Raw genomic sequence first — 141,496 nt, 5'->3', positions numbered from 1 at the left:
AGTTAGAAATGACCAGCAAAAACAAGACTGAACCGGTTCAGCTAACCCAGTCCGTACAGTGAGCTAGGGTTGGCTGATAACGGTGCTAGAAGTGGTCAATTTGATGGGAAAAAATACCAGGGTTCAAATTAGAGATTGAGGATTCAAAAGGGCAGAAAAGATTTGCAATAACAAGACTGAACCGGTTCAGCTAACCCAGTCCATACAGTGAGCTAGGGTTGGCTGATACAGGCGCTAGAAGATGTCAATTTGATGGGAAAAAATAGCAGGATACAAATTAGAGATTGAGGATTCAAAAAGATAGAAGAGATCTGCAAAAAAAAAACTGAACCGGTTCAGCCAATACAGTACTTACAGTGCGCTAGGGTTGGCCAGTTCAAAGTCTACGAGTTGTCAATTTGAATGGAAAAAAGATGGGAATTCGAATTAAAGATTGAGGATTCAAAAGGGTGGAAAAGATCCGCAAAAACAACACTGAACCGGTTCAGCTAACCTAGTCCGTACCGTGGGCTAGGGTTGGCTGATACAGGTGCTAGAAGTGGTCAATTTGATGGGAAAAAACATCAGGATGCAAATTAGAGATTGAGGATTCAAAAGGGCAGAAAAGTTCTGCAAAAACAAGACCAAATCGGTTCAGCTAACCCAGTTCGTAGAGTGAGTTAGGGTTGGCTGATACAGGTGCTAGAAGTGGTCAATTTGATGGGAAAAAATATCATGGTTCAAATTAGAGATTGAGGATTCAAATGGGCAGAAAAGATCTGCGAAAACAAGAATGAACCGTTTCAGCTAACCCAGTCCGTACTGTGAGCTAGGGTTGGCTGATAATGGTGCTAGAAGTGGTCAATTTTATGGGAAAAAACACCATGGTTCAAATTGGAGATTGAGGATTCAAAAAGACATAAAAGATCTGCAAAAATAAAAATGAACCGGTTCAGCCAATACAGTACTTACAGTGCGCTAGGGTTGGCCAATTCCAAGTCTACGAGTTGTCAATTTGATAGGAAAAAAGATGGGAATTCAAATTAAAGATTGAGGATTCAAAAGGGTGGAAAAGATCCGCAAAAACCAGACTGAACCGGTTCAGCTAACCTAGTCCGTACCGTGAGCTAGGGTTGGCTAATACAGGTGCTATAAGTGGTCAATTTGATGGGAAAAAACATCAGGATTCAAATTAGAGATTGAGGATTCAAAAGGGCTGAAAAGTTCTGCAAAAACAAGACAAAATCGGTTCAGCGAACCCAGTTCGTAGAGTGAGCTAGGGTTGGCTGATACAGGTGCTAGAAGTGGTCAATTTGATGTAAAAAAACATCATGGTTCAAATTAGAGATTGAGGATTCTAAAGGGCAGAAAAGATCTGCAAAAACAAGACTGAACCGGTTCAACTAACCCAGTCCGTACTGTGAGCTAGGGTTGGCTGATAACGGTGCTAGAAGTGGTCAAATTTATGGGAAAAAACACCAAGGTTCAAATTAGAGATTGAGGATTCAAAAAGATAGAAAAGATCTGCAAAAACAAAACTGAACCGGTTCAGCCAATACAGTACTTACAGTGCGCTAGGGTTGGCCGGTTCAAAGTCTATGAGTTGTCAATTTGATTGGAAAAAAGATGGGAATTCAAATTAAAGATTGAGGATTCAAAAGGGTGGTAAAGATCCGCAAAACCAACACTGAACCGGTTCAGCTAACCCAGTCCGTACCGTGAGCTGGGGTTGCCTGATACAGGTGCTAGAAGTGGTCAATTCGATGGGAGAAAACATCAGGATTCAAATTAGAGATTGAGGATTCGAAAGGGCTGAAAAGTTCAGCAAAAATAGGACTGAACCGGTTCAGCTAACCCAATCTGTACAGTGAGCTAGGGTTGGCTAATAAAGGTGCTAGAAGTGGTCAATTTGATGAGAACAAATACCAGGGTTCAAATTAGAGATTGAGCATTCAAAAGGGAAGACAAGATCCGCAAAAACAAGACTACACTGGTTCAGCTAACCCAGTCCGTACTGTGATCTAGGGTTGGCTGATACAGGTGCTAGAAGTGGTCAATTTGATGGGAAAAAACATCAGGGTTCAAATTAGAGATTGAGGATTCAAAAAGGTAGAAAAGATCTGGAAAAACAAGACTGAACCGGTTCAGATAACCCAGTCCGCACAGTGAGCTAGGGTTGGCTGATACAGGTGCTAGAAGTGATCAATTTGATGGGAAAAAATAGCATGATACAAATTAGAGATTGAGGATTCAAAAGGATAGAAAAGATCTGCAAAAACAAAACTGAACCGATTCAGCCAATACAGTCCTTACAGTGCGCTGGGGTTGGCCGGTTCAAAGTCTACGAGTTGTCAATTTGATTGGAAAAAAGATGGGCATTCAAATTGATGATTGAGGAGTCAAAAGGGTGGAAAAGATCTGCAAAAACAAGACTGAACCGGTTCAACTAACCCAGTCCGTACAGTGAGCTAGGGTTGGATGATACAGGTGCTAAAAGTGGTCAATTTGATGGGAAAAAACATCAGGATTCAAATTAAAAATTGAGGATTCCAAAGGGCAGAGAAGTTCTGCAAAAACAAGACTAAACCGGATCAGCTAACCCCGTCCGTGTTGTGAGCTGGGGTTGGCTGATATAAGTGTTAGAAGTGGTCAATTTGATTGGAAAAAATATGGGAATTGAAATTAGGGATTGAGGATTCAAAAAGTTAGGAAGGATCAGCAAAAACAGGACTGAACCGGTTCAGCTAACCCAATCCGTACAGTATGCTAGCGCTGGCAGATAAAGGTGCTAGCAGTGGTCAATTTGATGGAAAAAAACACCACGGTTCAAATTAGAGATTGAGGATTCAAAAGGGCAGAAAAGATCTGCAAAAACAAGACTGAACCGGTTCAGCTAACCAAGTCCGTGCCGTGAGCTGGGGTTGGCTGATACAGGTGCTAAAAGTGGTCAATTTGATGGGAGAAAACATCAGGACTCAAAATAGAGATTGAGGATTCAAAAGGGCAGAAAAGATGTGCAAAAACAAGACTAAACCGGTTCAGCTAACCCAGTCCGTACAGTGAGCTAAGGTTCGCTGATACAGGTGCTAGAAGTGGTCAATTTGATGGGAAAAAACATCAGGGTTCAAATTAGAGATTAAGGATTCAAAAAGGCAGAAAAGATCTGGAAAAACAAGACTGAACCGGTTCATCTAACCCAGTCCGTACGGTGAGCTAGGGTTGGCTGATACAGGTGCTAGAAGTGATCAATTTGATGGGAAAAAATAGCATGATACAAATTAGAGATTGAGGATTCAAAAGGGCAGAGAAGTTCTGCAAAAACAAGACTAAACCGGATCAGCTAACCCAGTCCGTAAAGTGAGCTGGGGTTGGCTGATATAAGTGTTAAAAGTGGTCAATTTGATTTGAAAAAATATGGGAATTCAAATTAGGGATTGAGGATTCAAAAAGTTAGAAAGGATCAGCAAAAACAAGACTGAACCGGTTCAGCTAACCCCGTCCGTACAGTGAGCTAGCGCTGGCTGATAAAGGTGCTCGAAGTGGTCAATTTTATGGGAAAAAACACCAGGGTTCAAATTAGAGATTGAGGATTCAAAAGGGCAGAAAAGATCTGCAAAAACAAGACTGAACCGGTTCAGCTAACCCAGTCCGTACAGTGAGCTAGGGTTGGCTGATACAGGCGCTAGAAGTGGTCAATTTGATGGGAAAAAATAGCAGGATACAAATTAGAGATTGAGGATTCAAAAAGATAGAAGAGATCTGCAAAAAAAAAACTGAACCGGTTCAGCCAATACAGTACTTACAGTGCGCTAGGGTTGGCCAGTTCAAAGTCTACGAGTTGTCAATTTGAATGGAAAAAAGATGGGAATTCAAATTAAAGATTGAGGATTCAAAAGGGTGGAAAAGATCCGCAAAAAAAAGACTGAACCGGTTCAGCTAACCCAGTCCGTACCGTGAGCTAGGGTTGGCTGATACAGGTGCTAGAAGTGGTCAATTTGATGGGAAAAAACATCAGGATTCAAATTAGAGATTGAGGATTCAAAAGGGCAGAAAAGTTCTGCAAAAACAAGACCAAATCGGTTCAGCTAACCCAGTTCGTAGAGTGAGCTAGGGTTGGCTTATACAGGTGCTAGAAGTGGTCAATTTGATGGGAAAAAACATCATGGTTCAAATTAGAGATTGAGGATTCAAAAGGGCAGAAAAGATCTGCAAAAACAAGACTGAACCGGTTCAGCTAACCCAGTCCGTACTATGAGCTAGGGTTGGCGGATAACGGTGCTAGAAGTGGTCAATTTTATGGGGAAAATCACCAGGGTTCAAATTAGAGATTGAGGATTCAAAAAGATTGAAAAGATCTGCAAAAACAAAACTGAACCGGTTCAGCCAATACAGTACTTACAATGCGTTAGGGTTGGCCGGTTCAAAGTCTACGAGTTGTCAATTTGATTGGAAAAAAGATGGGAATTCAAATTAAAGATTGAGGATTCAAAAGAGTGGAAAATATCCGCAAAACCAAGACTAAACCGGTTCAGCTGACCCAGTCCGTACCGTGAGCTGGGGTTGGCTGATACAGGTGCTAGAAGTGGTCAATTTCATGGGAGAACACATCAGGATTCAAATTAGAGATTGACGATTCGAAAGGGCCGAAAAGATCAGCAAAAACAGGACTGAACCGGTTCAGCTAACCCAATCCGTACAATGAGCTAGGGTTGGCTGATACAGGTGCTAGAAGTGGTCAATTTGATGGGAGAAAACATCAGGACTCAACATAGAGATTGAGGATTCAAAAGGGCAGACAAGATCAGCAAAAACAATACTGAAACGGTTCAACTAACCCAGTCCGAACAGTGAGCTAATGTTGGCTGATACAGGTGCTAGAAGTGATCAATTGGATGGGAAACAATTGCAGGACACAAATTAGAGATTGAGGATTCAAAAGGATAGAAAAGATCTGCAAAAACAAAACTGAACCGGTTCAGCTAATACAGTACTTACAGTGCGCTAGGGTTGGCTGGTTCAATGTCTACGAGTTCTCAATTTGATTGGAAAAAAGATGGGAATTCAAATTGGAGATTAAGGATTCAAAAGGGTGGAAAAGATCTGCAAAAACAAGACTGAACCGATTCAGCTAACCCAGTCCGTACAGTGAGCTAGGGTTGGCTGATACAGGTGCTAGAAGTGGTCAATTTGATGGGAAAAACATCAGGATTCAAATTAGAGATCGAGGATTCAAAAGGGCAGAAATGTTCTGCAAAAACAAGACTAAACCGGTTCAGCTAACCCAGTCCGTACAGTGATCTGGGGTTGGCTGATACAAGTGTTAGAAGTGGTCAATTTGTTGGGAGAAAACATCAGGATTCAAATTAAAGATTGAGGATTCAAAAGGGTAGAAAAGATCAGTAAAAACAAGACTGAAACGGGTCAACTAACCCAGTCCGAACAGTGAGCTAATGTTGGCTGATACAAGTGCTAGAAGTAGTCAATTTGATTGGAAAAAATATGGGAATTCAAATTAGAGATTGAGGATTCAAAAAGTTAGAAAAGATCAGCAACAACAGGACTGAACCGGTTCAGCTAACCCAGTCCGTACAGTGAGCTAGGGTTGGCTGATACATGTGCTAGAAGTGATCAATTGGATGGGAAAAAATAGCATGGTACAAATTAGAGATTGAGGATTCAAAAGGACAGAAAAGATCTGCAAAAACAAAACTGAACCGATTCAGCCAATACAGTCCTTACAGTGCGCTGGGGTTGGCCGGTTCAAAGTCTACGAGTTGTCAATTTGATTGGAAAAAAGATGGGCATTCAAATTGTTTATTGAGGAGTCAAAAGGGTCGAAAAGATCTGGAAAAACAAGACTGAACTGGTTCAGCTAACCCAGTCCGTACAGTGAGCTAGGGTTGGATGATACAAGTGCTAGAAGTGGTCAATTTGATGGGAAAAAACATCCGGATTCAAATTAGAGATTGAGGATTCCACAGGGCAGAGAAGTTCTGCAAAAACAAGACTAAACCGGATCAGCTAACCCAGTCCGTATAGTGAGCTGGGGTTGGCTTATATAAATGTTAGAAGTGGTCAATTTGATTGGAAAAAGTATGGGAATTCAAATTAGGGATTGAGGATTCAAAAAGTTAGAAAGGATCAGCAAAAACAAAACTGAACCGGTTCAGCTAACCCAGTCCGTACAGTGAGCTAGCGCTGGCTGATAAAGGTGCTAGCAGTGGTCAATTTGATGGGAAAAAACACCAAGGTTCAAATTAGAGATTGAGGATTCTAAAAGGGCAGAAAAGATCTGCAAAAACAAGACTGAACCGGTTCAGCTAACCCAGTCCGTACCGTGAGCTGGGGTTGGCTGATACAGGTGCTAGAAGTCGTCAATTTGATGGGAGAAAACATCAGGATTCAAATTAGAGATTGAGGATTCGAAAGGGCTGAAAAGATCAGCAAAAACAGGACTGAACCGGTTCAGCTAACCCAATCCGTACAGTGAGCTAGGGTTGGCTGATACAGGTGCTAAAAGTGGTCAATTTGATGGGAGAAAACAACAGGACTCAAAATAGAGATTGAGGATTCAAAAGGGCAGAAAAGATCTACAAAAACAGGACTGAATCGGTTCAGCTAACCCAGTCCGTACAGTGAGCTAGGGTTGGCTGATAACGGGGCTAGAAGTGGTCAATTTGGTGGGAAAAAACACCAGGGTTCAAATTAGATATTGAGGATTCAAAAGGGCAGAAAAGATCTGCAAAAACAAGACTGAACCGGTTCAGCTAACCCAGTCCGAACAGTGAGCTAGGGTTGGCTGATACAGGCGATAGAAGTGGTCAATTTGATGGGAAAAAATAGCAGGACACAAATTAGAGATTGAGGATTCAAAAAGATAGAAGAGATCTGCAAAAACAAAACTGAACCGGTTCAGCCAATACAGTACTTACAGTGCGCTAGGGTTGGCCGGTTCAATGTCTACGAGTTGTCAATTTGAATGGAAAAAAGATGGGAATTCAAATTAAAGATTGAGGATTCAAAAGGGTGGAAAAGATCCACAAAAACAAGACTGAACAGGTTCAGCTAACCCAGTCCGTACCGTGAGCTAGGGTTGGTTGATACAGGTGCTAGAAGTGGTCAATTTGATGGGAAAAAACATCAGGATGCAAATTAGAGATTGAGGATTCAAAAGGGCAGAAAAGTTCTGCAAAAACAAGACCAAATCGGTTCAGCTAACCCAGTTCGTAGAGTGAGTTAGGGTTGGCTGATACAGGTGCTAGAAGTGGTCAATTTGATGGGAAAAAATATCATGGTTCAAATTATAGATTGAGGATTCAAAAAGGCAGAAAAGATCTGCAAAAACAAGAATGAACCGGTTCAACTAACCCAGTCCGTACTGTGAGCTAGGGTTGGCTGATAACGGTGCTAGAAGTGGTCAATTTTGTGGGAAAAAACACCAGGGTTCAAATTAGATATTGAGGATTCAAAAGGGCAGAAAAGATCTGCAAAAACAAGACTGAACCGGTTCAGCTAACCCAGTCCGAACAGTGAGCTAGGGTTGGCTGATACAGGCGATAGAAGTGGTCAATTTGTTGGGAAAAAATAGCAGGACACAAATTAGAGATTGAGGATTCAAAAAGATAGAAGAGATCTGCAAAAACAAAACTGAACCGGTTCAGCCAATACAGTACTTACAGTGCGCTAGGGTTGGCCGGTTCAAAGTCTACGAGTTGTCAATTTGAGTGGAAAAAAGATGGGAATTCAAATTAAAGATTGAGGATTCAAAAGGGTGGAAAAGATCCGCAAAAACAAGACTGAACAGGTTCAGCTAACCCAGTCCGTACCGTGAGCTAGGGTTGGATGATACAGGTGCTAGAAGTGGTCAATTTGATGGGAAAAAACATCAGGATGCAAATTAGAGATTGAGAATTCAAAAGGGCAGAAAAGTTCTGCAAAAACAAGACCAAATCGGTTCAGCTAACCCAGTTCGTAGAGTGAGTTAGGGTTGGCTGATACAGGTGCTAGAAGTGGTCAATTTGATGGGAAAAAATATCATGGTTCAAATTATAGATTGAGGATTCAAAAAGGCAGAAAAGATCTGCAAAAACAAGAATGAACCGGTTCAACTAACCCAGTCCGTACTGTGAGCTAGGGTTGGCTGATAACGGTGCTAGAAGTGGTCAATTTTGTGGGAAAAAACACCAGGGTTCAAATTAGATATTGAGGATTCAAAAAGATAGAAAAGATCTGCAAAAGCAAAACTGAACCGGTTCAGCCAATACAGTACTTACAGTGCGCTAGGGTTGGCCGGTTCAAAGTCTACGAGTTGTCAATTTGATTGGAAAAAAGATGGGAACTCAAATTGAAGATTGAGGATTCAAAAGGGTGGAAAAGATCCGCAAAACCAAGACTGAACCGGTTCAGCTAACCCAGTCCGTACCGTGAGCTGGGGTTGGCTGATACAGGTGCTAGAAGTCGTCAATTTGATGGGAGAAAACATCAGGATTCAAATTAGAGATTGAGGATTCGAAAGGGCTGAAAAGATCAGCAAAAACAGGACTGAACCGGTTCAGCTAACCCAATCCGTACAGTGAGCTAGGGTTGGCTGATACAGGTGCTAGAAGTGGTCAATTTGATGGGAGAAAACATCAGGACTCAAAATAGAGATTGAGGATTCAAAAGGGCAGACAAGATCAGCAAAAACAAGACTAAACCGGTCCAGCTAACCTGTCTGCCGCGCAAATCTCACGGCCTGGAGTTCCGGGCCGAGGGGACGTGCGTTAACAACCGGGTTTCCTGCTTTTGGGTGCGGTGCAGTTGTGCGCGGGCGTGCCAGCACGGTTTACCGTGCGTTGATATTTTGATGAGCGTTGGATGGGTGAATGGTGCGCCTGTTTGATCTGTCTTCCTGGTCAAATGATTGTAGCCGAGAGAGGAACTGGTCTCGGCTGTTAGGTTCACGGCCTGAACTACAAGGCCGTTGAGTGATGGTGTTGGTGGTGGTTTTTGGGCGGTGCTCCGGCGCGCTGCTCAGGGATCGACGGTCGTGTGATATATGGGGTGAGTGAGCAAATAAATAGAGATGGTGCTCCGGCGCCTTGAAAATCAAGGGTCGTATGATATATTGATGAATGGATTCTGCTTACAACCTAACACTACTCCTAGGAAAGCAAGTAAAGATATTGAAAGTGCATTACAGAAGAAAATAAGTTGCTCCGTGGGAGGCTTGTTTTGGTGTTTGAACCCTTTGAATGTAGCTTGAGTCTTGTATTTATAGGAAGAGTCCCTGGATGAGTAATCGAGGCTGAATTTACGCATAGTGGAGTCTGATTAGCGCAAGTGGGCAATCCAATCGACATTTGGGATTGTGAAGTATGGTGATGAGACCCCAGAAATCCTGGTGAATCTCGGCCGCCGCGTTTAATCGTGGGTTCTGAACCTCTGGCCGTGGAGACGCATTTATTGCCTGAATAGCTGGTGATCCAACATCTCAAGCTGTCAGAATCTTCGTGAGAATGTCCACGTCTAATCACTCTGATCTTCATCACCAAATCCTGACTTCAGTCACTTCCCACCTTCCCTCATGCATTAAATGCTACTTTGTGGCCAATGGGTTTGCTGCATTAAACAGGCACTACTTCATTAAATGAAGCCTGGGACCCTGCTGTCACGTGATGATTTGCCTTTAATGCCTCGGCCTCGGCCTATGCTTGAGGCCGAGATGATCATGCCTTAGCATTTCCTTCTTTTATTTTTAAGAGGGCGAAATACCCTGGCGAAACGCTGCGTTTCAGACTCTGCAAACAAGTGCCAGGGCCGAGATAAAGGGTTCCCTCGGCCTGCTTATGGCCGTGATTTATCAGGCACAAACATTGCCCCCACATCCCTGGATTCTTCGGCCTTGGCGTGGGTAGGGGCCGAATGGATTCCAAGGGATGGACCCTTTGCATTCCTTTCTGAAGTGATTGACAACTGGGGCATTAAATGCGCAGGCCAGACGGCGCATTCCGCGCATTTAATGCCTCAAGCACGTCGCGCAGACCATCATTGCCCAGGGCGTCGCTTCGCTTTGTCAGAGGAAGCGACGGCCTCTGAGCTTTCGACACGTCGTTGCGCCTGTTGAGCGTGCTGACAGAACGTTACGTCTCTCGAGAAAGAGACGCCCTTTCGTTTCGAATTCCAGCGCCAATATAAAAACCCAGACTTCCCTGCTTTCTCTTTACGCTTTCAAAATCTTCAGACGCCCAAGCTTTGTCAAAGACCCATCCTTCCAAACTCCAAAAAACCCATCAAAACCTCGCACCTTCAAGTTTGACAGAAAACTTCCTGTGAGCTCGCGATTCTCTCAGAAACTACAGACCTTATTCCCCCTTTCAAAATACTTACTTTAAAACTTTTTCCAATGGCCTCCAATACAGTACTTACAGTGCGCTAGGGTTGGCCGGTTCAAAGTCTACGAGTTGTCAATTTGATTGGAAAAAAGATGGGAATTCAAATTAAAGATTGAGGATTCAAAAGGGTGGAAAAGATCCCCAAAAACAAGACTGAACCGGTTCAGCTAACCCTGTCCGTACCGTGAGCTAGGGTTGGCTGATACAGGTGCTAGAAGTGATCAATTTGATGTGAAAAAATAGCATGATACAAATTAGAGATTGAGGATTCAAAAGGATAGAAAAGATCTGCAAAAACAAAACTGAACCGGTTCAGCCAATACAGTCCATACAGTGCGCTGGGGTTGGCCGGTTCAAAGTCTACGAGTTGTCAATTTGATTGGAAAAAAGATGGGAATTCAAATTGGGGATTGAGAAGTCAAAAGGGTGGAAAAGATCTGCAAAAACAAGACTGAACCGGTTCAGCTAACCCAGTCCGTACAGTGAGCTAGGGTTGGATGATACAGGTGCTAGAAGTGGTCAATTTGATGGGAAAAAACATCAGGATTCAAATTAGAGATTGAGGATCCCAAAGGGCAGAGAAGTTCTGCAAAAACAAGACTAAACCGGATCAGCTAACCCAGTCCGTACAGTGAGCTGGGGTTGGCTGATATAAGTGTTAGAAGTGGTCAATTTGATTGGAAAAAATATGGGAATTAAAATTAGGGTTTGAGGATTCAAAAAGTTAGAAAGGATCAGCAAAAACAAGACTGAACCGGTTCAGCTAACCCAGTCCGTACAGTGAGCTAGGGCTGGCTGATAAAGGTGCTAGCAGTGGTCAATTTGATGGGAAAAAACACCAAGGTTCAAATTAGAGATTGAGGATTCAAAAGGGCAGAAAAGATCTGCAAAAACAAAACTGAACCGGTTCAGCTAACCCTGTCCGTACTGTGAGCTAGGTTTGGCTGATACAGGTGCTAGAAGTGGTGAATTTCATGGGAAAAAATAGCAGGATACAAATTAGAGATTGGGGATTCAAAAGCATAGAAAAGATCTGCAAAAACAAAACTGAACCGGTTCGGCCAATACAGTACTTACAGTGCGCTAGGGTTGGCCGGTTCAAAGTCTACGAGTTGTCAATTTGATTGGAAAAAAGATGGGAATTCAAATTAAAGATTGAGGATTCAAAAGGGTGGAAAAGATCCCCAAAAACAAGACTGAACCGGTTCAGCAAACCTAGTCCGTACCGTGAGCTAGGGTTGGCTGATACAGGTGCTAGAAGTGCTCAATTTGATGGGAAAAAATATCAGGATTCAAATTAGAGATTGAGGATTCAAAAGGGCAGAAACGTTCTGCAAAAACAAGACAAAATCGGTTCAGCTAACCCAGTCCGTACAGCGAGCTAGGGTTGGCTGATACAGGTGCTAGAAGTGGTCAATTTGATAGGAGAAAACATCAGGATTCAAAATAGAGATTGAGGATTCAAAAGGGCAGACAAGATCAGCAAAAACAAGACTAAACCGGTTCAGCTAACCCAGTCCGTACAGTGAGCTAGGGTTGGCTGATACAGGTGCTAGAAGTGGTCAATTTGATGGGAAAAAACACCAGGGTTCAAATTAGAGATTGAGGATTCAAAAGGTCAGACAAGATCAGAAAAAACGAGACTAAATCGGTTCAGCTAACCCAGTCCGTACTGTGAGCTAGGGTTGGCTGATACAAGTGCTAGAAGTGATCACTTTGACGGGAAAAAATAGCAGGATACAAATTAGAGATTGAGGATTCAAAAGGGCAGACAAGATCAGCAAAAACAAGACTAAACCGGTTCAGCTAACCCAAGCTGTACAGTGAGCTAGGGTTGGCTAAGACAAGTGCTAGAAGTAGTCAATTTGATTGGAAAAAATATGGGAATTCAAATTAGAGATTGAGGATTCAAAAAGTTAGAAAAGATCAGCAAAACCAAGACTGAACCGGTTCAGCTAACCCAGTCCGTACAGTGAGCTAGGGTTGGCTGATAAAGGTGCTAGAAGTGGTCAATTTGATGGGAAAAAACACCAGGGTTCAAATTAGAGATTGAGGATTCAAAAGGGCAGACAAGATCAACAAAAACAAGACTAAACCGGTTCAGCTAACCCAGTCCATACTGTGAGCTAGGGTTGGCTGAGACAGGTGCTAGAAGTGGTCAATTTGATGGGAAAAAATATCCCGATTCAAATGAGAGATTGGGGATTCAAAAGGGTAGAAAATATATGCAAAAACAAAGCTGAACCGGTTCAGCTAACCTAGTCCGTACAGTGTGCTAGGGTTGGGTGATACAGGTGCTAGAAGTGGTCAATTTGATGTGAAAAACATCAGGATTCAAAATAGAGATTGAAGATTCAAAAGGGCGGACAAGATCAGCTAACCTAGTCCGTACAATGATCTAGGGTTGGCTGATACAGGTCCTAGAAGTGGTCAATTTGATGGGAAAAAGTAGCAGGACTCAAATTAGAGATTGAGGATTCAAAAGGATAGAGAAGATCCTCAAAAACAAAACTGAACCGGTTCAGGTAGCCCAGTCCGTACAATGATCTAGGGTTGGCTGATACAGGTCCTAGAATTGGTCAATTTGATGGGAAAAAGGATCAGGATTGAAATTAGAGATTAAGAATTCAAAAGGTAGAAAAGATCTGCAAAAACAAAACTGAACCGGTTCAGCTAACCTAGTCCGTACATTGAGCTAGGGTTCGGTGATACAGGTGCTAGAAGTGTTCAATTTAATGGGAAAAAATAACAAGATTCAAATTAGAGATGGAGGATTCAAAAGGATAGAAAAGATCGGCAAAAACAAAACTGAACCGGTTCAGCTAACCTAGTCCGTACAGTGAGCTAGGGTTAGCTGATACAGGTGCTAGAAGTGGTCTATTTGATAGGAAAAAATATCAGGATTGAAATTATAGATTGAGGTTTCAAAAGGGTAGAAAGGATCTGCAAAAGCAAATCTGAACCGGTTCAGGTAAATTGGTCTGTACAGTGAGCTAGGGTTGGCTGATACAGGTGCTAGAAGTGGTCAATTTCATGGGAAAAAATATCAGGATTCAAATTAGAGATTGAGGATTCAAAGGGATGGACAAGATCTACAAAAATAAAACTGATCCGGTTCAGCTAACCTTGTTCGTACAAAGAGCTAGGGTTGGCTGATACAGGTGCTAGAAGTGGTCAATTTGAAGGGAAAAAATATCCCGATTCAAATTAGAGATTGAGGATTCAGAAGGGCAGAAAAGATCTGCAAAAACAAAACAGAACCGGTTTAGCTAACCTAGTCCGTACAGTGAGCTAGGGTTGGCTGATACAGGTGCAAGAAGTGGTCAATTTGATGGGAAAATATATCAGGTTTGAAATTGTAGATTGAGGATTCAAAAGGGTAGAAAGGATCTGCAAAAATAAATCTGAACCGATTCAGCTAACCTAGTCCGTACATTGAGCTGGGCTTGGATGATACAGGTACTAGAAGTGGTCAACTAGATGGGAAAAAATAGCAGGATTCAAATTAGAGATTGAGGATTCAAAAGGATAAAAAAGATCTGCAAAAACATAACTGAACCGGTTCAGCAAACCTAGTCCGTACAGTGAGCTAGGGTTGGCTGATACAAGTGCTGGAAGTGGTCAATTTGTTGGCAAAAAATATCCCGATTCAAATTACAGATTGAGGATTCAAAAGGGTAGAAAGTATCTGCAAAAATAAATCTGAACCGGTTCAGCTAACCTAGTATGTACAGTGAGCTAGGCTTGGGTGATACAGGTGCTAGAAGTGCTTAATTTGATGGGAAAAAATAGCAGGATTCAAATTAGAGATTGAGGATTCAAAATGATAGAAAAGATCTGCAAAAACAAAACTGAACCGGTTCAGCTATCCTAGTCCGTATAGTGAGCTAGGGTTGGCTGATACAGGTGCTAGAAGTTGTCAATTTGATGGGAAAAAATATCAGGATTGAAATTATAGATTGAGGATTCAAAATGGTAGAAAGGATCTGCAAAAATAAATCTGAACCGGTTCAGCTAACCTAGTATGTACAGTGAGCTAGGCTTGGGTGATACAGGTGCTAGAAGTGCTTAATTTGATGGGAAAAAATAGCAGGATTCAAATTAGAGATTGAGGATTCAAAATGATAGAAAAGATCTGCAAAAACAAAACTGAACCGGTTCAGCTAACCTCGTCCGTACAGTGAGCTAGGGTTGGCTGATACAGGTGCTAGAAGTGGTCTATTTGATAGGAAAAAATATCAGGATTGAAATTATAGATTGAGGATTCAAAAGGGTAGAAAGGATCTGCAAAAACAAATTTGAACCGGTTCAGCTAACCTAGTCCGTACAGTGAGCTAGGGTTGGCTGATACAGGTGCTAGAAGTGGTCAATTTGATGGGAAAAAATATCAGGATTCAAATTAGAGATTGAGGATTCAAAGGGATAGAAAAGATCTGCAAAAATAAATCTGAACCGGTTCAGCTAACCTAGTATGTACACTGAGCTAGGCTTGGGTGATACAGGTGCTAGAAGTGGTTAATTTGATGGGAAAAAATAGCAGGATTCAAATTAGAGATTGAGGATTCAAAATGATAGAAAAGATCTGCAAAAACAAAACTGAACCGGTTCTGCTAACCTGGTCCGTACAGTGAGCTAGGGTTGGCTGATACAGGTGCTAGAAGTGGTCAATTTGATGGGAAAAAATATCAGAATTCAAATTATAGATTGAGGATTCAAAAGGGTAGAAAGGATCTGCAAAAATAAATCTGAACCGGTTCAGCTAACCTAGTACGTACAGTGAGCTAGGCTTGGGTGATACAGGTGCTAGAAGTGGTTAATTTGATGGGAAAAAATAGCAGGATTCAAATTAGAGATTGACGATTCAAAATGATAGAAAAGATCTGCAAAAACAAAACTGAACCGGTTTAGCTAACCTCGTCCGTACAGTGAGCTAGGGTTGGCTGATACAGGTGCTAGAAGTGGTCTATTTGATAGGAAAAAATATCAGGATTTAAATTATAGACTGAGGATTCAAAAGGGTAGAAAGGATCTGCAAAAACAAATCTGAACCGGTTCAGCTAACCTAGTCCGTACAGTGAGCTAGGGTTGGCTGATACAGGTGCTAGAAGTGATCAATTTGATGGGAAAAAACATCAGGATTCAAATTAGAGACTGAGGATTCAAATGGATAGAAAAGATCTGCAAAAATAAAACTGAACCGGTTCAGGTAAACCAGTCCGTACAGTGACCCAGGGTTGGATGATACAGGTGCTAGAAGTGGTCAATTTGGTGGTAAAAAAATATGAGAATTCAAATTAGAGATTGAGTATTCAAAAGGATCGAAAAGATCCTTAAAACCAGGACTTAACCGGTTTAGCTAACCTTGTCCGTTCAGTGAGCTAGTGTTGGCTGATACAGGTGCTAGTGGTGGTCAATTTGATGGGAAAAAGTAGCAGGACTCAAATTAGAGATTGAGGATTCAAAAGGATAGATAAGATCTTCAAAAACAAAACTGAACCGGTTCAGGTAGCCCATTCCGTACAGTGAGCTAGGGTTGGCTGATACAGGTCCTAGAATTGGTCAATTTGATGGGAAAAAGTATCAGGATTGAAATTAGAGATTAAGGATTCAAAAGGTAGAAAAGATCTGCAAAAACAAAACTGAACCGGTTCAGCTAACCTAGTCCGTACAGTGTGCTAGGTTTGGGTGATACAGGTGCTAGAAGTGGTCAATTTGATGGGCAAAAATAGCAGGATTCAAATTATAGATTGAGGATTCAAAGGGATAGAAAAGATCTGCAAAAACAAAACTGAACCGGTTAAGTTAACCCAATCCGTACAGGGAGCTAGGGTTGGCTGATACAGGTGCTAGAAGTGGTCAATTTGGTGGTAAAAAAATATGAGAATTCAAATTAGAGATTGAGTATTCAAAAGGATAGAAAAGATCCTTAAAAACTGGACTTAACCGGTTTAGCTAACCTTGTGCGTTCAGTGAGCTAGTGTTGGCTGATACAAGTGCAAGTGGTGTAGGAAATTCAAAACATTTTTCCAAAGTTCATTTGAATATTAAACATGCATTTAATCAAATTAATCGCAGCGGAAGTCTAAGGTGGTTGTTTAAATTCAAAAACAAAACTTTCTTCCAAGTATCTTAAGCCATGAACATTGATATGTTTTTCATAAATGAAAATTCAAGAGAAAGGATAAGATCTAATTACCCTTGAAGCAATTATATGAACCAATTTGTGTTTGGTCTTCTCTTGATGATTTCCTCTTTGTTGATCTCCTCTTTGATCTTTAATCTTTGCTCCATGATCTTTCTCCTCCATGTGAGCCACAAAAATATGTGGCCTCTAAGTCTCCACACCAATGGAACCTTGAGATGAGAATAAGTATCTTGAGAATACTTGGATGCTAGTGCAAGATTCTCAAAATTGGTTTCAATCTAAACCACTTTGAAAGATGAAAGTGTTTCACTCTTGAAAACTCTCTTTTTTTTTTCTCTCTTTGATCTCCCAAACCCATTTGGTTGATGTTGGATTGTGTTTGTGTGTTAATGAGCTTATGGAAACAATTCCCATACACATTCACTTAACCATTTTCGGCCAAACCCCATTGGGCTTCCAAAATTGGGCCTTATGACACTTTAACCATAATATTTAGGTGTCTTAAGCCCTTGGGCTTAATACCCAACCATTTGGGCTTCCCGTTAACTATTACTGAGGCCCAAATACGTTTTTACACGTAGTAAATCATCCACATCAAATCAATCAAATTGATTTCCTCATTCTCATTTGTATTACTCAAAGTTAACCATTTAAGGTGTGCGATCCATTAGGTTCTAATTAGCAAGGCAGTGGGAAAATATTAGAACTCTTTCTAACCAACTGGAATTAAAATCCCTTTTTAATTCTTCCTTTATTTGGATCGATCACAATCAATCCTAGGACTTCCACAAGCCAAGAGTGACATCTAGCAATATATCAAGGCTACCCAAGCTAACCAGAATAGATAAAGAACCTATTCAGTTGGAATTGCAATGCAATACGGTCCTTCTCTTATACAATGTTTCAAATCATATTATTAGGGTACGGATTGATTATGTCAAACCCCTAATATGATTTATAACCTCATGTGATTCAAAAGAACATGATTAAGAACAACTTTCTAAATCAAGCTCAAAATACTTTGGTCAAAGATTTACTGAATCACATCTTGAAACATTCTCCTTCTTTATCGAAAGTAGAGATTCCTTATTGTACATTCACATGCCCCTATGATGAATTAAGAGATCCCAACAACACTTAAGACAAATCTTTTACGGCTTGCCTTTAAGAGCTATCAAAGATCAATAACGCATCACAAGACAACCATGATGCCTCAGGTCTAAGGACTAATTTGCATTATTGCAACTATGAGTTCTCATTTGACATGTAGATAAATACTCCATATGAGAACTACGGTTGATCGCGTTCAGTGTACTCATTCACTAATGAGCACCCACATACTTGTATTAGTGTCAACTACACAAATGGTTTGAGACTAACCATCCTCCCAATTGAGCATACATAATATGCGCTAATCTTGACGGTTTATCAATGCCCATTTGATAACCTATGATTAGGAACATTTTGGGATACTACAATTAGAGATTAAAGGTCTCATGAATCTAATCTTCTTTAGATTACTTTATCTCTTATTTAGCATACCCTGGACATTTGTTTCTTTACACGATGTAAAAGATAACAAATTAAGTTTGCCCTTTATATATCATATACGAAATGTATTCTAAGGAGATTACATCAAATGTATTGGCTCTTAGGGCACATTTCTAACAATCTCCCACTTGCACTAGAGCCATATAGCCATGTATCTCATACCCATTATCTCTGTATGTCTATCCAGTTGTGACTGTGACATAGGCTTAGTGCGTGGATCTGTTACGTTGTTTGCAGATGCCCCATCTAATGGTAACATTTTTCTATGTGTTTGGATCTCTGATGAGACCTAGGTTCCTTGGCTTGAGCTATCGCCCCATTGTCATCATACAGTAAAGGTACTTGTGACATTATGGTTAGAACCACATTTAGTTCGGTAATGAACCTTTTATCCAAACAGATTTTATTGTAGCTTCTAAAGTGACAATGTAATCAACTTCAGTTATTCTCTAACTAACTACGTGTCCATTCAAAATGAAGACGTACCCTTAGGTGGATTTGCAATTGTTGATTTTAGATACATTATCCAAATCAGTAAATGCTTCCACTTGCTACTCTGATGTTCCTCCCAGATGAGGAACATGTCCTTAGTCCTTCTTAAGTATTTAAGAACATACTTGACTGCTCTCAATTGATCTAATCATGGGCTTGATTTATATCTTCTAGTTATACTCGTATAACCAATATCATGTCTTGTACATGCTATGACATATATGAGAATCCCTATTGCATATGCATAAGAGATTTTACTCATCTGCTGTATCTCATAATGAGTTTTTGGACACATGCTCTTAGAAAAGTGAAGTTTATGTCGTACTGGAAGTAAACTTTTCTTAGACTGTTCCATATGAAATCTCCTTAGCATCTTATCAGCATACAAGGATTGAGATAATCCAATTATTCTCTTAGATCTATCAGGATAAATCTTTATTCCGAGTATGTAAGATGCTTCTCTAAAATCTTTCATTGAGAATGATTTAATGAGTCACAGCTTCACTGAAGATATCATTCTTATATCATTTCCGACAAGTAGTATGTCATATACATACATTATTAGGAATACTACCAAACTCCCACTGACCTTTTGTACACTTATTGGTCATCCATGTTTTGTATGAAGTCAAACGATTTGACAACTTCATCAAATAGGATGTTTCAACTCCAAGAACCTTGCATCAACCCATAAATGGATCTATGTAGCTTGCATACCTTATGCTTATCAGCTTTAGAAATGAAGCCTTCAGGTCGATCTATATATAGTTCTTCCTGAAGGTGGCCATTCAGAAAAGCCGCCTTCACATCCATTTTGACAAATCCCATAATCATGGTATGCAGCTATTGCAAGCCAAATCCGAATAGACTTTGTCATAGTGACAGGAGAGAAGGTTTCTTCATAGTCAATCCCTTCTCTTTGCTTGTAGAACTTTGCTACTAGCCTTGCTTGTAGGTTTCTACTATCCCATCTGAGCCTATCTTTCTCTTAAAGATCCATTTATTCTCTATTGGTACAATACCAGGAGGAGGATCACTAGAGTCTAGACTTTGTTGGTATACGTAGAATCCATTTCGGATTTCATGGCTCCAAGCCATTTCTATGAGTCAATGTCTGACATTACCTCATTGTAGTTCAAAGGGTCTTCGATATCCTTACAATCACTTAGGAGATTTAACTCTCCTTTGTTGCCGTGAAGGAAACCACAATACCTTTTAGGCATTCTGCTAACCCTTCTTGAACTACGTGGAGTCTGTGTTACAACAGGTTTGTGGATCTGGGATTGCACTTAGTTCAGTGTTAATTTCTAGCTCATTGGACAATTCCTTGAGTTCTATCTCATGTCCCCTTTTTCCCATCAAGAGTGTATTCTCTTTTTAGGAAGGTAGCTGACCTTGCGACAAACAACTTTTGCTTGTTGATGTGATAGAAGTAATATCCCATAGTTTCCTTGGGATACCCTATAAATCTACATTTCACTAACCTTGCATTTTGTTTATCCACATCTTGCCTTTACATATGCTGGACAACCCCAAATCTTGATCTAATCAAGACTTGGTTTCTTCCCAAATCACATTTCAAATGGAGTTTGTGGAATGGATTTGGAAGGCACTCTATTTAGCAAATGAATTGCAATTTCAAGTGCATATCCCTAAAAGGATATAGGTAAATTAGTACAGCTCATGGAACTCATTTTAGAAACTCCATTATGTTGTGGAATTCCTGGTGGAGTCCATCGTGATAAGATGCCATGTTCCTTAAGGTAATCAAGAAACTATGTGCTTAAGTATTCATATCCTCGATCGAATCTAAGGATTTTAATACTCTTGCCTGTTTGGTTTTCAACTTCATTTCTGAATTCCTGAAACTTTTCAAAATTCAGATTTATGCTTCATTAAGTATAAATACCCTAACCGTGAATGATCATCGGTAAAGGTAATGAAGTATGAATAACCGCTCTCTGTGTTTGTATACAAAAATCCACAAACATCTTAGTGAATTAATCCCAACAGTTCTGTAACTCTTTCTCCTTTACGAGTGAAAGGAGACTTGGTCATTTTACCATGTAGACAAAATTCACAAGTAGGCATAGGAACATGATCAAGTGATCCAAAAGGTTCCATCGTTTGCCATCCGGTGAATTCTATCTTGGCTAATGCCTCCAAGTTTAAGGTGTCACAATTTAGTTGATGTATCCACATCTCTAGGCCTCTCAGGTCTAGTTGCATCTTTATCCATATACAGTTAATGCTACCATTCATTTCTAAAATGAAAAGAGACCATCAATCAAAATTGCATAAGCAACGATTTGATTGATATGTGAAATAGAACAAAGCATTTTGTCAAACAAAACATCAAATCCATCTCTTAAAATATAGAGACGGATATTAAGTTCTTTACACATCTAGAAATGAAATACCAATTATTTCAAATTCAGGTCCTCTTCGGATGGTAGTTTGAGATGTTAGGTGCCTATTGCATTGGCAACTACATTAGTGCTATTTCCCACGGTTAGCATCATTTCTCATTTTCCAAGTCTTCTACTCCCACTAGTCCATGCACACAATTGCATATATGTTAACTAGCTCCTGAATCAACTATTCAGTTTAGAAGCTTTAACTGTAATTACTAATTTTCGAATAAGAGAGTGACCTTCGGAAGGTTTTTCTCTTGAGGCTTGCAAGACATCTCTTGCAATTTCTCTTCCAATGTCCATCCTTGCCACAGTGAAAACAAGTACCTTTCAGTTACTTGTCTTTCTTTTGTATTCTTTCTTCCTTGGGTTTTTAGAAAATCTTTCTTCTTATTTCCTTTATCCTTACCTTTTGTTTGGATTTGAAAGAAGAAGAACCCTTCTAAAATTGCAACTATCCTTTTAACCCTTTATCTTTTGAGATATTCATTTAAGCTACTATAGCTATACTGAGTAGCTCATATAGGGTTTCATTCATCTTTCCCATTTTATAGTTCATAACATATTGGGATTAACTGATGAAGGGGATGAAAGAAAGAATCTTGTTGAACTTCAACATCAAAGAAAAATCCATATTTTCCAATATCTTAAGTAATTATATTACTTTAAGATCATGTTGATTAACCGGGAACCCACTTACCATTCTTGTCATAACAAGTTCACATATGGTAATGTAAGCTAGGAGTAGCTTCACCTTTTCATGGATGCCAACATGTAACTTTTACCTTAGTTGTCATCTAACACATGCTTCTTATAAGCCTTTGTCTCCTCCTCAATGGCATATGGACCAAGAGGGGTATGTGGTGGGGTTTATCTTATACACAACCAATCTCATCCAATTATAGGACAACTTGGTGTTTGTGCAATCAAACCGGATAGTTCATGTCATCTTGGACGTTTGAGTCAAGTATCTTTGAGATTGGGTTTGTGATGGTTAATTTGAAATTCTGCAAAACGTAAATAGATTTTAATTTAGATTAATCTTCTACCAAGGACTTAGGGTCTTTAAGTCATGATGGTAGCTCCCACTATTTTTGGCAAATTTCATATCCCTCCTGAAATCCGAGAGTTTCCGTTGAAACTCTTAGTGGGGATGGGAGTCTCACTTTCACATAGTTTTCCTCAACCTAACAGTTTGTTGGATTGCTATGATACTAATGAGAGGATACTCTTATCCAATCACATCATTAATGTGAATACCCATCACTATGGCCTCTAGAGAACTAGACCTCAACCTAACAGTTTGTTGGTTTCGTTCGTCTTAGTTAAGTTATTCCCACCATGCTTGTGGGTATAGGGTTTCAAGTATGACCTCAACCTAACAGTTTGTTGGCCACACTCGTTATCTATCCGCACTACATCAAGTATGTGTAATAGGCTTCCCTTGGATGGTTACAAGTACTGGATGTTGCCTCACTGAGGTCCAACAAGGTGTAAATGTGCCACCCAATAAGAGACTACCACGGTGGAAGGCCACAAAATAGCATTCAAAGTGCCATTTCGCTTATCAACTTAATATTGCTTTGAGGGTAGTTAAATTGGTCTCATTTTAATCCAATTTTAATCCTGTTAAAATTACCTATCTAATCTCATTAAATGGTTCCCAGTGCAATATTAGTAGCACATAATACTCCCACTAAATTTTTAGAAACCATTTGCTTGAGATAATGGGAATACATGATACTACTAATTGATTAATTATCATCATTACCGAACATTCCAATTGCATTGGGCTTGTAGGATGATTATGGGCTTTCTTGTTGATCCAACACGAGCCACCATGTTGGATCATGGTCTTGGATGGTGATTCATTTTAATTAGCCGCGCATAAAAATAAATTAGGTATGAAAGCCATTTCATTATTACATAGCCAATCAAAATCGAATACATATCCAATAAGCGGCCAATCACATAGCTCAATTGTTTGGTCTAAGTCCATAACCATCCTTTAATTATTTAAACGCTTTAAACAATTAAACTAGCAATGTAAAAACATGCTCTTGGGTTGCATACATATATATGGGTTTAATTCAAGTGGTAACCATATTCAAATAAAATAAATTTACCATGGAGTGAAAACATTTTACTACAATAGTAAATGTAATTGTAGAAACCTTTTAGGCATAGTTACACTTATCATATATTGCAACTAGGTCTAAAACTATTCAACAATTAATAATGGATCCAAAATTGATCCACTAGGATGTGGGGTTAAAGCATGCATTTGTATAACACAAAATGGTGATCATGATTTTTCCAACTAAGTGAATAATCATGAATGTGACTAGGTAGGCCAACCACACTCACCAAAGTAATCAAAATTAATTTTAATGTGGTAGGTAAATAATTAGTGATAGGAATAATTTGATCAACTTTTGCATTTTATATCAAATCACCATAATTTACATCAAGATAGCCCCACACACTCACCAAAGTAATCTTATTAATTTTAGTGTGGTGGGTAAATGTTTATTGAGTGGAAACATTTTTGAAAAACTTTTAATTTTATAATAAAACATCATCATCATCTTTTGACCTATCTTGGTGGAAAATTCCACTAAACACAATCATCAAAATTAGTCACCTAACTTATGGATCAAAAAGATCCCATAACAAGAACACCAAGAACATGCATATGAACTAATATGAATGTTCATGCAATTTCCGGAAAAATCCATATTCCATTTTAACCATCTCATGCTCTTAATATCATATATTTCATGAAGTTAAAATCATGGGGTTTTAATGCAACTATGCTCTAATATTCATACATACAATTATGAATACAAAGAGAGCATCAATCATCAAAACATAAATCCGGAAATTCGAAATCCCAAACAACCCCTTTCACTCCATTTGATTTTTATTCAATCATATCAAAATAAATCAAGTATAACTATTATACTTTTAAATGAATTCACAACCCATATATGCATCTCTAAACCCAAAAACATATCAAGTTCATGACCTATGGCTCTGATACCAATTGTAGGAAATTCAAAACATTTTTCCAAAGTTCATTTGAATATTAAACATGCATTTAATCAAATTAATCGCAGCGGAAGTCTAAGGTGGTTGTTTAAATTCAAAAACAAAACTTTCTTCCAAGTATCTTAAGCCATGAACATTGATATGTTTTTCATAAATGAAAATTCAAGAGAAAGGATAAGATCTAATTACCCTTGAAGCAATTATATGAACCAATTTGTGTTTGGTCTTCTCTTGATGATTTCCTCTTTGTTGATCTCCTCTTTGATCTTTAATCTTTGCTCCATGATCTTTCTCCTCCATGTGAGCCACAAAAATATGTGGCCTCTAAGTCTCCACACCAATGGAACCTTGAGATGAGAATAAGTATCTTGAGAATACTTGGATGCTAGTGCAAGATTCTCAAAATTGGTTTCAATCTAAACCACTTTGAAAGATGAAAGTGTTTCACTCTTGAAAACTCTTTTTTTTTTTTCTCTCTTTGATCTCCCAAACCCATTTGGTTGATGTTGGATTGTGTTTGTGTGTTAATGAGCTTATGGAAACAATTCCCATACACATTCACTTAACCATTTTCGGCCAAACCCCATTGGGCTTCCAAAATTGGGCCTTATGACACTTTAACCATAATATTTAGGTGTCTTAAGCCCTTGGGCTTAATACCCAACCATTTGGGCTTCCCGTTAACTATTACCGAGGCCCAAATACGTTTTTACACGTAGTAAATCATCCACATCAAATCAATCAAATTGATTTCCTCATTCTCATTTGTATTACTCAAAGTTAACCATTTAAGGTGTGCGATCCATTAGGTTCTAATTAGCAAGGCAGTGGGAAAATATTAGAACTCTTTCTAACCAACTGGAATTAAAATCCCTTTTTAATTCTTCCTTTATTTGGATCGATCACAATCAATCCTAGGACTTCCACAAGCCAAGAGTGACATCTAGCAATATATCAAGGCTACCCAAGCTAACCAGAATAGATAAAGAACCTATTCAGTTGGAATTGCAATGCAATACGGTCCTTCTCTTATACAATGTTTCAAATCATATTATTAGGGTACGGATTGATTATGTCAAACCCCTAATATGATTTATAACCTCATGTGATTCAAAAGAACATGATTAAGAACAACTTTCTAAATCAAGCTCAAAATACTTTGGTCAAAGATTTACTGAATCACATCTTGAAACATTCTCCTTCTTTATCGAAAGTAGAGATTCCTTATTGTACATTCACATGCCCCTATGATGAATTAAGAGATCCCAACAACACTTAAGACAAATCTTTTACGGCTTGCCTTTAAGAGCTATCAAAGATCAATAACGCATCACAAGACAACCATGATGCCTCAGGTCTAAGGACTAATTTGCATTATTGCAACTATGAGTTCTCATTTGACATGTAGATAAATACTCCATATGAGAACTACGGTTGATCGCGTTCAGTGTACTCATTCACTAATGAGCACCCACATACTTGTATTAGTGTCAACTACACAAATGGTTTGAGACTAACCATCCTCCCAATTGAGCATACATAATATGCGCTAATCTTGACGGTTTATCAATGCCCATTTGATAACCTATGATTAGGAACATTTTGGGATACTACAATTAGAGATTAAAGGTCTCATGAATCTAATCTTCTTTAGATTACTTTATCTCTTATTTAGCATACCCTGGACATTTGTTTCTTTACACGATGTAAAAGATAACAAATTAAGTTTGCCCTTTATATATCATATACGAAATGTATTCTGAGGAGATTACATCAAATGTATTGGCTCTTAGGGCACATTTCTAACAAGTGGAGGTCAATTTGATGGGAAAAAGTAGCAGGACTCAAATTAGAGATTGAGGATTCAAAAGGATAGATAAGATCTTCAAAAACAAAACTGAACCGGTTCAGTTAGCCCATTCCGTACAGTGAGCTAGGGTTGGCTGATACAGGTCCTAGAATTGGTCAATTTGATGGGAAAAAGTATCAGGATTGAAATTAGAGATTAAGGATTCAGAAGGATAGAAAAGATCTGCAAAAACAAAACTGAACCGTTTCAGCTAACCTAGTCCGTACAGGGAGCTAGGGTTGGCTGATACAGGTGCTAGAAGTGGTCAATTTGAAGGGAAAAAATAACCCGATTCAAATTAGAGATTGAGGATTCAGAAGGGTAGAAAAGATCTGCAAAAACAAAACTGAACCGGTTCAGCTAACCTAGTCCGTACAGTGAGCTAGGGTTGGCTGATACAGGTGCTAGAAGTGGTCAATTTGACGGGAAAAAATATCAGGATTGAAATTTTAGATTGAGGATTCAAAAGGGTAGAAAGGATCTGCAAAAATAAATCTGAACCGGTTCAGCTAACCTAGTCCGTACAGTGAGCTAGGCTTGGGTGATACAGGTGCTAGAAGTGGTCAATTTGATGGGAAAAAATAGCAGGATTCAAATTAGAGATTGAGGATTCAAAAGGATAGAAAAGATCTGCAAAAAGAAAACTGAACCGGTTCTGCTAACCTAGTCCGTATAGTGAGCTAGGGTTGACTGATACAAGTTCTAGGAGCGGTCAATTTGATGGTAAAAAACATGAGGATTCAAATTAGAGTTTAAGGATTCCAAAGGGCCGAAAAGATCGGCAAAAACAAAACTGAACCGATTCAGCTAACCCAGTCCGTACAGTGAGTTACGGCTGGCTGATACAAACCCTAGGTTTGGTCAATTTGATGAGAAAATATAAGAGTATTCAAATTAGAGGTTGAGGATTCAAATTAGAGATTGAGAATTCCAAAGTGCGGAAAAGATTTGCAAAAACAAAACTGAACCGGTTCAGCTTGCTCAGTCTGTACAGTGAGCTACGGTTGGCTGATACAAACCCTAGGTTTGGTCAATTTGATGGGAAAACATTTGAGGATTCAAATTTGAGATTGAGGATTCCAAAAGGGCAGAAAAAAACCTGCAAAAAATAAACTGAACCGTTCAGCTAACCCGGTCCGTACTGTGAGCTAGGGTTCGCTGATACAAGTGCTAGGAGTGGTCAATTTAATGGGAAAAAACATGAGAATTCAAATTACGGATTGCGGATTCCAAAGGGCAGTAAATATCTGCAAAAACAAAACTGAACCAGTTCAGCTAACTCAATCTGTACAGTGAGCTACGGTTGGCTGATACAAACCCTAGGTTCGGTCAATTTGATGGGAAAAGATATGAGGATTCAAATTAGAGATTAAGGATTCCAAAGGGCAGAAAACATCTGCAAAAACAAAACTGAACCGGTTCAGCTAACCCCGTCCGTAGAGTGAGCTTTGGTTGGCTGATACAAGTGCTAGGAGTGGTCAATTTGATGGGAAAAAACATGAGAATTCAAATTACGAGTTGAGGATTCCAAAGGGCAGAAAAGATCCTCAAAAACAAAACTAAAGCGGCTCAGCTAACCCAGTCCGTACAGTGAGCTAGGGTTGGCTGATATAAGTGCTAGTAGTGGTCAATTTCATGGGAAAAAACATGAGAATTCAAATTACGGATTGAGGATTCCAAAGGGCAGAAAAGATCTACAAAAACAAAACTGAACCGGTTCAGCTAACCAAGTCTGTACAGTGAGCTAGGGTTGGCTGATACACACCCTAGGTGTGGTCAATTTAGTGGGAAAAGATATGAGGATTCAAATTAGAGGTTGAGGATTCAAATTAGTGACTGAGGATTCCAAAGGGCGGAAGAGATTTGCAAATACAAGACCGAACCGGTTCGGCTAGCTCAGTCTGTACAGTGAGCTACGGTTGGCTGATACAAACCCTAGGTTTGGTCAATTTGATGGGAAAACATTTGAGGATTCAGATTAGAGATTGAGGATTCCAAAGGGCGGAAAAGGTTTGCAAAAATAAAACTGAACCGGTTCAGCTAACTCAGTTCGTACAGTGAGCTCGGGTTGGCTGATACAAATGCTAGGAGTGGTTAATTTGATGGGAGAAAACCTTAGAATTCAAATTACGGATTGAGGATTCCAAATGGTAGAAAAGATCTGCAAAAACAAAACAGAACTGGTTCGGCTAACCCAGTCCGTACAGTGAGCTAGGGTTGGCTAATACAAGTGCTAGGAGTGGTCAATTTGATGGGAAAAAACATGAGAATGCAAATTACGGATTGAGGATTCCCAAGGGCAGAAAAGTTCTGCAAAAACAAAACAGAACCGGTTCAGCTAACCCAGTCCATACAGTGAGCTAAGGCTGACTGATACAAGTGCTAAGAGTGGTCAATTTGATGGGAGAAAACCTGAGAATTCAAATTACGGATTGAGGATTCCAAACAGCAGAAAAGATCTGCAAAAACAAAACTGAACCGGTTCAGCTAACCCAGTCCGTATTGTGAGCTAGAGTTGGCTGATACAAACCTTAGGAGTGGTCAATTTGATGGGAAAAGATATGAGGATTCAAATTAGAGGTTGACGATTCAATTTAGAGAGAGAGGATTCGAAAGGGCAAAAAAGATCTGGAAAAACAAAACTGAACAGATTCAGCTAACCCAGTCCGTACAGTGAGCTAGGGTTGACTGATGCAAGTGCCAGGAGTGGTCAATTTGATGGGAAAAACATGAGGATTCAAATTAGAGATTGAGGATTCCAAAGGGCAGAAAAGTTCTGCAAAAACAAAACTGAACCGGTTCAGCTAACCCAATCCGTACAGTGAGCTAGGGTTGACTAATACAAGTGCTAGGAGTGTTCCATTTGTTGGGAAAAAATATGAGAATTTAAATTAGACACCGAGGATTCAAAACGATACAAAAGATCCTCAAAACAAAACTGAACCGGTTCAGCTATACCAGTTCGTACAGTGAGCTAGGGTTGGCTAACTGAACCTGTTCAGCTAACCCAGTCCGTACAGTGAGCTAGGGTTGGCTGATACAAGTGCTTGGAGTCGTCAATTTGATGGGAAAAATTATGAGAATTCAAATTAGAGATTGAGGATTCAAAACGATACAAAAGATTTGAAAATACAAAACTGAACCGGTTCAGCTATACTCGTTCATACGGTGAGCTAGGGTTGGCTGATACAAGTGCTAGGGGTGGTCAATTTGATGGGAAAAAACGTGAGGAATCAAATTAGAGATTGAGGATTCTAAAAAGTAGAACAGATCTGCAAAAATAAAACTGAACCGGCTCAGCTAATCCAGTCCGTACAGTGAGCTACGGTTGGCTGATACAAACCGTAGTTTTGGTCAATTTGATGGGAAAAGATATGAGGATTCAAATTAGAGGTTGAGGATTCAAATTAGAGATTGAGGATTCCAAAGGGCGTAAAGTATTTGCAAAAACAAAACTGAACCGGTTCAGCTAACTCAGTTTGTAACGTGAGCTAGGGTTCGCTGATACAAATGCTAGGAGTGGTCAATTTCATTGGAAAAAATATGAGGATTCATATTAGAGATTGAGGATTCCAAAGGGCAGAAAAGATCCACAAAAACGAAACTGAACCGGATCAACTAACCCAGTCCGTACAGTAATCTAGGGTTGGCTGATTCAAGTACTAGGAGTGGTCAATTTGATGGGAAAAAACATGAGAATTCAACTGAGGGATTGAGGATTCCAAAGGGCAGAAAAGATCTGCAAAAACAAAACTGAACCGTTCAGCTAACCCGGTCCGTACCGTGAGCTAGGGTTCGCTGATACAAGTGCTAGGAGTGGTCAATTTGATGGGAAAAAACATAAGAATTCAAATTACGGATTGAGGATTCCAAAGGGCAGAAAAAATCTGCAAAAACAAAATTGAACCGGTTCAGCTAACCTAGTCCACACCATGAGCTACGATTGGCTTATACAAGTGCTAGGAGTGGTCAATTTGATGGGAAAAAATATGAGAATTCAAATTACGGATTGAGGATTCCAAAGGGTAGAAAAGATCTGCAAAAACAAAACTGAACCGATTCAGCAAACCCAGTCCATACAATGAGCTAGGGTTGGCTGATACAAGTGCTAGGAGTGGTCAATTTGTTGGGGAAAAACACGAGAATTCAAATTGGGGATGTGAGGATTCCAAAGGGAAGAAAAGATCTGCAAAAACAAAACTGAACCGGTTCAGCTAACCCAGTTCGTACAGTGAGCTAGGGTTGGCTGATACAAGTGCTAGGAGTGGTCAATTTGATGGGAAAAAACATGAGAACTCAAATTAGAGATTAAGGATTCCAAAGGGCAGAAAAGATCTTTAAAAACAAAACTGAACCGGTTCAGCTAACCCAGTCCGTACAGTGAGCTAGGGTTGACGGATACAAGTGCTAGGAGTGGTCAATTTGATGGGAAAAAATTTGAGAATTCAAATGAGGGATTGACAATTTTAATGGGCAGAAGAGATCTGCAAAAACAAAACAGAATCGGTTCTACTAACCCGGTTCGTACAGTGAGCTTGGGTTCGGTGATACAATTGCTAGGAGTGGTCAATTTGATGGGAAAAAACATGAGATTTCAAAATACAGATTGAGGATTCCAAAGGGCAGAAAAGATCTGCAAAAACAAAACTGAACCAATTCAGCTAACCCAATCCGTACAATGAGCTAGGGTTGGCTGATACAAGTGCTAGGAGTGGTCAATTTGATGGGAAAAAACATGAGAATTCACATTAGGGATGTGAGGATTCCAAAGGGATGAAAAGATCTGCAAAAACAAAACTGAACCGGTTCAGCTAACCCAGTTCGTACAGTGAGCTAGGTTTGGCTGAAACAAGTGCTAGGAGTGGTCAATTTGATGGGAAAAAACGTGTGGATGAAAACTAGAGATTGAGGATTCAAAAATGCAGAATAGATCTGCAAAAACAAAACTGAGCCGGTTCAGCTAACCCAGTCCGTATTGTGTGCTAGGGTTGGCTGATACAAACCCTAGGAGTGGTCAATTTGAAGGGAAAAGATATGAGGATTCAAATTAGAGGTTGAGGATTCAATTTAGAGACAAAGGATTCGAAAGGGCAGAAAAGATGTGGAAAAACAAAACTGAACCGATTCAGCTAACCCAGTCCGTACAGTGAGCTGGGGTTGACTGATGCAAGTGCCAGGACTGGTCAATTTGATGGGAAAAACATGAGGATTCAAATTTGAGATTGAGGATTCCAAATGGCAGAAAAGATCTGCAAAAATAAAACTGAACCGGTTCAGCTAACCCAGTCCGTACAGTGAGCTAGGGTTGACTAATACAAGTGCCAGGAGTGTTCAATTTGATGGGAAAAAAATATGAGAATTCAAATTAGACATTGAGGATTCAAAACGACACAAAAGATCCTCAAAACAAAACTGAACTAGTTCAGCTATACCAGTTCGTACGGTGAGCTAGGGTTGAATAACTAAACCGGTTCAGCTAACCCAGTCCGTACAGTGAGCTAGGGTTGGCTGATACAAGTGCTTGGAGTGGTCAATTTGATGGGAAAAAATATGAGAATTAAAATTAGACTTTGAGGATTCAAAACGATACAAAAGATCTGAAAAAATAAAATTGAACCGGATCAGCTATACCAGTTCGTACGGTGAGCTAGGGTTGGCTGATACAAGTGCAAGGGGTGGTCAATGTGATGGGAAAACACATGAGGATTCAAATTAGAGATTGAGGATTTGAAAAAGCAGAATAGATCTGCAAAAACAAAACTGAACCGGTTCAGCTAACCCAGTTCGTACAGTGAGCTACGGTTGGCTGATACAAACCGTAGGTTTGATGAATTTGATGGGAAAAGATATGAGGATTCAAATTAGAGGTTGAGGATTCAAATTAGAGATTGAGGATTCCAAAGGGCGGAAAAGATTTGCATAAACAAAACTGAACCGGATCAACTAACCCAGTCCGTACAGTAATCTAGGGTTGGCTGATTCAAGTACTAGGAGCGGTCAATTTGATGGGAGAAAACATGAGAATTCAAATGAGGGATTGAGGATTCCAAAGCGCAGAAAAGATCTGCAAAGACAAAACTGAACCGGTTCAGCTAACCCGGTCCGTACAGTGAGCTAGGGTTGGGTGATACAAGTGCTAGGGGTGGTAAATTTGATGGGATAATACATGAGAATTCAAATTACGGATTGAGGATTCCAAAGGGCAGAAAAGATCTGCAAAAGCAAAACTGAACGGGTTCAGCTAACCCAGTCCGTACTGTGAGCTAGGGTTGGCTTATACAAGTGCTAGGTGTGGTCAATTTGATGGGAAAAAACATGAGAATTCAAATTACGGATTGAGGATTCCAATGGGCAGAAAAGATCTGCAAAAACAAAACTGAACCGATTCAGCTAACCCAGTCCGAACAATGAGCTAGGGTGGGCTGATACAAACGCTAGGAGTGGTCAATTTGATAGGGAAAGATATCAGGATTCAAATCAAAGGTTGAGAATTCAATTTAGGGATTGAGGATTCGAAAGGGCAGAAAAGATCTGCAAAAACAAAACTAAACCGGTTCAGCTAACCCAGTCTGTACAGTGAGCTAGGGTTGGCTGATACAAGTGCTAGGAGTGGTCAATTTAATGGGAAAAATATGAGGATTCAAATTAGAGATTGAGGAATCCGAAGGGTTGAAAAGATCTGAAAAAACGGAACTGAACCGGTTCAGCTATACCAGTTCGTACAGTGAGCTTGGGTTGGCTGATACAAGTGCTGGGAGTGGTCAATTTGATGGGAAAAAACATGAGGATTCAAATTAGATATTCAGGATTCCAAAGGGCAGAAAATATCTGCAAAAACAAATCTGAACCGGTTCAGCTAACCCAGTCCGTACAGTGAGCTAGGGTGTGCTGATACAAGTGCTAGGAGTGGTCAATTTGATAGGAAAAAATATGAGGATTCAAATTAGAGATTGAGGATTCCAAAGGGGAGAAAATATCTGCAAAAACAAAACTGAACCGGTTCAGCTAACCCAGTCCGTACAGTGGGCTAGGGCTGGCTGATACAAGTGCTAGGAGTGGTCAATTTGATGGGAAAAAATATGAGAATTCAAATTACGGATTGAGGATTCCAAAGGGCGAAAAAGATCTTCAAAAACAAAACTGAACCGGTTCAGCTAACGAAGTCCGTAAAATGAGCTAGGGTTGACTGATACAAGTACTAGGAGTGGTCAATTTGATGGGAAAAAACATGAGAATTCAAATTTTACATTGAGGATTCAAAATGATACAAGAGTCTGCAGAAACAAAACTGAACAGGTTCAACTATACCAGTTCGTACGGTGAGCTAGGGTCGACTGATACAAACCCTAGGAGTGGTCAATTTGATGGGGAAAAATTGAGAATTCAAATTAGAGACTGAGGATTTGAAATGGCAAAAAAGATCTGCAAAAACGAAACTGAACCGGTTCAGCTAACCTAGTGCTGGGAGTGGTCAATTTGATGGGAAAAAACATGAGAATTCAAATTAGATATTCAGGATTCCAAAGGGCAGAAAATATCTGCAAAAACAAATCTGAACCGGTTCAGCTAACCCAGGCCGTACAGTGAGCTAGGGTGTGCTGATACAAGTGCTAGGAGTGGTCAATTTGATAGGAAAAAATATGAGGATTCAAATTAGAGATTGAGGATTCCAAAGGGGAGAAAATATCTGCAAAAACAAAACTGAACCGGTTCAGCTAACCCAGTCCGTACAGTGGGCTAGGGCTGGCTTATACAAGTGCTAGGAGTGGTCAATTTGATGGGAAAAAACATGAGAATTCAAATTACGGATTGAGGATTCCAAAGGGCGAAAAAGATCTTCAAAAACAAAACTGAACCGGTTCAGCTAACGAAGTCCGTAAAATGAGCTAGGGTTGACTGATACAAGTACTAAGAGTGGTCAATTTGATGGGAAAAAACATGAGAATTCAAATTTTACATTGAGGATTCAAAACGATACAAGAGTCTGCAGAAACAAAACTGAACAGGTTCAACTATACCAGTTCGTACGGTGAGCTAGGGTTGACTGATACAAACCCTAGGAGTGGTCAATTTGATGGGGAAAAATTGAGAATTCAAATTAGAGACTGAGGATTTGAAAGGGCAAAAAAGATCTGCAAAAACGAAACTGAACCGTTTCAGCTAACCTAGTCCGTACAGTGAGCTAGGACTGACTGATACAAGTGTTAAGAATGGTCAATTTGATGGGAAAAAACATGAGAATTCAAATTAGAGATTGAGGATTCAAAAATGCAGAAAAGATCTGCAAAAACAAATCTGAACCGGTTCAGCTAACCCAGTCCGTACAGTGAGCTACGGTTGGCTGATACAAATCCTAGGGGTGGTCAATTTGATGGGAAAAGATATGAGTATTCAAATTAGAGGTTGAGGATTCAAATTAGTGATTGTGGATTCCAAAGAGCGGAAAAGATCTGCAAAAAAAAAAACTGAACCGGTTCAACTAGCTCAGTCCGTACCGTGAGCTAGGGTTGGCTGATACAAATGCTAGGAGTGGTCAATTTGATGGGAAAAAATATGAGGATTCAAATTAGAGATTGAGGATTCCAAAGGGCAGAAAAGATCGGCACAAACAAAACTGAACCGGTTCAACTAACCAAGTCCGTACAGTAATCTAGGATTGGCTGATACAAGTACTAGGAGTGGTCAATTTGATGGGAAAAAAACATGAGAATTCAAATTAGGGATTGAGGATTCCAAAGGGCAAAAAAGATCTGCAAAAACAAAACTGAACCGGTTTAGCTAACCCAGTCCGTGCAGTGAGCTAGGGTTGACTGATACAAGTGCTAGTTGTGGTCAATTTGATGGGAAAAGGTATGAGAATTCAAATCAGAGATTGAGGATTCAAAGGGCAGAAAAGATATTCAAAAACAAAACTGAACCGGTTCAGCTAACCTAGTTCGTACAGTGAGCTAGGGTTGGTTGATACAAGTACTAGGAGTGGTCAATTTGATGGGAAAAGATATGAGAATTCAAATTAGAGAGTGAGGTTTCAAAAGGATAGAGAAGATCTGCAAAAACAAAACTAAACCGGTTCAACTAATCCAGTCCATACAGTGAGCTAGGGTTGGTTGATACAAGTGCTAGGAGTGGTCAATTTGATGGGAAAAGATATCAGAATTCAAATTGGAGATTGAGGATTCAAAAGGCAGAAAAGATCTGCAAAAACAAAACTGAACCGGTTCAGCTAACCCAGTCCGTACAGTGAGCTAGGGTTCGCTGATACAAACCCTAGGAGTGGTCAATTTGTTGGGAAAATATATGAGGATTCAAATTAGAGGTTGAGGATTCCAAAGGGTTGACAAGATCTGAAAAAAAGAACTGAACCGGTTCAGCTATACCAGTTCGTACAGTGAGCTAGGGTTGGCTAATACAAGTGCTAGGAGTGGTCAATTTGATGAGAAAAAACATGAGGATTCAAATTAGAGATTGAGGATTCCAAAGGGCAGAAAAGATCTGCAAAAACCAAACTGAACCGGTTCAGCTAACCCAGTCCGTACAGTAATCTAGGATTGGATGATACAAGTGCTAGGAGTGGTCAATTTGATGGGAAAAAATATGAGAATTCAAATTAGACATTGAGGATTCCAAAGGATTGAAAAGATCTGAAAAAACAGAACTGAACCGGTTCAGCTATACCAGTTCGTACAGTGAGGTAGGGTTGGCTGATACAAGTGTTAAGAGTGGTCAATTTGATTGGGAAAAACATGAGGATTCAAATTAGAGATTGAGGATTCCAAAGGGCAGAAAAGATCTGCAAAAACAAAACTGAACCGATTTAGCTAACCCAGTCCGTACAGTGAGCTAGGGTTGGCTAATACAAGTGCTAGGAGTGGTCAATTTGATGGGAAAAAACATGAGGATTCAAATTAGAGATTGAGGATTCCAAAGGGCAGAAAAGATCTGCAAAAACAAAACTGAACCGGTTCAGCTAACCCAGTCCGTACAGTGAGCTAGGGTTGGCTGATACAAGTGCTAGGAGTGGTCAATTTGATGGGAAAAAATATGAGAATTTAAATTACGGATTGAGGATTTCAAAGGGCAGACAATATCGTGCCACGGCGAAGCCGATCCGGGGATGTGACAATTTGGTATCAGAGCCACTCTGCCATGTGGTGCGTGCGTGCCGACGAGGACGTCGGGTCCCTAAGAGCATCTCCGAGGGATATGTCAAATACCAAATATCAAATTTAAATTTGATGGCTGATGTAGCAATTTGACATTTACACAGTTTTACACTCCACTCGATATGTCAAATAAATAATTATTGTAACAGTCAAATCATTCAAGATAAAGAAGAAAATAATAAAAAAGGAAAATAATAAATGAAAGTAACAACCAGCTGTGTTAAAAAAATAATAAAATATTCATTTGACATCTTACTTTTGGGATGTCAAAAATAACAGCTGAACCTCCAGCCTTCATTCCACATCAGCTTTGACAATTCGGTTGGAGTGAGGTGAGATGTTATTTCTAGCCGTTAAATGTCTATATGGCACTTTTGACATATCGGTTGGAGATGCTCTAAGGGTGGTGGATTGTAAGATCCCACATCGACCAACGTAGAGGGGGTTGATGTGCCTTATATGTACATGCCCGCATCCATCTAGCACGAGCCCTTTTGAGTGCTCACTGGTTTCGGAGTCATGGGAACTCCGAAGTTGAGCGAGTTGGGGGCCAGAGCAATCCCAGGATGGGTGACCCACTGGGAAGTTATTCGTGAGCTCCCAGAAACAAAACTGTGAGGGCAGGGTGGTGGGCCCAAAGCAGACAATATCGTGCTAATGGCGGAGCCGATCCCGGGATGTGACACATGGGAACACAAAAGATCTGTAATAACGTAAATGAAAAAAACTGAACTTGTTCAACAATACCAGTCTATACCGTGAGCTAGGGTTTGCTGAAACGAAGGCTAGGAGTGGTCAAATTAATGTTAAAACATATAAGAATTCAAATTTCAGATTGAGGATTCATGGGGACACAAAAAATCTGTAATAACGTAAATGAAAAAAACTGAACTTGTGCAACAATACCAGAGTGTACCGTGAGCTAGGATTGGCTGAAACAAAGGCTAGGACTGGTCAAATTGACGTTAAAAAATTTGAGAATTCAAATTAGAGATTGAGGATTCATAGACACACAAAGGAACTACCAAAATGTAAATGAAAAAACTGAACCTGTTCAACAATACCTGTCTGTACCTTGTGCTAGGGTTGGCTGAGACAAAGGCAAGGAGTGGTCAAATACATGTCAAAAAATCTGAGAATTCAAATTAGAGATTGAGGATTCAAGTGGACACAAAAGATCTACGATAACGTAAATGGAAAAAACTGAACTTGTTCAACAATACCAGTCTATACCGTGAGCTAGGATTGGCTAAAACAAAGGCTAGGAGTGGTCAAATTGATGTTAGAAAATATGAGAATTCAAATTAGAGATTGGGAATTCAAAGGGATAAAAAGATCTGCAATAACAGAAATGAAAAAAACTGAACTTGTTCAACAATACCAATCTGTACCGTGAGCACGGGTGGCTGAAACAAAGGCTAGGAGTGGTCAAATTGATGTTAAAATTATAAGAATTCAAATTAGAGATTGAGGATTCAAGGGGACACAAAACATCTACAATAACGTAAATGAAAAAAAATGAACTTGTTCAACAATACTAGAGTGTACCGTGAGCTAGGTTTGGCTGAAATAAAGGCTAAGAGTGGTCAAATTGACGTTAAAAAATATTAGAATTCAAATTAGAGATTAAGGATCCATAGGCACACAAAGGAACTGCAAAAATGTAAATGAAAAAACTGAACCTGTTCAACAATACATGTATGTACCTTATGCTAGGGTTGGCTGAGACAAAGGCAAGGAGTGGTCAAATAGATGTCAAAAAATATGAGAATTCAAATTAGAGATTGAGGATTCAAGTGGACACAAAAGTGTTTGTGCCTGATAAATCACGGCCATGAGCTGGCCGAAGGAGCCCTTTCTCTCGGCCCTGGCACTTGTTCGCAGAGGCTGAAACGCAGCGTCTCGCCAGGGCATTTCGCCTTCCTTAAAAATAAAAGAAGAAATGCTAAGGCATGATCATCTCGGCCTCATGCGTAGGCCGAGGCCGAGGCCGAACAAAATTGCGGCCAAGGCATTAAAGGCAAATCATCACGTGACAATAGGGTCCCAGGCCTCATTTAATGAAGTAGTGCCTGTTTAATGCAGCGAACCCATTGGCCACAAAGTAGCATTTAATGCATGAGGAAAGGTGGGAAGTGACTGAAGTCAGGATTTGGTGATGAAGATCAGAGTGATTAGACGTGGACATTCTCACAAGCATTCTGACAGCTTGAGATGTTGGTTCACCAGCTATCCATGCCATAAATGCGTCTCCACGGCCAGAGGTTCAGAACCCACGATTGAGAGCGGCGGCCGAGATTCACCGGGATTTCTGGAGTCTCACCACCATATTTCACGATCCCAAATGTCGATTGGACTGCCCACTTGCGCTAATCAGACTCCACTATGCGTAAATTCAGCCTCGATTACTCATCCAGAGACTCTTCCTATAAATACAAGACTCGAGCTACTTTCAAAGGGTTCAACACCAAAACAAGCCTCCCACGGAGCAACTTATTTTTTCCTGTAATGCACTTTCAATATCTTTACTTGCTTTCCTAGGAGTAGCGTTAGATTGTAAGCAGAATCCATTCATCAATATATCACACGACCCTTGATTTTCAAGGCGCCGGAGCACCATCCTTGTTGTTCGATCACTCACCCCATATATCACACGACCGTCGCTCCCTGAGCAGCGCGCCGGAGCACCGCCCAAAATCCACCACCAGCACCATCACTCGACGGCCTTGTAGTTCAGGCCGTGAACCTAACAGCCGAGACCAGTTCCTCTCTCGGCTACAATCGTTTGACTAGGAAGACAGATCAAACAGGTGCACCATTCATCCATCCAACACTCATTGAAACATCAACACACGGTAAACCGTGCTGGCACGCCCGCGCACAACCGCACCACACCCAAAAACAGGAAACCCCGTGTTAACACACATCCCCTCGGCCCGGAACTCCAGGCCGTGAGATTTGCGCGGCAGACAAAAAGATCTGCGATAACGTTAATGAAAAAAACTGAACTTGTTCAACAATACCAGTCTATACCGTGAGCTAGGGTTGGCTAAAACAAAGGCTAGGAGTGGTCAAATTGATGTTAAAACATGTAAGAATTCAAATTTGAGATTGAGGATTCGTGGGGACACAAAAGATCTGTAATAACGTAAATGAAAAAAACTGAACTTGTTCAACAATACCAATCTATACCGTGAGCTAGGGTTGGCTGAAACAGAGGCTATGAGTGGTCAAATTGATGTTAGAAAATATGAGATTTCAAATTTGAGATTGGGGATTCAAGGGGACAAAAAGATCTACAATAACGTAAATGAAAAAAACTAAACTTGTTCAACAATACCAATTTATACTGTGAGCTAGGGTTGGCTGAAACAAGGGCTAGGAGTGGTCAAATTGATGTTAAAAAATATGAGAATTCAAATTAGAGATTAAGGATTCAAGGGGACACAAAACATCTACAATAACGTAAATGAAAAAAAATGAACTTGTTCACCAATACCAGAGTGTACCATGTGCTAGGGTTGGCTGAAACAAAGGCTAGGAGTGGTCAAATAGATGTTAAAAAATTTGAGAATTCAAATTAGAGATTGAGGATTCAAGGGGACACAAAAGATCTGCAATAACGTAAATGAAAAAAAATCAACTTATTTAACAATACCTGTGTGTACCGTGAGCTAGGGTTGGCTTAAACAAAGGCTAGGAGTGGTCAAATTGATGTTAAAAAAATATGATAATTCAAATTAGAGATTGAGGATTCAAGGGGAGACAAAAGATCTGTAATAACATAAATAAATAAAACTGAACTTGTTCAACAATACCTGTTTGTACCGCGAGCTAGGGTTGGTTGAGACAAAGGCTAGGAGTGGTCAAATTGATGTTAAAAAATGTGAGAATTCAAATTAGAAATTGAGGATTCAGGGGAACACAAAGTATCTGCAAAAACGTAAATGAAAAAACTGAACTTGTTCAACAATACCAGTTTGTTTCCTTTGCTAGGGTTGGCTGAGACAAAGGCTTGGAGTCGTCAAATTGATGTTAAAAGGTATGAGAATTCAAATTAGAGATTGAGGATTCATGGGGACACAAAGGATTTGCAAAAACGTAAATGAAAAAACTAAACTTGTTCAACAATACCAGTCTGTACCATGAGCTAAGGTTGGCTAAAACAAAGGCTATGAGTGGTCAAATTGATGTTAAAAAATATGACAATTCAAATTAGAGATTGAGGATTCAAAGGGACACAATGGATCTGCAAAAACGTAAATGAAAAAACTGAACTTGTTTAACAATATCAGCCTGTACCGTGAGCTAGGGTTGGCTGAGACAAATCGTTGTTGCCACCGTGAAGAGGAAACCCACAATCATATCAAGTCTTTCTTCTATAATTAATTTCATTTCTATGCTCCATGGAAGCTAAATTTGTAACTTTGACAGGGATGGAGATCTGTAACTTCAAAGGGGGATGATAGAGAGAGAGAACCAGAGAACCAGAGATGGAAAGCTGATGTCTACAATTTTTTTCTCTCTTTCATTATTATAAATATAAATAATATTAATATTACTTTTTTTGTGTATACGTGAGTTTCTAGGGTGCTTTGAAACTGAGTTACTTTTGCTATATATGTTTTTTCCACAGCACGTGGAATGATCTCTAATTGATAGTTCAGAAATGATTTTTTTTTTAAAGTTAAAATATCATCGTTATATATATCAAAGAAATAATGATTTTTTTTCTTAAACTCATACATTAATTACATAATGCATTTTATTAAAGTTATGCTTTTTTTAAAAAAATTTTAAAATTTTAATCTATATCTATATATATAAAGCAAAAAGCAGAGAATGGTGAAACATTCGAAAGATGCCTATACATATTGCTGTTTCTGCTGAATCTTTACATACTGAAAAAAATGTATACATTACCTTGAGCTTTTTCCACAGCAACACACTTAACAATTAAAGTCATCAACAGTTAAAGGCAACTTACCGCACAAAGAAACCAGCAATATGTACTAACAGCACAGAAAGAATAACCACCCCAACTTCTCCAGATAACATTGTCTTAGCATGAGCCATTAGAGACAGATCAGCCGGCAATGTTACAGCAACCATTGAAGCTTTGAGACGGACAACATTCTCAGAGAATACACTGGCCCACAAAATAAAATATAGTATGTTTAATACTCCCTATTTTTAACTAATATGCTTTATGCTTAACTTTTTCCCCATATTTTATATCAATTATGGTACTTTCTAATTTAGGCCTTTAATTTAGGTAAATGATTTTCCCACTCCCCTTTTATCCACATACACTCCTTTTTGTTTAAAAAAAATGGAGTGTAAGTGGATAAAAATGGAGTGGGAAAATCAGTCCCCTTAATTTATATATCATTTTATTTTGCATGATTTTGGTATAAATTTATAATAAAAATAATTATAAACAATAATAATAAAAAGAAACGCCTAGGCTCTTATTGCTCTTATAGATGAAATGCATTTTCATGTTCTTTTTTCCTAGATGAAATGCATGTTGCTTTATCATACAACGCACCATGTGTGTTTGGCCAAACAAACTTGATATGGAGGTCTGGGAGGTGCTATTGGTTTCCATTTCGACAACAATGAGAAAGACGATCCGTAAGATGAGCTGAACTTAGCAATCATTCATCAACTCAATTAGCTGGGCATTCACCCAAAATTCAATATACAAAAAAGGCAGAATGTGAGAAATTATGGTGACAAACATTTCTTGTATCAAAGAAAGTCAATGCCACTAGTGCACTGCATAACAAATGTTAAAAGAAATGGGTGATGAGTTCGACAGTTGGGGGATATAGGGAACACGACGTGGACATTGTTGAGATAGGTTAAGAAATTCTTGGCAACCAGGAAGATGATGAAAAAGGCGATTCAGAAGGCCTTAGGAAATTTGAAGGGTGTTTCTCCCTCCAATAAAGAGATTGAGGCTGTGGCAATGGTTAGCATGCTGAAAGAGGGGGAAGCAGTTACTCGGACTGTATTTAAATCGATGTTCTCTTTTATCTCGGGTCCGAAGACACAATCAAAGCAAAGTGGATGGTCACTGGTCTCCAATTTGATAAATTAATCGGTAGGTATTAATTGCATGGTTTTTCCACTAGGCCACACCCGGTCCTTCAAGAAGTTGATGAACTCTTGTGCAGATTGAGATCTTCTTAGGCCACCTCCACATCTTCATGTTCAATAACCCACAAACTAAGTGGTCTCCAAGACTTACATGATTGTGTTGATAGGTTGCTTCAGTTGCCCCTCACTCAGCAAGCCTTAGCAAAAGAGGAGAATGACAAATGGGCTAATGAGCTACCAGATGGCTCTCTCAACATCCTAAACCACTAGAAATTAGCTTTTTTTGATTTTGTAAATGAAAAACATATATGTGTATACAGACTCTGATACCGAATTCATATACATAATGATATACTTTTCTCTATGAATTGCCACTTCTCCTTTCGTACTTCAAAAGCATTCCTTTTCGAAGCTCAGATGGTTAATTAATACTGATGATGAATTCCAGCAAGTACTGAAGCTAGCCTTCTACCATTAGTCTTGGAAATTATTCAGAAAAAAACTTCTTTATTCTCTAATTACTGCTAAAATATGAATATGGTTTTGAATATGTTAGGTTGCATTTTATTCTTCTCCATAAGAAGGTATATATAAGAGTTTACATAAGTGCTTTACAAGGAATTAGATACAGTAAATGATTAGGAAAATATCTCCTAATTATACAATGATTTGACAACTATATAAAATAGGAAAGTAAATCGCTTAATTAATCAAGGAAATAAATCTCCTTAATTAATTAGGAGACTCACTTCAACAATTACAAGATGAAAAGAACTAGCTGTAATTTCCCAAGCCTACACAAGGCTAAGAGGTAAGTTCACACAGGAGTTATAAAAATGTATGATAGATGTCACAAAATTATATCAAATGTCAAGGCTGTCAAGATTCCGATTGTCACCAGGAAGATAATCAATAATCACCAGTTGATTACATTCAAAGGAGGACTGGATCCTCACATGCTTTAAACAGTTAACATATGCCTGCCGCTTTTCTGCTAGACTTTAAAAAACTGAACTCTATAATAAGTTCATACTTTATTTTGACAAGTTGATGCAAAACAAATAGCCTCTCCATCTATGAGTAAACATATACGTGAATTATGATTGAATGATTGTAACACTGTAATAAAATACTATATGAAAGTTTATAAGATAAATTAATTAGTTCACGAGTTGTTATGCTAATGTAGGAAGGGACATTGCACAAACATCGCCTAGGGAACATGCATATGGATTATGCAGATACATCATACATATGGAAAGCAAACACATAAAGGTCTTCTATCTTCTCACAAGACACAAGAGGGATGTCTCACACGCCTTGAGCAGTAAACATAAGACCAAGAGGGATGTCTATAGATGGCAATACGGTTGTGTTGCGTACTTGGAGAAATTTTGGACCTTGGGATAGACTCCTTCGCTTAAATTGCTACTGCGTACTCTCTTGTTCTTGTTCAAAATATCAGTCAATTTAACACTATCACCCTTGTGTTTCCAAAAAAAAAAAAAAAATCTCAGTCAATTTTGGTGCCTATATGGTTAACTATTACTAATCCTGAATTCCTGCAATTATCATGCTATTTTGCCTAAATAAGGGTTTGAGCTTAATTACGATATGATCTTGCTTGCTACAATATCATCAATTTTTTTTAATCAATGGGTATCCTTGTGTAGACAACGGGATTTGAATTTTACCTTTTTTTAATATTGAGAATAAAGATAGTAGAAACACTAAAAAAGATTTCTCTCCTGAAAAAAACAGTAAATCCCACATTGAAGAAGTATAATACTTGTGAAGTACTTAATATTGTTAACTCCTAAACTTTCGATTGCCGAGCAACATGGGCTTGTGACCCAATGTGGGGGCATTAAAGGTGGAATGTGAAATTGGTCTTACCACGTAGAAAACCTACGGCCCAGTGCCCATGAGAGCAGCTAAGCCCGCCCACTACGAACTTACTGGGCCAAGCCTAGGTGGTCCATTCTTGACCTGACCGCCACCTTTTTACAAGTTTTATTTTTAACTTGAATTTTAATCATTTTTATTTATTTAACTTACTTTTCTTTTTCATTTTTTTATGGCATTAAAATTCAATTTGTGTAACATCAAGCTAGTGCCATCCATTAATTCAAGATCGGGAGGAAGGAGTTGAATGCCTATTTATTTGGGCAAATTGATCAAAACAAAAGTCTCCCTCTTCAACATCCTACTTGTATACAAATACATCCTCTGATATCAAATTCAAATCATGTTACATCCTCTGCTTATATATTAAGCAGACACATATGGAAAAGAACATTAGCCACAACTTCTTCAAGGTCTTATATTCTATCTTCTCACAAGACACAACAAGAAGAAATGGCTTTCCACATCCGCTCCAACAGCTTCCCCTCAAGGCCACACCTGTTCAAGAAGTCGATGAACATTTGTGTAGATTGAAATCCTTCTGAGGCCACCTCCACATCCTCCTCATCAATCAGAGCCACAAATTAAGTGGCCTCCAAGACTTGCATGATTGTATTGATAGGTTGCTTCAGTTGCCCCTCACTTAACAAGACTTGGCCCATAATTAATTAGAAATTGAATAATGAGCTATTAGATAACTTACCTAGGCTCTTGGATGTTTGCAGCATTGTCAAGGAATGTGTAAAAGAACTTCAATCAATTCCACAAAGAAGGTGGGGAGGGAGGTGACACTGGACTCACAAGTGAGATTAACAAATACTTGACGTCGAGGAAGATGGTGAAAACAGATCAACGTTATTATCTTCCCTCAACTAGGATCATGAGACCATTGCCATTGTTAGCAAGTTGAGAGAAAGTAGAAGCAGTCACTCTTCCAGTGTTTGAATCACTTCCGTCCTTCATCTCCGGGCCAAAGTCACAGACAATCAGCTGGTCATTGGTGTCCAAAGTCACATACAACTACTCATAAATAATCAACAACTTTCAGTAGAAAACATAATACCAAAAGAAATTTTGGACCTTTGGATGAACCTTAAGGCTAGGGCTTCCTTCTGTTGGAAGGACAAACAGGATACAATTTGGCGTGTTCCCCTTGGTATAATCATCCTTTTAACCAATGCGGAAGGAAGATTGTTTTGTAATTAATATAGAGTCCTTTTCTCCTTCTATCTTTAAAAAACAGTAATCCCACATTGAAAAAGCATAACCCTTGTTAACTACTTAATATTGTTAACTCCTAAAATTTTGATTGTCGAGCCTAGTAACGCAGGCTTGTGACCCAATGTGGGGACATTATGTAAGACCCGTGTCTTGGGGAAACAAGAACGGTGAGCAATCCCACATCGCTCGAGGAGGGAAAGGTGAAGTGCTTAAATGTGTGGGCACTTCTCTTCTTAGCACGAGGCCTTTTGGGGAGTAATTTTTTAGTGTTCCCGGTACACCACGTGGTTGGTGTACCATCCAATAGACGGAAGACATATGGAATATGTCCAATGCAGTCCGCCACATGTCATAAGAAGAAATGCAGTAGGTTGGATAATAATACCTGGAACATTTAAAAATTTCTCCCTTTTGGGAGCTCACTGACTTCGGATTCATAGGAACTCCGAAGTTAAGTGAGTTGGGGGCCAGAGCAATCCCAGGATGGGTGACCCACTGGGAAGTTGCTCATGAGTTCCCAGAAACAAAACCGTGAGGGCCAGAGAGGGGGGCCCAAAGCGGACAATATCGTACTAGGGGAGTCGGGTCGTGACAAATGGTATCAGAGCCGGACCCCGACCGGAAGTGTGCCAGTGGGGACGCTGGGCCCCAAGGGGGGTGGATTGTAAGACCCGTGTCTTGGGGAAATAAGAACGGTGAGCAATCCCACATCACTCGGGGAGGGAAAGGTGAAGTGCTTAAATGTGTGGGCACTTCTCTTCCTAGCACGAGGCCTTTTGGGAGCTCACTGGCTTCGGATTCATAGAAACTCCGAAGTTAAGTGAATTGGGGGCCAGAGCAATCCCAGGATGGGTGACCCACTAGGAAGTTGCTCGTGAGTTCCCAGAAACAAAACTGTGAGGGCCAGAGAGGGGGGGCCCAAAGCGGACAATATCGTGCTAGGAGAGTCGGGTCCAGTGCCAGTGTTTCCCCTATGGTTATAGTAGGCTTCTACAAAGATGCTCCCAAGTTGACGGCTAATCTCAGTTGGCTGGTTGGCAGCATTGTGGAAAGGCAGTTGACTTATCAGAGCAACTGTGGCAGACATAACGGCATCTGATCTCACTCTGGGCCGACTGAGACCCGCTCGTGACTTGACCAATGACCACCACCTTTTTACCTCCCTCCTCCCACAACCCACGATGCCAACCCAATTCCTCTATTTTTTTTTTTCGTTTTTATATGTATTAGCTTTTCGATTTTGAACATAACAAAACATACCTTGCATGCAAATACATCATCTATCAGATATCAAATTCATGCCCAATCTGCTTTGTAAATATTCCAATTATTATCATGCTATCCATGGCGTCAATTAAAGTTAATTCAGAGAACATCTTCCTAACAGATAGATACCAAGATTAAGAAAAATTACACAAAAAAGGAAAAAATAATTTTTTTTAGAAAGTCAATGTTTGACCCGAAACAAATTTGTAGAGGCCAAGAATATTTAAACTATTAATGCAAAAGTTTCATCCTCACGTGGGATAATCTCAAAAAATTCAAAGGAGTTTCTGAAATTATGATTGAGATCACGTGGGATTTTTGCAAGCAAATCAAATATCTCTAGGTAGATGAATAATCAACAACTAATGTCTAAGAGCATCCACAATCATGCTCTCTATTTTTTAGTTAAATTTTAGCTAAAAACATAAATAAATAATAAAAAAAAGTTATTTTAAGAGCTCTCTATAAAATTTAAACTTAGGAAGTCATAAATGCTATAACTCTTTTTTAATTGGTCCATCTCTATTAAAAAATAATATTAACATTAATTAAAGGTTTGAAATACTCATTAAATAAAGCAGCATTAAATTATAGGGAGCCACTAGGAGTCTTTTCTATCTCCTCATATTTAGGAGCTCCTAGAGGTCTCCCTATGCTCATTCAAAGGAGTATTTGATGTCTAAACTCGGCCATACGGTTGTGATGTATATATACTTGTACGAAGCATACACAATAAATTCTCCGAAGGCCTTTAATTCTATGCAAGAAAATTATCGAACTGCTCGTAACATAGTTCTATTCTTTTTCCTCTCCTCTCTTGAAAAAACTACATATCCCACATGGGAAAAATATAATAAGTGTTATGCACTTAATATTGTTAACTCCTAAAACTTTGTTTGCCGAGCTTAATAATGTGAGCTTGTGACCAAACATGGGGGCTTTAAAGGTGGAATTTGGAACTTAGTGTAAGACATGGACAACCTATGGCACAGTGCTCTCGGCACGGTTGCTCGTGGGCTACTCTACAGTGGCAACCATGGTGGCTTATCAGAGCAGCTGTCGATCACGCTAGGCCTAGGTTCGCTCTTCACCTGACCGCCACCTTTTTTAGTTTTTTGCGATTTTCCATAACCTATACAGATTTAATTCAAAACCTATACATTTACTTCTGTCAATCTCTCCAGTAGGCAGCCAATCCACTTTTGCTTTGCTTATTAATTCGAAATAAAATGTTTGGGGAGCAGTCCAATTCATAAAGTCTGCTAGCTACGAACCATTTTTCAACATCATGGAAGCATAACGCAATTGCACATGATCATTGAAAAATACAGACTGCAAATCTTGCCTGCTACTTGCTTAATAATCATGCCAAGGACCTGAAAAATAATATGAACTTGATCAGCATATAATTGAGTTTATATGCATTACGGTTAAGCATTTTAGTTTATTGATCTCTTTCCAATATGTTAGTTATGAGCTAAAGTAATGAGTTCATGAGTTGGGATCCAATTCAAATCATGTCCATCTCACTAATATGATTGAAGAGGATGAGATTCCATGTCCCCCTCCTCAACCAACACTATATATTAAGCAAACACAATGGAAAAGATATTACATTAACCACTTCTTTCAAGGTCTTCTATTCTATCTTCTCAAAATACACAACAAGAAGAAATGGCTTGCCACACTCGCTCCAACAGCTTCAACTCAAGGCCACACCCGATCGTTCAAGAAGTTGATGAACATTTGTGTAGATTGAGATCTTCTGAGGCCACCTCCACATCCTCCTCATCAATCAGCCACGAACTAAGTGGCCTCCAAGACTTGCATGGCTCTGTTGATAGGTTGCTTCAGTTGCCCCTCACTCAACAAGCCTTGGCACAAGAGCAGAATGAAAAATAGAAAATAATGAGCTATTAGATGGCTCTCTCAGGCTATTGGATGTTTGTAACGTGCCAAGGATGCCCTGTTGCAAACCAAGGAATGCGTACAGGACCTTCAACCAATCATGCGAAGAACGCGAGGAGGTGAATCTAGAGCACTCACCAGGTCAGGAAATACTTGACCTCAAGGAAGATGGTGAAGAAGGCAATCCACAAGGCTATGGGAAATCTCATGGGATCAATGAGACTATTTCCATTGTTAGCAAGTTGAGAGATGTTGAAGCAGTCACTTTCGCGGTGTTTGTATCCCTTCTTTCCTTCATCTCAGGGCCAAAATCACAGCCAAGCAGCTGGTCATTGGTCTCCAAGATGATGCAGTCAAAAACAGTAGCTTGTGAGGAAGAAACAAAAGTATGAGTTTTCAAAGGTGGATGCTGCATTGAAATCACTTATTGGACACAAGAGAAGCAAATCTCATCCCCAAAGCCATCTTGACAATCTGGAGTCATGCGTTCAAGATCATGAAGAACAACTTGAGTGCTTATTTAGGCAACTCATCAAAACCAGAGTCTTTCTTCTCAACATCTTAAACCATTAGATATTAGCTTTTCAATTTTGTACATGAAAATCAATACATGACACTGTCTTACATTCTCCATTTTATTACAGAACAGTTTCTTCTCACAACACACAAAGAAGAAATGGCTTTCCACACTCGCTCTAACAGCTTCCCTTCAAGGCCACACCCGATCGTTCAAGAAGTTGATGAACATTTGTGTAGATGGAGGTCTTCTGAGGCCACCTCCACATCATCAACATCAATCAGCCACAAACTAACTGGCCTTCAAGACTTGCATAATTATGTTGATAGGTTGCTTCAGTTGCCCCTCACTCAAAAAGGCTTGGCCCAAGAATAGAATGAGAAATCGACTAATGAGCTATTAGATGGTTCTCTCAGGCTCTTGGATGTTTGTAGCAATACCAAGGATGCCCTGTTGCAAACCAAGGAATGGGTACAGGACCTTCAATCGATCATGCGAAGAAGGTGAGGAGGTGAATCTGAAGCACTCACAACTGAGGTCAGGAAATACTTAACCTCAAGGAAGATGGTGAAGAAGGCAATCCACAAGGATATGGTAAATCTAAAGGGATCTAGTTTCTCATCCCCTTGAGCAATTATGGTCACCTGAAAGGCTATTTCATAAAAAGCATTGAATGGAGTTGAATAAATGGCCTAGGCGGGCGCTAGGCGGGGGCTAGGCGGGGCTAGGCGGGCGCTAGGCAGGGCTCGGCGGTCTAGGTGGTCTAGGCAGGCGCTGGAGAGAGAGAGAAAGAGAGAGAAAGAAACGAGGATGACGATGGAGTTATGTTTAGGGTTTAGACAAGGGCCGTGCGGCTATACTATTTATAAAAAATAAAAAATAAAAAAGACCCCAGTAAAGCCGTTCGGCTATACTGTTTTTTAAAAAAAATCCCGCATATCGCCGCGCAGCTATACTATTCGTTGAAAAATAAAAAAGGAACACATAGCACCCAATCAAAAGGGTATAGCTGGGTTTATGGTAAAAACCATCGGCGAGGTGAAATGAGAAGTGGCCAAAACCACACCCAGAGAAAAATTTTGCATACCAACCTGCGAGTGTCAAGCAGCTGGTTATTGGTTTCCAAGATTATTCACACCAAAAGAGTAGCTTGTGAGGAAGAAACAGAAGCAAATGAATTTGCCCAAGTGGACTGCTCTGCAGACTGCAATCATTCTTTAAGACAAGCAAATCTGACCACAAGAATGCAGACAACCAGCTTGACAATCTGGAGTCATGCATTTAAGATCAGGAAGAACAACTTGACTGCCTATTTAGGCAGTTGATTAAAACAAGAGTCACCCTCCTCAACATCCTAAACCACTAGATATATATATATATTAGCTTTTTCGATTTTGTACATGAAAAACACACATGTATATAAATCATCCTCTGCATACAAAATGATTACTCATTTGCTTAATTGTCAATTATTATTATTCGCATTCGTTTTCGGAACCACCGACCCGTTATCCTTCCACTGCCAAGAGCGGGAGGTAGTCGTTGCTCTGTCAAGCCAGCCTTACGTGGTTCCCTCCGCTTTAGAAAACAAGTGACCCAGAGCCTTCGCTCGAGCCACAGGGTTCAACTCCTGGCTTGGAATGGGCGGGCCAGTAGATAGCCAACCTGAACCCGACCCGCTAATACTTAGCCAATGTTCCAGCACCTGAAAGCCCCCACTCGGGTTACAAGCTTGCGTTACAGAGCTCGGCGGTACAAACACCTCGTGCAGGGTTTATAAAGCGTAGTGTGTGATATGAACCAAGCAATGTGGGACAAGTTGCACTCGCTTTGCCTCTTAAGATCAGATCTTGAATAAGCTCAGAATTTCGTCTATACTTTTAAGTGGCGATTTAGGGAGTTGAGTGTTGAAGATTCTATTTCTCTCAAGGAAGATAACCAATAATAAACACTTCACATTCAAAGGAGACTAAAAGAAAGTTTGTAGTGTTGCTTATTTTGTTTACAACGATTCTTGTGGATGCTAGAGGATCCTCAAGACCTTGTTCTTGGTAACACTGGTTGGTGAAAAATAGTAACATCAGTTCAAACATTGACATAAACAATTTTCTCCCAGGAAACAGTAAACACAAATTAAAGTAAACATAAACATGGCATACTCAGATCTCACAACCTTCTGATTATAATGAAAATTGTGCTGCTTTTCTTTCTGTTTGCTAATTAACCAGCAACTCACCCTTTTTCAACATTATAGAAACACAATAGACGGTGACATTTTAATGCAGAATATTGCATATTTGCAGATCATGCCTCCTCCTTGGCAAACAATCATGTGAATGAAGGACCTGCAAACAAGATGAATTAAACTAATCATATGCGTTGATCAGCATAATTCAGTTAAATGGTTTTTGCCTCTCCACGTATTTGTGTAAACAGGGACGTCAACGCCACTCGTGGGATCGTATATTAATTATGATTAATTAAATGGTTGTAGCATTTTAATGTGCTAAATTAATCAATTCATGAGTTGGAATGATGGGGTGGGAAGGGACACTGCATAAACATTGCCTAGGGAACATATAGATCCAAATCAAAATCATGTTACCTCTCACTGATGATTGAAGTGGATGAGATTCCATGTCCCCCTCTTCAATCAACACTATATATTAAGCACTCTGAATTGTACATCAATCAAAAGTTTCTAAGTCTTCTGTTCTATCTTCTCACAACACACAAAGAAGAAATGGCTTTCCACACTCGCTCTAACAGCTTCCCTTCAAGGCCACACCCTATCGTTCAAGAAGTTGACGAACATTTGTGTAGACTGATGTCTTCTGAGGCCGCCTCCACATCTTCATCATCAATATGCCACAAACTAAGTGCCCTCCAAGACTTGCATGATTGTGTTGATAAGTTGCTTCTGTTGCCTCTCACGCAGCAAGCCTTGGCCAAAGAGCAGAACAAGAAATGGACTAATGAGCTATTAGATGGCTCTCTCAGACTCTTGGATGTTTGCAGCAGCGCCAAGGATGCTATCTTGCAAACCAAGGAATGCGTACAGGATAGCACAAAACTGAAATGGTATACAAGAAACCCCTCAAATATTACACTCTGTCGAGGACAAAGATTGGTTGTTTGAAGCAGAACAGGTTCAAGGTGACTTAACCTGCATGGTGCTCATTGACAATTTGGCAGCATCCACAGGGACGTAAGTCCCCGCCAATATCTTTGTTAGTACAGAAGTCAGGGGTACTGCCCCAAGAGTTGTGCATACCGTCATTACAATAGACAGAGGAACATCCCCTTGAGCAATTAAGGTCACCTGAAAGGCTATTTCATAAAAAGCATTGAATGGAGTTGAATAAATGGCCTAGGCGGGCGCTAGGAGGCCTAGGCGGGCGCTAGGCGGCCTAGGCGGGGGCTAGGCGGGAGCTAGGCGGCCTAGGCGGGGGGCTAGGCAGGGTAGGTGGTCTAGGCGGTCTAGGCGGTCTAGGCAGGCACTGGAGAGAGAGAGAGAGAGAGAGAGAGAGAGAAACGAGGATGACGATGGAGCTATGAGGCGAGAGAGATAGAAACGAGGATGACGATGGAGTTATGTTTTAGGGTTTAGACAAGGGCCGTGCGGCTATACTATTTATAAAAAAATAAAAAATAAAAAATAAAAAAGACCATAGTAAAGCCGTTCGGCTATACTATTTTTTTAAAAATCCCGTGTATAGCGGCGTGGCTATACTATTTGTTAAAAAAAAAAAAGAGGAACGCATAGCCGCCCGGCTATACTAGTTTTTAATAATTAAAAAACCATAGTATAGCCGGCTATACGATTTATTTTTAAAAAAAAACATTGTATTTGCATTAGTTTATACTTTATAGATACTAATTTGCTAGTTTCGATATATATACTTTATAGATTTAAATTTTTTAATATATATTATTTTTATTCAATAGTATATGAAAATGGGGTGTATAATAAGTGAATTTTATGTGTATTATTGAAAATTTTGTAAAAAATCAAGTCTATTAAACATGAAAAATACATACGTACGTGTAAAATACGAGTATTAAACATAGAAATGCTAAAAAATTTATACGGCTAATAACTTTGGAAAAGTAAAAACTCAAAAGGGTACAATAGAGACTCGTGTAAAGGCCTAACAGTAATGGAAAATGCTCTAAGCTATCGATAAACAAAAATTGGGGAAAAAAGATAATAGTATCCATGCAAAGAGTATAGCCGCGCAGCTATACTACTTATAAAATACTCTGTATTTTTATATATACTAGCCTCTCTGCACACGCTTCCACGTGTGTGAGAGGCTTTTTTTTAATCACGCGCGCTACGCGCGACTTACAAAGTTTCGTAAATATTTTTTCGCAATTGTATTTATATAGATGTCCGTTTCAACAGTTTCATATTTTAATCGCGCACATGTGATAAATCGTCTTCTTAAAAATTTTCCTTTATCGCCCGTATTTTTCTAGACATCCGTCTTAGCAGTTTCTTTTTTTCTTTCATAGCATGTGAACTATTAAGATGGATGTCTAGAAAAATATGGGCAATCGGGATGGAGAATAGTGGGCGATACTCGTCAGTTAGCATGTGGCCAAATAATAGCGCAGTGTGGCGCATACTGCGCTAGCAGTTTCTTTTCTTAGATATGAGCATATGACAGTTTACACTGCGCTATTATTTTACTCGGCTATAAGCATATGGCCGAGTATGTGGCTTAGTCACTCGGGCTATTATTAGCAAGTTTACTGGCTCGATAATAGCGCAGTGTGGCGCAAGTGACGAGTATTAGTTTGTGGTCGACGCAGTGTGGCCCATACTCGTCACACTGCGTCGCACACTCGTCAGTTAGCGCAGATTGGCCAAATAATAGCGCAGTGTGGCCCATATTCTAACAGTTCACATGCGTCGATTGGCCAAATAATAGCGCAGTGTAGCGCAATCGATTATTTGGCCACACTGCGCCACACTGCGCTATTATTTGGCCAATTTGCGCAGCCGTGGGTAATAGTGAATAATAGCGCAGTGTAAACATAGTTAGCATTAGTTAGCGAGTATGGGCTATTATTCGCTATTTTCTAGACGTCCATCTTAACAGTTCACATGCTATAAAAGAAAAAAAGAAACTGCTAAGATGGATGTCTATAAAAATACGGGCGATAAAGGAAAACTTTTGAAAATGAAAAAGTGAAAGATCATTTAGAGAGGAACGGGTGTCGCAAGTGGTCTTGAAGCCTATGTGTTGTATTGGTGGTTAAACCTCTGGATTGGAAATATACCAAATTTACAGTGTTAAAAAAATTTCTCCTTTTTTTTTTCTTTTACTATTTTTGTTTCATTTTCTTCCTTTTGTTTCTCAGCAAAGAACACATTATCATTTCAACTGTTGTAGTCAAACAAATTCTTTGATCCCACTGTTGTTAGGAAACAAACAACATTTAATACAATACATAATTTTTTATGAATATTACTAAATTTCAAGGCTGATAAACCTCAAGAAGTTGAAGACCCACACGTGCAGCCGATCTATCTACAACAACGATGAGAGAACAATAACTCCTGCACAACAATTATCGTGGGTTTGATGATTCATGAAGCCAGTAGCAAAAGAAAACTTGAAGTATAATGAAAAAATAAAACAGAAAAACCTTTCCTCCCTTTTCCTCCCTCCGACTCTATTTTAATTCCTGTAGCAAATGGATCTCCTGAGAAATAAAAGAAAACTAAAAAGAGGGATAAAAAGAAGGCATCAAACCAAAGCGTTATAAAAAAACCAAACCAAAAGAACTGAAGACTGGAGAGAAGGCAGAGAAATATATGTATAATTAAAAGATAATCAAAAGCTTTTTTTTATTGATTCTATTAAATGTCAAATGTCACAAAATGCACAAAATCATGAGAAAGAGAAGTACCAAAGAGGATTGGTGAATTAATTAGACATCACGATTTTGTACCCCAAACCCAAACATATGATTCTGTATTCAGAAGGAATAAAACCATGAACCAAAAAACAAAAAAACAAAATAAAGCCAGACTAAGCATCCAAACAGATATATCACTTAAGTGGTGTAATGAAAACATAGAATAAACAATTATTTTAATATAATCGGTTTTGTTGAAAGCAGCTCACCAATTCCTCTGCAAGCCTCCTGCACTTTGGGAAGTTGAACCCCCCTTGAAAACCTACAATGTTGACAATTCACATTAGGGAACGATAGTAAAAGAAAATAGCCATTTGAACGAAATTTGAAACAGATGCAATAACTAATTGCATACGTCTTTATTTAAAACCAATATCAAGACATCAAGGTCTAATTGCATACGTCTGCTTGCATAAAAAGAAACAAACCTCTAAAAAGAGAAGAAACAAAGCCACGGCCAATAAGTTAGAACAAAATAGGAGAAGAAACCGAAACAGCTATAAAGAAGAGAAAAAAAAAAGGAAGATAAAAAATATAATGAAGAACTCGTTTGTGAAGATTGGTGAAGAAGTTTTGATTATGCAGTTGAAATTTGGAACTGCAGCAGTTATGAGGAAATAGAAGCAGTTATGTGGAAATAGAACTCCAAGTCTAACGTGTGCTTTTCTTTTCTTTTCTTTTCTTATTCCTTAATTCCACCCCTCTCTCTGTTTTGAGTCTCTACTGCGCTGCTTTCTCCTCCAGCAAATGACCCACCCCATATCTTTTTCTAAGTCAGCTTTCATCCTTTCTAAAAATGCAATAGATATCTGTTTGCCAACAACACAGTACGCAGCAAATCCCATAAAACACACTTAGATGCATACAAAGGAGGAATTAAACTAATTAAATCAAAAAATTGAAAAAGAAAAAAAATATATCTTATAGATACTCTAAGATAGGGAAGTCTTCCCCTGCTTCTTCTTACAAAAGAAAAGAGATAAACTTCAACAAAGGTGGAGGAATTCATTGTGCGGAAGAAGACGGAGGGCATGAATGGATGAATGAATTAGTGTTAGCATAATCAAATTAAACAGCAAGGCCATGTTTCAAAGATAAAGAGAGACATCAATGCAATGCAATCAAACTTGAGGGGAAGGGAAAATAATTAAAAATCAAAATCAAATCGAGAGTAAATAGAATTAAAAATCCAAAACATACTGAAGAATTTAACTGTCAACCAACCTGTTGCCAAGTATCTTCACAGGTCTTCCTTGCACAGAAAAACTAAAGTCATTGACAGGAAAATAAAGAAAACCATTTGGCGAACCAAAAACATAACCAAAATGAGAGAGAGAGATTCATACCATTCACATCAAACCCATCAAATCTAAATGCTCTTCACTGGTGCTCTGGAGAAAGAGCATATATAATAAAAAATTAGAGATAGTAAACAAATCAAACCTAAATTCTTTCTTCATTGATGCTTCGCAGGAAAAAAAAAAAAAGTAAACAAAGAGCAGAAATTGAAGCAAAAATTCCATCAGGAACCAAAAATGAGAGAGAGAGAGAGAGAGATTCGTACCCCTGACATCTTGATGCTCTGCAGAAAGAAGATTCATTGAAGCAAAAAAACCAAAATGAGAGAGGGAGACTCATACCATTCACATCAAACCCATCAAATCTAAATGCTCTTCATTGGTGCTCTGGAGAAAGAGCATATATAATAAAAAATTAGAGATAGAAAACAGATCAAACCTAAATGCTTTCTTCATTAATGCTTCGCAGGAAAAAAAAATTTTTAACAAAGAGCAGAAATTGAAGCAAAAATTCCATCACGAACCAAAAATTAGAGAGAGAGAGATTCGTACCCCTGACATCTTGATGCTCTGCAGAAAGAAGATTCATTGAAGCAAAAAACCTGAAAGAAACTGCTGTGTAATGGCATGAGGATTTTTTTTTTTGGTGAAAACCAAGGTATCCCGCGCGATTGCAGGGACTAACCCTCGAGGCACTGTCGGGCGCAAAGCGGGGACCTCTCCCAACAAAGTCTGCTCTATTCGCAAACGCCTGGATCGAACCCAGGACATGAACTGCAGCGGATTTGAGTTGGTTTTTCAATTTGTTTTTTAATTTGTCTCCGCGTTCTTCAGTTCTTCTTCTTTTCTAGGCAACCGTTGTTCGTGGGTTAAATCGTTCTTCACCATTCCCTTGTGGTAGCACACCACGACTCTTTTTTTCTTTTCTTTTTTCTTTTTATTAAGTCAGTGGTGTTTTACTATTTCACCCGCTCTTAATTAAAATGGTGTGTTTATAATTTTTTCTTTGACAAAGGGTATTTTCGGGGTTTTTGAATGTTTCACTATTCTCTTCCTTTTGCTTTATATATATATATATATAGATACTAGAATCCCTGCACGCGCTTCCGCACGTGTGAGAGGCTTTTTTTAATCACGCACGCTACGCGCGACTTCCAATGTTCCGTAAATATTTTTTTTCGCAATTGTATTTATATAGATGCCTATTTTCACAGTTTCATATTTTAATCGCGCGCGTGTGATATATCGTCGTCTTAAAAGTTTTCCTTTATCGCTCAAATTTTTCTAGACGTACATCTTAACAATTCGCATGCTATAAAAGAAAAAAAGAAACTGCTAAGATGGATGTCTATAAAAATACGGGCGATAAAGGAAAACTTTTAAGACGACGATATATCACACGCGCGCGATTAAAATATGAAACTATGAAAACAGACATCTATATAAATACAATTGCGAAAAAAATATTTACGGAACATTGGAAGTCGCGCGTAGCGTGCGTGATTAAAAAAAGCCTCTCGCACGCGCGGAAGCGCGTGCAGGGAGGCTAGTATATATAAATCAAAAGGCAGAGAATGGTGAAACATTCAAAATACCAGAAAATGCCCTTGGTTAATGCAAACATTAAGAATTGAAATTATTAATTAAATGAGGATAATATGGTAAATTCACACTTTTTCATATTAAAATTTTTTTAAATTCAAAGAAAAATCAGATAATGGATCATTTTTCTATGGAACACAACTACCCATTATCTTTTTTAATTCTAAAATAAATTTAAATTTTAAAAATAAAAACCACTCGTAGCCGCGGAAGCGCGTGTGGAGAGGCTAGTTTAGATGAGACATTAACAAAAATGCCTTTAAAAATAGATCACATAAATGACATGATGCATTTTAATTAGAACTAGCCTCTCTGCATGCGCTTCCGCGCCTGCGAGAGGCTTTTTAAAAGAAAAAATTAAATTTATTTTAGAATTAAAAAAGATAATGGGTAGTTGTGTTCTATAAAAAAAGGATCCATTATTTGATTTTTCTTTTAATTTTAAATTTTTTTAATATGAAAAAGTGTAAATTTACCATATTATTCTCACTTAATTAATAATTTCAATTCTTAATGTTTGTATTAAATAAGAGTATTTTCTGGTATTTTGAATGTTTCACCATTCTCTACCTTTTGCTTTATATATACTAGCCTCTCTGCATGCACTTCCGTGCCTGCGAGAGGCTTTTTTTAAATAAATTTAAATTTATTTTAGAATTAAAAAAGATAATGGGTAGTTGTGTTCCATAAAAATAGGATCCGTTATTTGATTTTTCTTTTAATTTTTTTTAATATTAAAAAGTGTGAATTTACCATATTATCCTCATTTAATTAATAATTTCAATTCTTAATGTTTGCATTAACCAAGGGCATTTTCTGGTATTTTGAATGTTTCACCATTCTCTGCCTTTTGCTTTATATATATAGATTTATATATATAGATAAATATAGATATATATATATATTACACTTTTATTCTCAAATTGTATTACCAGATACGTTTTCACTATTTTAATTTTCTGAATATATTTTCCAATTAATCTACCAGACACATTCTCAAATCCTAAAAATACAAATCGTTTTCTCATTTTTATTCTCCGAAAATATTATCTGAAAACATGAACATACGGGCCTTATGCCTTTATAATTCACAAACCCGTTGACAGATATTTGATCTTTATTTTTCTTCAAATACCCGTTTCGTTAGCCACCCACCCACCATATCTTGTGGAGCCCACACATGCACTGATTAGGAGGGTTATCCAATTTTAATCACTCGCTCGCACCTCGCGCGCGGCACACAGACCCTTTGTGTGTAACGCCACTTGCCATAGGAGGCGGATTGGAATTTAGAAGTTAGAACTCTACCCTTCCCTTATCTCAAGTCTCAACTGAATCAAAAATCGAAGGCCATATCTCTCTCGCAGAGCCATGGCGGCCATAAGCTCTCTTGTAGGAAACGTGCCACAAATCCGTCCGTCGCGGAGAATAAGCAGAGACGACAGTTATTCGAATAGGCGGGTGAATTCGGTGGTTTGTATTCGGAGTGCTCGTGGCCCTTTGACCCCTGTACATATTAATCGTCTATCTTTATTTTCCCCAACCAGGTAATTTCTTGTTTCCTTCAAATCCTATCCTTAGGGTTTCTTTGCTCTTTCTCTCTTCCTCATAGGGTTTATTCCCAAGTCCTTGTTATCTTGCTAGCTCTTGAGTAAACGGACAAGGAATTACATGCACTTGCAATAAATGTAACGGCGAAGTTCACTGGAAACCTCCATTGTTTTTATCTGCTTTTCACCACGGTTTCTGTCAATTTTTGGTGTACATTGTGAAACATAGACAAAAAACTGCAGAATCTTTACTCTACTTGCTGCTAAAACATCATAATTTTATTTTTTTTTTCTTTTTTGCTTTGTTAGCTCTTTTCAGTTGACCCACCTTCCATTTTATAAGGTGCTATTTCTAACCCATCCCCATAGTTCAAACTCTTTTTTCCCTTCCTAAACCATCATCACCTCATCATCTTTGTTTTCTTTTCCTGGTCTGGTCGAACATAATCTTGTTTCATTTGGCCGATTCTTCAATCTCTTTAATTTATTGATTCTTCCCACTTGATTTCACTGAAGGGACTCCAAACCCGCCCTCACCGCCACCTTTACGAGTTATGTCATTTACATTATTTGTTTTTGAGGTAGATTGTGTTTGTTGTTTGCTAAGATTTATATAGATGCTGGGCACTTTCAGAGGGCATCCCTCTGTGTGTATACATATGCATGATAGAACAAGAATGATGATATGAAGTGCGATAAATTCCAGTATGCTAAAGCTAGTCTTTTGTTTTTATTTTCAAATTTCTTTTGGTTTGGTCGAGCAAGACAAGTTTGTTCAGTTCTAGACAACCAAATTATTACAGTTATGGTTGGCTAATTTTTTATTTCTTTATGAGAAACAATATTATATTAAAGAGATGAAAAAGACAATACAAAACTTAGTGAACCAGAGGTCCACCAACAAAAGATACAGCCCTCAAAAGCAAATCCAAAAACACCTCTTACATTGTAATACAATTCTACAAGCTATCCTACATGAGCTTCTCAATCTAATAAATTACAGAAAATGAAAGATCCCTAAAGGCTGGAGAAAGAGTAGCCCATAAGGATGCCCCAAACCTGAGTTTTTTCCAAAAACTCTCCTCTACACCCCCTCTTTAGTTTTCAAATATTCTTCTATTTATCGCAAACCCAATTCCTCTGAAAGACAGCTAACACATCACAATTCCCCAAAATTGTTGCCTTCCTTCCACCACCAAGACACATATACATTACAAAGAATATTTGATCATGACTGAGGAATAACCCAATTAATCCCTGCCGCCTTGACTAATCGCCAACCCATTCTCAATGCACTTGGACAATGTAAGAACAAGTGAATTTGATTAGCCACCATACCCTAATTGGCTAATCAAACCTACAAAAGAAAACCCAAAGCAATATTAGTTTGAAGCAATTAATACATATGTGCACTTTGTTAAAAAGGCTCCGAAACAACGATGCGAAGTGGGTTCTACTTTGCAATCAAATTGTGTGAACAGGAAAATCATTAGCCAAAGTTTAGGGTTTTGAGACATATATGGGTTGTGGAGAGGGAAGATGAAGAGTTGGGTTTTGTGTGTATAGGTATCAAATCAGATTGATAGTTTAAGCGTTTTCATTAAATATGGCTGAATAAAATATGGTTTCTGATAGAACCACCGTTAAAGGATTTAAAAAGAAAAAAACATTCCGAAACAAGAAAGAGGTTACTGCCTTGGTATTATTAGGCATAGATAACAAGATTACTAATTCCCTGTTTAACATGATGAAGAGTAGAAATTGGGGATGACTATTTTTGACAGACCACGATAACCCAGTTTGAAACCTACACAATATTATGGGGCTGATAACTTAGTATCAAGCATAGTCGTGTTCATGTTGAAATGGCGTTGACTGTTAACACAACTAATCAACTGGTTGTGTTTCAGTTCAACCCACCTATCCAGAAGATAACATGTACTGACTAGTATGCAACTCACTACCGGTTTATATGTTCATAACTGTGTGGTGTGGACCTGAATATATAGTTGTTGTGAATGTTCTTCTATATTATGTAACTACAATTTTCAGTGCTCTCTTTATTCTTCATTGGATATAAACGATAACTTTTATTCACTTTTTCTTTTGGGCATTTTCTTGTGGGTAAAAGGCGTCTGCTCGAAGTTGGTGCTGGTAGATCAGGCTTACATAGAAAGAAAACTAATACTTGGGAACAATGTATCTCCATGCTCAGAGAGCCAGTGACTGAAGCACTTTTTCCAGGAAAGTATAACTACATTTCTAGCTCTTTTTTCCAAAACAGAAGTCGTCATCGCCTTAGGACGTCTACACCGAGTGTCTTTAATGACAAAACTTCTTTTTGTTTGTCCAAGCCTAAACTTGACAATGCTGCTGTAAGTAGTGCACAACAAATTTCCTTCTGTTGATGCATCTTGCATTTTATGTCCTGTGTTTGACTATTATCTGGTGTTTTCAGATATGTTTGTACAGTATGTCTATAATATGTGTGCATTTATGATAACATATGATATTACTACCCAGGTTGAAAACTATTAATATTAAATAAATCATTATTTCAACAAATTCACATGAACTATCTCTAATGTGTCTCTGTGTGGACCTTAGAAGTGTAAATTACAGAATCTATGCAACTGATTGAGAATGTACAATAATGATTCAGCTCAGAGCCGCATTCTTTCTGTTCATCTTGATTGAATTGCACAGACACTTTCTTTGTGTGTTGAATTCATGAAATAATAATTTGGAAAAAAAATTACAAAGTGAAATAAGTTGTGAAACTTAAACTGTTTCACACCGTCTAGTATGTTGATTATCAGTGAACTTTTAAGAAACTCTCGTTGTCACTTTACAGTTCTTGATGCAGTTTTGGAGGTTCCAACAGGAAACATTCTGCTCATGCTCTCAAGACAACTTCTTTCTTACTTATTGTGGTCCATATAATTTTTAGGTGAAGCATGTTCATCTTCCATACGCAACCGTGGGTCCAGATGAGCCACACGCAGCAAGTACAGCCTGGCAAGATGGTATTCTGGAGAGACAGGATCTGGATTTATTATATCCTGGAGTAGGAAAACCAGAGTTAGAGGGGTTTTTAAGTTCTGAAATTCCATCTCATCCAAAGTTGTATCGAGGACAACTGAAAAATGGGCTGCGCTATCTGATCTTACCAAATAAAGTTCCGCCAAACAGGTTTGGCCCCTCTACAGGACCACTTCTAGTTGGCTTATGCTTTATGGTTTTGTAGAAAATAGAAAGGCCAGGTTTCATGTGCAGCTTATTTATAAGATAATTTTATATCTCAAATAGAGCACATTTGTTGGAGTTTTAGGTTTGAAGCACACATGGAAGTTCACGTGGGATCAATCGATGAGGAAGACGATGAGCAAGGAATTGCACATATGATTGAACATGTTGCTTTCCTTGGAAGTAAGAAACGTGAGAAACTTCTTGGGACAGGGGCTCGATCAAATGCTTACACTGACTTCCATCATACAGTGTTTCACATCCATTCACCCATTAGTTCAAAGGTCCCTTTTCTGTTACACCAATATTCAGGAATTGAGTTTTTGTCATTTTTAGTATTTGTGGTTTTATGTATGTCAATACCAAGCAATCTAACAGAGCTGGTAATCATAGTTGTTGTAGTTGTGATATATATATATCGAACAGAACGTAAGCTATTGGTGCGAAACTTTATGATGTTTTTGCAAAAGTAGAAAATAATAATCCACACTTTAATCTAATTTGTATATTGTTCTTCCAACCTAGGTATTATACATATATTGACGATTATATTTTGCTTTCCAGGATTCTGATGGAGATCTACTTCCATATGTACTGGATGCTTTAAATGAGGTATGAATGATTGATTTTTCTATATGACCTAGTCATATACATATATTGACGATTATATGATGCTTTAGACGAAAAAATGAAATTAAAGAAAAACAAAAGACTGAATTGGAAGTTGGTAACCTTTGAGTTCTTATCTACTTGTGCTTCATGCATGTGTACAGATTGCTTTTCACCCGAAATTCCTTTCTTCTCGTGTTGAAAAAGAACGGAGTGCTATACTTTCAGAATTACAGATGATGAATACCATAGATTATCGCGTTGACTGCCAGGTTTGCCTGGGGAGTTTTGTTATTTCTCTAAGCTGGTTAATATATTTGTCTTGCCTAGCTTTATCTTAACTTTTACACATTTGATCGAGTGCAGTTATTACAACATCTGCATTCTGAAAACAAGCTGAGCAAAAGGTTCCCAATTGGATTAGAAGAGCAAATTAAGAAATGGGATGTTGATAAAATAAGGAAATTCCATGAGCGTTGGTACTTCCCCGCAAATGCAACCTTATACATTGTTGGGGATATTGATAACATCTCAAAAACGATTTACCAAATTGAAGTATGCAAGAGTTCACTTATTGAATGACTTTAATTGTGTGTAGATGAGTAATTTGCATTCACTTTTAGAGTCATAAATTGAATAAAATTGGTTGCTTTATTGCAGTCTGTCTTTGGACAAACTGGCCTAGAAAATGAGGCAGTTTCTGCACCTGCTCCTAGTGCTTTTGGTGCAATGGCTAGTTTCCTTGTGCCCAAGTTTTCAGTTGGGCTGACTGGAAGTTTACCTAATGAAAGGTCATCTAATTCTGTTGATCAAGCTAAAATCTTTAAAAAGGAAAGGCACACAGTTCGTCCTCCTGTGAAGCACAATTGGTCACTCCCTGGAAGTAGTACGGATTTGAAGCCTCCACAGATTTTTCAGCATGAATTGGTTCAAAACTTTTCATTTAATATGTTCTGCAAGGTATAAGGAGTTTTGTAGAGTTTCTTCTAATTATGTGCTAAGTTGCATTTCTGTTGGGCTATTATGAATATTTCTTTTGTTTGATATATCCGTAGTAATTTAGTTGTTTTGTGCCTTACAGATTTAGTTACCATTCTCTTTCTTGCTCTCTAACCTTTTTACGGAACCGCTGCAGATTCCTGTGAGCAGGGTTCAAACATTTGGTGACTTGCGAAATGTTCTAATGAAGAGAATATTTCTATCTGCTTTGCATTTCCGAATTAATACAAGATACAAGGTGCAATTTTAGTGTTACATGTACAAGTTCCAGTTTCAACTATGAAAAATGTCACTGCTTTGCTTTAATTAGCTGTTTTATTAATTTGGTTTTGCTTGTTAATTTTTTTTTTTATATAAATACAAGCTTAATTAAATAAAAAAGAAGAAATATACAAATAAAATACAAGAAGTGCGTCAAAATCAAGGAGGGTAACCTTCAAAGCAAAATCAAATAATTCACGGTTTCTTTCCAACTAAACAGTACACAAAAGAGTCAAGATCCCACCCCACCAAAGTTGTCCATGAAGATTTTATAGGCTTTCTCTTTTTATATGTAGGGATGTTGAACTTTCTGTACCACAATGCCTGTGGTTATAAGTTATAACTGGTTTAGGGCTGCCCTTTGGTAGAGTAATGGGATAGAGTGAAGTTTTGGGCTGCCCTTTGGGCATCAACTTCCCTTGCTTTTAAGGATATATCCTATCCTATCCTATCCTACAATTATGCGCAATCTGCTGGCTGTAGTATCTTAAGGGGTTGTCTTTTGATTGGCTGTTTTGTTTTCTGTGTTGCGTGGCCTTGCGTTTGTTTCACTGGCTATTGCTTCTTTCTTTTTGTCTGTGTTCTAATTGTCCTCCTTTTTTATCCTTTCTAATTTTGAATACAAAATGTTTCTATTCAAAATAATAATAATAATAATAATAACTGATAAGCGGTTGTCATAATATCTTGCAATTTGTCTGAAAATCTCGTTGCTAACGTATTGTTTTTAGTAAATAATCAGTTATCATCTATTTCTGTTAAGTTCAAATTGAATATTTGCATCATCCAATCATGGTGGTAATAAAATTTGATTTGTAGAAGCAAGAATAAAATAGAAGAGAGAAAAATTGAGGGAGAGAAGTAGACCTAGAACAGAGGAACGGTAACGAGGCAACTTTATGTTTGCTTTCTCAATTTAATGTGAAAAGTCTCCAATTACAATTGTTATTCTATATTCACAATATGAAAACTCTCCATTCCAATAATAATAAGGCCTAATTATGCAGGGAATCCCTGCATAGTAAAATACTGCAATACCATAATAATTTTACACGTAAGTTACTGTAAATGAATACTTGAATCCCTTAATTCTAATTCTAGTAGATAAATAAAATTAGCCTAATTTTTACCCTTGCACCTACGCCTAGAATAGGTACAAATTTCTTTCTTCCTTGCATCATCAGCTGGTTGATCTGAAATGTTTTATTATTGTATACCCGAAATCATGTAATGTACTATATATTAGCTTGAAAAACCGTGCAGCTCTTTGTAAGTTTGCTACTCTTTACAAATGGCAGAGTTCAAATCCACCATTTACTTCAATTGAATTGGATCATAGTGACTCTGGAAGGGAAGGATGTACCGTCACTACTCTTACAGTAACTGCTGAACCCAAGAATTGGCAAAGTGCAATAAGAGTTGCTGTCCAAGAGGTTGGTATTTCTGTCTTGCTCTGCCATACACTCTGAAAGGGGAGCTTGTTTCTGGGTTTTTTAAGTGTAGTTTGCATGTTGTCAGTTTAGACAAATTTTGTACTGCTGTCTAATTGGTGGACCACTTGTCCACAATTGGACATTTTCTGTGACTTCAAGAAAGTCGTTTACTTTTTTTCTTTTAAAAGATGATGCCATGGATGCAAGTTTTGTTTAATTAACTCAGTTTTAGGGTAAATTCTGCTATCTAAACTAATGGTAGCTTGGGTTTCTTATCGTGGTGGTCTAAAAGTACTCTTGAGGGAGATAAGTCATTTTTTTCACCTCTTATTATATTTATTTTAGTTTTGTCATTATTTGGAACACATGAATCGAAAATCAATGTTTTTTAAGTTATGAGATAAACATAATGATTGGCCACCATGATATCTTGCTCTGTGGGACTGCACTTTTCTGTATCTTTCTTGCTCAAGCTTGGAAAGAACAAACTTCATAGTTGGCTCAGTCCCAATGAATTTCCAGTTGATCCAAAGTTTCGGCATATATCTTGTTACAGATACGTTATATAACCTTTATGTTATGCTTTATTTGGTGCAGGTTAGAAGGCTCAAAGAATTTGGTGTTACTAAGGGTGAATTAACTCGCTACATGGATGCTTTATTAAAAGATAGTGAACATCTGGCAGCTATGATAGATAATGTATCTTCTGTTGATAATTTGGATTTCATTATGGAGAGTGATGCGCTTGGCCATACAGTGATGGATCAGAGGCAAGGACATGAGAGTTTGGTTGCTGTTGCCGGAACAGTTACTCTTGAAGAGGTAATGTTCAAAATCATTATCATTTGTTAGTGTCACTTGATACTGTGATGATGCAAGAGAATAAACATAATATCTGAATCTCCTTTTGGGCCGCTGGACAGCAGCTTATTCTTACTGCCCTACTTTTTATGCCACGTACTAATATGCCTTGTCAATGTTGCCAAGATGGCAGTTCACTCTGGTATGTGTTACAAGTAGGCTAGTTCGCTACATTAGAATACTTTTTAGGGTCATGTTGGTACCTTAAGTATATTTTTAGCGACATATATAAAGGAATGAAAGATAGATCTAGTAAGACTGTACTTGATGTATAATTTGTATATTATAAGTATGTTGATACTATAGATACATAATGTAATATAAATGACTTTTTGTGTCTTTTCCTGGTTAAGAACTTGTAATGCGTTTCACTGAATCCTCTGTTGAAGTAAATTATGTATTTTCGTTAATCATGGATAGACAAGTAGAGGATAAAATTGGGTTGATATTATTGAGGCAATGGCGGTGCAGTGAGATTGATGAACTAAAGTTTAGTTTAATCCTTCGTTCTTATATCTCATATCATTTCAATTTTTTGTTGTGTAGACCAACTCCATTGGCGCCAAGGTGTTGGAATTCGTTTCTAATTTTGGAAATCCTACTGCACCTCTTCCTGCAGCGATTGTTGCTTGTGTTCCAAAGAAAGTGCATGTTGAGGGAAAAGGTGAAACTGAGTTCGCTATTTCCCCTAGTGAGATTGTAGCTGCTATAAAAGCTGGATTGGAGGAACCCATTGAACCTGAGCCAGAGGTGTCTTTCCATATAAACTTAGCTCGCTCTTCTGTCAAATTTTATTTATGGCTGATTCATTTTCTCTCCTATTTGCGCAGCTTGAGGTGCCAAAAGAATTGATATCATCATTGCAGTTACGGGAATTAAGGCTGGAGCGCATGCCATCCTTCATTCCCTTTAGTCCAGAAACAAATGTGACCAAAGTTTATGACAAAGAAACGGGGATCACTCAGTGTCGCCTTTCAAATGGAATTTCTGTAAATTACAAGGTATCTCGTCTTATGTTTATATGGTAATGGGGTCTTGATTTTTAAGATTTGGTTATTTTCTAGGGTTTAGGGAAGGTGGGTTAGTTTCTGTATTCGTATAGTTTTTCATTGGATGCTAGAACTGCCAAGATTAAATAGTTATTTAAGTAATAAAGACTAGGATGCTAGAACTGCTGTAACTCTAGTTTAAATACTCTATTAAGAGACTCTGTGTGCAGTTTTTTATTTTCCAAGAGAATCGGATTATTGAGTTCTCGTGGGTCTCTTTGACTAGATTTCATCTATGGACCTTCCAACTTTGATCCTATTGTTTTATCTCTCTCTTTCTTTGTTGTTCATTGTTGGAAATTCCTTTTCTAGTGTGGTTTTGCTCTACTACAGCGACCCAACAGCAGCCCAACACTTCCGTCCTACATCACTTGTATTGTTTTCAAGTTTATTAATGAAAGTTTGTTGCTAATACAAAATAAGATGAAATTTTTGTTGCCTGTCGTTGTAAATGCAAGAAGATTGAAATAGGGAGATCTGTGGTGCGATGTAATCATGAGATACATTATTGTAGATGATTATGGTGTTAGCTTGGTTAATTGCTTTAGGGTTTAACTACTTGCAATCTGGAAAGCTAAAGTTCCCCCCAAGGTAAGAGTGTTAGCTTGGTTAATTGCTCATGGTAAGTTAAATACTTGTGATTTGATTCAAAGAAGAGGCCTTGCTTTTATTTTTCTCCTAACTGGTGTGTTATGTGTAAAGGTGGTAATGAATCGGTGGACCATTTATTTCTGTTTGCCATCCTTATGGGCGAGAATCTCTCAGGTGGCTGGGATTGCGTGGGGGAATTACGTGTCTTGTGGTGACATGTTGGGGGATCAGTTTAACTTTTTTGGAGGAAAAAGGAGGGGTGTAGTTCTGGGGATTGCGCAATGATGGCAGTGTTTTGAGTAGTGTGGGGAGAGAGAAATAGAATAATTTTTTATAATTTTAAAGGTGACGAGATTGATCAGTTATGGGACCGAATTCATTTTTGGGCTTCGCTTTGGGCTTCATCTTCCTCAGAATTTAAGGATATCAGTTTCCAGCTTATTCATTTAGATTGGAATGCTGTTATATTGTAGCGTAGATGTCTTAGTTCGTTGTTCTTTTTTATGTTGGTTCTGGTGGCTCTCTAGGCCACGTTCGCTGTCTTGTATTTTTTCTGCTCTTTTGCAATAAAATTTTGTTTCTTTTTTTAAAAAAATTTATTGTAGATGATTATGGTGTTGAACTGTCATCTCAGTTAATATCAATGAGAATATGGATGAGTAAAGATTGTTACTAAAAATAACAATTTCAATCACAGATTTCAAAAAGTGAGGCTAGGGGAGGTGTAATGCGGCTTATAGTTGGTGGTGGACGAGCAGCTGAAAGTTATGAGTCAAGAGGTTCTGTTGTTGTGGGCGTACGTACTCTTAGTGAGGGAGGTCGTGTTGGAAACTTTTCGAGGGAGCAGGTATGTCCATTCCTCTCTTGCCCAAAAGGTTCATATATATTAGATGCATGTTTTTTAGGTTTTTTTTTTGGTATTGCTAAATTCGGGCCCATGAAGTGCTTATGTAGGAAGCAGTTCTGTTCATAAGCACTTTTTTTCATTAAAATCCAAGTGCTTCATGAAGAAAGGCACTTGGTAGGTGCTTCTCCAAAAAGCACTTCCAAGTGCTTTTATAATCCAGTGCACTTTTATGTTTTTCTGCCAAATGCTGTCAGAAGCGCTTGTAGGAGTGTTTGTAGTTACCTGAAAGCGCTTTTAGCTATTCTAGAAGCACTTCCAAATAGGTCTTTACTTCTGCACAGGAGATTATTTCCTCTTGAACTTTTCACTAAATTGTAAATTATATATCTGAGGTAGATGTTTGGTAAGTAAGTTAGGTACCACAAATAGTCATTATGTAAATTAGCTTTCACAACCTCACAAGTAGTTGTTGGAAGAGCAAATAGCTGGTGTATTTTCAATAATATGCAAGTTTTATTTTAAAAAAATATCTAGACAATATCTAGCAAAATTTATGTGGCATGCAGCTGATTACTAAGTACACTGATTATTCATATGCTATTTGTAATTATTATTTAAATTAGGATCACGCCACTTTTTGCATTTTAAAATCCACTTCCCTCATTTTCCTGAGATTTTGTCTCGTGTATGCATACTGTTATCCTCAGGTAGAACTGTTCTGTGTGAATCACCTGATTAACTGCTCGTTAGAGTCCACCGAGGAATTTATTTCTATGGAATTCCGTTTCACATTAAGAGATAATGGAATGCGTGCGGCCTTCCAGTTGCTTCATATGGTACTTGAGGTAACCCATCAAAACTTGTAGTCTCTGTGCTGATTTGTGGATTCTGTAGGGCATCTTGTCTTGGTAGTTGTCCACATGTTTTGTACACAACGTTGTTGTAACTTCGGCTTCATAGGAGGCATCCCATTAGAGATGCATGCAGGGTGAATTTATAATGCATGATTGACGGTAGTGCTTACTGACTTGCAGCACAGTGTCTGGCTGGATGATGCATTTGATAGAGCAAGGCAATTGTATTTGTCTTATTATCGGTCCATTCCCAAAAGCTTGGAGCGTTCAACTGCTCACAAACTCATGTTAGCAATGATGGATGGAGATGAGCGGTTTGTGGAGCCTACACCAAAGTCTTTGCAAGATTTATCATTGCAATCTGTAAAGGATGCAGTGATGAACCAATTTGTAGGCAATAACATGGAGGTGTGTACTTTGCTGATTTGGTTCTACAAATTATGCACACAACAATAAAATTATACTATACAACATTTCTCATTTATATATGGCTGCGTCTGCTTATTTTTTAGGTAAGTATTGTTGGGGACTTCTCGGAGGAGGATGTTGAGTCTTGTGTTCTTGATTACTTGGGAACTGTTAGATCGACAGGAAATTATGAGACGGAGAATAAGTATAATCCGGTTGTGTTTCGACCATCTCCTTCTGATTTGCAGTCTCAGCAAGTGAGTTTACTTAATCCTTGGCACTTTGGATGGTGGAATTTCTGAAATACTTTGAATTGTGCTCATGCTTCATTTCTTTTTAAGCAGGTATTCTTGAAAGATACAGACGAGAGAGCATGTGCCTATATTGCAGGCCCTGCACCAAACCGTTGGGGTTTTACAGTCGATGGCAAAGATCTCTTTCAGTCAATTATTCATATTCCAACTAATGATGGCAAGTTTATGAAATCTGGAATTAGGTTTTGAATTTGCGGCTTATTGATATAAGTACTTATGTGTTGTGACTGTAATTTCTTATATGGTTGCAGAACTGAAATCGGAGGAGCTGCTTATGGTGGATAAGGATATTCAGAAGGATCTGCGAAGAAAACTTCGTGGTCATCCCCTTTTCTTTGGCATCACAATGGGGCTCCTGGCTGAGATTATAAATTCTAGGTAATTTTCTCTGCACAGTACAAAGTATGCATATGAACTTCAAGTTTATCTGCAAATGTGTTCATCTTTCTCCATTATCTGCATGCTCTGAATTTATGAGTAAAATGTGTTATTTATCTATGCTGTGCAATTATGTTCATCAATAACTGCCAGTGGTTTTCGCTAACACATTAGTCATTTGTACCATACATTATCTGAACTTCACAAAATGCAGTATGTAATTGCACTAGGAGTTTGTACCATGCATTTTTGAGATACTATGTAAGATTAATGAATATTTCTTGTTATTTTCACTGATGTGAAATTTTCCATCCACTTTGCACAGGCTTTTTACAACTGTCAGAGATTCTCTTGGATTGACATATGATGTATCATTCGAGTTGAACCTCTTTGATAGGCTCAGTCTTGGATGGTATGTCATATCTGTAACATCAACCCCTGACAAGGTGTGTATGTTGTATTTGTATATATTCGTTCTATCATTTGCACTCTCTTCACCTGTTTAGGTCTAATAAATATTCAGGTTCACAAAGCTGTTGATGCATGCAAGAATGTCCTTAGAGGTTTGCATGGCAACAAGATTTCCCAAAGGGAGTTGGACAGGGTTAGTTCATTTTTAATTTTTTATCCCTTTTTGTTTTCTTCACTAAAATGGATTTCTCTTGACCACGTCTCTTGTTTATTGACCTATGTCGAAATTAAAGGCAAAACGGACCCTTCTGATGCGACATGACGCTGAGATCAAGTCAAATGCATATTGGCTTGGACTGTTAGCTCATTTGCAGGCTTCTTCTGTTCCAAGGAAGGTAAACTAAAAATTTGTTTAGCATTTATAGATGATACTCATAAAAAACGTAGAAGTGGGTTGCAATCCATCTTTTCCTGTGTTAGGGCTGAAATTATCACTGTGATTCATAATTCCTTGAGGTTGCCATTTAGTTTATCAAAAATCAACTTAAGTAATAGCCAAAACAATCAAAATAAACACTATTTTCATGAAGATATTATGTTTCATAGTGCTATTTTGGTCCAGGACATATCTTGCATCAAAGATCTCACAAATTTGTATGAGGTTGCTGCTATTGAAGACATATACCTTGCATATGATCAATTGAAAGTCGAGGATTATTCTATATACTCGTGCATCGGAGTGGCTGGAGCTCAGGCTGGTGACGAAATGACTGGTGAGAGGACATATTTTGTACTGTGTTGAACTCTTGCAAAGCCGTCATTGAATGTTTTAAAGATGTAGTGGATTATCTTTAACCAATCAACAATGTTTTTTTACTTGAAATAGAGTGGCAATGAGACCTCATAAAAATATCAACTTTTTTTTGTCTTTTTGGAATTTTAAATTGACTTAGTTGTCTTCCGGGTAAGTACCTCAGATGTGTCGACCGGGTCTGATGTTGCCTCATCATTTAGAGTTAGATCTATTTATCAGTTCTATATGCTTGCTTTATCTCATGAACCTGTAATGTGCCTCTTCTTTAGAAGTCGAAGAATCAGATGAAGGCTTTTCAGGAGTTTTCCCTGTCGGGCGTGGTTTATCTACTATGACACGGCCTACAACATGACATTCTTATACGATTACTTGAGCTCTCATGCAGCAAAGAGATTTAGCATTAAGGTATATCCACAAGCTTGATGTTCTCATTTTTCCTTTTAATACAGCTTTTTAATAGTCGCTGAAACTTGCAAGTACCTCTGGGTTGAAGTTATTATCTTTTTTTGGCATTCTGTTGATGACTTACACTATAGTTTCTGGAAAATGCATTTTAATTATTAAAAATAACTGTTTTTACAATTAGACAAAGTGGACAGGAAGAATTGTGCATAATTTTATCCTAAGAAAAATAGAAAGATGTTCTAGGGTTTAGTATTTGCAATCAATTAATTGAAATGCTAATTAACTTTTGAACACTGCAAATGAATACAATAACTTTTGAAAACCTTCCTTTGTAATGTGGGCTCTAAGTTTTAGAATATTTTATTCTATGAATGTAATATATTTTGGCTGCGAAGTATTAGAGTTTGTCAGGACTTTGTGATTGCAGTAAATGACACCCTGTCTGTCAGTGAAATTTCTTGGGAAAAGAGGGGGAGAATATTGATTTTTAGCTTCTGTTGCATGTATATGTGATTCACTAAAAATGTAGATGGTTTTTCCCCTTGTGTTGTGGTTGATTAGAGTATTGATTTTCAGAATTTGTTGAGAAGTGCAGACCGCTTGATGTTAGAAGGCCCTGTTGCCAAAGTTGTGGCAGAACATATTGTATGCAGCAGATCATTCCAGGTGAATTCATCGACTGGCTTGATTGACATAGTACTACATATTATTACCATTGGAAGCATTGGGCACTGATGCCGATTGCACTCCTTGTACAACTATGAGCATTAGGTACTAAAACGACAGCTATAGCTATCATTGTGTTGTACATAATTGCGGCTATATCAAGTGCATTGGTCACTTGGATCAATTCTTCCATATTGTAAATTCATGAGCCTTTACGTTTAAGTTGTTTTCTAAATTTTGTTTAACTTATAGTCAACACTCGCTAGACCGAATAGTAATACCCTTCTAAAAAGAAGAAAGGATCATCTTTTGTACCTTATAATTGTTTAATTTGTTTTATGAGTAGATTGACGCACATTGGATTGGTGTGGAAGAAGTTTTTCGTTTATTTCATAGATCCAATCCAAGGGTCCAACTCTATTTACTAATTGAAGGGTTTCCATTCTTAGTAAATAGAGACTTGTGGAAAGTTGTAACTTTCTAATGTAAATGGCTTTTCATTCTCAAACTCCAACAGTCTAGTCAATGAATCCAAGGATTATATGGGCCGGGACATGAAAAATACGAATAAAATGTGTGGATTATTTGGAAAAATTTAAATGCAAAAAGGATGATTTTAAATACATCCGTGTATAGTATGTTTGATTTTCAAAGAAACAAAAATGTATTTCCGTACAGTTCTTATATGGAAAACGAAAGTTTTATTGAAAAGTATGTACATATACGTGTATAATACACATTATATGTGATTTTACTAACTAGGTTACCAAGTACCTAGATTTCTTGTTTGGAGAGAGCAATGTGTATTTTATATAGGCTTATTTATGTACATGCCCTCTGTGCTTTCAAACTTGTCTCAGATTACCACCTGTACTTTGAAACGTCTCAAAATACCCCTTACACTTTTAAAAATAGTCTTACGTTACCCGTTCTGTCAGTATTATAGACGTTCCGTTATGTGCTTTGGGTCCCACTTCGTTTCAATCTCTTAACATTGGAGAATAAGGGTTTTCAAGTTTCAGAAGAGGGGAAATGGGGTATTTGGGTGAGAAGGGGAAATTTGGAGAAGAAGGCAAGGGCTTATCAAAATTTGAGGTGGGGTTCGATTGTGGGAGAATCTGGAGAAGTGTCTTCCCCTAGACGATTTCATGCGCAGTATTAGAAAAGCACAATGGCTTAAAACAAAATCTCGTGGTTACAGGTCTCCAGAAGGATCTGTCTTGTTTGACCAAGATTGGATAATTGCATCCAAAATTAGTGACATTCCCTTCATTGATTGGGAGGTATACGGTGAAGAAATCCTTGATTTCAAAACAGAAGTTGAGTTGCTTGGTGTGGTTGTCTTGTTCAACAAAAATTACCAGCTTGTTGTCGACCACCTAAAGTCATCGTCATGCTTAACTTCTTTGACACCTAAGGTTGTTCTACTAATGCTGCAAATTATGCACATTTCAAATTCATCCAATAAGATTGTTGAAGCACTGAGAGGAAAAAAAAATGTATGAAGACAAATAATGGTTATAAGTCTCCAAGTGAATATCTCTTGTTTCACCCTGAATGGGGTTACCTTCTTCAGGTCTTTAGTGGTGTCCCATTGATTGATCATAATTTGTATAGAGACATAATCTTTTCCTTCAGAGATGAGTTGAGAAAGATAGGGGTGGTCGTTGATTTTGAAGAGGCTGCAAAAGTATTTGCTCACCATTTCCGGCAAGCTTCCATCACTAAAGAAAATGTTTCATCATTTCTGTCCTGTTACAGAAAGCTGGAGGGAACTCCTTTTAAATTTCCTGCTGATCTTAAGAGCAGCATTTGCGAAGAAAAGTGGCTGCGTACTCGCCTTGGTGATTATAGATCTCCAAGAGAGTGCATTCTGTTTTGTTCTAATTGGGAATCTATCTCTCCCATATGCCTTCTCCCTTTTATTGACGATTCTAACACTTGTTATGGCAAGAACATTCATGAATATAAGCAAGAGCTGAAGAGCTTGGGGGTTGTTGTGGAATTCAAGGATGGGGTCAAGTTTGTGCCTTCTTGTCTTTATCTTCCCCGAGTAAATGCACTTGCTTTACTGGACTGCATACATGTTTTATTGCAAGAGAAAGATAACTCATTTCCTGATGTGTTCCCAAAGAAAGTTTCTCAGGCATGGCTAAAGACTCATAATGGTTACAGGCCTCCGAGAAAGTGCTTGTTGTTTGATTCCAAGATTGGCGAGTATCTAAAGCAGACTGATGGCCCTTTCATTGATGAAGAATTTTATGGTTCTGAAATTACAACAAACAGAGAAGAGCTCTCTGCAATAAAGGTGATTGTTGAAGTGGAAAAAGGATGTCCCTTGATTGCCAGCCAGCTTGCTCGTTATGACGAATTGTCCACTTTTGTTCGAGTATATAGTTACTTGAGTGAGTTTAAGTGGCAGCCGAATAGCAAGGCTGACAAAAGGATCTGGCTTCGAAAGGAAAATCAGAATGGAGAGTGGGTTAATCCAGAAGAGTGTGTTTTATATGACAAGGATGAGCTATTTGGCTTGCAGTTGACTGTTCTGGAGAAACACTTTGAGCATAACCTACTCGGGTTCTTCTCCAATTCTTACAAGGTAAAGTCTCGTCCGTCAATTGATGACTACTGCAAGCTCTGGAAGACACTTCTCCATATTCTCACCCAAATACCCCCTTTCCTCTCTTCTGAAACTCGAAAACCCTTATTCTCCAATGTTAAGAGATTGAAATGAAGTGGGGCCCAAAGCACGTAACGGAACGTCTATAATACTAACGGAATGGGTAATGTGAGACTGTTTTTAAAAGTGTATGGGGTATTTTGAGACGTTTCAAAGTACAGGTGGTAATCTGAGACAAGTTTGAAAGCACAGGAGGCATGTACATAAATAAGCCTTTTATATATAGGGTTTAGGGTGGATTTAACGTGACAGTGGACTTCCTACGCCCCGAGAAATTATAGACTACTACCGTGGTATAGCTGACGTGGTACTACGGACAAATAGTTTTCTGACCCCTCACTGAACATTGACACGTCGACATGAAAGTAAAAGGCATGATTAACAGCAAGGCTTTCCTCTACCGAAATCAAAGATCTCTTTTTCGGTCAAGAAGATCGAACTTCATCAAACCAAAAGGTATGGGCTCCAAGAACAGGGGATAACATAGAGCAAAACCAGAAGACAAGCCAAATGATCGTTAAAGCTCCTCAAAATTCTCCCTGGTTTTTAAGCCAATTATTTTCTGGATTAATCGTTGATTTATAATCAAGATTTGGAATTGTTGATGCAAAGGCTAAGGAGGGGCGGTGAATGAGTCCAATTTTTCTCCACATCAGAAAAGGCCTCCGCCAAGACTGCGAGGACGTCGGAATCTCGCCGACTAGAAGATGCAGACTTGCAATTCTTCGTAAAATTTTAAGCAATTTGATACTGTTCTTGATTATTAAGAACAATAGACCAACAATTTCACTTAAAAACCACACAAAAAGCTATGAAGAAAAATGGCTTTAAGGAATTTGCAGAGTTCAAAGAATAAAAATTCATAGAAATACGGAAGAAATTTAATGACATCTGATTTCTATCAAAACCTCGATGATGACGTGCCAATTCCGCGCTTGATGTTAAGATGTCAATATTTGTTTTTAATATATTAGTTTGTTGTCCTACTGGAATTGGCACTTTAGATGTAATATTGATGTCTTTAATTATATTGTTAAAGTTTATCTAATAAAAATTTATATTTGATAAATAATAAATAAAAAACATTCTCATGTTGCGTTATATATATAGATATAGATTATTCATTGTTAATACTTAGTAGCTCATGTGATCATTTATGTAGCTAGTATAAAAATAAAAAAATAAAGAAAGTCAACATTAGTAGAAGCTGAAGTTGTGTTATATTTCCGCCCTTCTGTTTGGATAAGGAAAAATAATTCGGAATTTAGCTAAAAGTCAGGAATCAGTGCGTTTGGATGAGGAAATTTAAAAGTACAAAGGATTTCATAAATGACGGAATTTAAAATGACGGAAATTAATGTTCTAGAATTTGTAAAGTTTCTTGTTTGGGTGACGGATTTAAAACACGGAATTTAACCTTTATTTGTAAAGTTGTCTTTTTTAAAAACTCAATCTCTTGGGATTTTAGCAATGACGACTTTTAGATAGAATTTAAAGTTGAGATTTATGGTCTCCAAATTCCATGTTTTTTCCCACGCGGAATTTCTAAATTTCTATGTTTTTTTATCCAAACACGGGAATTGGTTCATGTCAATTTAGAAATTCTGAGTTTTGTCAAAATTCCAAGTTTATTTCCCTCATCCAAATGCACCAAAGAGAAATTAACAATTCCTTTGTTTGGTAACTTAAGCGCGGAATTTATTAAATGATGCACGGAAAAAATCGTGGAAATTTGGGAATGAAATTTCCAAGTTTAATTTCCACCAAAATAAATGTCATTTTACAATTTACATAGTGTCATTTACAAAATTTGACATATATAAATTCAAACACTGAAATTTTCAATTGCCAGAAATTAAAATAATGGAAATCTAAATTCTGTTATTTTAGAATTCTAATCATTTTCAATTCATTCATCCAAGCTTTGATAGTTCCGATAAAATTACCATCAAATACAGTATAGACTAGCGATTCATTGATCACCTGAGTACCTCAAATGTCTCGGTCAGAGAGAAAAGCACTTATTACTGCTGCATATACAAAAATTTCAGGTTCCATTTCCTTATCTTCCATCTGACGAAGATAAACTAGAGCCTCATCAGGCCTGCCACACTTGCAAAGACCCGTAATGAGAGCCATATAAGCAATTCTGTTTGGAGCACATCCTTTCTTTCCCATATTGTTCCAAACCCCAAGAGCATCGTCGACCCTTCCAGCATTGCACAACCCATCTATTAATGTTGTGTAAGTAATCACATTTGGTTCTCTGTCTGGTTCTCCATCTTCACCAAACATCCTGGAGAAGCAAAGCATCGCTTTATCAACATCACTATTTTTACACCATCCATTTATCAGCAGATTGTAGGTTACAACTGAGGGAACAAGCCCCTTCATCACCATCTCATTCAAATGATATTCAGCTTCTGAAACTCTTTTAGCCTTACAAAGCCCATTTATCAATATGTTATGAGAAACTACATCAGGACAATAGCCACGAGCACAGATGTCACGGAACAGCTGCAAAGCTCGATCTACTTCTTGAATTTTGATTAATCCATTTATAGCCGTAGAATAGGCGACTATATCAGGGAGAAAACCTTCTTCAACCATGTTATCAAGAAACTTACAAGCTTCCACTGCATTTCCATGTACGCACAGCTGCTTTACAAGTAAGGTGGAATATCTTATCCATGGTTCATGTCCACAAACACGCATCTCCTTCATTAGGTTAAGGGCTTCTACAACATCCTGTCTTCTACATAGGCACCCAAATATAGAGTTATGGGTAAAATGTGTTGGTTCAAGTCCTGCTTGCTCCATCTCTCTCAAAAGCTTATAACTTTCCCCCAATCTATTTGAATTGCACAGTGCATCAATCAAATTGTTATACATTGACACATTTGGTTTACAGCCAATCTGAATCATTTCTTTGAAAAGGCTTAAGGCCTTCTCCAACTTACCAAACTTCAGCAGACCATCAATGACAATTTGAAAATTAGTTGTGACAGGATGAACCCTTTTCTTTACTACAAGGAGCTTATCTACCTCAATATCAGCATCAGATTCATTTTCCATCATTGCCTGAAGAAGTCGATGAGCTTTGTCAATGGAGCTGTTATCAACAAGACCATTCAACACAGAAGTGTAAAGCAAACGCATATCCTCTTCATCTAAATCTTCCTGGATTTCCTCAAGTACACGGATCGTTTCCCCTTCATCAGAAAAAAATGGTATGAGCTTTGTTAGTATCCCAACATCAGAATGGATTCCCAACTCCTTCATTTCCGAATACATAGACAAGGCTTTTTCAAGCTCCTTATTCTTAATGAGTCCTCCAATCAGTACATCGTAAAGAGAAATGTCAACTGTGAAACCTGACTTCCGCATTTTATCAAACAACTGGAGGGCCTTATCCACTCTGGACTGCTTCACAAACCCATGAATCAAAACATGAAATGTCTTCTCATTCAATCCAAGATTGCGATCTTCCATTCTTGCAATCAAATCAAAAGCTTTATCCACCTCACCCCACTTGCTAAAGGACAACACCAAGATAGACATGACATGGGCATCAACCCACCCCTTCTCATACATTTCATTGAAAACATTTAAAGCCTTTTCGAACTTCCCTGTATTGCAATAAACCTGCAACGCCGGAGTCAGAGTGTACTTACTGAATTCCCACCCAGAATCTCGCATTTCTTGCAATCTCATTTCAAGCAATTCAATTGAACTTGACTTAGATTTAGATATAGCCTCCAACAAACAATTATAGCTATAACTATTTGGAACACAAAGACCCTTCACTTTAACTTGATCAAACAAAAAGTTAGCTTCTTGAACCAACTCTACACTACCTAAACATCTTATAAAGAAACCCAAAGCTCCAGGAGTCAGAGAACAGTTCGAATTCACAATTTCCATAGCCATGGCTCTCAATGGAACATTTTGTCGAGCGCGTGATAGATGACAGGCCATGGCATTGTACGTATAGCAATTGTGCTTGTACCCAGATTGGGTTGGTGCCCAGGTAAAGAACACGTGAGCTGTTTTCCAACTCTTCAGGCCATTTAGCACACTTTCTACTACTTTGGTGGTGAGTCTTGAAGCAAGGTTCTTCAACTCTGGGTTATCTGGGGAAAAGGGTTGCTTGGTGAAGATGGAAATGAAACCATTGATGACGCCGGTGAGGTGTGAAGGAAGAGAAGGGTCAGTATGGGTTCTTGTGCAAATGGGTCTTGGTGTATTTGACGAGGCTGTAAGGTTCTTGGTGAGGACGAGTGAAAGAAGCGCATTTGGGTCGATCGGCTTCGTTGATTTCCAGAGATTAAGATGAGTTTTTGAGATTCTTGGCAATGCCATTTCTAAATCGACTATTATGCCAGTTGCCTTGTAATGTCGAGAAATTAGAGTGTGCTGTTGTGCCTTAGCGACGCTCAACTACCCGCAACGGCTCAACATACGCGACACAATATTCTGATGCTACAATGCCTAATATTTTTGTGTGGTTTTTTGCTAAATGCATGGGAGAAACGAGGAAGAAAGACCGGATAAGGCAAGAGGGAGATTTCGACAACAAAAAATTGGCAAAGAGGGAGGGGGCATATCTAACAGCAATGTCAAAATGATTTTTTATTTTACACATTCTTCACTTCTCTCTTATCTTATGGCATGTTTACTTATCAGAAATGAGGGAAGCCATGAATCCGGTAACTTAAATAAGCTAATCGAGGAACAAAGAATTGAACTCGACTGTGAGGAGATGGGCATAGTACCTTGTCTAACTGACCCTACCAACATTTAGGTAACGTATTAGAAAACTTGATAAAACAAAACATGTTTTACTATAAATTATATATAAAAATTTCTAACATGTGTTACAATGATTTAGACAATATCATTAATCGTAATGTCGAACTGTACAACTACTATCAACATTGCCTTTGCACATGGCCCGCCGCGCCCCCGGGAAAGTAGAGAGGAAGAAATTTACTCAAGTTGTTGCAAAGTTCTGTGAACAGAAAAAATACGGAGAAACTTAATTTACCAGCCTTTTGTATCATTAGGGTAATCCAGAAAACTTACAATTAAGCAAAACCTGCCACCATGTTTCTCAAATTTTTTTTTTGGTTACATTGGAGGAAAGAAACCCCACTGGGGTTCGATCCTGGGTGCCATGGGGGGAAGGGGGAATCCACCACCACTGTGGTGGGAACCCATTGGCATATTTCTCAATTGAATAACCAGAAAGGTCATATAATACAAGCATTGTAAATCTAATTTAAATGGTCGGATAGTACAGTTTTCGCAAGTGAAAGAGACGCAATATGAATGACCATACAAGTGCAACAACTTGTACAAATAAGTCTTTTGATTTGCAAGAAAAGATGGTCCACAGATTCTGCTAGCTGTTTCCAGAGGTGGAGACTTCAGCACTGCAAACAGGGCAGACCTGCAGTAACAGGCTAAATCAATAACATACAATACTTCTCCAAAAATGAAAAGTGCCTCTATTCCACAAGCACACATGAAAACACAATTTCAACAACACAATAATAAGAAATCACCACTGCCTCAACTAAAACAAAATCAATTTGGAATGGAAAAACTATTCATATTCCAATTCTCAACTATCGCAAATTTCAACTACAACTATGGCAATTTTAACTATAACCAAACATTGTAACTGGTTTAAGCTTTAATGCCAGAGTATGTGAAAAATAACCTGACAAACAGGATGGATTTCAAGCACCGTAAACCATATAAATTGTCCCAAATAAGTCTTACATATCAGAAAACAATAAATAAAATTGGCTGTTCATGCAAACTGCTACCATATTTTCTCCAGCCTTGGCTTACAGAAAATCAAACATTGTGAAGAACATGTTGAAGCATGTTTACTTTTTGACGGCCCCTTTGCCTAACTTTTTTCTTTAAGGGGGAGAGGAAGGAGAGCTGGAGATTCCTAAACTGTAGTCGAAAACTTTCTGACTGCAATACTAAGTAGTGTTTTTGGAGCAAGAGGGAGAACATATTAAAAGCATAACTTATAAACAAATTCCACAACCCTGTGAGGGCCTATTTCAAATTGGTTCATTTACATATGCATCCCAACGTATATTACAAGCTACATCTATTAAGCCCCCTGTCATTTTGGCCATTAAAGGGAGAGCAGTGCTGAGAGCCATCTCAGTGTATTTGAGCTGTCTCGGTTTGCTTGGGAGGCATTATCCTCGTCAATCCCATCACTGCTTCCATTTTCCTTTCTTCTTGTTTTCTTTTGCTGATTCATTATCAGGTCTATAACTCAGCTTTTATTTTCTCTTCTTTTGATCCTTTCCCTTTCATAAGTCTTCTTTAGGTTGTTTGCAAACTCATAGAAGAAAAACGAGGCCCCGTGTTCTGGGATGGTTTCAACCCGTTTGGCCTTTTTTCCTTAAGTTTTTCGTTTGGATTTGATTTTTTGGGATTTTCGAATCATCTTAATGGCATAGTTTTAATGGGTTTCTGATGCCAGACCAAGAAGGGGGGGTTCTGATGGATTTGATTTTTGGTTTTGTTGAATTGGTAATGGAGATGCAGATGGAGGTGTGGGTGGGGCTCGGTGCTTGGTTGTGGTTGGGCGTTTGGGTGATGGCAGTTGGGCAGTGGTTGTTTGGGGGGGAGAAAGAGAGAGAGAGAGATTTTTCTTTTAAGTTCTTTCTTTTAAGTTTTTTTTTTAATTCCTTTAAAAAGTTGTTGGATGTTTATTGTTTTCCTGCACAACGTAGCATTAATAGTTTTTTTGTGGTGGGGGGAGGGCAGTGGGGGTTGGTGTGTGAGGGGACAGGAGGATTTATATACTTTGACCCAAAAACAAATATAAAGGTGGAAGGAAACTCCATCAGCTTGGCTGGAAATAGATCAAGGGGGATGCTTCAATATCATGATTCAGAATATTTGACTCAAGGATCAGATTTCAAATCCAATCCAAACATAAACTGAATTTAAGGCCCCAAATTCTACACTTAGGAGACTTCTAACAACATTTATATGTTAAAACCAGCCACAAAGGATTCGAAACAAATAGCTACAACTGTTACCAACTGTTATAGCATAGAATTTCAGATCCAAAGATACGCATCCATGCATAGCTTTTATTTGACAGTGATTTTGTAGAATAATTTTCATTTTTATTAGGTGACCTTGACACACAGGAAAAACTATATATTTGGTCCATCTAAACTTGAGAGATGTAATTTCCAATTGATCTCACCCAGCTAGGAACATTACAAGGGGCCGAAACCATACATATGTGCCAACACAAATACACATGTGTAAAGTTTTGATTAAGACATACAGACATAGAAAGTTAATCAGTGGGAAAAAGAGAAGCACTTTTTTGTAAAACATGGACAGGTCACATAGACCCAAACAAAATGAATAAGAGTCATCAACCATACTACAGATTGAAGGGGTAGCAATTCACAAAAATATGGGCAAGGAAATCTACAAGTGTCAGAACTTGATAACAGAAGGAAGGTACCACGTTTGGTATTCTAAAAAATGGAAAGAAACAAAAAAGCCTCCAAGTATATTTGGGAGAGAATAGGATTAAGAAAATAATAACTTCTTTCGGAAAGTAAAAAGGAAAATTATAAACAACATGAACAGATTACACTAAGAATTATAGGAATGTTTGAAATTGGCAGTGAATAGAAAATATGTAATTTCAAAACCATACCTTGTTTATTGTCAACCAATTATTTATGCACTCAGAATGATAGGAATGTTTGCAAGATAGTATTGTCAAGTTCTCACCAGCCTCATAATCCAACCGACAAATGACACACCTGAAACAGAAGTACCAAAATTTGAAGAAAAGAAAACATGCACGCACAACTTCTAGAAAGCACATAAAACTAAGGAATATGTGCTTACGACTCATTGCTTCCATTCTGACCACTTCCTGTCTTGTAGCTTACTGAAGGCAATGAGGCGATGGTATCAGCCGAAAGCCCTCTGCTCTCAGTTCCAACAACTTCACCCAATGCAATTAACTCCTGATACAGTTATATAAAGGTCACAGAACAAGCCAAATAGAAAATGCACTACCTAAAGCATTAGAATTTAAAGCCGCCTCACCTCATATGAAAGTTCATCTGGGTCAACCTCCTCCCATGTATCCTACAAACCAACAGTAGATGAGAAACATCTTGATCATAGACAAAACAGAGAACTGCTACTATCTTCTAGAAGAGTCTCAATCGTCAAACTAATCTCAGCATACAAGCTACAAATTAATACCTGAGAGTTACCTCCATGTTCCTCTGTGTGCTCAACTTCGCCTGCAAACACAACAAGATATATACCCGAAACAAAAGTATTACATAATTTCAAGGACTTCAAAAGCGATAATATAAAAAGAGTATTACAATTCTAATACAGTCACAAGCACTCACGGTCATTAATCCCAGCAAGAGCCATCAGTCTAGCGGCCATCTCTCTATCTTCAGCATCCTGCAGGGCTCTTGCATAGGCCTCATCACTTGAAAAAACAGCCGGGTCATATTCGACTCTGGGGTTATCATCCACTCTAGCATCATCATGAGCATGCACATCAAACGCATCTTCATCATTGTCAACCTCAGTTCCATCATATTGCTCCTCATCATCATTATCATCAGTATCGTCATGAAAATCATTAAAATCATCCTCATCCTCATGCACATAACTTCCAGCTTCCCAACTTCCATAATCACTATCTTCATTGTTCATTCGTAGCATCATGTATGCCCTTTCCTACTCAATATCCAATTAAATCACATGCAAAACAAGATCAAACAAAACCTCTCCACAAACAACCTAGACCACTTATAAACAAAGATTGACAGTGAACAGCATTCACATTAAGATTGACTGAAGCAGAGGCTATAGCTTGGTAGAAAAGAAATATCCTTCTTTGGAAGCTCAAGACTGAGCCCACTGGCCCAAATCTAACAATGAGATCTTTTTGGTTTAAAATGAAATGTTGATAGTAGTTTAAGGGTCAGTCAATAGAAAAATAAACAAATAGGTCAAGCACCAATCTAAGAGTTAATATTAAGCTTTATTATGAGTATTTATTTGGCTCCTAGCAAAATACAATGTCTTTTTAGTTTTATGTACTATTTAATTAAGTCTTTTACGGAATTAATGAGTGTTTTGCTAAAAAAAATCTAAGTCATTAAAAGTTCTATTTGAAGCCTATAAACAAGGCTATTCCTTGTAAGCCAAAAGGAAATTTGAATAAATGACAATTAGGTTTTGTTGAAGGCTTGGTGCCAATGGTATTGCCTCTCTTTCTATTTGTACGTTGTTCACCATCTCTCTACTTGCTCTAAATCTACAGCAACCATCATATATCCTCTTTTTCTCTAAACTTCTTTTCATTACAAAAATTTCTACCATCTAAAGCCCACCACGTCCCAAAGCAACACCCACCTTGTGTGTCCTGCATCAATATTGGTATCTGAACAACATATCCTCCTCGCTTTCCTTCCAAATTCTTTTTATATATTCAATTATGTTGATGCCCAAAAATGTTGGACCCAACTTAGAACTGTGGGGTGTGATGGATGATGTGCGAAGGCGAAGCAGGGGTATGTGCCTTCGGAAGGCAAGTGTCATCGGCGAGTTCATGTATGCCTTCGGCAGGCAATTACAGATGACATATGGAAAGTAAGCAGGCATGCAAAAGACAGATGTATGTGGTTCACCCAAATGAATGGGCTACATCAACGGAGAATGATATTCTCATTACAATAATGGTTGTTTACATTGTACAAGGAGTATGACCCAAAGATAAAGGGAAAAGGAGAGAGGGAGCAACGACCCAGGGACCCCTTCTAAGTGGAGAGTGGTCTCCTTATATAGGTGAGGGGAAATCTTCACTTCTTGTAATATTCCGATGTAGGACTCTTGACATTGCCTCTAGTTGCTTGGTCAGTCATGGTATAAACAAATTATAGTGGTTACAAATGCAAAACTATCATTGAGAGTTGAAGCTTTGACTCAAGATTGCCAAAGCAATAGTAAGGCAATCAATGAGTAGTTAAAAAAGGTCAGTTCCTTAAAAATAAAATAAAAATTAATTGGCTTTTATGATTAGAAAAAACATGACAGGATGAGGCAAAAATGTAAACATGGATTATTCATCTTCAGTCCCTAGGCAAGAACCTAGAGTATCTAAGGCGGAAAAAAGGAATACAAAATAGTGATGAGCAACAACACGTAAGGCCTTCCATCCTCTTCTCGCTTATAAAAGGAATACAAAGATGAAAATTGGCAGAGGACCATCGTTTTTCAAAGATGCAGTTCAATGTAATGATCAAGGGAAGCGATTTTAGCACTCCCCTTTGTACTTCTGCACTCCATCCTTCAGTTTTATGTTTAAATTCCAAAACCACCCTTAGTAGCATTTTTAACTCCCTAAAACATTCAGAGCCCCCGTGTAGTGCCTTGTTCAATAGTTTGAAAGGAATGGTGGGCCTTAGACTCAAGCTCAAGCATTTACTTTTCTAGTTAGAGACAAATGTCTACATTCTTTCTTGGGGGACCACGCCCTCAAGAGAAGCATTTCAACCAACCGACTAACTTGCCTCTCCGGTAGTTGCCGTATCAGGAGTTCTTCAAATTCTTCTTTAGCTTTTCAACCTCCTGTCAACAACTCCGGGCCTCCACCACCGGAGCACACCACCTTATCTGTCCACAGACACAAGCTCACCACATCACCATGTCTATCTAAAATCCAACTACTAGTCCAACCCCAAGAAAATCAGGGTCCTCAAAATACAGTGTCATGAACACAAGATTTTGGGCACTAGTCTAAAACGAAAGTAAAATCTACTGATAGCACCACTGGATTATCAAGTATTGCTAAAGGCAGAGCCATTTGATTCTGTGCAAGAGGAAATGTGTGTGGCCTTTGATGAGATCGAGTAGAGAGGAAAGGGCATATATAATGACACTTTTCAATTGAACTCACACAGAGAAAATAGTAATAAAACTATTCAATGAAAAGGAAAGGAAATCAACAAGAGGGTTTCATTTGGAACCACTTGATTCCCTGCAATCCCAATTTCCCCAAGAGAAAAAGAACTTTAACTTTACCAGACTAAAAAAACAACAGGAGGGTTTCACATGGACTATGGTGAAACCAGACGTGAAAGAAGTGGATCTTTACTTCAAAGAGATCAAAAGTGCAGCTGCAATTCTGTAGCTGTGTCAATAACCACCACAAAACCATCTATATTTTCCTTTACCCAACCGTCTTCTCTAATCCCACCTATCTTTTCATCATCATACACCGTCATCCTCTCTCACTCCCCGATCAACCCCCTCGCTTCTCACTGCTCCCCCCATGACGTTATCAACATCAAAGCCTCCATGGTAGCCAATGGCAAGGCCCATTAAGACGATCTGCCATCTGTTTTCCTGGACATCGCTCTTTCAGTAGAGAGCTATCCATAGGTGGTACTTGGGGTTCATGGCGACGTGGGTCGAGAATTTGGGATAACAGGACCCGAAGTGGGTGATGGAGTAAAAAACTAGCCTGCGAGCTTTAGGAAATTGAGCATTGTTGGTGGCCTATTCTATTAAAGAATTAATTGACACTGTACAACATAATGAACTGCCTAGAAAAGTATGTAATATTCTATTGGGCCGACCTCAGTTATTTGATAAGAAGGTGCAGAACTGTGGCTATAACAGTACACATACCAAGCACAGTCCAAAATTTAAACAATGGCATCATCATAAGATGAAACCACAGCCCTCCAATGGTAGCTGCAAAACGTGAGAAAACAAGGATGATACAAAAAACTGGAAATTATATCTTAGGCTGTATTTAACTTCTGAATATCACATAACAAGATCAAAATTTATAATGAAATTTAACTGAAACATTCCATAGGTCGCTGAGGGAACGAAAAGAGGATTTAAAGAGAAATAAAAGAAAGCTATCAAACAACTAGCGCGAGATGAAATTCTTAAGTCCAACTTCGATTGCTAAGGAAACCATCACAAATAAGTGGAATATGAATCCTTTGCTCGCGACCATAACAGATGAAAAACAAAAAGGTAAAAAAATAGAACAAAGAATTCAGATTCTATCATGTTTCAATTTTCAGACTAGCTCATATATTCAATAAACAAAGCAATATCAAAAGAAAAATTAAGAGACATTACGGAAGAGATAAAGAAACGAAATTGAACGGCAAAGACGGAGTTTGAGGACCTGTTCTTGGAGGGTTCGAGCAAGGGCTAGGTCAGCATCGACCTGACTGAGATTAGTAAAGGGAGTTCTTGAAGACTGCGGAACAGGAGGTGAGGGAGGGTCCACCAATTGCGAGGACTCACTAGTTACTTCTTGTTCTTGTTCTTCGCATTGATTCAAATTGGGGTTTTGTTCTTGTTCGCTGATGCTGTTATTGTTGTTGGGTTTGAGTCCACCGCCAGAGCCCAATTTGGCGTTATGATTTTCCATGGATATAAAGAGAGGTTGGAAAGCCAATAAATCGGAAGAAACTGGAAAGAGATCGAAATTGAGGAAGGGTGGGAGAGACCAAATCACATATTATTTCAAGAATCTCAGATAGTCGGACACTAATAAGGGGCCGTTGGGTTCGGGGTGGAGAAATTATTTGGAGGACCGATGTCAGGTGTTGGAGTGAGATCGGAAGGAACGCGTTAAGCCCCGTCTAAAAACCATTTTGTTTTAAACAAATATATATATAACCTAAAATCATATTTAACAGTTTTTCCTTTGTCGTTTTACAACAAAAAATATTTTTTCTCAACTTTATTGTTTTTTGGTCTCTTGGCCTATTTTTGGGCGAATTGGATCGGAATTAGGGGTTCCAATTTCAATCCAAAAACAATTTTTAATAAATAAAAAATTTCAATTTCATTCCAAAAAATTTTGAAATTTCAACATCCATTTTAATTCATAAAACTTGAAAATGTTAGATTATTTCGGAATTTTGTTCGAAAATTTCATAAAGTTGTTCAAAACTTTATATTGGCCCAACCTTTTAAAGGTTGAAATCCGCTCAAAATTGAAAATTTGTGTCAGAAGTTCAAAAAACTATTATATATAATAGTACTTAGATGTTGGTGAAATAATGTATATTTGGCCATTACATCATATCTAGGGCTCGGCTGACTTTTTGGTAGCCCTAGCCCTAAACCCTATATTGTTGAATTTGTTCCATCCTTTTGGGTGAGTTTTTCATAATGAAATTTCATGCTTCAATTAAAAAATAAAATAAAATAAAAAGTTACTAAAAAAGGGAATTGTTAATTTTTTTATTTAAATTTATGATTTTTAATTAAATTCTGAGTTATTTCCTCTCATCCAGACAATAAGAGTGTCTAAGATTTTTTTTTATTTTTACGAGGGGCCTAAGATCTCATCCCACCTTCTTTATAGGAAGAAACTTTTTCCACAATTGACCTATCTCCTTTCCCACGCACCACTCTCTCTTCCCCAGACATTCTCAACGTCATTTGCCTGCAAAACAATCGCCAAATGTTTTGTTACCCAAATTACCCTGAATGATATTGATAATTCCATCCATATCCATGTAATGCCAACTTAACCCATTTCTGTTACCCAAATTGAGACGCGCATCAAACTGGGAACCACGACTCCAAGGATCGTAGAGGTTCTCTCGCAGCCAACAAAATCTCACCATTTCTCCTCATCTCCCAAACCCATCATCTCCAGTCCCTACTCTACATCAGTACTAAAAATATTATTTTCTTTTCTTACTCCACGACTTGGTTTTGGACTTGGACTTGGCCATCAGTCATCACCCCCGGTGTAGTGTATGCAGAAGATATACCTAGCTAGGTCCAAGCGTCCTGGTCGAGTGGAAGTTCTCTGGCCTTCTATAGTGAGTTGTTGAATTATTACACGGTGGCGGCTCTTGGTGCCATGCCTGCTATGAACAAGGTTGTTTTTTCTGCAATTGAATCCCCCAATATTTGATATATCCTTAGTAGTTGAATGAATAATATGTCAAATTTGTTTTCTTGGCTTTTCTTTTTTATTCTGAAATGTGTCTCTGATTTTGTTTCAAATGCTTATTTACGTAATTGGGTCACTATATCACTCATCTGTATACAATGTATATTTGATGCAGTTGCAGATTTCTATAAGTTAACTGTCGGTTCGTTGTAGGATGCCCATCGAGAAAAAATTATTGATGACATACTACCTTTTTATTTTAGCTTTAATATAATTTAAATGAAAGGACTTAAGAAACATGTTTGGAGAAACTGATAATGTGGCATTGTTTTGAGAGATTCGCTTTCTTCTCACAAGTTTGTTTAACGTTCTATGCGATGTTGCGTATAATAAGCTTCTATCCTTCCTCTTACAATGTTTTGGTCTATGGCTTCTGGCTGCGAATTACTTATCTTTCCCATTTTAAATTATTGGGTAACAACACATTTATTCTGGCTGCTTCTTGTTGATTTATTTATTTAGTGTTGGGGTAAGGCTTCCAGTGCTCACCAGATTTTCCGATTTTCTTCGTTTAATTTTATTCTTCTCTCTCTGTTTTTCATTTTCCCTGGATGCCTTTGCTTGCTCATGATGTTTTCATTGAGTTTTTTTTTTTCCTTCCAAGGAATGGTTGCTATATTGTTCTTATTTCCTTATGTTTGCTTTCTATGCTTATGAAATTTTATGACTTGTGTTCTTGCTTATCAGAATTCTGAGCGAAGTCACATTGGGAACGTATTCAACAAGTTGCTGAAGCAGATTGGAAATCCTGTAGATTTTGAACTTCCAGATTGGTTTAATAAATGGAAACCGATGCCCTACACTTTTATAAAGCGCAGTATCCTCTTAAGTCTTAAACTCACTAATTTTAAATTTTTATTGAACAAACCTTTTCATGTTGGAAATTATCATTTTAATTTTATATACTTTAGTGCATGTTACATACCTATCTGGTTTTCTCTTCTTTTCTTTCCCCATGAAACACTCCTCATAGGTTGGACTTGCCAGCTGAATATTTTCTCGGATATGTTCCATCTGTCTGTTTATTCAATGGTTTTATATGCGTTGGAAGTGTTTTTCAATTCTCTCTCCACTCTTAGTTTCGTTGACAAATTTAAGATATATATCTCACGAAGAAGATTAAAAGACGACTTGAGGATGATGGCATATTCTGTTCCTGCAGCCCATCACAAGGGTCTTCTAGTGTTTGTGGTAGAGATTGCCATTGTGGGTAAGGACGATCATTGTCAATGGTGTTTGTGTTACCTCATGTGTAATAAAGGAGCAATGTAAAGGTTGCATTTGATCATCTTGTACTGTACTTGTACATCATTTTGATCTTTTGGACATGGATATTTAACCATTGTCTGGTATTTCCTAAGATCCTAACTTTTTACTTTGAACTCTTATCTTGATAAAGTTTGGGTACAGGCGGTAAGTAAGTTATGCAAGGGATACCTCTTTGACAGGATTCCAGTCCAGTGAGTGATGCTGTTTTATGAACATTGTTCATTGAGGGAGCATAGCTATTCGGCAGTGTTCCACTCAATTGAGGGATGCCTTTTCATAGAGAAGTGCAGGCGTTTATACTACAGAAGAATATGCTTGCTGTGGGTTTTTGATTGTTTTTTATTTTTCTTTTGGAACTAATTAAGGGGATGAAACCTCTGGTTGTGATGTTCGTTGACTTGCAACCTTAGGCATTATGATGTTATTGATGCAGGCAGATGTAGATATAGGGAAAAGGGCCATTAATTTTCTATGTGATAGTGTATATTCAGGTTTTATTTTTTGTCTAAAAATAAATAAGTTGAATGTGTTATATCTGCAGGATGCTTCTGTCTAGCTGTTCCTCAGTCTGTAAATGTGGAAGTACCTGTCTGAACAAACCATTCCAGCACCGACCTGTGAAGAAGATGAAACTGGTGCAGGTAATGTGGCTTATGTTGGAATATAAATTGCAGTGGTTAAGATTTTGTATATATATATATATATATATATTTTTTTTTTTCTGAAAAGATAATAGAAATAGAGACAAATTTAATAGGTTTGGGGGAGACTTGTAACTTCTTAAGAAGGGCAGGAGGAACTGCAGATATGAAATGCTCAAGTTTAAACATACAAATTAGCATAAGTTGAAGTTCTGTCTGACGTATTAGCTTTTGTTAGTGTCTATTTGGACGCTATTCAGGTTTTTATGAACCGCATATCATATGAATTTATTTACTTTGCAGACTTTTTGATTCATGTTTTTACACGTATAAGGCCATCCCCAATGGGGGCTCTAAAATGGGCTGCACCACCTTTGGGCTCTAATATATAACAACTGATGTAGGATAAAGGGTGAATTGAGTATTTAGGTAGTTTAGCGGAAGCGAAAACAATGGAAAACAGAAAATAGAACAAAAGGGATAGGTCTGGAATCACTCCAGGGGTTTGGCTTCACACCAAGTAGTCTCCAATCTCTGGAAAATAAGCTTTTCTTTATATCTCAACAACTCCATTTTAAAGAACTACATGGGGGGTATTTATAGCAAACTAAAACCTAGAGACAATAGGATAAAAATCCCTTACTAAAACAGAAATCCTAATCCACCAAGGAACTAAGTAAAAATAAACTAGGAAACTTAAATCAAATCCAACTAAAAATCTGGAAACTAAAATCCTAGTGAAATCTGGAAAACTTGAGAATCTAGGAAACTAATAAATCAGGAAACTAACTAATGATGTCCGCATCAATTCCCCCTGGCTGAAAAGATCTCGACTCCGGCGAGATAAAGCTGTAATAACCTTCCAAAACGTCGGGATCAATGTGCGGCAGGTTCTCCTTTGTAATCCGAGTACTATGAGAATTTGATCTAACTTCCACTTGACTAGGAACTTCTGCATCTTCCTTACATTCTTTAAACGTAATGATATGTAGAGCTTTGGTTTTACCTACTTTTTCTTGCTCCTCTTTGTTTGGTATAGATTGATTCAGGAGCTTGGGTTGAAGTGGCTTCATCGTGATCTTCTTTCCTTTATGGATGAACGAACATATATTTTCTTGACCCAAGATGGTAACATTGTAATCGTAGATCCATGGTCTTCCCAAGAGAATATGACTCACATCCATATCCACCACATCACACCAAACATGATCTTTGTAAGATGAAAACTGTATAGGAACGTGACATCGTTGGGTAACAGGGATAGAAGATGTATTGTCAATCCATGCTACTCTGTATGGCACAAGATGCTTCTCGGGTGACAAACCAAGACGCGAAACAGTCAGCGTTGATACAACATTGATACAACTCCCATTATCTTTGACCACCTTACAATCTTTATCTCCAGACTTGATGTAAGTCTGGAAAATGGAAGTCCTACGCCAATCCTCAGTTTCCTTCCTAGGTTGAGCCAAAGTACACCTTATTACTGCTAATGTTGGATGAGGGACTTCAAAGTCGATTCCACAATCTTCATCAGGTTGTTGGGGTTCATAAATATCTTCCTCGAATTCGCCTTGATTGTCAGCTTGTTCGTTGATGTGTGCACACAGATTTCTTGTTGCCTCCTTCGTTGGGCATTGGACAGCAAAGTGTCCAAAACCTTGGCATCTGTAACATCTTTGCGTTCCACCACCACGTGTATCAACTAGCACTCTTTTTCCCTTGGCAGTTTTTACTAAATTAGTCATAGATGTTGGAGAACTTGGAGTCACAGATGTGCCAACATGACAATCAGATCTTTGAGAATCAGTTTGCTTGACTACATTGGACAACTTTAAATACTTCTCTAATTCTTGTACCATCTGAAAAACCCTCTCTAAAGTATTCATAGTATGCGGAATTAATTCTTTTTGAAGCTCCGGACGAAGTGATCTAAACCGAGAAATAGTCATCCTTCGATCTTCCCTTATGTCACATCGCAACATGAATTCCTCAAATTTTGCAATATATTCAGCAACTGGCATGTTATCTTGACGAAGAGTTTGCCACTCGTCCAACAAACTCTGTTGATAGGATAATGGTAGATATTTCTGCTTCAACCTTTCTTTCATCTCACCCCAATGGATGATTGGTTCTTCACCAGCTCTCTCTAGTTGTGTTTCAACATTGGTCCAAAACAATCCAGCTTGACCCACCAATTTTATCTTAGCAAATCTCACCCTTCGAGCTTCAGACATGTCATGCCACTCAAAATAGCGATCCATGGTAGCTAACCAATCGAGGAGTGCTTTAGGATTTAGCTCACCATCAAAATTTGGAGCGTCAACTTTCACTGATCTCATCACCCTTTCATCAGGGTCTTGCTCATAGCCACGATGAAAATTGTGTCTCTCTGCGTCTCGATCATTCCTTCTATCATGACGTTGTCGCTCATGATTCCTCTCTTCTCCATTCACACTTGCTTCATCATGTTGGTTAGCTGTTTCTAAGTCTGCAAGGCGACGTTCCACGAGTCTAGATCTAGCGTCCGAATCTGCTACTTGCTTTGATAGGTTTTCCATCATCTGAACAAGACGTACAAAGTCCGTCGCTGGCTCGTCTGTCTTTCCAGGCTTAGTCGGAGCCATCACTTGACACACAGTGTGAAGAACAAGAAATACTTGAAAATTCTGAACCCAGAAAAACGAAAACCAGGTTCTGATGCCAAATTTGATGTAGGATAAAGGGTGAATTGAGTATTTAGGTAGTTTAGCGGAAGCGAAAACAATGGAAAACAGAAAATAGAACAAAAGGGATAGGTCTGGAATCACTCCAGGGGTTTGGCTTCACACCAAGTAGTCTCCAATCTCTGGAAAATAAGCTTTTCTTTATATCTCAACAACTCCATTTTAAAGAACTACATGGGGGGGTATTTATAGCAAACTAAAACCTAGAGACAATAGGATAAAAATCCCTTGCTAAAACAGAAATCCTAATCCACCAAGGAACTAAGTAAAAATAAACTAGGAAACTTAAATCAAATCCAACTAAAAATCTGGAAACTAAAATCCTAGTGAAATCTGGAAAACTTGAGAATCTAGGAAACTAATAAATCAGGAAACTAACTAATGATGTCCGCATCAACAACTCTTTGCAAAAAACCATCCCCAATGGTATAAATTTGAGGCTCTAAATGGTAGAGCCTAACCGGAGCTGAAGCCAAATCTGTGTACCCGGTTGCAGCCCTTGAAACTCGGTGGGGACCACATTTTGGAAAAAGCTGTCAGCCCAACAATTTTTTGGCTCACTTGCCTTGCGACTCAACAGAGTCATACTCGCCCATTTTGATAGCTGCTGACTACTCTTTCTATTTTTTTAATCAATTGGCCAATTGCAACAAGCTTGTCTCATTGTTTTTGTTTTTTTTTGGTAAAGTTGACTCAAGCTACAACCCTCAAGTTCTAAATGGCTAGGTTTATTTTTTTTAACCATGTTTTCAAATCTTGTCCAATTTTTTATTTTTTTGAGTTGAAATGTTCACAAAAAATACACTAACATAGATAAGTTAACAAAAAACAAAAATATCACCTAAATTAAATTACATCATAAAAAAAATATCAAACCCCTAATATAGAGTCCCGGATATAGAGCCTCTCACTGTGGGAGAGATGCCTTTAGAGCCCCAACCATTGGGGATGGCCTAATAGCATAAGTTGAAGGCTGAAAGGTTCTTTGAAGAGATAGCTGACTCTCTATTCAGACATTTGTCTTCCATGTTGGTGGACTTTTATTAAACTTGCATTATCTGCAATTTAGTCGGCGTCTGTTTTGCTACATTTCAGCAATATAACTATTCAACTCATCGTTTTATGTAATTGATTGCCTCCCCATAAAAATATCAAGGGTCTCAATTTTGGAACGGAGAAGATAGATTCCAGGGCAACATATTTTTCACATAAGGGAGGCTGCTTGCATTGCATGTTTGGAAATCATTTATTGTTATTATTTTTTCTTTGGTCTTCTAATGCCTTGTACATTGATTAAATTGTTTCCAGGAACTGTATTTATTTATTAGAATTATAGACATTGTTAAGCGACTTAACGGAATAGGGTATTCTTGTAGACTGAGAAATGTGGTTCTGGAATTGTGGCGGATGAAGATATTAAGCAAGGAGAATTTGTGATCGAATATGTGGGAGAAGGTAACTTCCTTAGTCCTTTTTTGCTCTACATGTCAGTACATGCAGCTTGTTTTATATTTGAAAGTTATCGTCTTACCAAAAAAATCATTTGAAACCTATTAATCAATGCTGTTTCTTTGTACAGTTATAGATGACAAAACATGCGAGGAAAGGCTATGGAATATGAAACACCGTGGAGAAACAAACTTTTACTTATGTGAAATCAATCGAGATATGGTTATTGATGCCACATACAAAGGAAACAAGTCGAGATATATAAACCATAGTTGTTGTCCTAATACTGAGATGCAAAAATGGTCTTCTACTTGACCTTGTTACTGATTTTTAGGTCATTTTGTAGTTAATACTATATCTTACATGTATTCCTTGTTCTTTTCTTTGAAGGATAATCGATGGCGAAACAAGAATTGGTATATTCGCAACTCGTGACGTAAAAAAGGGAGAACACCTGACCTATGATTATCAGTATGAACACATGCATAACCCTTTATTTTAATGCTTTACTAATTGATGCATGTTTTTCTAGAATCATCATGGACTTCCCTTGCACTAAAACTATTGCTAGATGTGAAACTTTGTATTCCTCTAGTCCAGTCTAATAAATTTAGCAGGTTTGTTCAATTTGGTGCAGATCAAGATTGCCATTGCGGTGCACGTGGTTGTCGGCGAAAACTTGGTGTCAGACCTACCAAGCCAAAGATGTCATCAGTTGCTGCGTTGAAACTAGTAGCATGTCAGGTGGCTGTGTCCTCTCCCAAATTGAAAGCAATTCTTTCTGCTAAAGACGTATGTACAAGTGTCTCTGTTTACTTCTAACCGAAATTTATATGTTTTGAAAATCACCACCAACCTGCCAAAGCCCTACAAAGTTTTGCTGCTAATTTAAACGATCATCTAAAAGTTTGATGTCATAGACCATTTTGGTGTAATCACCATTCAATTAGTTCTAGATGGTCCTTATTGAAACAGGTTGGACAACTTTTGATTTTTATCCTTCCCTCTTGCAAATTAAGTGGCATATTGTAGAAATGAAAACTTTTGCACTGCTAGCATTTTAATTCTCATTAGAGCGGTTACAGCCAAGCCCCAAATTTGTCTTCCAGCGGGCTGAAGCTGCCAGGGCAGCTGCTGGGGCCCACGAAACCAGGCCAGCCCTCAGGCAAAACGAGCCTGTGCTCTAGCCTGGGTTTGCTGACGTCAGCAACAACAAAAATCTACAAAAAAAAATACAAAAAATTTCAGAATTTTTTAAAAATAAATACTTAGTCATATTCTTCACTTCCCACACCAAAACTGTATACAAATTCCTCTCCTTATATCTCATGTGAATAGTTGTTGCCATGGCAATGGGTGGAAACACCACAACCTTGCCTTGCCCTTGCCTTTTGCCATGGCAAACGGGTGGAAGTGCTCATAGTGTTTATTTTCCCTCCCAGCACACTAACTCTCCTCATTTCACCTACCCATACTGGATATAAGTTGGTTATGACTAATATACTGGAGGATAGATGTCTGAAATCAGCTCCAAGAGTTGCCGCTGAAATGTTTCCATGTTGGCTATGATTTATTGCATTTGTTGACTTTGTAAAGTTTTTAGCTGTACAAATGACTGCCTTTTTTTCTTTTGTAATAATTATATTTGAAGTTCTGCAAACTTGGACTAATTGTGGGACTCTTTTCTGGAAAAGGTTTATCAGAACGGGGGTCTACATATAGGTGAGCTTTTTTCTATTATGTATTTATTGTTTTTTACTAGTGTTTCAAAATTAATGATATACTATTTGAAACTCTTGTTTCACATCCTCTTGTCTGTTAGGAAATTCACAACCTTTCCATAACCAAAGAGGTACACGTTCTTGTAATTGCATTGGTGAAGTGATTCGAATAAGTCGCCCCACGAATCAGAGGTAATTTCAGAATATCTATGAATCTTTCACTTTAGAGTAGTGCTTCATATTCCTCAATGTGTTATGCACTGGTGTTAGTTGTTTTATTTTATGTGCAATACAAAGAAAAAATATTGTGAGGTCCTCCTGCTTCTAATCTGGGAAATTCTGAAAACTAACCCCCATATGATACTAAAATCATGGGTTTGATTTAGTGGCCTTCTGATGTTGCTAAGGTTGCTGATCTTCACTACCTCAAGAAAGTTTAAAGATTTTACGAAAACCAAACAAGAGGTGGAAATTGGAGAAAACATCTTTGTTTTCCCACCTATGTTATGGGAACAATAGGAAAACATTAGGGATCATAAGAGATCTTAAAATTTATTTTGGAGCAATAATAGATGTGAAATGGGCAGCGTCAAATGTCAATGCCTTCATGGCTCTATGTGTATATTTGTGATGTTTACAGTCAAAAGATTTTTGCAAGTTTATCAGTTGGAACAATAGCCTTAGGTTGATGTCTTCTCTGTTGAAGTTATTTATAATTGATTTGTACTGCTTGTTTTTTTTCATTTTCTATACATATCTGTTGATGCTCCAAATTCTGAGGTGACATGTTATTTAATTAAATCTGATGATGCTGAATATTATTCTTTATTTTCCAATGTTTCAGATCCTTTGGGATTATCAAGCGGTTTGATAGATATTCCAAAAAACACTCGGTAAGAGATGAATTACTTTTTAGAGAGAACAATAAAATGTTATTATTGTAATAAATTAAGATATTGAAAATGGACCTTTTTTTTTTTGTTGCAGATCATGTTTGAAGATGGTGGCATCGAATTCCTTGACATGTCAAAAGAAGAATGGGAACTTGTAACACTGTGATATGATTGTGAGGCAAGTGCAAATTATTCCTTTATTAATGCGTCTTATATCCTCATCCCCAGTCCCTTGTTCCCAAATTTTATCCATACGATGTCTCACACTCGTGTTTGCTAACTCTTTGCACTTTCTAAGCAAAGTTGTCATGAGAATTAAACAAAACCTATGATATGAGCGGGCTGTTCTTGTTTTGTTTGGTCAGACATGACCACTGGGTTCTACCAGTAGCAAGGCTAGATCTACTACTTAATTCGGTATAAGCATACATACTGATACGTACATACTTATGTATGGCCTGTTTGACTATACTATAGTTTTTAAGGGTTTTTTTCTTTTCTTTTTTGGGTACTGGGCAGGGGAGAGGTTTTGGGGGTTCTGTGGTGAGATTGGGAGGACAAAATTTCAAAGAAATGCATTGCATCTTTGTTTTGCATGGATGTGTTGCCGTACCTCCACTTCCATTTTAATGGAGAATTTGCGACATGCACTTATTTCAGACATAGTTTTGTAGGTTTTATATGAACTTCAAAGGAGTTGCTGGAGTATCAGGCCTATGTGTGGTTCTGCCCATGACTTTATCGACATTTGTGTTCATGTATCCACTTGAGCCTTGTGTAAAAAAATAGTCTTGTATATTCATTTGCTGGTACTACTAGTTTTTCATGTGCAATGTTTGATGATATATTTTGCTTTGGTGCTTATTTTCATCATGAAGGATTCTGCTGAAGCAAGAATGACGTGTGGTGGTCCGCAATCGTAACATGTATGACAGTATGTCCATATTCCTTTCTGAGGCATGGCTAATAATTGCTTTAAACTGAATGCACAACTTGGTCACCCTGATATTTATCTTTGTTCTGTCACAGGTACCCAATAACTAAAGTTAGTGAACGCTGATTTAGATTTCACTCTGCTGTTTCATTAAACTAAGGATCAATTCTTTGCAACGCATGTTGTAACGAATGTACCAAACCTAAGTGATAATAAACCCCCCTCCCCTCCCTAAAGAGAAGAAAAAAAAAAGGAGAATCAGAGTTGTTAATCTCACAAAGCAAGTATTTTATATTCCTTGCATAGGGTTGATGAGGATGTTGTATTAAATGTATTTCTTCACCTTTTCTTTTCTTTTCTTTTCTTGTTTGGATAATAAGTATGCGTCTGTTCTAGTTTAATAAGAGATTATTGTTGTGGTTAGAAGTGTTTGACTAGACAGACTATGGAAATGCGAAAGCTGAGTTATGAAAACCACACCAACACAACACACATAGCGACAGTAGGAGGGTTTACTTTCAACTTAAGACAGTTGAAATTGGTTGGTGTTGTGCGCTGGTTAACTTGAACTTTCTTTGGATCTGCGTGGTCACATTAGAATTCAGTGAATGAGTTTCTTTTGTTCTGATAAATAATTTTGGTTTCTCACTGCGTCAAGTGATCGTTTCATCGTCTTCAAGTGATGGGCAGATTAATTTAATTTAATTTTAGGCTGGTTGGATTTTCGCATCGTGCTTGGTACGATACACCAACTGTTGGATCAGATCAGACTGAGCGCAGCACTAACTGTTGAACATAAAAAATAGAAATATCTAGTCATATACCCATTCTTACCACTAAAATTATAAATAAATTGTACACCATTTAATTCTTATAAATAAACCCAAAAAAAGGAGAGGAAGGACTGTAGAATTTGGGTATTTTTACTGAGCGCAGGACTTTGGGTATTTTTACTGAGCGCAGGACTTTAGACTGAGGCAGCCCAAATAAATAAGTAAATTTTACATCTCCTCCGGGTGGGACCCAGTTGAGAAAGGAGAGGAAAAATAGAGAAAAATCAGCATAAAAAGGTGGGACACGCGGCTACAGTAATTGCTGGAAAATTCATAAGCGATGCAATTTTTTGGTTGTCATCTCCCCCCCCCCCCCCCGCCGGGGCTAGATTGCAACAACCAACGGCTTGGATTTTCAAAAAGAGCAAAACAACCAACATTTAAATCAGGTCCAGCAGCTTTAATTTTTGAAAAATATGCCAACAGCAAACGATTTTTGGATAAAATCATATTTTCTCTGAATTTAAATATTTTTAGGTCTATTTGTTTGAAACAATAAAATTAACCTAATACAAAAAAAATTAATTTTATAAAGTTAACACAAAATAAAAATTTAACACAAAAACGAATTAAGACAAACAAATCAATTATACATCTTTAGATTTACATCGTTTCCCATTGGAGCAAAAACTGTATTTACACCCCTAAAATGTGTAAAGGAAATATAAAAGTAACTTTACACTCCCAAATTTATACCTCCCCACTGTAAAAGAGAACGCCAAGAAATTGGAGAAGTTGACGAAAGGCGAGGAGTGGAAGGAGTAGAGTAGGTGTGGTAGGTCCCACGCCACCAACCCAACTCAAGCCCAAGCAAACGCGTTCGCCGTTTTCTGGGTGCCAGTGAGAGTGGTGGGACCGAGGAAGTAGACAAGGATGTGAAATGGTTGGTGGGTCGGTTTTGACAGTGAAGTCTTATTTGGTCACTGTGTGGCAATTTGTTCACTGTATGTATATTTACAAACGGTTACAATAAGTCCTTTTCGTCTGTTTCCTATTAAAATATTAAAACATTTATTAACTCATGAAAATTAATAAATATATATGTACTTTAAAAAGCTTAAAATAAAAATATTTTTTTATGAAAAAATAAGCCTAACCCAAAAAATCCCCAAAATCGAGTATAATTGGAATGGAGGGAAAGTAGCTTGGCACACCTTAAGTTGCGCATGATTGGACAAAATTGCCCCCATGAGAGGGGCACATGACAAAAAACTAGAGATATTTAGTTATATACCTATTTTTAGCACTAATAATATAGATAAACCCTCCACTATTTAATTTTTATAAACACACCCAAAAAATGACAGCTGACCCTATTAAATTTAATTTTGATTATTAAATTACTTTAATGCCCTATAGAGTGTTTTTGTTTTTTTATGAGGTTTTGGGGTTGGGTTTGTTTTAAGAAATCAATGCAGTTTTATAATTTAAAAGAAGTTAAAAACCTTTTTGTTATGTTGTAAATGAGCTTTGGGTGTGTTTCTAAAGTCAATTTTATATACAGTCTTTTTATAATTTGGGCTCTTATATTATGTATAATAGTTAATTTCCCAAAAAACTAACATAAGTTACATACATTTGATATACACTCACTTTTGTCCTTAAATTGCTCGAAATTGAAATGATAGGAACCAAAATCATAAAAATGGCCAACTACATGAACCAATATTGACTTTTTGCCTTATTTATTTGTTGGTGCGGGTGGTTTAACAGTCTTTTTAGAGACTAGGGGTTTGAGAAGGGAGTAAAGAATAAAGAAGGGAATGGGGGTTGGTGGGGGCTCCTATCCTATAATAAGAGAAAGGGGGGTGAGGGGAAATGCCACCACATTGCATTGTCCTTTGATTTGTTGCAAATCTAATCTGGCTCTAAATTTAAATGAATTTTGCTTATGCATCATTCTTAGTTATAGTTAATATAGAGCCATAGGCTAAAAGTGTGTCGTGTCGGTGACTCTCACTCTCAGTTTCTCTCTCTCTGTAAACTTGTTCCAGTCGAGTGGTTGGTGGGTGGGTTTCTTTCTCTAAACAAAAACAAACAAAAGCAAGAACAGGTCATTGCAGATCTATCCGAAAGGTAAGAGAGAGAGAGAATGAAGGTGATAGAGAAGATCCAGGAAGCATTGTTGGAGGAGAAGAAGGTTTTGTTCTCGTTCGAGTTCTTCCCGCCAAAGACGGAGGATGGGGTGGAGAACCTGTTGGAGAGGATGGAGAGGATGGTGGCCCACAACCCGGCGTTCTGCGACATAACGTGGGGTGCGGGTGGGTCGACGGCGGATCTGACGCTGGACATTGCAAACAAGATGCAGAACGTCATCTGCGTGGAGAGCATGATGCACCTCACCTGTACCAACATGCCTGTCGACAAGATCGACCACGCCCTCCAAACCATCAAGTCTAACGGCCTCCAAAACGTTCTTGCTCTCCGGGGCGACCCGCCCCATGGCCAGGACAAGTTTGTTCAGATCCAAGGAGGCTTTGCCTGCGCCCTCGACCTGGTAATTCATAACTACTAAATAAATGCTATCTTATCTTATTTCAATTTTGTTTATTTCTGATAGATAGATGCCATATTTGTTTGGAGTTCATGATATTTGGAGTTCATAATATTTGTCATAATTGCCATTTCCCCAAACGGAAAACGAAAACGAAAAGAAAAGAGATCTCACATCTCTCTCGCTCTCTCATCTTTTGCCTGTTTGCTTGCTTACAGGTCACCCATATCAGAGCCAAATATGGTGACTACTTTGGCGTCACTGTTGCTGGCTATCCAGGTATACATACTTTACTCTCTTTTTTTCTTTTTTTTTCTTTTTTTTGAATAGAAACGTTGTATTGATAAAGAGAAGGATAAGCAATCCTCCCCATCAAGGAGGATTCATTCTTGTCTTATCGGCTTTGTTGCTATTTTCTGTCTAAATTTAACATAACAATCACCAAATGGCTGGCATTGAAACCAGAGGCACACCCGGACGCCATTGGAACCGATGGCCTCGCCTCTCCCGAAGCCTATCAAAGTGATCTCGCTTATTTGAAGAAAAAGGTTGATGCTGGTGCCGATTTGATTGTCACTCAGTTATTCTACGACACTGATGTTTTCCTCAAATTCGTCCACGACTGTCGCCAAATTGGAATTACTTGTCCTATTGTTCCTGGAATTATGCCCATTAATAACTACAAGGGATTCATACGCATGACTGGTTTCTGTAAAACCAAGGTACCTCTTCACTTTTCTCTTCTGCATTTATTTGTTTTTTATTTATTATTTTTTCATTTCTTAACATCGTGAAATTCAAGTAGTATTCCAGAATAGGGCTAAAATTTGGGGAACTTAATTGGTTCAGAAATATTTTCTTGCCATATAAGTTATAACACTATTGTGACTTGGTGTTGTGAACATAACATGCGACATTCAAAAGTAGTCTGGCTGTTTATCTAGGACATGTTTGGCAACCTTACTATCCTGAAATTGAATATATGGTGTGATTTAGGCTTTTAAACTTCCATTTTTAAGGTTTAGGATTGTTGAAGAAGAAGTTTGGGGGTTTTTAGAATGATTTTGAGTCAGGTTGGGTTTAAGCAGCCATATAAAGGCTGATTCAAAGTTAAGGGCAAATCAAAACACTCATCCAACAGTAGAGGGGAAAAAAATCCTGAACTCGCATAAATTCACAGACTCGAGGTAAATTTATAGTTATAAAGTAGGAATTTTGTGAAAGCCCAGATCTACAAATATACGCTTATAATTTTTAACCTAAAGACTCAATTCAAACACTGGTTTTACCCTAGACATAGCCTTTGGATATAACCTACAGAACCATATGAAACCGTTAGTTACGCACATTGGCCTCACATAAAGAAAACAATGGTAAATGCATTTGAAAGATACAAAGAACATAGTAACTTTATGCCATTTCCTTTGCATATTCAGCAGTTTTGCTTTATATATTAAATTAGTGCAATGTTTGCAATTAATGGGATACTGTAGATACCACCTGAGGTTACTGCTGCCTTGGAGCCTATCAAGGATAATGAAGAAGCTGTCAAATCTTATGGAATTCACCTTGGAACCGAGATGTGCAAGAAGATTTTGGCTCATGGGATTAGGACGTTGCATCTTTATACACTGAACATGGAGAAATCAGCGTTGGCTATATTAATGGTTTTTCTCATACCTTTCTAATTGTCTCACTTCAGATGTATATAATACTCTTTGCATGATTAACACTTACCACCAAATCTGGTCCCTTCTAATCATACTACCTTGGCAGAATCTTGGTTTGATTGAAGAGACCAAAATATCAAGGCCTTTACCTTGGAGACGTCCTGCAAATGTTTTCCGTGTTAAAGAAGATGTTCGTCCAATATTCTGGTATGCAATCCAACTGTTGTCCCCCCCACCCCCAACACAAAGAAAAAAAACAGAAACAAGAAAACAAAAAAGGATTTAATTAACTTCTTGTACATCTTTCAAAATTTCTAATCGTCCTAGCAAATGATGGTAGGGCTAATCGTCCCAAGAGCTACATATCAAGGACCATAGGCTGGGACCTTTATCCACATGGGCGATGGGGTGATTCTCGTAACCCTTCATATGGAGCACTAACTGATTATCAGGTACATATAATCGCACAAGTTTAATCTTGGTACCTATAATTTTGTGATAAATTTGGGTGGATCATTTTTTGTTTTTTATCAAAAATTTTGAAGTAGTTAAATACGTAAACCTTCCCATGATGTTCCCTCAAAGGAAAATTTACTTGTAATCATAATCCATTTATTTTCATTTGATTAACCACCGCTTGGCTGAGGCACACATCCTTTCTTATTTTATATTATCCCTTTGCACTAGAGTTGCTAGAGTTGGCTATTTATGACTTTAAGTCATAATTTTCTCAACAGTTCATGCGGCCACGTGCACGTGACAAGAAACTTGTTGAAGAATGGGTTGTCCCATTGAGAAGCGTTGAAGATATCCATGAGGTGAAGTTTCCATCTCTGTGTATTTTGTCTTCTGCATTGTCAGCAAATTAGATATAAATTGATGTATTGGAATTTCTTTTATATCAGAAATTTAAGAAATTCTGCCTTGGAAAATTGAGAAGCAGCCCTTGGTCAGAACTAGATGGGCTTCAGCCAGAGACGAAGATCATAAACGAACTTCTAGGGAAAATTAACACGAAGGGTTTCCTTACCATCAACAGCCAACCAGCGGTAAATGGGGAAAGATCTGATTCGACGTCTGTTGGTAAGTAATAAGTATGAGTATGTTTGTGAGTTTACAGTCATGACAATTATGTGAATATTTCAATTTGAATCTCATTTTTGTGAGCGAGGATTTATGATGAATTATTTGATTTTTATCATTGAGAGTTTTGGTCATGAGTCACTGAAGTCACTTAATGATTACAGGAGTGTGAGTCTCAATGGAGACATAAACTGACTTGAATTTGATGGCCTAAAAATTCCACATGATATGATTTTGTTTTCCATTCATGAAGATCAGATTGTATTACTTTTTTCAAAACTATAGCACAACATTGAGTTCGGAAAGGTGATCATAAATCCCTAATTGAGGTTTAACCATTACTAGTATTGCCATACTGGGGTTTCAGGTCTTTATAGAAATCTGCTTGAGCGCCAATTAAACATCTGTTTGGCTTTGAAGTATAGCTTTGTACTTCACGAAAATCTCCTCTTATTTACTTCACTTCCCAACTAGTAAATTTTGTTATTTGGCTCGGTAAAAGTTCTACCTCTCTCCCTCCCTCATAAAAAAGTTTTAACTAGTTTTTTTATATTATATTTTAATCTTTCTATTTTTCTTCAAACTGATATTTAGATTTGATGATTATCCTCGAACCAGATCTAGAAACTTACCTATATATGTAGACTCTTAACATCTATATTACTTGCTTCTCAGGCTGGGGTGGGCCTGGAGGATATGTTTATCAGAAAGCCTATCTAGAGTTTTTCTGTTCGAAGGAGAAGTTGGATGCTCTTGTTGAGAAATGCAAGGCTCTTCCATCTCTAACCTACATGGCTGTGAACAAGGATGGGAGATGGATATCTAATATTGGTCAGACTGATGTGAATGCCGTGACATGGGGAGTCTTTCCTGCAAGGGAGATAATCCAACCGACTGTTGTGGATCCTGCTAGTTTTATGGTTTGGAAGGATGAGGCATTTGAAATCTGGTCAAGAGGATGGGCCCGCTTATACCCTGAGGATGACTCATCTAGGAAATTGCTTGAAGAGGTTTATTTTCTTCATTAATGTCCCTTCTTGCTTATTGACATAATTATGATTTTGATTGTTGAAACGTATACCTACTACAGAGCCCTGCAGACACCTTTCTACTCAATCTTTTGATTAGCATTGAGTTTAGTAATGCATGCATGATGTTCTCTTGACTTTTGCAGGTCCAGAACAGCTACTTCTTGGTCAGTTTGGTAGATAATGACTATATCCAGGGTGATGTTTTTGCTGTTTTTGCTGATTTCTGAATGAGCTATTTTGTCAACTCTTCCATTTCTTAAAGATGCATAAGCCATTAAACTGGTGCTTTCGTTGTAAGTCGGATTATAAATTTATTGTCATTGGGATGTGTAATAATAACTCATTGGGATTTTGATATCTCCCCCGTATCATGTGCAAATCGCATCTGCGTTCGTGATTGATTACTGGCTTAATTGATACGATCATCTTGTTTGTTTGCTTCTAGTATGTGCTTTGTGACAATGGAATCCACATTTTAATGATGTATAAATTAATAGGTGGTCTTTGCTCTTTATTAATATCATTTGTCAAAGTACTTGACATTTACATGATTGCTAATTATCTTATTTAAAAGAAACCGGAGTTCAGAATACTTCTTTTGTTTTGTTTTTGGGACTGAGCTCAGAAATTATTTCACAACTGTTTATATAGAACCATACCACATATCAGAAGTAAGTCATTTTTCATAAATACAACAAATCAATGTAGATAACAATTTGGTTTCAAAATTTTCAGAATTCTGTTAGCAATTGTAGAGAAATAGGAAACTAACAAAGTATCACCCTTTGAGATTGTGATAGGTGGTAGATCCGTCATGTAATGTCAAAAAAGAAAGAAAAAAAGAGGTTCTGAAAATGCATGCATAATGAATCCAGCTTTTAAGTCACATACAAGCAGTAGATCAACACAAGAAGTCACTTATTATTCCCGCAAGTGGATCAGCACAGCAAATTCAAATTTTGCAACTCAGGAACACAGATGCTCAGCCAGAGTCCTTTCTCAAACCTTCTCCGTGGTTGCAACTTGCAACAATATGAAATCAAATTAGGGATGGCTTGAATATTATTGAGTCGATGAGATTGATTCATTACCTACCGATCCAGAAAAGCTTGTATATAAAGGAAATAGTAATTTTTGTTATCCCAACTAATCACGTTTTATCAGGCGTGATAACTGTTCTGACGAAACGTGATTGAATGGAGCCAGCAAAACAGTGTTATTACCCATCAGATTCATGTTCATCCATCACATAACCCGGACATACATCTCTTACTCTTGTACATTGTCAAACACGCGGGATGGAGACAGGACGCGTAGTATGAGATAGGAGAGAATAGAAGCTTCCAAACGAAATAAATAAATATTCATAAATGAGAAGGACATTTTTCGAATGAATTTGACGAAGTAAGTCTTCACTGAAAGACAGGGCAGATTGAATCGGATGGATTGGAGTATTTGTTTTTTATGCCCGCGTCTTCCGCGCGACTAAGAGGCCCTCGTGGAATTTCCTCTTTCTTTCCTTGTTTCTTTAGTTTGATCGAAAAATATTAATACAGGACTGCAACGTCAAGAGTGAACACAAAGAACGAACAAGACTGTAGGTCTGGAACTGACTGGGAGGGAGTCCACCACCTCACCTCCATCCTCCACAAAACGAAAGGAAGGCTCGCAGAGAGAATGAAGCCAACCCACAAAACGAAATGATGAGAAATGCGATTTGTAGTAGCAGGTAGGCCAAGCTAAGCTAAGCTGCTTTACAGCTCCTTCCTCCTAATTCCCTTCCTTGATATAATATTATTATTATTCTCACTGCTCATCACAATCCGCCCGCCGCCCGCGACATATATATTAGCCAGCCAGCCAGCCATAACTCACCTGGCCAGGCCTAAGGCCTTTGTTCCTAATAGCGTACACTAATTAATTATTTTTTTACAGATCAAATTACTTATTACTCTAAGCAAGTATTTAGACTACAGTACTGAGACAGACAGACAGACAGACAGACGGAGCAGCCACAGAGCTGGAGCTGGGTATAATATATTTTTATATACATATATAATATGTTGGTTTGTTTCTTAGGGTAGGTAGCTTAAGCTTAGGTAGGAGTGTCTGCAGAGCAGGCAGGGGTGAGGAAGTCAGGGAGAGGGTTTGGAAAGAATTGGAATTTGGAATTGGATGGCAGAACAAGGAGGAACAACGTTGGAGCACACGCCGACTTGGGTGGTGGCTTTGGTGTGTAGTGTCATAGTGCTCATATCCCTAGCCCTCGAGAGAATCCTTCACTACACTGGCAAGGCATGCATCCTGCCCATCCACTCTACACATATATTCTCATCTCGATTTGTAACTATTAATATATATAATTTAATTGTTTGTTTGCAGTATCTGAAGAAACAGAACCAGAAACCTCTGTTTGAGGCCTTGCAGAAGATCAAAGAAGGTCTTCTTTTCCTTGTACCTCACTCATCCAATCCAATTCATTCAATATAATATGTATATCAGTGATCAATCATATGATGGTGAATTGGTGATGCAGAGTTGATGCTTTTGGGGTTTATATCACTGCTGCTGACGGTGTGCCAAGATCGTATAGCCAAAATCTGTATAACGGAGAAACAGGCTAGTCAATGGCTGCCTTGTAAGAAAGAAAAACAAGAGACCACTACTAGTACTACTGCCCATTTCCAGACCTTGTTTACCACTTCCTTTCTTCCCTGGACTACTTCTACTACTACTACTACTGCCCGTCGCCTACTTGCTGACGACTCTGATTCTGCTGGCTACCACTGTCCGGAGGTATTCATCTTCTTTTTCTTCTCTTCTTTTTTAGACAGGGTGCATAGTTGGAGGGAGTTGAGTTTTAAAACTTGTCTCCAAGTTTTAACTTAAAGCTCTTTGAGAGAGACCATTCGAATGCTGGTGCTCAATTATTATCTTTTATTTGATTAACCCACCCGCGTCTTCTGGTCAAATGAAATTAACTAGATAACACCGGATCTCTTGAAATGAAATTGTTCCCACACCACACCAACACATGTTGGAGTTGTTTGACCTGATCATCAAAACTCCACCAAACTAACGTGTAATTAAACAACAAGATTGATGGATTGATTTATTCCTTCCTTCATGTTGCACTTGAAATATCATGCCAATGCCATTGTGCCACCAATTAATTTTTACTTTTTTAAAAAAAAAATTTCCAGGGGAAGGTCCCATTATTATCCACCACTGCATTGCATCATCTTCATATCTTCATCTTTGTGCTGGCTGTGGTGCATGTGACTTTCTGTGTTCTAACCATTCTTTTTGGAGGGGCAAAGGTAACATCCTTAGCTTAATTTCCTATTCGTGTCTGTCTAATTGATTCATTCTATAGCATCAACATTTTCCGTTTCATGTTTTCTCAATGGAGTAGATACGTCAATGGAAACATTGGGAGGATTCTATCGCAAAAAAGGAGTACAACCCAGAAGAAGGTACCACTAGCTAATGTTAATTTACATCATTCTTTATAATTAATTTCACATTGGGATGAAGTGCTTCAACTTCTAATTGATTCTGGAGTGCTTTTTCTTCTTTTTGGAATATATATTATGTGTGCAGTTTTGACAAAGAAGTTCACGCACGTTCAAGATCATGAATTTATCAGGGGTCGCTTTCTTGGTATTGGAAAGAATTCAGCTTTTCTAGGCTGGTTGGTGAGTCATATGATATATATCATCCTTCAGCATCAATAAGCAATGTCGCATAATTCTCTCCCTGTCTGTCTCATGGCTCTTTTCTTATCCAGCATGCTTTTTTCAAGCAATTTTATGGGTCTGTGACCAAAACAGATTATATGACAATGCGACTAGGCTTCATCAGCGTAAGTTATTTAATTTATTTCTGCATCCTCTTTTCTCTCTGCGCTATCACAGGTTTTGAATGTTTCCACAAAATTCCTGTTTCAAATTTTGAAGTAATTCTCCCGTAGACCCATTGCAGGGGAAATCCAAATTTTAATTTCCACAAGTACATGATACGTGCCCTTGAAGCAGATTTTAAGAGAGTCGTTGGAATAAGGTTAGTTTCAATTTTACAAGATCATTCACATCATGCTCATAGTTTCACTAGTTGCATCTTTTTGGTAGTTACTAGTTAGCTCACTGCCTTACTCTTTGAGGATGAGTTGCAACCTAGAAGCCACAGGCTTGAAGCAGGAAACAGCTCATCTCCCTCTCCTCAAACGGGGAGAAGTCTGCATTTATCTGACCCTCTTTAAACCCTGCAATGGCTGGAGCCTCATTGGCAGGGCTGCACTACTAGTTACTACTGCCTTACTCCTTCCCATCCACAACATAAAAATACCTTAAAGATTTAATCAAGCACATCAAGTGCAGGCATGAGAGATTTATACTTCTATAGTCTAAAATAATTTGTTTCAGGGTTTTACGAAAGTTTAGAATCATGTCTTTGGACTGTTCTCTCTGTTCATAAAGCATACTACTGTGTCATTAACTTGTTAATTATCATTTACAGTTGGTATCTTTGGATCTTTGTGGTCATCTTCTTGTTGCTGAATGTCTCGGGTAAGCTTTTAACTTTCGGGTTATTTTTGCGTTTGTATTGACCACGTTATTATTTTTATCCTTTTTCAATAAATTCAGTTGCTCTTACAACTTTGCACTGTTGTTCTGCAATGTTTAGTTAGAATGGAAATGAGATATTGGTCAGCACGTTGTACAACTCATTTGCCTATAATAAGATCCTCTGTCTCTGCCTTGAAAGTGAAATAGATATTTTGTGGCAGAGATCTTGAGTTCTTAAGCACTTGACACATCAAATGAGATTAGAATTATCTTAGTTTTATTGACAAGAAGTTCCTAGAACTGGAGTTGAACACAATCCACCTTATAGATATACCATCATCTTCATTTGCATTTTTGACCTGGTGCATGAAGATCATTACCGCCACTTGTGATGTTTCTATGCAGGTTGGCATGCCTATTTCTGGATAGCATTCATTCCGTTCATTGTAAGTTTGACAAATATATACTTGTAATATAGTGCTGGTTTTGTCTATATCACACTGCCAACACCCGAGTTGTTTGGATTAGACTTACCTGCAGCTCTGCCACTGCCCCATGCTTCTTAGCACAAGTCCAAATTTCAGTTTATACATACGTATGTTGATGATGATGATTATCGTATTTCTTTGTTTATGGTCATCTCATCTATAATAAAAGCTACGTGATGCATGAGGTCTCTTTTTGCTCCATAGTCTTCTTTTTCAGATCATATATTTGTTTCTTTTTAGATGAGCATATCGGAATTTGCTTGTGTGGTTAAATAGTAATTCTCATCCATGTCCGGTGATCCATAAATTTGTGCATATGTCTCCCCAAATTCGCAGACTAACCAGGAAACCTTATAGGACAGGGAAGTTAATGTTTGTGGTGGTTTCTTAAATCTTTCCTACAGCTTTTACTTGCTGTTGGCACTAAGTTGGAGCATGTAATTACCCAACTGGCCCATGAGGTTGCTGAGAAACACATTGCAATCGAAGGGGACTTGGTTGTTCAACCTTCAGATGATCACTTCTGGTTCCACAGGCCCAGACTGGTTCTCTTACTGATTCAAATCATCTTGTTCCAAAATTCTTTTGAACTGGCATTTTTCTTCTGGATATGGGTAAGAATGTAATACAAAATTACATAGTAAAACTTTTATATCTTATCAAAATGGTAGTGGTAGATTTATCATCTTTGGTTGCCTCCATCTCTTGCAGGTTCAATATTCATTTGATTCCTGCATAATGGGGCAAGTTGGTTATATCATCCCAAGACTTGTTATTGGGTAAAAACCACATTAATTACATATGTTTGTCTACTCCTTGTATTCTATTTATATTGATATATCCCAACATAGCTTCATAAATCTGAGATGTTTTTTTGGTTCTGGATGCGAAAATCCATTCTCAGAGCATTCATTCAGTTCGTCTGCAGTTACAGTACCTTGCCATTGTACGCAATTGTCACACAGGTGAGTTGCAGGGATGCATAGAATTTGATTTGCTGCAATTGCTTTCCTTTTTTGTTATCCTTTTGAAGAATTTACACTCAGATATATATATATCTATGTTTACTTGTAATGAAGATGGGAAGTTCATTCAAGAAGGCTATATTTGAAGAACATATACAAGAGGGGCTTGTTGGCTGGGCTCGGTCGGCCAAAAAGAACAAGGGGTTGAGAAAGGCTGCTAATGGTTCTTCTTCTAGCCAAGGAGGTCCCAAAGAGGCTTCTCAGACAGTTCAATTGGCTCAAGTAGCAGGAAATCAGGAATCTTCACGAGAAAATGATCACAAGACTGGAGAAATTGAGCCTGAACTGCCACTCCCAAATCAAAATGAAAAACCTCCTGGTCTCACTCAAACTAGTCTAACTAGCAAACTTCAATAGAATCAAGATAGCAAGTGGAAGTAAATCTTTGTTATAAATTATATAGCAAGAATGATATGCCGACTTTACACATTCATATCTTCAACGTTTATGCGCAACCTTTTTTTTTTTTTTGGGGGGGTTGAGGAAACAACCTTTGTTATAAATTATATAGCAAGAATGATATGCCGACTTTATACATTCATTTTTTTTTTAAATGTCTATGCACAACCTTTGCTATAATATAGCAAGAATGCTAGAATCGAGTTTGGTGAGTCTTTGTCGAATCCCCCTACTCATTGGTCAAGAAAACATGATCATTTTTATAAATAAAATAAAAAGAAAAAAAAACGAATACACTCTTAATCCATTGATACTTCATTGAAAAATATTCCAAATTCAAATCTTCCTTCTCCATTGATGCATTTACTGATTAATATTTATTTATTTTATAGTAATCAAATAAAGAGACAATAACACTATTTTCAATATAATTAAAAGAAATATTTAAATGAGCAGTTTATTTTTTATTTAGCTAATTTGGATCGCCCTTGAAGGGATGACTTAAACAATGAACTATTCGACTGATTAGTGCATAAGAGTAATTTTCTCTATATTAAGTTACACATACTTTGAATCCTAAAATGCCTTTTATCTTTTAGAAAAAGTTGAAATACAACAAATTTACTAGAAAATGACTTCGTATTCATACAAGAACTATAGATAGAGTAAAAGAATTCATATATTGATGAGGTGAGAGAATTCATACATCAACTATTGATGCCTAACACATAATCATAAACTCTTATAAAATCTTATAAAGTAAGGGCCGTTTGGTAACTATCTCAATTTTATTTTTTATTGTTTATTTTTTGTGCAGGATTATAGAAGAAAAAGAGGAAAAATAAAAATGAGAATGAAAGTGGAGATGGGATTTGAGCGGAAAGACAAGAAGGGAAGATGGGAAAGATGAGTAACAAAAGTGAAAACAAAAACTAAAAACTGAAATCTATTTGAAATTGTTTTCGCTTTTGGTACCCCTCCCTCCCATCTTACCCTGTCATTCTCTCTCTCAATCTCATCCTTACTCTCATTCTAACTCTCATTTTTCTCTATATTTTAGGACAAAATGAAAATGAAAAACTAAAATTAAAATGGATATCAAATAGACCCTAAAAAACAAAACCACATAAAACTTTAATAGATTACTAATTTAATAAACTAAAGATGTGTACAATTTATATGAGTTTGTGTACGCAATTTGCAAATCATCAATAGTTGATGTATAAATATTAAAAAATAAATAGGGCAACAATTTGGAGAGGTATGTTTAGTTGATTCCAGAAAAAGTAAATATATTTGTTGTTTTCCTCATAAATTTTTGGTGGTTTGTTGTTTATGTATTCAAAGTAGCATACATATATATATATATATACACATAACACGAACGTCATTTACTTCAATGAAGTTCCCCTGATAAGTAATACTTTTATATGCCTCCCCGCATACTCACAACCTGAAAACAACATTACCACAAGTGCATGTCCGAAATCTAAACATGTTTTAACGTACAATTTTTCTTGAAAGGACGTTTAGTACATTTAAAACAGCATTATATCGCATATCAAGTCCATGATTAAAAGTGAAAACTTATATAGTCCTCCACGGTATGAGGATTACCACCAGCAACTTAAGCAGTTCAACGTACTTGGAACAAAGCACAATTGTACAGGCACCACATGTAGTTTTTACTCATTCTTCTGCAGCACTAGCAGCACTTAGGTCCACACTGAGGTCAAGAACCTGCTCCAAAATTCCAGGTATTTTGGTTAAGCCTCGTATGATAAACATAACTCTTTGAAACAGTAAAATGAACAAGGGCAAGTTAGTCAATAGTAGCTTTTGAATTTAATTGAAGGCAATTTCCGTCAAGACTTGAAGGAGACATGAAATGGAAAAGAATGGAACCAATTAGCCTATATTTCTTACCTTCCCTGTAATCAAGGTATACATGTTGAGTACATCCATGACAGTGGACTCAAAGTGTGTTGTCGCATCATAACTCTGTTAAACATAAGAAGGCATACATCAAGTGTGCATAAGTAATAATGAAGAATACACGGAACAGGCCAAGACTTGAAAATGACTCACGGTTGATATGAAGCAATTGTCCAAAGAGGGTTCATTGACTGGCTCATATCTGTCATAAATATCAAAAAATATCTCTTCAACAGGCCCTAAAAGGTCAATTCCTGGCTTTAGCTCAGTCTCAGGATGATCAGTCTCTGCCTCTGTTGATACAAATGCAATAAATTTTCCCTTTGGAGCAACATTGTGGGAGTAAGAGCAACAGAAAAGATACCTGCTCAGTCATAAAAGCATCACAAAACTTAGCCTGTAGTACAAAAGATACAAAATAATAATATAAAAGTTGTAGTAGTAGTAGTAGTAGTAGTAGTGTAGTAAGATAATAAGAGATAAATTGGAATAAATAAATATCCACCAACAAACCATTGCTTCATAGTATATAGAGAAGTGATTAAGAAATCCACTGGAAATAACATTGCATATCCAATACAAAACAGAGATAAAACAATCAGGGTTCATTTGTATGTATAAATTATGCCATTACTTTCTTCGTATTCGAAAAAGTAAAGAAAAATAAAAAGATGCCGTTTCTTTCTCATAGCAAAAGAAAAGCTAGTCATGGGATTGCTTTTTGCTAAAGCAACAGTGACACAGACCTCAAATCAGATCAAGGTAAGATCAAGAATTTGGTTGTTCGCTCAAAGTTTTACCTTATCCCAAGAGAGGACTTGCAGACCACGAATGATTTCCAAAGTTACAGAGTCCGTGGTATTTCCACGATGCCCAATTAAATTAGATCTTTTTAGTATATTCTAACCAATCAACTATAGATCAGGTAAACATACCATGCTCCAGACATGAAACATTTTAACTATTTAGATACCTTTAACCCCATTCTAAAATCACAGATACAAGATACACAAGTGCATTGCTGGCAACCTTCATAGTTGTCACAAACATAAGAACTCACATATCTGATCTGCGACCCAACTGCTTCTGTGGCAGGATAACCTGCACTGAATGAGAATCATTGGTGTTTGGAATTGGGTGGCTCATTATCGCAATAGCCCTTGCAACCTTACCAACCTTCCTAACCTGTTGAAATGCAATAAATTTTCAGTCAAGTGTGGGATAATGAGCATTTTTCTTCACCCTTCAAGCATGGCACAGAAGAAAAGAGAAGCAATTGTCTGTCCCCTATGGACCTATAATTCAATAGAATCATCTGCCTACTTACAATGCATAAGGTGAACAGAAAATTGATATTATAGCCACACCAACTTAGAAGGGTTTACCTTGTTGGGCAAGTAAGAAGGATCACAGACAACTTTTGTGCACCTAGCAGTTTCCCCTTCAGATGTTACACCGATTACCTTCCCCTCATCATTGAACTCTACCTGGTATCATGCGGTATCAAACTCAGTCTTGACCGACAATAAAATTCACATACACAGCAATTTTCCAAATCTAGAGTAGAAAAAACTAATGCAATAACATAAGGGAAAGAGTGTGAAAGAGTGTTAAATCCAAGAAACATGAGTAAGGAGTACCTTGCACTCAGGTTTATTCAACATATATGTCCCACCATAAACTGCACTAAGTCGTGCAAATGCCTACATGAAGCGCCAAAAATATAAAATGAATATCTTTACCAACTTTGACATTAACTACAATAGTTTAAATAGAGAGAAAGAGACCTGGGGAAGCTCTCCTAATCCATATAATGGATATATGTATGGTGATCCTCCTTGAAAACGTGCAACAGACTCCGCATATAGCTACGACAAAAACAAGGGTAAAACTCAAGTTCATGAAAAAATGAAACTTGTAATATATGCGAATTTAAAATCCAGGCATACAAATATCAACTGTGAACCCCAACCAGTATTTACCTTCATTCTATTCACAGTCTCCAGTGCAGGTTCATCCAGGTAGCGGTCATCTCTATTAAGTGCCACTGCATGCCCAATGAAGTCAACAGTGTTGTCATCAAGACCATATTTTCTGTCAAAACATCAACCACACAAAAAAAAAACAAATGGTCTCAGATTGTTACTAAGTTCATTACACGTACAGTATCAACAGTGCAACCGAAATAAGATCACCTCTCTTAACCATATACAATATAAAACAAAGGCAATCATTGGTTGGTACAACTAGGTCCCTCTCTCTCTCTCTCTCTCTCTCTCTCTCTCTCTCTCTCTCTGTGTGAACAAGTTTACATCCCAACATTACACCCCAAATACTTATCGCATAAATTTTGAACACCCATTAAGCAATATGCAACCAACTAATCTTCGATCCATTGCTTAAAATTTATTTTTATAAGATATTGAGACGATAATGAGACCATCAAGATTGCAAATTAGGATTCTTCTTACAATGATAGAGTTCATTTGCAAAGAGGGCAACATCCAATCACTTACGCAATCAAGTCTCTAGTAGTCACTCTTGTTAAGTCCATTCCCTCATGTGTTTTGGGATCACTTTCATTATAATCTTGAACATATATGAAGAACTTGCGGGCACGGCGCTTTTCAAACAGACCCATGAGTGGAGATTTAAGTGCCTCCATGTCAGTTGCTGGAACCTTGTGAACCTATTGCAACATTTCATATGCCACTCATAAATGTTAAGGTAAAATCTATACACACATATGTCTGAGCGTGTGTAAATACTAAATACAGGTTTCGAATAAGTTAGTACAAATTCTACCTTTCCTTTATTATACACAAAACTGCCATCCACAGCTTTGAAGTACAAATACTTGGTGACATCTGTGTGAATTAGGACACGCACTAGAGTACCATTGGCCATCATAAACTAGACAGAGAAAAATACAACACTTTAAGAAAACTTGAAAATAAATATAAATAAATAACCCACAAATAGTGGGCCAAACACAATGCAGAAAGCAAGGAAACACACAAAACCTACCTTAGGGACCATGTCCACATTATAATCCCTACTAGAGCCCAAATGTGCTGGGGGCTTATCATCTCCCCTGAACCTCTTCCATAGCTGCAAGTTAATCATTTAAAGATCAAGATAAATATTTAAATGGAAAGTTTAAGGGAGAGAGAGATAGCAATAGAAGTACAGAACTGATACTTCATTGAGACTTTATTGTTTAAACAGTAAGGGGCAGATCAGGACCTGGACAAGATTAAGTGATGCACACTCTCCTCCATAATAATCATTCCTATCCATGTGCAGAACCTGGTTCACAAGATGCACGCATCAATACTAAAAGTCCCTAGTTTTTTTTATCAACACTCAATCATCATCGGCAGATAATAAATTTATACAAATTAAAAAACCAGTAAATATATAAGGGTTAACAAATAGCAAAAGTGCTAAGGTTTTTGCCCTACATGCCCCAACAGAAGAAATAAGTACAAAAAGGAAAGACCATGGAAAAACAGAATGAGAAGAGAAGGAAAGGCACGAACAAAAGAAGAAGTGGTTTAATAACCATTCTTTCTACATGTAGGAGGGAGAGAGAAAAATAGTTAGAAATCAACCAGAAAATCAATCTCAAACAATTGTTCCAGTTTAAACAGATGAAAGTTTGTTAAGGAGAATAGAAGTAAAGAGTAAGCAATTTTAAGTCTTAGCAAGCAAAAACTTTCACATCGCATCAGGAACTCAAATACACATAATAATGTAGTAACTAAGCACAGACTTTAAGTAATTTTGGGGAGCGGTTGTCATCAGGCAAGCTATAGAAGTAGGATAAAATCCCACTGGCCCTGTCAGACATTTATCATTAGAGATTTTCTCCTTGGTTATTTGCCAAAATAGTTGGAGAAATGAGGATGTTAAATGGGTAAAAGATGAATGAAGCTACTAATATCCTGGCAGCCCAGTTTGAGTTGCAGTTTTTTCAGGGTCTAAGATTGACAGTAAAGCGCACTTGGTTAGACGCACTTTGGACTAATAGGTTCAGATCAAAACCAGTTGAAGTAAGACAATACGAATTTAGACAAACATCCAAGTAAACAGAAACAGAGAAATGAAATTAATGGAACAAAAAAAAGACTGTGAGATGGTTTGGAGCATCTAGATCCGTCCGATCACAACTGCGAGTATACCCCGTCGACCCAGTTGGAAAAGCAATTACACATAATAATAATAATAATCAAAGTGAAAAAACAGAGTCCATGGATGAGATTGAAAAAACAAGAAAAAATAAGTGTAGGAGTGGCGGAAGGTGTGACCTTCAGGCCGTCAACGGAGAGAAGACCGCTGAGGATGCATTCTTTGAGACCCGTTCCCAACACTATGACATCATACTCTTCATCCATTGCCTCTTAGCTTCTTTGATCTGAACAGATCAAACTTCACACAATTCTAGGGTTTTGGTCTCAAGCTCTCTTCCCAGTTTCTCACACAAGTCTAATCTATGTCGTGCTGGTATTGCAATAATAATATATCAGCACTACTTACCTTTTTCTTTTTTTTCTTTTTTCTTTTTAAATCTGAATATATTACAATTTCTAGTAAGATGCTTTGTGTGTCTATTAGGAAAAGCTTATGAGGATTTTTATTCCTTTACATTTCTTCTTGTGTTGGGATGGAAAATGATTTCGTATTTCCTTTTACTCGGTAATTACGGTCGATTTACTTATTAGTAATGGTTATTAGCATGAGTGTATGATTCCAATTCTTGATTTTTTGGCGTTTACTGATATATAAGTAATAAAAAAAAATTATGTGGATTCCATTTTAAAATATGTAATCGAATATCCTCAAAATTGAAAATAAGATCAACTATTAGAGTAGTTGATCTGTTTCCAATATTTTGATTCCCTTATCTAAATTTCTCGATTCATGACTTCCTCCATTCATAATAAGTAAACATGCCCTCAATTATTTCTTCATGTGCGTTTACTAAAATGAATCTCATTTCGTACTTCTCTTACGTTTATTTACACTTTACATAATAAAAAAATATTCCATGGTAAAAATCCGTAAATACCGTCAAAATTGGGAATCATATCAACTATCGGATTCCAATTCCTTATTATCGTATTCTTAAGCTCCCCAATTCATGACTTCCCTCATTCTTTTGCAACTTGCAAGTAACCATGCCAATTTAAAACGCATATCGCATATCGCATAAAATAAAATGGGCAATATGAGTTCTCCTAACTAACCAACCCAACATCCTCACTGCCTTATCAACAACATGACCAACATCATCACTCCTACTATCGCCACCACTATTACCATCATCAATCCAACATTGTCGCCACCTCCTTACGAGCACCTCACACGAGCATAACCCATCAAACACCACCAATAACATCAACCCTACTAACGTAGCTACCGCCATCAGCAGCATCACATATTTTCGTAGTATAATTTTCAATGTACATAAACTTTAAAGTCATGTATTAAATCTCGTTGCCATTTTAGTTGAAACCTCATACTTTTACTATTTATCAACATTCTTAAATTTTCTCTTTCAAACACATGCAAATGTTTGCAATAAAGAAAAAGTAAAGTATGCATATATGGGAAGGGAACCATGGCACTGTGCCCACCATTTGCACTGAAAGTTCAAATCCTTTCCTCTCTATATGTTTGTATTGTAGTTTATAGCATCACATTGCACATAACCGTAAGCACTTTCCCAGGTTCTGTATTTAAAATTATCATTTATAAATATATAATCAATATTATGTATTATATTTAATAGTGAATATCTGCACACACAAAAATCCACTAGTGTAGTGGTTTTGAGCAATTACTCCCCCAAGAAAGGTCCTGGGTTCAAGTCCTAGCATCCATGTAGTGTGTGTGAGTTTAGTATGATATTGCTCCTCTCAATAAGAAAGGTCTTCCCAAAAAAAAAAATGTGAATATCTACACATTAGAATTTTGTACTATTTTTATTGGTCAATCTACCACACATCGTGAATATCTACACATTTCATGTTTACTAATTTGTAATCGGAATTAAAATAATGAGTTGAATTCCTCCTACGGATACTCATGTGTTTACTTCACATGGAGGAATCAACTCCTGATTTTGGAGGAATTGGACTCTTGGGTGAGAGGTGGTATTCTAATTTATGGAAAACTCACCCATTAGGAATTCATCTCTTTACCCATTATATCCTCACACAAATTTTAAATTTTCAAATTTGTCATCACTTTAACCCAACAACGAGAGCATTTTAGTAATCAATTTGGTTTCAATTCCAATTCATGAGAATTTAGTAAATAACTTATAAGGAATTAGTACCACTCCTACCCCCAATTCATATGGTTTAGTAAACAACTTTATAGGAATCCGGATTCTAACTCTCTTTAATCCAACTCCTCCTCAATTCAATTCAACTTAATCTGATTACAGATGAGTAAACATGCCACCAAATTCTAATAGTGTCATGTGATGGGCGGACACATGTGACATTATAAAGGACAAATTGTTCTTTTTTACAGTAATTTGAAGCAACAATACACAAAGATTTGTAACACTTCAAAATCATTTATAAAAAATTACAAGTAATTATAATGTAGTACGTTTGTATGACCACGTGGTATAATTTGCCCACATATTATAATGTAAGTGTATTTATTGATATTATTCCCTAAAGGGGGTAAAATCAATCATGTCATTCATTCATATTATAATACATGTACAAACTATAACACATGACCAAAAATAGTTTTGCTCACCACTTTAACCCAATGTGTATCCTCACCACCATTTTGAATACTTTATACGTGTCCATAAACACAACTATAGTTAACTTTTTTACTTGGGAGTTTCGCTAAAATACCCAAAATGGGGGCTAAAATTATAAAAATACCAAACACCCAAAACACTTTATAAACATACCCAAAACTCATCATTACACACACTCAAAACCCATTTATAAACATACCCAACACTCATCATTACACACATACCCAAAACCCATTTTGGGTATGTTTCTATGTTTAAATAGTGCTTGGGTATTTTTATAAATACATGTCTAGGATTGGGTATTTTTATAAATATCTATTTTTACTTTGTACTATGGAAGCATGATTATGCATATAGACACGTGTCAAGTGTTGAGAAGGGTGTTAAACATACACCTTGTGATAGGGTAAACTGCCAAAATGCCCATTGAACTTATACTTAATTATCAATTTACCCCCTTACCTTTTTTTTTTATAGAAAATTAAAGACTTGAACTAAATTTTATTGCCAATTCCCCCCTACCGTCTAAATCAACAACATATCATCCACCAATCCCTCAAATCATTACAAATATATATTTTTTGAAAAAATTAAAGGAAAAAATAAACCTATGGACCCCCCTCCCCCCCTTGCGGTCTTCTTCTCCACCTCATTCCCCCATGACCACCAACCCTTCATTCTAGACCATTCACCCCTTCCCATCCTAACCCGATTCCCCCATGACTACCACCCCTCAACGAACCCAGAACCCATAAACCCACCCCTAATGAACCCATAACCCCCACGACCACCCGTTTTCTTCTCACCCATTCCTTCATGACCACCGCAAGCCACCCTTCCTCGCATCCCTAGTCCCCACATAAATCATCCACACAACCCCAACCTTTCAAAGCCTTCAATTTATAATCAAAACACGAAACTCTCTACGACCCATTCAATAGAATTCTCCTAATCAATCAAATTTAGACCTGATCACACAAACACCCAAAAAATCAATATCCTAAACCCCAAATTCACAACTACCGAATTATTCCAAATTAAAACAAATAAAAAAACTAATTGGTTTCTAAAAACCACAAATTTGACAACAACAATCTTGTGCGTGCTCTCTCTCTCTCTCTCTCTCTCTCTCTCTCTCTCAAGCTCCCCCACATCCCCATCATAGACCCACCCCCCAACGAACCTAGAACCCATAGACAAACCCCCCTTCCCCACAACCCATAACCACCGCAACCACCCATTTTCTTCTCCATCATTCCCCCATGACCACCACCGCAAGCCAACCTCCCTTTTCTCCATCTCTTCCTCTCTCTCTCTCTCTCTCTCTCTCTCTCTCTCTCTCTCTCGCTCCCCCTCTCTCTCTCCCTTTCCCATTCGAGCTCCCCCCTCCCCTTTGTATCTTCAATTACAACAAAAGGGAAAAAGATGAAGTGGGTGGGCCCCTTTGTTTATTAAAAAATTAAATAAAATATTATTTCAACATTTTAAAATGACCAACTTGTCCTCATATTTAATGACAAATTAGATGAAATGTTGAGATTTAGACGGTGGGAGGGGAATTGAGAATAAAATTTAGTTAGTCTTTAATTTTCTAAAAATAAAGGTTAGAGGGTAAATTGATAATTATGTACAAGTTCATAGGGCATTTCAATAGTTTACCCCTTGGGTTAAAGTGGTGAGCAAAAATGCACTCCCATATAACCATATTAGCGTACTATTATATAATTTATTATTAGGAGGCAAATTGAATGACGTGTAGAAATTTAACATTACATAGAATAATTAAAATTTAGAAAATTTAATTCGGAGACAAATTGACAGTGATCGTAGAATTCAAGGGGCAAATTGGCAGATTCCTTTAACAAAATGAATAATAAAGGAAATAAAATAAACAGAAAACATCTATAATGGTTTTCCAGATAGGAAATGAAAAAATTGAAGGGAATGAATAAAAATCTCAGAGTTTTGCTCTCTGATGAGTCTCTGTCCTCCACCACAATTAATCAGAGGTTTGCTATATCTATTTATTCATTCCATGTTATTTTCGTTTTGCCTTTTCCTCTTTGTTTAAGTTCTTACTATTTATGCACTCATTTTCGATTGCATTGCTTTTTCGTTTCCTTTCTTTCCTCCTTCCCTAACAGATTCTGTTTAGTTTTAGATAGTTTATTTTTTATTTTTTATTTGATGCCTTTAACGATTTTGTTAGTATTTTTGTTAACGTGCTGATAAACGAGGTTCTGGGTGTTGTAGGGTGATTCTCGATCCTTGATATATTGCTGGAATCCCTTCGGATTCGCTGAAAGGAGGGTTTCTAGGGTTTTTCCAGTGTTGTTGCGACTGTGGTCCTCTCTGACATTTGATATTTGACGGGTATGGCTGGTAGGTTCTTTCTCTGGTTTGCTTGTTCTGGATTGTCTCTTAACACCAACATGTATAGGAATTCGAGAATTTAGGGCTTATTTTAATTCCATTGCATGTTGAGGACTTTGGTTTTCGATTTGTTCGCCTAACTCCAAGTGGAGCAGTGATCGAAGGAGGAGAAACAAAAAAAGGGAGTAAACTTTTGTAACCAATTCGTGCATTAACCATTTGGTGTTGTTGGATTTGGAATCGTGAGCGATGAGTTTCTTCCATTATATTATCAGTTATACTTTTACTACTTGGGCTGTTTGATGATGCTTTTTGGGAAATTTGTGTGATAGCCTGATTAGAGGGGTTTTTCCTTCAATTTTATTTTAAATTACGGAAATTCGTGGGAAGGGGAATAGAATAGTCTATAGAGGGCGAGGATGGAAAAGGAGATGGCACCTGTTGAGGGTAATGGTGGTTGGATTGTGGTAAACGAGACTAATTCTGAAGACCCCACTTATATTGAAATGGAAGCTGAAGAGAGTGGAATTGATTGTCCAAATAACGGAGTTCAAGGTTTAGCGTCAGACAAAGGGGAGGGAAGTAATGTGGTATTTTCTAGAGAAGGACCCCTTGTCAGGAAGGAGTCAAGGATGTTCACTAATTGTAGTTGTAGTTCCAAGAAACTCAAATCTCGGGCCGTTGTGGTGGATTCCAACCTGGAGAAGAAGGAGAAAATTGAGCAAGAGAAGAAACTCAGTAGACAAGATAGGATTGAGTTGGGACGTTTGTTTCAGGGTGCGGTGAGTTCCCATGATTGGGAACTTGCAGAGAGTTTGATCCTGTTAGCTGATCCACAAACCTTGAATGATGCTTTGTGCATCACTCTGGATTCAATATGGTTCTTGAGCACACAACAAGAGCTCTATGGGATAACGGGATTGATTAAGAAGATAATTGTCAATGGTGCGTATGACTTCACCAGAGCTGCCTTGAGGACTTCATTTCTTGCTTCTTGCGTCTCTGCTTGTCAGAGCCGAACAATGAGTCTTGCAGATACAGTCACAGTAATGGCCCAAAGGTAAGGCTTAATGTTTTCAGTCTTATATGGGGAAATATTTATTTATTTTATTATCTTTCTGAGAAGATTGAATCTGATTTGACATCATGTATGGTTCTGTTATATCTTCTGTAGTTAATGAGTGATCATCTATCAATATTTGAAACCCTGTGTTAATTTTTCGGTACTGTTGATATACATGCTGAATTTGTAGGGATGCCACTTAATATGTACTGAGAGCTATTGTTTTTGCCATCTATTTGAGAAAGTAGTTTTCAATTTTTTTTCTTTGACCTTTTGCATTTGTTGCGCAGGCTTGAATCAGAAACACTTAGAAAAAACTGTATGCTTGTATAACGACAAATATTGCTGTGTTTTTGCATGGGTTTCTGTACTGTGCATGGGTCCATAAAGACTACAGAAGTCTTTTCCAGAATTGAAGATGAAGACTTTATAACTAATAAGGAGGACTGGGTAGATTAGAATGCATTATCTTTCTTACTAGTAGGATAAAATTACTCTATTTATTGAAGTTTGTGATTGAACTGTATAGTTCTAGTTCGTTTATGCCTTGCTCTTGTTCTTAAATTCTTAATGAAGTGAGCAATTCGTTAAGCAGAAAAAGTGCATATATTCAGTTTTTGTAGTTATCATATTATAGTAATTTTTATGTGTCAGTTCATATGCTTTCAGCCAATCTGTGTACGAGCATATATGTAGAAAACCTGGGAGTTGTGCAAAAGGACCACTTGCTATCAAAACTTAAGAATGCATAGATTTCATTCGTTTATGTCCTTTGATTTTCCCTTCTTTTATTTAAAGTACAAGAGTATAGTGTGGTATTTTTTATTGTGTCTGCTGAGCACCTTGTCAGTCTTTTTCCCTTTAATCCTGTTATTGGTGTGCCTTTTGCTTCATTGTTTTTTTTTTGATAGGTTGCATGAGCGTCTCCAGGAATGCAATGGAGATGAGGTCTTGAAGGCAGAAGCTGGTGCTAAGGTTCAAAAGTTTACTGAATGGGCTCTGAAATGCATAGGCTTCCATTCTCGTTGTCAGGGTAAAAAGGATAGAGTTAACAATAGCTCATCAGTTGAGATCCAACTCCAGTTATCAGCATTTAAGACGTTCATAGATCTTGCTGGTAACCAGCTTTCTGGGAAGGATTTCACGGAGGCCTTTGATGCTGCTTGCTTTCCCCTAACTCTCTTTTCTAGTTCATTCAACTCTGGCTGGGCATCTGGGATCTCGGCAACTGCAATTCATGGTTTATTGGGTATGTTGGTGGAAGGGGGCGCGGACAATGTTAATCAGTGTTTTCTTGAAGCCTCTCGTTTTGGGAGTACAGAGCTTGTGCGCATCTTATTGCAGGTGACTTTAATATCTTGTTTAGATGCCATGATGATGTTTATTTGCCTTCCTAGCATTTGGATATTATTTTTTGCCTGAGTGCTTTTCTGTTAGTATTTTATGTGGAAAATTAGTCATGTGGTTTTTTTGTTTGTTTGTAAAATCTAGAAAGCTGTAAAATATGTTACTATACCAAGCTACAAAATAACCTTAGAGAAAGAGCAGCCTGGCATCATGAAGTTTATTAGAATGCTTTCTGACTTCACCAATTCCACGATGGGACACTAGGAGCTGATAAAAGAAATTAAAGGAACAGAAAAAAAGAAAAAGAAAAAGGAATCTATACTTGATTCATTCATTCATGCCTGCCATGATTCTAGCATTCCACAAAAGCCAAAAATGGAAGAAAGGCACCCTAAGAACATCAGATGAGTAAGAATTCATTATGGAATTTTTTTTTTCTCACAAGAAACTAAACAAAAGCAAGTTGTATTTTAACAAGCATAGTTGTATGTATGTAGTTATGTATTTTTCTGATACTTAGGGCCTGTTCTGTGGTGTTTTCAGCGGCCATTTTCTGTTTTCATTCTCAGAAAACACAGAAAACGTTTTCTGAAATCGTTTTCAACCTTTTAGTTATAATTCACTGAAAATGCAGAGAACATGGATTCATTGGCAAAAAAACAGAGCATAAGCCACCATCATAACCACCGTCGTCAAATACCACCCAACAGCCACTACAAGCCAATCGAACCACAGTTACCACAACAGACCAGCCACCTGATAATCGCACCACAACCCAGTCGAACCCAATCAACCCTACCATCAATACCGCCTGTACCAAATCGAAGTACCACCACCCACTTAGCAAATTGCAGAAAAAGAGAGGCAAAACCCTTTATAATATAAATAATATATAAAATAAATTTGAAAGTCTTTTAAGGTAAAGTAAAACTAAATAAATGAATAATAGGTAAATAAAAGTAAAATAATTTAAGATTATGAAAGCAAGCCTGGTATGTTGAAGCACGCTAAAGACGTCCTAAAGCCTTTGTAGCCTCCCTACATGCAGGTACTAACGGTCTACAAGACTCCAAGATACAACCCCCGATACACAGGCTCAAGGTCCGTTATGAATATGTTGGATATAGGTCTTCAAGTCACAAAACTGTTGCCCAAAAATAATTATATAAGTAGAGAAAGTATGAAAGGTAGAAGATGAGAGAATCAGATTGTAATGGTGGTTGTGGTAGTATGGTATTGTATTTGTATTTGTGTTATGTGGTCGTATTTCAAATGTGAAGGTGGAGTGGCCTTTTATAGGCATCTAAAAACATGTAACCTACACCACATTAAACTAGAAAATTAAGACATTCAATATAGAAATAAAACTTGAAAATTTAATATTTATAATCCTCACAATAAATAAAATAAAACAACCAGAATAATTAAACAAATCAAAACGGTAAAAAAAAAATAAAACCTTTTTAAAATTCCAACAATCCCCCACAAGGTTTTCAAAATTTTACCATGACAAAAAATAGTAAAAATATATATTTATATATGGGCAACATAATATTATGCAATACGTGTATGTGCCTTTAGGGCTTGAACCTTCACTTAGTGATAATAGTCTCCATTTGAGGAACCTGAATGTACAAAGTATTGAACTCGGCACCTTTGACCAAACTTCAACATATTCCACACATAGTTTTGGTTGAGATTTGGATGCGGGGTAGCGCTATTATGGCCATGTGCCAATCTTGATTCTCATGAGAGTTACTAGAGAATAGCCCAATTCTCACAATCGCCGCCTCACGACGTCTCTCACTTAGGTGAGTTCTCCAAGAGTACATGTGACCTGCACCCCATGGGAGATTGCCCTCCTCAAAACTCATTCAGGGATAAATCCCTTCCTAACGTACATAAAATAGCACTTTTGCCTTAGGGATGAGCAGAAGAATATATCAAGGATATCTCCATAGTTTTATGAGTGCTATATGAGTCACGCAGTATGGATTGTTTCTACCACATTGAACTTCCTTCATGGGATCGCCAATCACAGAAGTTGGGTTACCTCCTTAGGTGACTCCCTTATGGGCTTAATCACATCCCCCTCAACATTTTGCATTAATAGCCTCCTCCACGAGGCATGCATATCATCATTAGCCTTTGCAAGGCATATATAATGTGGGTCATGTCTTTGTTCTCCGCTTTAGTGCACTCTAGACCTGCATGTTATTAGATTTATTTCCTACAAAATCTTGCTCACAAATCATTAGTGGATTGCATCTCAGTATAATTAGAAATTACATATGCATCGGTGTACATATAACGGAAATACATCATACGTCAAATCTTATGATCAAGAGTACCTCTCAAGAAAGAGAGAGACAGGGCCTGGGATGGGAAGGAAGAAGAGGAGAGAAAGGAGAGAAGAGAAAGAGAAAAAAAAAGAAGGAATGGGGACTGGGAAGGAAGAAAAGAGAAAGGAGAGAAGAGGAAGAAAGAAAGGAGGAGGAGAAAAAAGAAAAATGGGGGAGGATGTCGGCTGAAAGCAACTGCTTTTGAGTTGTTTTTAAATTTTATTTCTATATTTGCACCGTAGTTCTTTTTTGTATTTGTTAAAAAATATTTTTATATTTGTATGATAATTTTAGCCTTTAAAAAATATCAGAATTATATTTTATTTTGTTAAATTATACATTTTTCATTGTTTAACACGTTTTCACTTTTTTTTTTCTTTCTAAAACTGTATCATTCTCGTATCTTGAAAATGCAAATTCATTTCTTGTTTTCACTTTCAGAAAATATTCTCTGAAAACATTCTCCAGAAACGTTACCAGGCGGCCCCTTACTATCTTAGATTGTAGGTTCTTAGAGGGTTTCATTCCTAGTTGTCATTCATCTGAAAGACAGATGTGTCATGGTTGCTTGTTCATGTATGATGTATCAATATTGTATCACTGCTTGGTCATTTTACTAATCTTTTTGTTTTTTGTTTTTTTGAAGAGAAGTCATTTTACTAATCATAATGAAGCAGAATCCAAATATCAAATAGTTGGAATAAAAAAAGGGCTATTCCAAAAAATGTTCATTAACTCTTTGGATTTGAAAAGAGAATGAGGTTGATTGTCCTTTATGCATTTACTACAAAACTAAACAAAAAATTAAAAAATATGTATCTTTTTTCTTTTAGGATAAATTCATAACCCTAATATATTTTATAATTTAATTATGTTTAACTGTTGTTAGTTATTTTATTTTTATATAAAAGTGCCTAGGTAATACTCAACATAATATAAATACTAATTAGATAATAATGGTAATTAGTATTATAGTTATTAAGCCAAAGTTTTTAGTTCTTCTAATGACTACAATCGTCATTTTTTTTAAAAATGTTGTTATAAGATGGTTTTATATATTGATATTCAAGCTCATGTGTGTTGGTCGTGTGTATTGTTTTTTGCTTACATGTTTAATGATAAATTTATAAAAATTCTAAAGTAATGTCCATCCTTTCTTACTTTTTACTATTACTTCTTAAAATCTGGAAAATCGAAAATATTTTTTCTGACATTGACATTATTCATTGTTGCTTCTTTTATGCTGAAGCATACTTGAATAAATAATTTGCTTATGTATCAGTTCTAGGAGAATTTTGAGAAGAAGATTGTGAACCAAGATTTGCTTTTATGATAAATGGTTCTACTGGCAGCTTTTCTTCTCAATTTTGTTTGGCATCTGGGTTTAGGAGAATTTTTTAGGAGATTGAGACCCAAAATTTGCTGTTATGATATATGGTTTGTCTGGAATTTTTTCATCTCACTTATATTTGGCATCTGGGTTTTGTGTTGTTAGATTGCCCAAAGGAACAGTTTGGATGTTGATGTTGACCTGGCTTTGGGTTTTGCTTCTCACTACTGCAAGATTGGTACGATGGAATGCCTTGTGGAAGAGGGTAATGCCATAGCTTTCTTGGGCCCCCTGATGAGAGCTGCTGAGAGGGGCTGTATGCAGGTTGTTGAGTGGTTTGTGAATAGGGGTTGCCGAGACATGGAGCTCTGCCTTGCTCTCACAGCTGCAACTTCTAGTAGCCAAGTTGATGTTGCTGCCTATCTCCTTCCTCATGTTCCTCATCACGTCCTTGCAGCACTAAGCATTGAAATTCTGAAGGCTGCTGGTGAACGAAGTGGTGGTTCTCTTGATGGTGTTGCATTTCTTCTCCATTCCGACTTCTTGGGTGATCCAGCAGCTACTTATGCTGTTGCAGACAGTATTGCTCGGTCTGATGATGAGGGTGTAGCTCCTGAGTTAAAAGCTTTTCTTCGGGAGCATTGGTCAGAGGAAGCTTTCTTGCGTGGAATAAGACAAGGACAAGAACATTACTTGAGCCTGGTGAGGATTTTAAAATGGGGTGGATCTCCTATCTGCTTAAGAGATCTACCAGCCCCTCTGAGGGTAACGATTGCTTACCTGCCGCTGTATAGGGAGTGTGTCAAGGCAGGTGGCTGTTTGTTGTCGCAAAAACTGAGAGGACAGGTTGTTGAAGCTGTAAGCAGGCTTGGCGGTGGGGTCTTAGAAGGGGTGAGCCAGTGCAGAGAGCTCGTGGCTGTTCTGGAGCATCATCTTCCTCCATTTTTACTTCATTCTCCGAGCAATGCATAGCCAGATGTTACTTACTTTTGGGGTTTCGCTTCCCTTTTTTTTCCCCCTCACTATCCGATATATGTAATGGATAATAACGTCTTAGCTGGGTTCAGATGGCAAAGCCAAGGTTTGACAATTTTATTTCCATCATGTGGTTACCTTGTAATTTAGTTCTTCTACATAACACATTATGATAGTCTGAATGTGCATGTCAAAAGAGTTGAAATATGACGCGCTTGTATTTGACTACTATTATCTTATAAGTTGTATCTATCATTGTAACTTTAATTCGTTTTGCTTCTCCTCTCCACCTCGTGTTGGGGGCATTATTTTCTTTTCCTGTCGTCTTTTTTGTCCTGGTTTGGATGTAGAAACCCAAAATAATTTGTCAAAGGAAGTTTCAAAGAAGAGAATGAACAATGGAATGTTGTTGCTGTATCCCAATGAATAGAGCCATGATTCTCTGCCACCTTTCTTTCGCGAGCATGGACATAGATGGAGCCACAGACCAAAAGCCGGAAGAGAACCATTCAAACCTAAACGTAAAGACAAGGGGGGTTTATAGTCAAAAGCGACTATTTGACGACCGTCGCCTTTGGGATTTTTTTGAAATAAAATAATGCTCTCTCTGTTTTAGGGAGCATCTCGAGCAGACCAGCCAAAGGTGCTTTTAGGACATATTTGACTGAAATTCAACCAAAAAAACCACTCATACAAAAATAATTTGAAATTCAATATTAGTCAAAATTAGAGAACATTGCTAGAGCAGTATTGTTAATGTGGGTAACCATATAATTAACTTGTGCCATTTAAAGTCACAATTAACCAAGTTTTAGCTATAGCATTGATGGAGATGCTCTTACAAACTATTACAATTTGCTGGAGTATTATTGTTTTTTTATATTTATAATCAAACGCTATTCATTAAAAAACTTCAGCAATGCATCAAAAATATTTGCAAGACATGAATATCATGACTGCAAAAGCAACAACTAAGAAAAAAACAACTCAAAAGGAAAAGCTAAATCAGACAAAATCTGCGTATACTAAGGGCTAGTTTGGGATTGCTATGACTTCAAAAAAATGTTGCTTATATTGTGTTTTGAAAATAATTAATTGTAAAGTAAAGCAACTCCATATTTGATAAACAATATTTTTAAAGTGTTAGTACAAAAGACAGTGTCAAAACCGTTTGGTAAATCTTAATACAAAACTGTTGTAACTGTGATTAATGACTAGAATAGACATGATATTGAAAGTGTTATGCCATAATTATGTGGTGGTAGTGATGTGGTGGTGGTGGTGGGGATGGCGATTGTGAAGGTGGAGGTAGTAGAGTTGGATGTGGAGGTGGAGGTGGAGGTGGTATTATTTTTAAAAATTAATGATGGTATTTTGGGAATTAAAAAATTCATTAAAGGCTCATCTCTACTTCTTTTGAAAGCAATTTTGACAAGCAATCCAGAGTCTACTTTTAAAAACTGTTGTAAAAAAACCACTGCTTTTAAAATAATTGGGATATTTTATTTTAACTAAACACCTTAAACTACTTAACTTTAAAGTGAATCACATGTTTTAGGAAAAAAACAATCTCAAATAGGGCCTAAAACACCAAAATCGAATATAGACCATATCCAAATACAAACAGCCCAAAATTAACAAAACCTTAAATTAAATCATAAGCCTAAACCATGACTACCACACGGATCGAAGTCGTACCGCCATAGAATCCACCGTATCTAACCAAGAAGAACATGTAGAACATATATGGGGAAGAATCAACCTCAACAATATCCAACTGCTCATAAAAGCAAAAAGGAGTCACATAATAGCGAACAAAAGCCTGATTTGACAAAGATCGCGAGATACATATAGGCAACTCACAGCGAAGTCATTCATATCGTGGGAAGAAATTTAGAGAAAATGGAAGAATTTAGAGAGAGGGTTTTGAGGCAAAGATTAGATTGAGGGATGAACATAGAAGAGGTGATTGAGTACCTAAAATCTGAGCATAACTCAGCTAAAGTCACAAGAAGGGACTTATTATTCGGCAAGATGAAACCTAGAAAAGATGGAGGGGAGGAGGAAACTAGAAAAGGTGCTCGAGTAGTATTGTTAAAGTGGGTTTGATAATATATGCGAGAGTGAGATCTCCATTATTCTTTTTTATTTTTTTCTAGTCTAAACTACTGAGGGAGGGATTCACACTCGATATAGAGTGGGGAGCACATCCGCTCTAGCCAACTTAACTAAGCTTATGCATGAGAGATTTCCATTATTAAAATAATGTAGTGTTGTTCGTATTTTGATAGACGATATTTTACTATGTACTAATTACATAGAAGAAGATCCAATTCGGATGTAAAAGAAAACCCACATTTGGTTAGTGTTCACTTTCTCAAATGACAGCTTCCACAGAACGTAAAATACCAACCATGAGAAGACTGCTTTAAAAATGTTTTGGCAGCCTATTTCTGGAAAGTCTCAGCAACCTTATCAATTAGATTTGGTCATACTGTTTGGCAAAATTTGGTTAAATAAAAGAAAAAGAAATATATTAGGTCTACAAGGAGAACCCGTCATCACAATCGTATGGGTAGACATGAATGACAATCCATTTACCATGAAATTTCATATGTCACTTGTTCCATCCTGTTATCGTTGTATTGTATTGAACATTTAGCGAATGGTTAAGGGAGAAGAAGAAAAAAAAAGTGTTTTTCTGGTACTGAACATTTAGTGTTTGACCCCAAAAAAAGAAACATTTAGTGAAGTACAAAAATTGTATGATGAAAGAGGTGCGTGCATATGTTGTGTTGGAAACAAACACACCATATACTTAAACGTATGTATAAGTCAAGTCCCTCACATTAGAAGGCATGAAAGCCAATATCATAAGCACTGCTAGAATGCCAATGGGAAGCAACAGCAGCATGAAGGGTGGGGGAGGCAGTGGTGGAAGCATCAAAGGAAGGATCAACAGAGTCGCCGTGAGACATATAAGCAAAAGCAACGACTCCAAGCTGAAGTAGCTTGCCGGCAGCAGTCTTCTGCCACTCCCTCTACCGTGTGATAGTGTTCGACGGTATTCCGTTGTCTTGATTTGTCTCTGATGATGATGATGATACTCTAGTTTATGCCCTTCATCCACTGGGGCACCAGAAACCTTTCTTGTTTTAACATCCATGATGCAGCTTGAACAACGATCTTGCAAATCAATAAAACCTTCTGACACAAGTCTTACCTGATGTGCTCCCCCAAATCACACACAGCACCCAACTGAGTAGAGTATTGAGTACTGACCCAATTCCAATATCACTGAGAATTCTTCAAGACCCAATTTATCCCTAAAACTCAAACTCTCCAACCCACTTTTAACTAATGCCGGTTTCATACAAATCTAAACAAACTATTATTACAAGCAAAGCAATCCAATGCAATGCAGCCCACAACTCACTGAATCTGTTTGGAGCCTGTGATGCTTGATGCTTCTAAGATCTCAACTTCCACAATGACGTTCAGACTTGTTTGAAAGATACTAGAAATCGCAAGAAAACGTGATTAGTTCGTCAAGTCTTCAATGCACAAACCATGAGACGTCGTCCCAAATAATCCAACTGAATAAGAATTTCAATCAAAATCGAAAATTGAAAGCCAAATCAAGAGAACATGAACCACCAAAAGTTGAAAGAAAGAAAAAGAGAGTATATATATTGCATATATGTTGGAACAAATATATATTCCGCCCAATAACATATGTTCACATATATCAATCAATCTTACTGCTGATGTACAATAGCATACATATGGAAAACACTCAAACAAACAGAACAAGCATAAAATTTTGTTAAAGCGTGCGCCTTTGGCCCCAAACCCAACAAATGAACTAACGAAATAGGGAGGGGAACAAACCCAGAAATGAAATCTCCATCTTTCTTTGCTTAAATAAAAAATAAAAAATAAAGTTTTTGGCTTTCAAGGAGATGAAACAAGGGAAATCAACAATAGAAAAGCGGAGGACATGTGGAATCTACAACAAATTATAAAGGTCGATAGTTATATATATACCTGTGATGCGTTTGTGTTCGATTCTGGTTATCTTGGTAGGAAAATTTCCGAATGAGGCAGCAAGAAAGAGAGGTCCCCTTGAGCGCTTTTTGCATCTCAGTGTCTATCTATGGCTCTTCCACCTTGAACTCAAAACTCTCTTGGCAGAGTCAAAGACGGCCTCGATTTACAGGGCTATGGCAGAATAAATACATAATCATCAAGAAGAAGAAGAAGAAGAAGAAGTTCTGAAGGGGCTGCCGGGTTGCGGAGATAAAGAAGGAAAGAATGAGAAAGGTGAAAACTGAAAAGCAAGAGACTGCTGGCTAGCTAATCAACCTGTTGAAGCAACGGAATGAATTTTGATGGGTTTTGGGTTGTTGCACTGTATTTGTATTATTATTACTATCCTTTTCTTTCCCTTCCCCTCTCCTCCCTTCTTTATTATTTATTATTATTATTATTATTATTATTATTATTATGTTAGGGGGAGAGAGAGAAAGGAGAGCGAAAAAAAGGTTTGGTTCAGTGAATTCCACATTCAAGTGGGGTTTGCTGACATGCAAGTTGCCGGTTTTGGAAAATCAGGGCTGTGTCCCCCAAGGTTCTTCACCCCTAGACTCTTGTTATTTATTTCTCTCTCTCTCTCATTTTTCTCCCCTCTCTCTAGAAAAGGCCCAGTCCAGTTCAGAAAAAGCCCACTCTACATTTCGAGTAATTCGCTAAAAAGATTTAATGGGAAATTATTTTCTATGTTTTTTCCCGTGGATAAAAAATGAAAGATTGTGTGCAATGAAGATAATACTATTTTGCTATTTTTTACTAATCACGTTATGCCACGTGTGATAAATTTTCTATTTGACATATCGTGATTTGTCAGAAATAGCAAAATAGTGATATTCCTATTTCATACAAATGTTGTACTTTTCCATGAACCAAACACAAGTTGTAAGATAATTGCATTAAGGGGGCCCATTTGCAAATCTATTCAAGTATGAAATCATTCCTTTCCTTTTATGTCTCAGTTCTTTATTACATTTGCAAATTGCTAGATCATGCGAAGGGTGGTGGCCATCTATCTACGCATCGTCATACATTGCTCATGTCGTTAGATGATTTTGAAAGCATAAAAAGCCTACATACATGATACATGTCCTGTCTCACTTATAACTTTCTCAATGAATAAGAACTAAGAAGGACCCATTCTTCGCATCAATTTATTTCTGTTTTCACCCCAAAAAAAATTAAAAAATTATCGAATAAGGAAGTAGATTATATATGGTAATACTTTTCTAACAATTTCGTCTATGTAGTTCTTTTATGGTATTGGAATTTGAAATATGAAGTGAGTTTCCCTTTGTCTATCAAAAAATGTTTTAAAAATTGAACGTGTTCAAGGTAACATCAAAAGTGATTAGAGAATAAATATTAATTTATGGTTTGTTTGTTGGATCCGAATCATCTTTTATGATTTTCTCTATCATAATATGCTTGATTTTTATTCTCTACATGTCATCTTATTAAAATTTAATCTAAAGTAACAAGACAAAAAAGCATTTCCTTCTCTCATTGCAAAACAAGAAATCCCGGTTTCTTGTCGTTGAGAAGAAAATGAAAAATCCAGAACAAAAAAGAAGAAAGAAAAGAAGAAATGGAATTTGACATGTCTCGTGGGTTTTCTCCAAGTGAAGAGATGAGATGAGATGAGCTAGCCGCATATGCACTGCAGTGGTATCAAGTGGAACTCATAAAATAGTAAGTGTGTGCAGTGCATGCATTCTATTTTATTTGTGGCTGAGGGAGACGTCAGATGCACCAGGAGAAGCATAAGCAGCAGCATATGGGCATATGCATGTGTCATGTGCTGGACCAATTCTCTCTCTCTACCTAATTCAATGCATCTTTCATTCACAACCATACATTAATTAAATTAAATATAAATATGATTCCAATAATACCATACAAATGCAAGGCAATGCAACTCTCTCTCTCTGATTCTCAATTTCCTTCCTCGTACACTAGTGATCCGATTGGTTCACAGAAAGGATTTAATGAGATATTATTTCTCATGTTTTGGAAAATGGAAGATTTTTTTCCCATGTTTGGTAATGTTGGGAAAGTAATCATGAAATATAACTTTATTTCATTTCTCATATTTGGTTTGTGTAAGAATTTAAAATAAAGTGTTTAAATTTTCAATTATATCCATATGAAATCAAATAATAAAGAAGGTTTAATTACACCAATGCCTCTTGAATCTGTGGTCAAATTCCATTTTGCTCCTCCAAACTCAAAATGAGTCACTTTCATCCCCTGATCGAGGTTTGGTGACCCACTTTACCTCATGCCGTCAACTCCATTCAAAAGTCTATTAATTTTGATGACGTGGCAAGGGTGTTTCTATAATTTCGTATACATGAATCATTATTCACCAATTGTGTGAGTGACGTGGCAAATGGAGCCCACCTCTTTAGTTTGGGTTGTTTTATGGCCAATTTGGGGGCATGAGTTCGGGCTGATTTGGGGTCAGTTAGATTATTCAAATCAAGAAGGATATTTCAACTTAGGATTGTGGATTTTTTTTTTTGGTCGAAATAATTCATGTTCATTCAAAACCCATAAATGGGAAGGAAACAAACAGAATACAAAAGCCAAAAAGGCCAGCTAAAGGAACAAGATGCCACAAACACAGAGAAGATTAAACTAAAACCAGTACAGTCTAGTATAATAGTCTTCCCCATCACAAAATCAAACCAAAATACAATACAAAGCCACCGTCTTCTGCAAAGGGGACGGAGACCGTACCATAATGGCCACAAAGGAGGGGATACACCACCACCACACAGGTCAACATTGCTGCACATAGATACCCACCGATCTTCCACCAAAAATAGATCCCCAAAAATCGGAAACACATCAGCCCTCGAACGTTCCTCCAAAAATCACCTTCTCCATCGCACCTAAATCTGCCAATGCTCTTAAGAGAAAACAGCCAATCACAACACTAAGGTATATACCAAAAAACCGACACCAAGAGAGTGGAGAGTATTAGTGCAAGCACCAGAGTAAGAACCGTAGCAAAAGCTCTAAATACAATTCGAGAGATGAGCGACAAAGCGCTTATAGATATGGTTGTTGTATCCCAAAGGAGATTCCAGATCCAGAAAAAGGATAAGGCAAAAAGAGGATGAGAAGTTGAGGAAAAAATAAATCTGGTTGAAGGGGTTGTTTGGTGGAGAAGGAAGGACACAAAATTGGAATGAGACATTTAATCTCAGCACAGAGTATAAGCCACAAGCAGACACCACAGAGGGAGAAGCACCCAACTCTCAAAGAGAGCCACAGACACAGCCAAACAGGCTCAAACCGAAAGAAGACCACCTCCACCAAAAGCCCAAGACAGGGGAGAAGGGGAGGTAGCAGAACGAGAGAAAAAAAACCGAAAGAAAAGAAAGAAGAACAATAAATTAAAAACACAAGAAAACCCGAAAATTGCTCTGTAAAAACAGAGCAGCTCCTCGAGGTGGAAGATGAAAGAAAAGGCAGGAGAAGGGGGACAAAGGAGCTACCAAGAAGAGAAAGAGAGAGGAAGAGGAGGAAATAAAGAAAAAAAACCATAAAAAGAAGGAGGGAGAGAACAGAGAAGGAGGAGAGAGAGAGAGAGAGAGAGAGAGAGAGAGAGAGAGAGAGAGAGAGAGAGGGGGGGGGGCTATGGGGAGGGAAAATGGGGAGATAGGGGAGGAGGGTCAGTGACCACTTCCTCCCCCTGAGTGGCGCTGAAGAAAGGGGGCTAGGGTTGGGAGAAAACTTTGGAGCGGCGCTGAAGTCGTGTATGGTTGAATGAGTATATTGGCCATTTTAAGGATTGTGGATTTGAGGTAGGTATACAGACACTGGCAATGTTTGGATTCTTGGGAACATGGATTAAGAGAGACTATTTTGATTATGTTGAAGTAAGTCCACCACAACCCAGCATCAGACACTCTCCACAAATGCTAAAGTTAATTAGTTTCACTATGTGATAGCAATATCTATGTTTATGGATTTTCTTTTTTCTCACATATTATTGATTAAAAATAATAAATATATAAACAGAATATCTTCATAGTATAGCCGCGCGGCTATACTCCGAAGAATAAAATATTTTGAAAGTCCAGCCGGCCGGCTATACCCTTTAAGTAGCTCTCTTTTTTTAATTACTTTGATTAGTACTTATGTTTTACTTAGTGAATATTAAAGGAAAAAAGAAAAAAGAAAAATTGAATTACTATGTATTAAGTAATACAATTCATGAAGTTGATTAAAAATTTTAATACTAATTATTCACTAAATAAATAATTATTAAAATAGAATTACTAAGTTAACTAATTAAATGAGGCAAATATATTATTATTTACTAAAAATAAAATTTCAAAAAATTAATTAACCTAAACATCCTAAGTTTATATTTATTTATTTTTTAAAATGACCTCTCCCGACGAAATTTCGTCGGCAAAGGTTTTTTCGTCAGGAGAAGTCTAATCCGACAAATCTTTGCCGGCATAGATCTGTGCCGACGAAATTTCGTCGGGAGAGGTGTTTATTTGTATTTTTTTTAAATTAAAAATATAAAATAACTTCTTTGCTTTTGTTTTTTGGCCTACTTCTTTAATTTAGTATATGTAATTAAGTACCTTTTTTTAATTACTCTAATTAGCAATTACATTTGAAACAACAAATAGAATATTGAAATTAAATATGGTGTTTGATACAACTTTCTAAATCAAAACACAAAAACATTATATGATATTTGAATTTTAAAAATAATTAGTTAATTAGTTAACTAATCGGGTTTAATTTAAATCACATAGCCCAAGAGCCCCAAGACCTAAGGCTAACCTTTTGATGATTTAAATATATATTACTTAACCATAACACACCTAATTCTCACATATTATTGATTAAAAATAATAAATATATAAACAGAATATCTTCATAGTATAGCCGCGCGGCTATACTCCGAAGAATAAAATATTTTGAAAGTCCAGCCGGCCGGCTATACCCTTTAAGTAGCTCTCTTTTTTTAATTACTTTGATTAGTACTTATGTTTTACTTAGTGAATATTAAAGGAAAAAAGAAAAAAGAAAAATTGAATTACTATGTATTAAGTAATACAATTCATGAAGTTGATCAAAAATTTTAATACTAATTATTCACTAAATAAATAATTATTAAAATAGAATTACTAAGTTAACTAATTAAATGAGGCAAATACATTATTATTTACTAAAAATAAAATTTCAAAAAATTAATTAACCTAAACATCCTAAGTTTATATTTATTTATTTTTTAAAATGACCTCTCCCGACGAAATTTCGTCGGCAAAGGTTTTTTCGTCAGGAGAAGTCTAATCCGACAAAACTTTGCCGGCATAGATCTGTGCCGACGAAATTTCGTCGGGAGAGGTGTTTATTTGTATTTTTTTTTAAATTAAAAATATAAAATAACTTCTTTGCTTTTGTTTTTTGGCCTACTTCTTTAATTTAGTATATGTAATTAAGTACCTTTTTTTAATTACTCTAATTAGCAATTACATTTGAAACAACAAATAGAATATTGAAATTAAATATGGTGTTTGATACAACTTTCTAAATCAAAACACAAAAACATTATATGATATTTGAATTTTAAAAATAATTAGTTAATTAGTTAACTAATCGGGTTTAATTTAAATCACATAGCCCAAGAGCCCCAAGACCTAAGGCTAACCTTTTGATGATTTAAATATATATTACTTAACCATAACACACCTAATTCTCACATATTATTGATTAAAAATAATAAATATATAAACAGAATATCTTCATAGTATGGCCGCGCGGCTATACTCCGAAGAATAAAATATTTTGAAAGTC

The 141,496-nt window shown here is 37.6% G+C and overlaps 9 protein-coding genes, 1 long non-coding RNA gene, 1 other non-coding gene and 2 pseudogenes across 31 annotated transcripts; 7 read left to right on the top strand and 6 right to left on the bottom strand.

Annotated features, from left to right (window-relative positions):
- Nucleotides 1–48,155: 48,155 nt before the first annotated feature.
- On the top strand, nucleotides 48,156–48,995 carry LOC110756857 (uncharacterized; annotated as a pseudogene).
- A 103-nt stretch (nucleotides 48,996–49,098) lies between these two features.
- On the top strand, nucleotides 49,099–49,666 carry LOC148293431 (uncharacterized; annotated as a pseudogene).
- A 723-nt stretch (nucleotides 49,667–50,389) lies between these two features.
- LOC148293430 (signal recognition particle RNA) lies at nucleotides 50,390–50,690 on the bottom strand. The gene has a single exon (XR_015825938.1).
- A 3,542-nt stretch (nucleotides 50,691–54,232) lies between these two features.
- On the bottom strand, nucleotides 54,233–57,064 carry LOC110752819 (uncharacterized). Of its 7 annotated transcripts, none has more exons than XR_015836985.1 (6): nucleotides 56,721–57,064; nucleotides 56,435–56,555; nucleotides 56,217–56,261; nucleotides 55,299–56,118; nucleotides 55,080–55,132; nucleotides 54,233–54,924 (listed from the first exon to the last, which is right to left on the bottom strand). It is a non-coding gene; the product is annotated as an uncharacterized LOC110752819 (long non-coding RNA). The 7 variants fall into 7 exon arrangements; XR_015836982.1 differs by having other exon boundaries at nucleotides 54,233–54,508; nucleotides 54,598–55,132; nucleotides 56,095–56,118; XR_015836984.1 differs by having other exon boundaries at nucleotides 54,233–54,672; nucleotides 54,862–55,132; nucleotides 56,095–56,118.
- A 1,929-nt stretch (nucleotides 57,065–58,993) lies between these two features.
- On the top strand, nucleotides 58,994–73,842 carry LOC110756820 (Insulinase (Peptidase family M16) family protein). Of its 2 annotated transcripts, none has more exons than XM_021958286.2 (25): nucleotides 58,994–59,317; nucleotides 61,452–61,695; nucleotides 62,271–62,512; nucleotides 62,652–62,850; nucleotides 63,131–63,178; nucleotides 63,340–63,447; nucleotides 63,542–63,730; nucleotides 63,836–64,135; nucleotides 64,311–64,412; nucleotides 65,734–65,868; nucleotides 66,466–66,690; nucleotides 67,276–67,479; nucleotides 67,560–67,730; nucleotides 69,067–69,216; nucleotides 69,924–70,061; nucleotides 70,251–70,478; nucleotides 70,583–70,735; nucleotides 70,823–70,949; nucleotides 71,044–71,170; nucleotides 71,496–71,616; nucleotides 71,694–71,774; nucleotides 71,875–71,976; nucleotides 72,204–72,354; nucleotides 72,668–72,800; nucleotides 73,377–73,842. In XM_021958286.2, the coding sequence occupies exons 1-24, from the start codon at nucleotides 59,142–59,144 to the stop codon at nucleotides 72,745–72,747; spliced, it is 3,801 nt and encodes a 1,266-aa protein (XP_021813978.1). In that variant the 5' UTR covers nucleotides 58,994–59,141; the 3' UTR covers nucleotides 72,748–72,800; nucleotides 73,377–73,842. The 2 variants fall into 2 exon arrangements, with proteins under 2 accessions (XP_021813978.1, XP_021813976.1); XM_021958284.2 differs by having other exon boundaries at nucleotides 72,665–72,800.
- Nucleotides 73,843–77,899: 4,057 nt separating this feature from the next.
- Nucleotides 77,900–80,931, bottom strand: LOC110756825 (Tetratricopeptide repeat (TPR)-like superfamily protein). The gene has a single exon (XM_021958295.2). The coding sequence runs from the start codon at nucleotides 80,506–80,508 to the stop codon at nucleotides 78,139–78,141; it is 2,370 nt and encodes a 789-aa protein (XP_021813987.2). The 5' UTR covers nucleotides 80,509–80,931; the 3' UTR covers nucleotides 77,900–78,138.
- A 242-nt stretch (nucleotides 80,932–81,173) lies between these two features.
- Nucleotides 81,174–88,884, bottom strand: LOC110756867 (E3 ubiquitin ligase BIG BROTHER-related). The gene is made up of 7 exons (XM_021958343.2): nucleotides 88,403–88,884; nucleotides 84,588–84,927; nucleotides 84,433–84,473; nucleotides 84,271–84,312; nucleotides 84,067–84,188; nucleotides 83,870–83,978; nucleotides 81,174–81,598 (listed from the first exon to the last, which is right to left on the bottom strand). Exons 1-7 carry the CDS (start codon nucleotides 88,649–88,651, stop codon nucleotides 81,551–81,553), a joined length of 951 nt encoding a protein of 316 aa, XP_021814035.1. The 5' UTR covers nucleotides 88,652–88,884; the 3' UTR covers nucleotides 81,174–81,550.
- A 698-nt stretch (nucleotides 88,885–89,582) lies between these two features.
- ASHH3 (histone-lysine N-methyltransferase ASHH3) lies at nucleotides 89,583–100,255 on the top strand. Of its 8 annotated transcripts, none has more exons than XM_088244064.1 (15): nucleotides 89,583–90,121; nucleotides 90,884–91,013; nucleotides 91,295–91,406; nucleotides 92,007–92,106; nucleotides 96,209–96,287; nucleotides 96,412–96,583; nucleotides 96,672–96,752; nucleotides 96,899–97,025; nucleotides 97,976–98,003; nucleotides 98,104–98,194; nucleotides 98,847–98,895; nucleotides 98,990–99,073; nucleotides 99,570–99,653; nucleotides 99,774–99,821; nucleotides 99,925–100,255. In XM_088244064.1, the coding sequence occupies exons 1-12, from the start codon at nucleotides 90,104–90,106 to the stop codon at nucleotides 99,059–99,061; spliced, it is 1,059 nt and encodes a 352-aa protein (XP_088100190.1). In that variant the 5' UTR covers nucleotides 89,583–90,103; the 3' UTR covers nucleotides 99,062–99,073; nucleotides 99,570–99,653; nucleotides 99,774–99,821; nucleotides 99,925–100,255. The 8 variants fall into 8 exon arrangements, with proteins under 8 accessions (XP_088100190.1, XP_088100192.1, XP_088100184.1 ...); XM_088244058.1 differs by having other exon boundaries at nucleotides 89,585–90,121; nucleotides 96,899–97,073; XM_088244059.1 differs by having other exon boundaries at nucleotides 89,585–90,121; nucleotides 96,899–97,073; nucleotides 99,774–99,829.
- Nucleotides 100,256–102,478: 2,223 nt separating this feature from the next.
- Nucleotides 102,479–107,297, top strand: LOC110756823 (methylenetetrahydrofolate reductase (NADH) 2). Its single transcript, XM_021958293.2, has 10 exons — nucleotides 102,479–103,159; nucleotides 103,375–103,435; nucleotides 103,622–103,878; nucleotides 104,650–104,823; nucleotides 104,933–105,033; nucleotides 105,167–105,278; nucleotides 105,564–105,644; nucleotides 105,732–105,909; nucleotides 106,585–106,919; nucleotides 107,084–107,297. Exons 1-10 carry the CDS (start codon nucleotides 102,755–102,757, stop codon nucleotides 107,165–107,167), a joined length of 1,788 nt encoding a protein of 595 aa, XP_021813985.1. The 5' UTR covers nucleotides 102,479–102,754; the 3' UTR covers nucleotides 107,168–107,297.
- Nucleotides 107,298–108,344: 1,047 nt separating this feature from the next.
- MLO15 (Seven transmembrane MLO family protein) lies at nucleotides 108,345–113,575 on the top strand. Of its 5 annotated transcripts, XM_021958432.2 has the most exons (16): nucleotides 108,346–108,669; nucleotides 108,876–108,970; nucleotides 109,056–109,235; nucleotides 109,323–109,380; nucleotides 109,477–109,736; nucleotides 110,144–110,260; nucleotides 110,356–110,416; nucleotides 110,544–110,638; nucleotides 110,731–110,805; nucleotides 110,914–111,002; nucleotides 111,459–111,508; nucleotides 111,914–111,954; nucleotides 112,401–112,610; nucleotides 112,708–112,775; nucleotides 112,901–112,961; nucleotides 113,076–113,575. In XM_021958432.2, the coding sequence occupies exons 3-16, from the start codon at nucleotides 109,116–109,118 to the stop codon at nucleotides 113,376–113,378; spliced, it is 1,608 nt and encodes a 535-aa protein (XP_021814124.1). In that variant the 5' UTR covers nucleotides 108,346–108,669; nucleotides 108,876–108,970; nucleotides 109,056–109,115; the 3' UTR covers nucleotides 113,379–113,575. The 5 variants fall into 5 exon arrangements, with proteins under 5 accessions (XP_088111936.1, XP_021814124.1, XP_021814125.1 ...); XM_021958433.2 differs by lacking the exon at nucleotides 108,876–108,970 and having other exon boundaries at nucleotides 109,020–109,235; XM_021958431.2 differs by having other exon boundaries at nucleotides 108,876–109,235.
- A 1,235-nt stretch (nucleotides 113,576–114,810) lies between these two features.
- GDI1 (guanosine nucleotide diphosphate dissociation inhibitor 1) lies at nucleotides 114,811–119,892 on the bottom strand. Its single transcript, XM_021958342.2, has 13 exons — nucleotides 119,666–119,892; nucleotides 118,602–118,664; nucleotides 118,383–118,466; nucleotides 118,161–118,268; nucleotides 117,872–118,044; nucleotides 117,338–117,449; nucleotides 117,143–117,223; nucleotides 116,996–117,058; nucleotides 116,741–116,842; nucleotides 116,416–116,540; nucleotides 115,509–115,719; nucleotides 115,347–115,421; nucleotides 114,811–115,160 (listed from the first exon to the last, which is right to left on the bottom strand). The coding sequence occupies exons 1-13, from the start codon at nucleotides 119,750–119,752 to the stop codon at nucleotides 115,110–115,112; spliced, it is 1,335 nt and encodes a 444-aa protein (XP_021814034.1). The 5' UTR covers nucleotides 119,753–119,892; the 3' UTR covers nucleotides 114,811–115,109.
- Nucleotides 119,893–123,994: 4,102 nt separating this feature from the next.
- LOC110756864 (Ankyrin repeat family protein) lies at nucleotides 123,995–131,850 on the top strand. Of its 2 annotated transcripts, XM_021958340.2 has the most exons (4): nucleotides 123,995–124,154; nucleotides 124,399–125,578; nucleotides 126,493–126,925; nucleotides 130,766–131,850. In XM_021958340.2, the coding sequence occupies exons 2-4, from the start codon at nucleotides 124,938–124,940 to the stop codon at nucleotides 131,570–131,572; spliced, it is 1,881 nt and encodes a 626-aa protein (XP_021814032.1). In that variant the 5' UTR covers nucleotides 123,995–124,154; nucleotides 124,399–124,937; the 3' UTR covers nucleotides 131,573–131,850. The 2 variants fall into 2 exon arrangements, with proteins under 2 accessions (XP_021814032.1, XP_088100075.1); XM_088243949.1 differs by lacking the exon at nucleotides 123,995–124,154 and having other exon boundaries at nucleotides 124,197–125,578.
- Nucleotides 131,851–134,260: 2,410 nt separating this feature from the next.
- Nucleotides 134,261–136,039, bottom strand: ARL (ARGOS-like protein). Of its 2 annotated transcripts, none has more exons than XM_088256003.1 (2): nucleotides 135,623–136,039; nucleotides 134,261–135,171 (listed from the first exon to the last, which is right to left on the bottom strand). In XM_088256003.1, exon 2 carries the CDS (start codon nucleotides 134,739–134,741, stop codon nucleotides 134,394–134,396), a length of 348 nt encoding a protein of 115 aa, XP_088112129.1. In that variant the 5' UTR covers nucleotides 134,742–135,171; nucleotides 135,623–136,039; the 3' UTR covers nucleotides 134,261–134,393. The 2 variants fall into 2 exon arrangements, with proteins under 2 accessions (XP_088112129.1, XP_088112128.1); XM_088256002.1 differs by having other exon boundaries at nucleotides 134,261–135,092; nucleotides 135,623–136,038.
- Between the last annotated feature and the right edge of the window lie 5,457 nt (nucleotides 136,040–141,496).

This window comes from Prunus avium, chromosome 7, assembly GCF_965620075.1.
Source record: "Prunus avium chromosome 7, drPruAviu1.hap1.1, whole genome shotgun sequence".
Taxonomy (NCBI): Eukaryota; Viridiplantae; Streptophyta; class Magnoliopsida; order Rosales; family Rosaceae; genus Prunus; species Prunus avium.
The sequence above is the reverse complement of the archived record's forward strand: the minus strand, read 5'-3'. Positions and strand labels throughout refer to the sequence as shown.

What these genes read in the sequence shown, in the direction of transcription:
- GDI1 (XM_021958342.2), bottom strand. Translation starts at nt 119,752, where the DNA reads ATGGATGAAGAGTATGATGTCATAGTGTTGGGAACGGGTCTCAAAGAA. An exon ending in TTGTGTATAATAAAGGAAAG is followed by an intron (nt 118,045 to 118,160) that starts GTAGAATTTGTA and finishes ATGTTGCAATAG; the next exon opens with GTTCACAAGGTTCCAGCAAC. An exon ending in ACAATTGCTTCATATCAACC is followed by an intron (nt 115,422 to 115,508) that starts GTGAGTCATTTT and finishes TATGTTTAACAG; the next exon opens with AGTTATGATGCGACAACACA.
- ARL (XM_088256003.1), bottom strand. Translation starts at nt 134,741, where the DNA reads ATGGATGTTAAAACAAGAAAGGTTTCTGGTGCCCCAGTGGATGAAGGG.
- LOC110756825 (XM_021958295.2), bottom strand. Translation starts at nt 80,508, where the DNA reads ATGGCATTGCCAAGAATCTCAAAAACTCATCTTAATCTCTGGAAATCA.
- MLO15 (XM_021958433.2), top strand. Translation starts at nt 109,116, where the DNA reads ATGGCAGAACAAGGAGGAACAACGTTGGAGCACACGCCGACTTGGGTG. An exon ending in CTTGCAGAAGATCAAAGAAG is followed by an intron (nt 109,381 to 109,476) that starts GTCTTCTTTTCC and finishes TTGGTGATGCAG; the next exon opens with AGTTGATGCTTTTGGGGTTT. An exon ending in TAGCATTCATTCCGTTCATT is followed by an intron (nt 111,955 to 112,400) that starts GTAAGTTTGACA and finishes TCTTTCCTACAG; the next exon opens with CTTTTACTTGCTGTTGGCAC.
- LOC110756864 (XM_021958340.2), top strand. Translation starts at nt 124,938, where the DNA reads ATGGAAAAGGAGATGGCACCTGTTGAGGGTAATGGTGGTTGGATTGTG. An exon ending in GTCACAGTAATGGCCCAAAG is followed by an intron (nt 125,579 to 126,492) that starts GTAAGGCTTAAT and finishes TTTTTTTGATAG; the next exon opens with GTTGCATGAGCGTCTCCAGG. An exon ending in TTGTGCGCATCTTATTGCAG is followed by an intron (nt 126,926 to 130,765) that starts GTGACTTTAATA and finishes TTGTGTTGTTAG; the next exon opens with ATTGCCCAAAGGAACAGTTT.
- LOC110756823 (XM_021958293.2), top strand. Translation starts at nt 102,755, where the DNA reads ATGAAGGTGATAGAGAAGATCCAGGAAGCATTGTTGGAGGAGAAGAAG. An exon ending in CTGGTTTCTGTAAAACCAAG is followed by an intron (nt 103,879 to 104,649) that starts GTACCTCTTCAC and finishes GGGATACTGTAG; the next exon opens with ATACCACCTGAGGTTACTGC. An exon ending in GCGTTGAAGATATCCATGAG is followed by an intron (nt 105,645 to 105,731) that starts GTGAAGTTTCCA and finishes CTTTTATATCAG; the next exon opens with AAATTTAAGAAATTCTGCCT.
- LOC110756820 (XM_021958284.2), top strand. Translation starts at nt 59,142, where the DNA reads ATGGCGGCCATAAGCTCTCTTGTAGGAAACGTGCCACAAATCCGTCCG. An exon ending in TACTGGATGCTTTAAATGAG is followed by an intron (nt 63,179 to 63,339) that starts GTATGAATGATT and finishes GCATGTGTACAG; the next exon opens with ATTGCTTTTCACCCGAAATT. An exon ending in CCATTGAACCTGAGCCAGAG is followed by an intron (nt 67,480 to 67,559) that starts GTGTCTTTCCAT and finishes CTATTTGCGCAG; the next exon opens with CTTGAGGTGCCAAAAGAATT.
- LOC110756867 (XM_021958343.2), bottom strand. Translation starts at nt 88,651, where the DNA reads ATGGAAAATCATAACGCCAAATTGGGCTCTGGCGGTGGACTCAAACCC. An exon ending in CTCGAACCCTCCAAGAACAG is followed by an intron (nt 84,928 to 88,402) that starts GTCCTCAAACTC and finishes GATATTGAGTAG; the next exon opens with GAAAGGGCATACATGATGCT. An exon ending in AACATGGAGGTAACTCTCAG is followed by an intron (nt 84,313 to 84,432) that starts GTATTAATTTGT and finishes GTTGGTTTGTAG; the next exon opens with GATACATGGGAGGAGGTTGA.
- ASHH3 (XM_088244060.1), top strand. An exon ending in GATCGAATATGTGGGAGAAG is followed by an intron (nt 96,288 to 96,411) that starts GTAACTTCCTTA and finishes TTCTTTGTACAG; the next exon opens with TTATAGATGACAAAACATGC. An exon ending in CACCTGACCTATGATTATCA is followed by an intron (nt 96,753 to 96,898) that starts GTATGAACACAT and finishes TAAATTTAGCAG; the next exon opens with GTTTGTTCAATTTGGTGCAG.